General features: G+C 47.4%; 1 protein-coding gene across 2 annotated transcripts; it reads right to left on the reverse strand.

Annotated features, from left to right (window-relative positions):
- Window positions 1-3292: 3292 nt before the first annotated feature.
- LOC119164579 (uncharacterized) lies at window positions 3293-111887 on the reverse strand. 2 transcript variants are annotated; one of them, XM_075872513.1, is made up of 8 exons: window positions 111746-111887; window positions 53821-53993; window positions 49408-50619; window positions 46328-47701; window positions 44172-44306; window positions 8934-9068; window positions 7405-7587; window positions 3293-3904 (listed from the first exon to the last, which is right to left on the reverse strand). In XM_075872513.1, exons 2-8 carry the CDS (start codon window positions 53975-53977, stop codon window positions 3876-3878), a joined length of 3225 nt encoding a protein of 1074 aa, XP_075728628.1. In that variant the 5' UTR covers window positions 53978-53993; window positions 111746-111887; the 3' UTR covers window positions 3293-3875. The 2 variants fall into 2 exon arrangements, with proteins under 2 accessions (XP_075728628.1, XP_037272696.2); XM_037416799.2 differs by lacking the exon at window positions 49408-50619.
- Between the last annotated feature and the right edge of the window lie 32292 nt (window positions 111888-144179).

Raw genomic sequence — 144179 nt, forward strand, 5'->3', positions numbered from 1 at the left:
TTTCCCTGGAACTTGATCCCATGAACCAGGAAGATAGGTAAAGTTTATGGTTTTTGTACGAACTAGACTTAAAGAAGCGCACACGTGCAGCGCTGCTTATTCCCCTTTCTTTCTCGGCAAGTGTGAACTAATTGTATTAATACAGAGTGTTGTGAGGTGATGCAGAAAAAATCGCCGCCATATCCACCTAGTGATGTGATGTAAGGGGCGCTTGCTCGGAGATAATAGCGCAACCCACGAATACTTGGTGTACATCTCCCACCATTATATATAGACGTGACAACGTTAGTATATATCTTAGCACTGTCCGTTTGCGTGTTTCTGCGCATACCCCATACTTTGTAGTAGAAAAGTGTGTCTTGTTTGCAATTTTTTCATACATTCATAACCATGTTGCACAAGTGCCTATGTTTACTGATAGTGACACGATATATGCCATATCTATGACGATAATAGTTAAGCATGTGTTGGGGGCTCCCACCGTACTCTATTAAAAATAATGCATTTTTGCGTGTACACTCTATTCCCTGACGAAGGCAGACTTTCCTGCGGATACTTTGGAAGGAATAAACATTTTCACACGTTCGCCCATCGTTTCTTGTCGCAGATGTATATATATATATATATATATATATATATATATATATATATATATATATATATATATATATATATATATATATATATATATATATATATATATATATATATATATGAAAAAGGTGCCCTTGGTTCCAGTGGAGGACGGGCAAAACGAACACTTTTTATTGTTCCTACGTTTCAGCCGGTGACCGGCCTTCATTTTTTTTTCCCTGATGAAGGCCGGTCCCCGGCTGAAACGTAGGAAAAATGAAAAGTTTTCGTTTTGCCCGTCTTCCACTTCTTGGTGTATATATATATATATATATATATATATATATATATATATATATATATATATATATATATATATATATATATATATATATATATATATATATATATATATATATATTCCGGGAACAAATTAGTTAAGCTTGCCCCCCCCCCCCTTCCCACTCGTCAAGGAGTTGGTACGCCACTGATTGTGACCACAGAGACGTACATCCAACTATTTAGGCCAGACAAGAAAGACACGAGGGTTTTGAAGGCGTTTCTTTTATTCATACAGTATAAGTCACTGAGAATCAAATAAAAAATTGCGAAAAATAAGAACAAGAAAAAGAAAGAAACACCGTTTCGCGCACACATTCGTTGTCCAAAGAAGGGAACACTCGTCTTGAATTGGCGAGGGGGGAATCTACAGGAAATGGGGAAGACAAAGAGGAGATGTTTGCTACGGCTATACGGAAGCACGCTGGGAATGATAGCTACGTCGAACAACGGTACTTTTAGTTTGTTAAAACTCAACCACCCCTTCTTCCGCGCCACAACACCGTTAAGTATGAGAGTTGGAGTATGAAAAGGCTCGATTACGAACAGTACAATTTGGCTGGGCCAAGCTTATCCGCCGACCCCGTCGCTCCCATCTCTTCCGCCTGGAATGACACCGACATGCTCCATTGGCACAACGAGTAAATGCGATAAAATCGGAAAGACAACCGCGAATTTGTAAGTGTACGCTTGTGTGCGTTCTATGAAGCTAATGTAGATCAACGGCAATGATAAGAACAGTGAGGTGTCAGCTCGATAAAGACGATTGGTTGCACTCCACTAGTAGGTTGGAGCACTTCACTATCAAGATGGGTGAACTGCCCGCATTGGCCTAAAAGTGAATTACATCCTGAATGCTCGAAGTTCAGTTGCGTGCCGGAAGAGTTGCATGGTGGAAGCCTTGCATTGTATATGTGCAGCCTTGCACGGTTACACTGTGAAGCTCAGTATTCTCGTTACATTTTGCCTTAAGCAGCGAGCTTGTAGGGACTCGCCGTCGATGTATTAACAGCGTTACGTAACGTAAGACCATTATGATGTTTCCGTATCACCTGAGTAAGTACTGCCAATAAGTAGTATTTCCACTGGCAAGTTCGGACATTATACCATAATTACTGGACAGCGCAACTAAACACTGCGGAAAGCAGCAGTCCTTGAACAGCCTTCGAATTTGCGAACGCTCTTATGCTTTTTGAGCTGAGATACTAGGGTATGCGCTTGTTTTTAAAACTCACGAAGCTCGTTATAAAGGCCGGTGCATTGCTTCGTTTTTGTTTGATCAATTCTATTGAAAGCTTATTCACATAGCGCGACCGGTGGTGATAATGTTGACGCGTCGACGCCTTCATTGATGAAGAATTGTGATAAGAACAGAATTGAAATAGAATAGTTACAATATTCACAGCATAGAGTTTGTGTAAATGTGAGAAGCGATCGCTGATCAAATACTGGTGCGATCTCAAATAAATGCATCAGACTGTTAGGAAGTATCGCACGCTGGCTACAACAACTAAGTCGTCATTTTCAATCCTCATGGTGGCTCCACAATTCACTTGTGAACTATAATAGGTTCAGCACTTGTAGGTGTGCGCACATTGGATTTGGCTTTTATTGGGAGAACTTTGACTAGGTCCGAAATCGCAAGAAGGCTTCATATATTGTGGGAAGAATAGAACGGTGTAATTTTGTGAACCCGCCTATATAGTTACTAAGTTGGCTAATGACACCACCGAATGAACGGCGTACACTGCTTTGAAAGCTCTGTTAGTTAACTATAATAAGCAGCTTCACTACCTTTAGCCACTACACACTGTATGCCTAATGACACATTCACGGCAAAATGCAGCGAATGATTAGGACGTGTAAGTCGCCTCGTGTTTCGAGATACAATGAGAAGGCAGAGCGTGATGTATGAAAACAAAATTAGGCAACCCGATGCTATCCGAAGAGAGTAAAACGGGAGCGATTCTGTGTTTGGCTTTCAAATATTTTTCGAAATTGTCACCGACATTGTCGCTGTCTTACAGGATTGCTAATTGATATTTATATCCGGGGTCTAAGCGCCCAAAGCAGGATATCAATATGAGCCAAACCGCATTACAAAAGGTTCCGGAAATTCTGACCATCTGGCGTTCTTGAAAGTGCACTGATATCTCAAATACAGCATCTGGCCTATATGGAAGTGACTGCAAATTCCATCTCAAATCTGCTCCGCTTGGGTCAATCACTTACATGCCAGCGTACAGGTGATGTAAAAACAGGACCACTACAAGAACGACATGATAAGGGCCCGAAACGTGAGTATTTCTCTCTATGAAGTGTGAAAAAGTGTTGTCGCGTTTGCTGGAGTTTCTTCAAAATCGAGCAAAGTGATTACGGATTACGTGCGAGTGTTGTCGCGGGTTTATTCATGTTCGCACAGAAAGATACGAAAGGCCCATATTCGCAGTTCAATATATAGTTGATAATTTGGCAGAGTGAGCCACACTTCCTAACATCCTCAATTTAGGTCAGCGCCGCAAGAAGGGGGACAGAAGGGGATACAGACAGCGTACCTTCAGCACTTACTTCATCACGTCGTTCCAAACTTGAGATGCACGAACCGTGCAGACAGCCGAACCTAAATTTGACTCAATAATGAACACTTTGGCCGCTTGCTCGCACTTGTAACGACGCTACGAATTAGGCTGCGCGTGTTTGCTTTTCTTTTTTTTGGAACCCGCCGAACGCGGGTACCCCTGGATGCCCCTTTAGATAGCCTACACGTGACGTCACGAACGTAGCTGATGACGTCAGAGCAGGCAGTTTTTACATCCGGTGGCGCGGCTCGTCTTGCGTTGGAAGGTCACCGCGTCGACTTCGAGATGACTGCGTTGTTTGGAGTAAACAGCCCCCTTGTGCCCACGTATTTTTCGAAAGATACTTCCCGGCTGCCTTCTCTCCACGGAGCCAGGTCAGCTCGTTCACTCTTCATCCTCCTCGTCTTCTTCATCTGAAAGCAATGGTGGCATTATGTAGTTTATAAGCTACAATACACTATATTGTAGAATGAAGTACACGTTACACTGGTATAATGTATGTACTAATACTATACTGCAAGTATACCCGGTTTTTCAAGAAACGCGTCCAAATTTCTAAAAAAGTTAGCGAAATGCGCTATTTGTTCCACACCTTCACAATTACTTGTTAAGTGGATCCAGGCATCTTAAGATGGCTGGAGATATCATTTGGTTGCTTGAAATACGAGCGCATAAGGTCGACAAGCACCGCTTGTTCGTGTCTCAGCTGTCTTCGCCTACCTTACACGCTCACATTTCAAGCAATTGTGTATCATAAACTTGGCAAACCAGCCATTTTGACATCGTTTTGTGCGGTAATTAGGAAAAGTACATTAATTAACATTTTAATTAGTGCAGTTGTATGGCCACGTTTGATAGGCGGATTGAAGTTCTGCATACGAAGCACGCGTACCGGCTTTCAGATATAGAAAAAAGTGGCCTCTAGTAATTATTGTGTCGTAAGCGAATTCAACCCAATTATAAGGTGAAACCGAAACACGTCCCATACACGCAACAAGCAGATGACCAGAATGACGTCGCTTTTCAAGGCGACAATTACAGAGGTGTAATTCTTCTTCGTTCGTTAACGTATGCGCGACACACGTGCAATAATCGCAAGCGCAGACCACACATAAACACAACGAAATCGGTTGATGGTTGACAAAGCGACTCTCAGTCCTTCTGAACGTCTCAGAAGGATATGGAAGTTGTGCTCTTCTACGTTTTGTTTTCGCCACCGAATTTCACTTAATTTCACGAATTCACAATTATTACCAGATACAATTTTTTTTGTAAACATGAAAGCTGCAGGGAATTCTCGGCACGAAGGACTTCATAATTATCCTATTTGACATTTAAGCAGAATCTACTATTGATAAAGTTGATCAAATTATTTCTTACTGTTTCAAGTGATGTCTCTCTAGCAATATCAAGATTCCTTAATCTACAAAAGAAGTAACCGTGAGTGTATCAAACAAATAACCCATTTTACTGATTTCTGAGAATTTCGGACGCACTTCTTCGAGCCCCCGATTTGGCGATTCGCAGAGGAAAATATATCAATAGAATCGAACGGAATATTTGGCAGAGTACTCCAACGGAACTTGCAATACGTACAATCTTCTCCACGGTACGTGATAAAAAAAAAAGGCTAACTCAAGAGTTTGATTATGACCTTGTGCTCTTTAAACGTCTGTCAAGGCAGCTTCCCTCAATTCGCAGAAATACAAAAGTCTTCCAATAGAGAGAATAAAAAAAAAAGGCGTTTTACTTTTTTCTTCCGACAGAGCACTAGAGCGACACTCGATCACTCAGGACAGCGTATGCTACCTTTCGCGAGCCGAAGGATTCCCAATCGGTATCTTCTTTTATTTTCCTGGATTAAGTTCTATCCAAATAGATCTGTTCTCTTGCTTTTTAGAATAATGAATTAGGTTAATGAATCACTAACGTGAACCTCTTCAGTAAGCACTGCGATTCAGTCGTAATTAGGAACAGCCTCAATTCGCAATTAGAACTAGATTAGGCAACGTCTTTCGCGGCTGAGGCTCGGGAAATCTGCACTCATCGCAAGAGTTCTACAAAGTTGAGATCGGGACAACTCGGGTAGTTCCACGTACTTCTGTGTCTCTCTTTCGTTTAATGTAATGGCTCGTTGATACCACGACGCCAACACCTTCAACATAGGTTAGTACAGACTGAGAACTGTCTCAAGGTCTCTCCACACCAGAAAGAACAGTAGACACAAGCTATATGCGTTTTAGTATAAGGGAAGGAAGTGTACACTTAAGGGCTCGTTTTTTTTTTCTTAGACACAATATTAATTAGATCTAACAGACAATCATGCCAAGAAGTGTATTGGGGATGTTGTATGATGTAATCGTAATCGAAATGTGAAGAAAGATAAGTGGAAGAAAAGATAACTTGCCGTGAACAGAGACCGAAACTGCGACCTTCAAATAACGCGTCCGATACTCTACCCACTGAGCTACCACGGAGGCCGTTCACCCATCCACTGCATCAGGTATATATGTGAAAAAATATGTGATTTCTCATTTACATTACAATTACCTCATACAAAACCACCAAACTTTCCTTGGACAGAGTGCCTCTTGGATCTCATTAATAGTGTTCTAGTATAGTGTGACACACTGTTTGTAAGTAGGTTGGCCGGTCTGTCACGCTTAAAGAGACACTGAAGAAGACTTTTCGCGTTTTAGTAAATTACAATTTCACTATAATTACAATTTCACTATTCCGAAACGTCACTCTTACTACGACACGATGCTTGATAAACGAGAAAACGTACCCGTACAAAATGCGGCTGGACACGCCCCGTTCACATTCATGTACCAAACACCTTGGCGTCATAAACATTGAAGGCGTCTACTGGGTCCTACGTAGCTTTAACCGATAAAAAAAAAAATAAAATGAAGCGCGCTCTCATCTGTGAGCGCCAGAGACCTAGCATACGAAGTTTTAGAAAATGTTGTGGAGCCAACGTCGCGAAACGATGGCAAATACATTTTGAAAAGTTTGACGCTACGCGCGGAGATTTTGGCGCGAAATTCCAAAATGAAACTTCACACTTAAATTTGCTCCGCTAATAATGAACCTATGATGGCGAAAAATGTGACATTACGGTTCTCAGAGCGCAGTTTGTCCATCTAAACCAATGTAATTGTTTCTCTTTAGTGTCACTTTAAAGTACCAAGGTGACTCAGGACATGAGCGATCCGATTAGAGAGGAGAGAGGGCTTCGAATAGTTTCGCTAGAATGGTGTTCTTTACCGTGAGCTGATATTTTTTTTTATTTAGCAATACTGCAGACCACCACGTGGTCAATGCAGGAGGCGTTGTGCATTGATCGCAGAATAAAGAAAAAAAAACATCGAAATCACAGCAAAAAATAAAAAAAAGGCAATGAGAAAAATGAGAATACAGGAAAATTGTCAAGTACCAGTCACGAAAGATAGCACAGATTTTCCAGTTCGCATACAAAATCATTACATTCTCAAAAGTGGAGAGCAGAGCATTCCATTCAGACACATTTCTAGGAAAAAATCTGTACTTATGCGATAGTGTTTTAGCAAAAATTGGGGCAAGTGCCATACTGTGGGTGTGTCTAGTATTCCTATAATAGCTGTGTGGGGACGTACGCAATCAGGCATGGTTAATTTCGCATTCCCGGTAAGGCAATTTTAAAGAAAAAGCAACCTGTTGACCTGTCTGCGCGATTAGAACGATGGGACGTTGTTGCCTCACTAATGAGCAAGGCGAGTCGGTCATTCTATACATATTGAATATCAAGCACACCGCTTTTCTTTCACCTCGTACGCGGGTCTCCAGCGCTTTGCGTCACAGGAGTGAGTATTGCTGCTGATACTAATAACATTTCGGCAACATGCAACTAAAGAGAGATCACAGTAGGCACCCTGCTTTGGCTTCCGCTTCGCCTGGCGCTGGTCCCCGTTGGTGCGGCAAGGCTTGGTGACCACCTTGTGGCTCTCGCACGACGCCGTGTTGCCGCTCACGAGCGGCATGGTCTTGGTCCGGGTCTGCGTCGCGGGGTCGCACTCGCTCCACTTGACGCTACGGTTGTAGCGGCAGCCGAGACCTGCGACGAGCCACGGTTTGAAGCCGCAGTGTTGCAAGGAACTGCAACGCTATTGCGTATTGTGCCAGGCATAGTATACCTTGGATAATCCCGTGATGATGAATATATGTTACCCATAGCCGTATGCGTCGAACAAATGCTAGTCTTGCGAGGCCTGGGCAACTTTGGAGTACATGCATGCTGCAGGAGTGTGAACGGGAGGGCAGGGGGTTGGAGTGGGGGTTTCGGACTGAACGTTGCGTCGAACTGAGTTTGACCAAATGCGCTGGGAGGCTAAGCCAAAATCTTTGAGCTGTCCAGTGGGTCGATAATCTCATTGCAGCTCAGGGGCTGGTGACCGACGCCTAGGCGGGAATATCCCCCAAAATGTACGAACTTGTCAGGCTTTTCAATTCAGTATATTTTTTTTCGTGATTCTAACATTTACTCAGACTTAACACAACAACAACAAAAAAGTAAGTTGACCTGAACGCTTGCCTGTATTAAAACGTTTTTAATGCATAGATACCCTGTGAGAGTGACGCTTCTCACTTCGATCATTACCCACGCTTTGACTAGGGAGTGAGTCAGCTTTTATTGCCACCGCCATCATGTTCCGCAAAAACACCTTATCGGTAACATTGCCCCGCTCTTGTTTGTGGTATGTTCTTTGTGCTCGTTATTGGCTGTAAAGGTTATAGTTGGGGTCGTTCGAACAAGTAAAGAAAAACTGGGGATCGAGGGCGAAGAATGTATAAGGAAGGGTGTCCCAGCTCCAATGACGTAGAACCTGGGGAAGCGCGAAGTGTGTTACGAGAGATTTCTTTGATAAGGCACTATAGTGGTGAAAGCCTGAAACTGGACATGTAGGCAAGGGTGTTTTCATTCCATTAACGTCGTCGGAAAACTGCGTCCACGAAATGCCGCTTTACCCTTCAGTTCTTATTCTTCTCCCCGACAGGCCTGGTTTCAGTTTCACACAGCATGTAAGGAAGAATGTATCGGCTCCATCAACGTCACCGGCAATTTGCACGACTAACAGCCGCCTTCTTCATTTTGAGTGATGGGATTTACCAATTCTGGCACACCCCTTTTCTTTATGACTGCATATCGCACCGTAACGACAGGAAACGCTGACAAGCCTGTAGCACCCGAGGTGCTTTGCACTTAAACTTGGAGAGTGAGCTAAGCTCGACTTCCTGATACGACACCAACAGGGGGGGGGGGGGGAGGGAGGGGCAAGATCGTTGCAGCAAGAGTGTCTTCGATCGCGTGACTGATCTTTCGCCGACAAACACCGGCCAAGTGGTCATGCCTCCATGTTTCTAAAAAAAACATCATCGTAACGGCCGCGAGCCACGACTCACCGGACTTGCACTTCTTGGTGACTGTGCGGTTAGGCTCGCACGTGGGGTCACTTCTGGGCTTGAGCTTGTCCACCCGGGTGCGCGTGTTGGCTGTCACGTTGCAGGCATTCCAGGCGCCCTTCTCGTAACGGCACGCTGCGGATGAAGAAGCAAACAACATACGACACATTAAAGGGCTGGAAAGCAGTGAAGCCAACTGTATAACAGACAGCTCGGGTTTACTCATTTTTCTGGGTTAGGTTTCACCACCGAATATCATGCCCTCGTCTCGCATATAGTATCGCAGAAGACATCGGCAATGATTTCCACGCCAACGTACACAAAAATCGCCCTGAAAGTTGTTGTTGTTCATCCTACGTGCAAAGGGATACAATCGCCTTTCTTGTACCCTTTTGCAATCATTGACACGATAATCGTCACCGTCACCACCGTCATCATTATCAGCTCGTTCTATGTCCATGACGGGAAGAACGCTCCTCCCAACAGTCGCAAATTCAGCCTATCTCGCGCAATCCGGACACCCATGCCAACACTAGGCTGTCTTTCCCATCCCTTAGTGTCCATTTCGCCCGCTCTCACTGATCAACATTTATATGTTCTTTGCAATGCGTGACCTGCCGATACGTGACATTCGCATTAGGTCACATGACTTATCCTTTGTGTTCCGTTCGAGTTCAGTTGTCCATGGATTTGCTTCCCCCCCCCCCCCGATAATTGCAACAACGAAAAAATCAATAAAAATAGCGCTAGCTGACCGTAGAGATTTCACGGCTTGCACTTTCGCGATTAGATTTCATGTGCAACACTTTTGCAGCTCTTAGCCTGCAAGCAGCCTCACACCGATCGCATACGTATTGCGACAATTAGGAGAAAGTGGCCCTGTTTCTTATTGTGCTGGTTAGTTTCATTCCCGGTGTACGTACGTTGCAAAATCAATAGGCATGTTCATAACCAGCCTAATGGCAGTAAGGTTTTCCGGACCTCTGAGGACCACACATACACAACATTTTTTTTCTAGAATCATTATTGCATTGCGTCGTTTTCTGACAAGCAATAAAAAAAAAACGAATGCCATTTCGTGCAGTGCTCTTATGCTTCCAGAACTAAATAATACAGAAACTACATGCGACATGCTCTTACGCTTCCAGAACTAAAGAGTACCGGAACTACAGACGATATCGACAGGGCAATTGATGGAGTATTTGCAATAAGTGCAGCGATCTAACAAAGAGTAGCGGCAAGAGATGCGGGGTAGAAAGATGACGTGTTCGATGGTAGTTTTAACGTCAGAACAGATCACAGACGTAATCCACTCCCCCATAATTTGTAAATCGATATTTTATGTTCACGGTGGCACCATAAGATGCTCTAAATCAGAGTGCAGTAATGTCCCCGTGTAGTGATGAAGCAGAAACACTGTTAAAAACGGCAATCGGGCTGGGTCCGATACATTTGACCATCAGCACTGGGTACATAAGTCGACACTCGGGCACATTTCATAAGGAGCTCGAGAGCCGCCAGCTCTGCGATACATTTATAGACGGTGCGTTTCGAAACCTTGGCCGACTCTGATCGACCGAGTGTCACGCGACGGCGAAGCATCGAGCACAAATCGAATTTCGCTCTCTGGGAAGAGCACCGGCACATCGGCAACGAAAACGGAGAACAGTATGGATTCTTCGGAAATTCGCTGTGGTACGTGTTTTGAAAGTGCAAGTCATGCAGTTAACAAAAAAAAAAAAGAGAGAACGAACTCTCAGATTTGGAAGCTTCGTCTTGCGAAAGACGTCAGTGTTGAAAGCAGGCTTGGGATTTGTGTCATGTGACGTTTCACCAACGGATGATCTTCTGGGCTATTACACTATACCCAACCTATCCGAATGCCAACGTAATAGAAGAATGGCTGCAGCGGTGCAAGAACGTTCATTTCGTTCACCCGAATGCATGATTGAATCAAACTGAACAGATCAAAACGACAGATACATCACTGACTAATTGCCTTGTTGAGCATAAGAGGGACTGGAAATTTTGGAAAAACTAGTAAGCGAAAAATATTGCGTCTTAAAACACAAGGCGACAGCTGTGAAAGGTAAGTTTTTTACTTATTGAAATTCGGTGGAGACGTGCTTACACGAGGAAAAAAAAATACTTACTTGACGTTGGCACTGTCAGAAGCGTTGGCAAGAAAGAATAGAACATAATAATTTTAATTAGGGTATCAATAACTTCTTGAAGCGTAGATAAAGGTGTTCACGGCACTTCATCATTGCATGCGAGTGACCTGCACTTTTGCTTTAATCGTTTAAAGATTGATGCACACGTGTTTGAAAAGTTTTAAGTGCTTGAAAGAAATGACAACGCCAATTTGATGCCTGTATAAATAGTTATTTTTTCCTGCACACTTGCCTATTTTTCCTCCGACCCTTTGCATGCGTTGTTTATCGCCATGTTCCTCAATGATTCGGTTATTTACCTAAGGTTTTTTTTTTTGCATCTCGTGTCATGAAATTCAGTTTAATGCCAAGTGTAGATATGCTGCAGGATTTCCACACACATCCCGAGTACATTTCTAGGACGTTTTATTTGCGTGAGATGCAAAGCTATCCAGCACGCACTATCAAGGTTCGACTGTACATAAGTACATATGCATATACATATATGAGTAACAATGTTACCCGAGTTACAAGACCTGCGTAGATGAAAGCATAAGCTTTGACTCGGCTTCATTGCTTGCCTGCTACTGAAGTTGTCCAATCGGCTGGTACATACGCACCAAAGCGAACAGGGAACATGTGAATCTACGTATTCAAACGTTGTTCGTTCATGCCCTGTAAGGAAGATGTTTTTTTTTGTCGTTCACTTTATTTCATTTAAATTCATGCCATATTCACTACACAATAATAAAAAACAAAACATTATGCACCCTTTGCATTCCTCAGCTTAACTGTGTATCAATTTTATTTGGTTATTTTTAGCAAAGAAACGATCCCTCGGAACAAATTCCTCATTCTGACGTTATTTTATTGCGAAGGCCTCGTACCCGGTGCCTCAGGTAGCAGACGAAGGTTCGCGCTCAACTGCTGCCTCGCACAAAAATCACGTGACGCGTGACGCCCTCTGGTAAGAAGTGTGTTCGACGCTGGCTTCGTCCGGCGCGCTGACAATGCTAGAGATTGGGCCCACATAAATACCCGACAAAGTGAACGAGGGAGTGCACTCCGTCGCAGGTATATTGGTATTCGAAGTCCAAGAGTGACCGTCTTTTGTGATAGTTGGTTAGGTACATTCAACAAAGCCGTAGTGCTCTGTTGTGGGAATGTGAAGCCATCGGCCCCGCCTTCAGCGAAGACAGGTCGGCAGATATGTTATCCCGGACTCAACTATCAAACCCTGGCCGTTCAGAGTGCCAGCGAACGGGCCGCCAACTTAGCGGTCCCTACGTGAGACTAGCGGGTATGGCGCGGGGCTCCCCTGCGTTGATCTTCTCTGGACCCCATTAAAGTTTTCATGACCATCATCATGAAGCCATAAGTATAATAGCACTGAAAACACGGGCACCAAGGAAAAGAACAGGATGTCTTGCGCGTCCCGTCATCTTCCTTAGAGCTGTGTGTGTGTTGTGTTTCGTGTGCTATGTCCCGTCGTGGATGCGCTGTACATCGGATGCTCGGGTGTTGTGCAATTGGACGCTCAGAGCGACTCAGCTGAGAATAAGTAATGTTCAATAGATGAGCTTGACATTCGGGATATCAATGAATCCCCTTTTTTTTTAAACTCTGAGCATATGTTTGAGTTTGTTGGCCAGCACACCAAAAAAAGCAATGAAAGCCTTGAAAAAGGAATGAAAGGACCTTTATTATACACAGCCATACAACCAAGCAATGACTTGCATGCACAATTGCATTGAAGAATTTGGAGTTGTCAAACTTCCGAACGCTGTAAAATTTGAAATAGCTTCTTATTTTTCATTTCTCGTCGACTTTCATTACTTGAAAGGGATCAGTATTCCTACGGAATAATGGTGTGTGTAATAAATCCTGTCTTGCACCAATTTTTTTAATCATTTCTACTTAGCTGGGTTAGACAGGGACCTCGATGAAGCATTACGAGGGTCGCAAACTGTCGAAGTTTTCCGTGTTCTCAATAATTTCCTAATATTTATTCCTAAGTGCAGTAGCACGCGCATTAGTAAACCCTCTGTATACTTATTAGATGTAGAAATGGAATATTTGTGTGTAAGATGATGATATAAATTCTATGTACGATTGTTCGTTTAAGCACGTGGCTTAAAGACGCACCGCGTTAAGGCTTGTGTACTGTTGATTCTCGGAATAAACTGCAGTGTAGTAAGTTAACAGTGCGGGTGAGTTGTCGTTTATCTTGAACACTACTAGCGCGACAAAAACGAGAAGAAAGACATACTACAGCGCTGTTGCATTGATCGCTTGATTGACTGATATGTGGGGTTTAACGTCCCAAAAGCACCACATGATTATGAGAGACGCCGCAGTGGAGGGCTCTGGAAATTTTGACCACCTGGGGTTCTTTAACATGAACCGAAATCTTAGCTCAAGAGCCTACAGCATTCTCGCCTCCATTGATAAAACAGCCGCCGCAGCCGGGATTCGATCCCGCTACCTGCGGGTCAGCAGGCATACCTTAGCCACTAGACCACCACGGCGGGGTAGCGCTGCTGCTCTGTCCCGTCTTAGAGGCGTTATACGTCGGATGCTCATACTTGGCTGTACAAAAAGGAAAAAAAAGAAGAAGAAAAATGAGGATCTTTAAGCTTTGCCTTTAGGAGTTGAACGAGACAGCGATATCCAAATAGGCTTAGGGCTTAGTGTTGACATTCTTGGCGTGTTTTATGAAGAGAAAATTGGTTATAGGAGGAAATAGCGCTTGCGGGTAGGTAGGAGAAGGGGGGAACGAAACCACTGTCTTGTATTTTTGAACACGGAGTGCTTTACGGGCACTTTAACTGAGTTTATCATTGAGGGTGCCTTTGATCTTATCTTCCCCACGAATGTGGATCTCCTCTGGAAACCCTTGCGGGTGACAGCCACGCCTGCAGGATTACCGAGCACGCAGGGACAATTCGCGAACCGTACGCGTGATATTGGGCAGGGAACAGCAGCTTTATCGCGCAGAACGGGTGGCGTCCGCAAGCCCGCGCGGTGCCCGAATTTACAGCTTTCACAATTTTGCCCCGCCGCGCGGTCTCTGCATTCTGTCGACGGTCATCCTCGCTGACCACGGTTGTGCAGAACGTGCGCGTCATGGTCGTACAATTCCCACTCGCGCTCCCCATAGCAGTCGCCCGTCCGCGCCGAAATGAGGCGCATCGTGATTGGGATGTAATTGGAAAAATCGATCCCTTTGGTGCCCACGGGCAAAGCCCACCCAGTCATGGAGCGTTCTCTGCACGGCCCCACCGCCATGCTTTCCTTCCTTTTCCTCTCGGCTTGCCGATGTCTCGCCATCGTGATTTAGAGCGATGGCCCGACAGAACTTTCACGAAAATGAGAGTGGGGAAAACTGTTCGTGAGTACTTTATTAATGTGCGGGTAAATGATGTACAAGGGTGCATTCGCCCTGGCGACCATCGCGCGACCAAGTTGGTTGAATTCTAACCGGGTGCATGTTTGGGCACTAGCCTACATGAAGGCTCGGGCTTGGGTGCGGGGGAAGGGGCAAAATGGACGGTGAACACTTTCGGAATAGAAAAAAAATAGGTCGGAACAGCCTCGCTTTTAAAGAGGGAGAAAGAGAGACAAGGACGGATGATGTCCTTTTCAAATATAAAAGTAACTCGTTCAACAACCTCATACTGTGTGTTGAATTTGCGTAACGAAGTTTTGACGGTGTGTGTATTTTTTAAAGTGTTCCGGTAACCACTCCTGCATGGGCCAAGAAGGGCAAGCGGTGTATTAGACAAACAAAAACGAAAACAAAAAAAAAAGACAGTTGGAACACGAAAATAGAATTGCGAATATTCGGGCTACCTGGTGGATGTTCATCAGGGAATAACTAAGATTTCAACAATGTCACAAAACAGACAGCGCTCGCGTCTGGTCCGTTTTCAAAGTGCGACTTGCTATGTAGCTATTTCACGATGGCACGAAAGCGAGAAGTGTCTTCGGGGATGTACTTACGGAGTAGATGGGCGTTGAGAAATTCATGACTATACATTTGCAACGTGTGTAGTGTACTTAGCTGTCTATTAATTTTAATCGACGAGTTTTAGCGCACCGCCGAATCGATGTATGGACCAAACGGTCCGAATTTCCTTGCGATAAACAGGTATCCGAAGAAGCATAGCTCAGTGTGCTCGTCGCAAAGCTTGGCAACGTTTATGAGCCAATTACAGGTTTATTTCATTTACTCCTCTCTTACTAAAAAAATGGCAGCATATCCACGGGGCGAATGATGGAGAGTGGGGCGAAGCATCCGTTCCGTCCATGCGTACGTCTGTGTGACCGTCCGTGCGTCCATCCGCCCGTCCGTGCGTGCGTCTGTTCGTGCGTTCGCACGTGCATCCGCCCCTGCATTCATCCATGCGTCCATCCGTCCGTGTAGCCATTCATGCGTCCGTCCATGCATTTGTCTGTGTGTCCGTTAATCCATCTAGTCAACGCTCCATCTACCACCATCTCGCATCTTTTCATCATATATTCCGCATATAGAAGCGCCGCCAGCCAGCGGAAATCCCAGGGACTAAACGAGAGGTGGCACACGCACACTTTCTTACGACTTGCACTTCGTGTTTACTTCCCACCTTTAAGCACCTCGAGTTCATGGTATATATTAGTTCACTCTATTCATGGCACTGTGGCCCAACGCTCGCTAAACGTTTCTAAAACCAAAGAGGTTACACCCAGCGAGTATAACGTAGCAACCCTTTCTTGTTAGATAGTGCTCAATGTACATGCCAATGGCTGCTAATGGGAAATGAGAGACGCGAGAATTTGGCTTTTGCTTCGTGTCTAATTGCCCCCTCTAACTACCTTGAGTTCATGGTATATACTAGTTCACTCTATTCATGGCACTGTGGCCTAACGCTCGCTAAACCTTTCTAAAACCAAAGAGGTTACGCCCAGCGAGTATAACGTAGCAACCCTTTCTTGTCAGATAGTGCTCAATGTACATGCCAATGGCTGCAATTGGGGAATGAGAGACAGGAGAATTCGGCTATGGTGGCTAGAATTCTAGCCACCATAATTCGGCTTTTGGTTACGCGCACGCTGCGAAGTTTTTAGAGGCGAAGCTTCTTATAGCGGCACCCGTTCGTCCCGCGTCCCGTCGTAGTATGTAACCAGTCTTACGCTTTGACCTGCAAACATTTTGACCTCCAAGGTTGGGCCGGTGAGAGATTCCTTCTGTGCGTTGTTGAACAACAAAAAATAGTGCTCAATGTACATGCCAATAGCTGATAATGGGGTATAAGAGACAGGGGCATTCGGCTTTTAGTTAACGTGCACGCTGCGATTCCCATTAGCAGCCATTGGCATGTACATTGAGCACTATCTGACAAGAAAGGGTTGCTACGTTATACTACTCGCTGGGTGTAACCTCCATAGTTTTAGAAAGGTTTAGCGAGCGTTGAGCCGCAGTGCCATGAATACAATGAACTAGTATATACCATGAATGAACTCGAGGTAGTTAAAGGTGGGAAGTAGGTACGAAGTGCAAGCCGTAAGAAAGTAAAAGCCGAATTCTCCTGTCTCTCATTTCCCATGCAGCCATTGGCATGTACATTGAGCACGATCTGACAAGAAAGGGTTGCTACGCTATACTCGCTGGGCGTAACCTCCTTGGTTTTAGAAAGGTTTAGCGAGCATTGGGCCGCAGTGCCATGAATACAGTCAACTAGTATATACCATGAACTCAAGGGGATTAATGGTGGGAAGTAGACCCGAAGCGCAAGCCGTAAGAAAGTGTGCGTGTGCCACCTCTCGTTTAGTCCTTGGAATGTCCGCTGGATGGCGGTGTTTCTATATGGGGAATATATGATGAAAAGATGCGAGATGGTGGTACTTGGAGTGTTGAATAGATGGACGAACGGACACACAGACAGATGCATGAATGGACGCATGGACGAACGCAGGAACGGACGCACGCACGGACGGGTGGATGGACGCATGGACGGTCGCACAGACGGAAGGAAGCAAGAACGAATGGACGGACGAACGCTTCGCCCCACTCTCCATCATTCACTCCGTGGATATGCTGCCAATTTTTTTTTATTGTTCAACAACGCACAGGAGAAATCTCCCACCGGCACCACCTTGCAGGTCAAAACGTAAGGCTGGTTACGCACTACGGCTACGACGAGGGACGAACGGGTGCCGCTTTAAGGAGCCTCACCCCTAAAAATAAATCTGAGATAGAAGGCATACGCAGCAGTCGAAGCGCTTCCAAATGCGAATGAATTCGAATAGAAGCAGCAGTTATCCGCGCATGCTATAAAGAAATGAGCGTATTCAAATATCAAAGCTTTGAATGGTGCGTAGAGTTGCATCTAGAAAATGGCGTACATTACAGTTTGTCTCTAGCAAAATCGGCGGTCTTCGGAAGTTCCTGAATCTCTGGAAAATTTGCATGTGAGACCCACGGGACGGGTTTTATTTCTCCCATAGTAGAGTACCAAGTACTTTAAATCATTGAAAACTTTTTTTTAAACACACAAAAATTTGTAAAGGACTTAGTCTGTCAGATGTTCCGGCATGTACAAAGGCACTTGCAGCTAAATGTTTACGAACTGTTTCAGGACAATGACTATCCTCGTCATAGCTTATCGTTATACTGGACTGGAACTTTTGGAGCCTCAGTCACGTCAGAAAGGCACCGGCGAGCAGAACACCCACATACCTTTTGTAAAGCAGCAGCGAGTTCGAAGCGTTCGGTTGATGGCGACACCGCCGACGAATGCTTTGCAAAGTTTGCACCCGCGCGCATTAGCGAAATGCTGATAAGTCGCTCCATTACCACCGTGGAGGAACAGAGATGGATGCTCAGCAAGTAGAACATTTCGTGAAATGGCTGACTTAGCCATGCAACGAAAAGCAGTTTGAGCAAAGTAAGCACGACAACGTGCACGCTATAATAATGAATCAGGCTTCGTTCGACTACGCTGTGCGAACGGAAGATGGTTGAGTATGCTTGTTTATCCTTGTAGTCGAAGCGCAGTTCCTCAATCGAATGATATGACTAGTCGAATGTGTGGTCCTGCATGCATTCACTATCTGCACTTTGTCGGTTTCCGAAGCCGTCGCTGCATTCGTCGCGGAAAACGCCCGGCCCGTAAACCACCTACAGACACTCCCGTTCGCGTCTTCCTTTGCTGGCAGATGTTCGCATTCCTGCAATTTTACCTCGGTTACTGAGGAAGGGCATTTGGGGAGGTAGACAGACGAGCCGATGAACGCATTCCCTGTAGGTGCTTGTCTTGCACAGTTGCAACGCAACTAACTTTTTGTGTGGCTTGCCATGGGGTATTTGTTCTTCGCTTCAATGACACGCGCAACCACACCGAAACTCGCTCAATGATTGCAAACAGGACTTCACTTTAATAACATATAATGCGACAGATTTATTGTTCGTGTCCGTCCATCCTTCTGTCTATCTTTCGGTCCTGAACGGAGGAGTATATGTGCACTAAGCAAGTAGGTTGTCAGCCCATAACTCAAATATGCCCTATGTGGTGCATCGTTATTTGGGTCGTCCTTTTGTTTCATAACCAGACACACACATGATTTGATATCGTAAACTCCACTTTTATTTAGTGCTTGTAGAGAAAATGCGTATGGTCTCCGTATATGTGGTCGGAGCCGTGTATGATTTTTCGTCTTATTGCTTTACTCTAGGCCCACTACGAGGACACAAGCTTCCAGCAAAGGAGGCAGGATGGTTTGAAGACACAAGGCCCCTTTGCTTTTCTTCTAGCCTAATATACATACAGGCTTCTGGGCATAGGGGAGGACGGTGTAATGTGATTGAATGCCCTACTTTTTCGGGCAATGCTTACAGCTTATAAGGTTTTTAAGCAGTCATTGTACAGATTCGTTCACAGGAACCAAACTTGCTGTAGGATATTATATTACGGAGAAACGCAATGCTTAGGGTATGAGAAACAGGCTAGCTGAGCTATTCGGTTCACAGAGAACATCGCGAGCTACCCGGTTGTTTGTTCTGCCTTCCCTGTCGTTACGAGTTCCATCATATAAACAGCACGGTTTCGAGCCTAGCACTATGAGGCCTTTGAGGTATTGGCAGTGCTAAGGTAAATATGCTTCATGAATGGCGCGCAGACATTGAAGTCCATTCATTGTGACATCGAGGTTCTCCCCCTCGCAAATATAGGCTCCCTAAATAACCTCACTCCGCCAATGCGGTGGGTCTACCAAGTGGGAGAAACGAACTGTTTTTACAGTATTTTATATAAACCCGAGTCACGAGCATGTCTTTCCTGTTCTACTAAACCACGGCTAACTTCAGAAAACAACCCTTCAGCCTTCAGCACTTCCTATACAAAAAAAAAAAACCGTCTTTTCGTTGAAACCCACGCTGCCGTCAATGTAAATGAGCGACCACTGAGAACCAACATGGCGGCCCGTCAAGTATGGGGGCCGTTCTAGCCAGTTGTAAGAAACCATGATCGGAGTTGTCATCACCCTAAAACACGGAGACGCGCGCACATGAAAACTCCCTAAGTATATGGCAGGACCAGCGCCTTGCGTGGCAACGCCGGCGTGACGCTACGAAATGAACGCCGGCGAGCACGCGCACTGCGTCACGTCGAAATGTGTTGGCGCCTTGACTGTAGCATGCAGTCGTGTTCTCACATGAGACGCATCTCATGATTATCATGTTTGCGCCTGTGCCGTACCTTCGTCATCCATTGGCGTCACATAATACCGAATTCGCCACATGTGAAGCTAGCGAAGTGGCCGCGAGCGCATCATCAGTGTGGCATGTAGTCATGTTGTTACATGACACGCATGTCATGATAATCGTGTTTGGACGTGTCATTTGCCTATGTTGTCCGTTCGCATCGCAAAATACCAAGTTTGGTACACGTGAAGCTAGCGAGACAGCCGCGAGCGCATCATGGGCGTAGCATGTAGTCATGTTGTTACATGACACACATCTCATGTTTATCATGTTTGCACCAGTATCATACCTTCGCCATCAATTGACGTCTCAAAATAGCAAATTCGGTATAAGTCAAGCTTGCGAAACGGCCGCCAGCGCATCACGAGCGTGGCATGTAGTCATGTTGTGACATGACACGCATCTAATGATTATCATGTTTGCACCACTCACATACCTTTGTAGTCTATTCCCTTACCGTAATACCGAATTTGGTATATGTGACGCTAGCGAAACGGCCGCGAGCGCATAATGATCGTGGCATGTAGTCATGATGTTACATGACATGCATGGCATAATTTTCATGTTAGGGTCGGTCGCTTGTGTCCGGCATGCAATCATGCCATACCATACCAGTTTTGCAACATGCCAAGTGAACGAAACCACCGAAAGAGCTACGGGACCATGAAATGTAGATCATGACATGCATGACATACATGTAATATGATTTTCATGTTATGACTAGTCAAATATGTTCTTCATACAGTCATGTTCTGTCGTACCAAGTTTGCTATTGATACCATTATCGAAACGGCCAGGAGAGTTTAATGTCGTAGATAGATAGATAGATAGATAGTAGATAGATAGATAGATAGATAGATAGATAGATAGATAGATAGATAGATAGATAGATAAATAGATAGATAGATAGATAGATAGATAGATACACTCTAAGTCACCGAAGTTCGCTAAGAAATGCTTCGCATATAAAAGGAAGGCAGTATATCTCGAACAGTATAATAGATGGCGCTGTCTTATAGGAGTACATACGCAGTGCATCGAAATAGCAGAAAAAGAACACAGGCCCCTGTGGCTAGCATTTTTGGATATCAAGGGAGCGTACGATAGCGTGGTTCAAGAGGAATTGTGGGGAATACTGGACACACTAAGCGTGGAACATGTAGTCACTAATCTTTTAAAGGGTGTCTATAAAGGTAACAAGGTAGTTATAAAGTGGGAAAAACAGGTATCCAAGCCTGCAGAGGTAAAACGGGGGCTTAGGCAGGGGTGCCCCCTGTCACCTTTATTATTCATGATGTACCTACAAGGATTAGAGGCAAAATTAGAGGGAAGTGGACTGGGCTTCAACCTCTCTTTAGTCAAACAAGGAAAACTTATTGATCAGGCACTACCAGCATTAATGTACGCAGATGATATAGTGCTAATGGCCAACAACAAGGAAGATTTCCAGAGATTGATGGACATCTGCGGTAATGAGGGAGATAGGTTAGATTTTAGATTCAGTAGGGAAAAATCAGCAGTCATGATTTTCAATGACAACGAAGGTAGTGAGCTTAGAATACAGGAGGTCACGCTAGAGATAACAGATAAATACAAATATTTGGGCGTATGGATAAGCAATGGAACCGAGTATCTGAGGGAACACGAAATATATGTGACGACTAACGGTAACAGGAATGCAGCAGTCATGAAAATTAGGGCACTGTGGAATTACAATAGGTATGATGTTGTGAGAGGAATATGGAAAGGGGTCATGGTTCCTGGGCTGACGTTCAGCAATGCGGTCTTGTGCATGAGATCAGAAGTTCAAGCAAGATTAGAATTTAAGCAACGTGGAATAGGTAGGCTTGCTTTAGGAGCTCACGGGAATACACCAAATCAGGGAGTACAAGGTGATATGGGATGGACATCATTTGAGGGCAGGGAAGCTAGCAGCAAGATAAAATTTGAGAAGCGATTGAGAGAAATGGGGGAAGAGCGTTGGGCTAGGAAGGTTTTCAGCTACTTGTACATGAAGAATGTCGATACAAAATGGAGGAAGCGAACCAGGAAGTTGACTGGTAAATACTTAGAAAACAGCAGGTGGCCAAACCAAAAGGAACTATCGGTTAAGAAAAAAGTGAAGGAAACGGAGACTGACATGTGGAGAATGGGCATGATTAAGAAGTCCGCACTAGAGATCTATCGAACTTTTAAGCAGGAAATTGCCAAGGAAAGGATCTATGATAATACTCGGGGTAGTTCTCAACTATTTGAGGCCAGGACGGGAGTATTGCGAACCAAGACATATCGGGCCAAATACGAAGGGGTCGACACAGTATGCAGTGCGTGTGCAGAGGAAGAAGAAACTGCCGAACACTTGATAATGTTCTGTAAAGGGCTTCACCCTATAGTTCAGGATGATGGCGCAGAGTTTTTCAAAGCACTGGGATTTAGGGACAGCGAGGGCAAAATAGACTTTAAGCGGGTAGACTTAACTAGAAGGAGGTTATCTGATTGGTGGCTAAAGTCAAGGCACGAGTGAAAATTAAACCCTTCACTGCGAAGTACGAATCCTCAACTTCATTATTTAAAGGAAAAAAAAAAGATAAATGTAATGGTTAGTTCACTAAGTATCACGGCTAGGTGGCGTTAGCCGCCGCCCGATCTAAAGGGTACGGCCACATCCATCCATCCATCCATACATACAAACTGCCGTTGAGCGGAGATATTCCAAGTGGCGCTGTACCACTGCTCTACGATTGGCTGCTGCGCGGCCTGTGCCTAGATGCCCGAGGAAGGAGTGCCTCTCTCAGCCTCCTGGATAGTCTCCGTACGTGGCGCATCGTTGGTGTGGCATGGACGAAGCAGAGCTGCGAGCGAAACAGAGCAGCGAGACGCTTGCGCTCGGCTTCCTTGGCTCACGTCTTGTCGGTGTAACCCGCTCGCTGTCTGCATTCTCAAAAACGATCGGACGCATGGACGCACGGATGGACGGACGGACAACTGGACTGACAGACACACAGACAGACGAATGGACAGATGCATGAACGGACTCATGGATGGACGCACGGAAGGACCGATAGACGCATGAACAGGCGCGTGGGTGGACGGGCGCACGGACTAACACACGGACGGAGGGACAGACAGAAGCACGGATGGACGTACGGACGCTTCGCCCCACTCATCATCATTCACTTCGTGGATATGCTGTGATTTTGTTTTGTATTACGGAATGGGAATATTTAATTTCCATCACTACCGTTTTACAAGTCACTGGCAAGAAAAACAAATTGAATTTCTTCGCAAATACCAGGTGTTTCTGTTCAAATTTAGCGCTTTTTTCTGTTTACTTTTCTCCTTAATAATTACTATCTGGGGTTTAACATCCAAATAATTTTCTCCTTGTTTCTTTCAGTGATGCGTGACCTCTAATGGTATTGCGGTGCTGTAAGTTACATTGTGCCTATGTTCTCTAGTTTGTACGTCCCACTGAAGTAATTAATTTACACTGGACACTTGTACTCACCTGAAGTGCTGTTACTAGTGTGCAATACAATTCCCCATTTGAATATTGTTTTCATCGTTAAGTTTTTAGGGGCGAAGCTCCTTATAGCGGCACCCGTTCGTCCCTTTGAGTCGTAGTCGTAGTGTGTAAGCAGTTTTACGTTTAGACCTCCAAGGTGGTGCCGGTGGGAGATTTCTCCTGTGCGTTGTTGAGCGATAAAAAATTCGTAGCGTGCGCGTTAACTAAAAGACGAATTCTCCTGTCTCTCATTCCCCCTTAACAGTCATTGGCATGTACATTGAGCACTATCTGACAAGAAAGTGTTGCGACGTTGTACTCGCTGGGCGTAACCACCTTGGTTTTAGAAAGGTTTAGTGAGCGTTGAGCCGTAGTGCTATGAATACAGTGAACTAGTATATACCATGAACTCGACGTGGTTAAAGGTGGGAAGTAGACCCGAAGCGCAAGCCGTAAGAAAGTTTGCGTGTGCCACCTCTCGTTTAGTCCTAGGAATGTCCGCTGGATGGCGGTGCTTGATTGATTGATTTGTGGGGTTTAACGTCCCAAAACCACCATATGATTATGAGAGACGCCGTAGTGTAAGGCTCCGGAAATTTCGACCACCTGGGGTTCTTTAACGTGCACCCAAATCTGAGTACACGGGCCTACAACATTTCCGCCTCCATCGGAAATGCAGCCGCCACAGCCGGGATTTGATCCCGGGACCTGCGGGTCAGCAGCCGAGTACCTTAGCCACTAGACCACCGGATGGTGGTGCTTCTATATTGGGAATATATGATGAAAAGATGCGAGATGGTGGTACTTGGAGTGTTGTATAGATGGACGAACGGACACACAGACAGATGCATGGACGGTCTCACGGAATGCTGCGGTTGCTGCACCGACGGATGGACGCATGAACGGACGCAGGGGCGGATGCATGGACGAACGCAGGGACGGACGCACAGATGGACGTGTGGACGCACGAAAAGACGAACGCACGGACGGGCGAATGGACGCACAGATGGTCGCACAGAGGGATGCATGGACGGACGGAAGCAAGAACGAATGGACGGACGGATGCTTCGCCCCACTCTCCGTCATTCACTCCGTGGATATGCTGCCGTTTTAGATGCGGAGCATCTTATACTCGCGCCTTGTAGTGCGCCGTCCGCGCCGTCCGCGCCGTCCGCACCGCTTCTCGAACATTCGACAGCTGACGCGCGCGCCTGCGCCGTCGCGCCGTCGCCCACTCTTCCACCATCTGTGCATCCCTTCCTCCTCTACACACCGCGTTCGACATCTACAATTCTCCTGATTCTCCAGTGGACGCGCATGTGGCGTCGCGCTTCGAGAACATTCAACAGCTGACAGTGCATGCGCCGTCGTGCTGTATATATACTCAAGGTCGGCGCTCGCTCACTCAGTTGCCGCTCGTCGGTTGGTTTGTACGGCGCGTCGACGTCCAAGGTCGCGGTGAAATGAATTCCAACGAATCCACAAACACAATGCTCGACGTCCCTTCGACCAGCGCCGCCCTTTCGCATACGTGTGTACGTGTTCACTCATATAACACCCCCTCCTACAACCACGTTAACCAATTTAGCCATCGACCCAAGTAAGTCGCAATTTAACACCCCATTTCACAACCACGTTCACCAATTTAGCCATCGACCCAAGTAAGTCGCACTTTAACACCCCGTTAACCAATTATATGGTCCGCATCCTCCTCAGTGTTCCCCCGAGGGAAGCTGCGGGCCATTTTTTTAACGCACTACCCAATCGCTAAAGCACATGGCCGAAACCTCCTTGCGATAAAAACGCATCTGCTCAGCGCAGAGCTCGGCAAACTTTATAAACCATTGACAAATTAATTTCATTTGAGCCGGTTTTAGTAAGAAGAGTATGAGATAAAAGTCATGTGCCGTGGTTGAAGTGCTCCCGAACTAATGTGAAGAAAATCAAATTCAAGCAATAATTATTTATACCAACTAAAAACGTCGGCGTACTTCACTATCATAGGTTTAAAGGGCGCGTAGAATTGCAGCTGGAATGCGGCACACGCAACAGCATGACTGATGCTATATGCCCTTTGTGGAACAGTTTCCCTTGAGGCCCACGGGACGGTTTTAAGCTCTCCCATACTAGAGTACCATGTACTCTGAATGGTAACCTACTTTTTATACCCCCCCCCCCCCCCCACACGACATTAAAACCACAGGACATTTCTATGCTCTCCCAAAGTAGAATGCAAAGTACTCGAAATTGTTAATTATTTTTTCTAAAAAGGGCTATTAGGCGCTTTCAAGTCACTGCCTTACGCTGTCTAGCCCACGTATAGGGACCGCCTAATGCTCTCCCGTAAGTACGTCGTATGCTAAATCAATAAACATCTTTTTTTGTAGACACATGGTCCTCCCGTCTAGCGCTCACAATTTTTCCTAAACACCCACTGAAGTCGTTTTGTCACTTGGTGCGGTTGTGCTGACCTGAACTGCGCTCACTAGTATACAATAAAGCTCGCTGCTCTAATTGTTAAACACTTTCTTTGGCTCTTCGACAGTATAGTGCACTAAAGCGTTCACAATATATTCTCAACACAACTTCATTGAAAAAATAAAATAAAACACCCTCTTACGTCATGGTACTCGCACAGCTCATTGCTCTCCCATAGTGTAGTTCTGCGAACCTCGAATCGTCGACCTACGCTAGTTTGCTAAACTTTCCAGTTTCGCCCACGTGCTGGAAGTGCTTCGCGAATATTGCCAGCAGCCCGCCACGGTCCTCAGTCCGGCGAGCCATCTACCGGCATGCCGCAAACGAGGACACAATCGGTCCCTTCCCGCCAAGCGCTCGCTTCGCACCGTTCGCTCACCTAAAGTATTCTCGCACCGTGCTTTCGACTCAGTCAAACTGCGACGTGTTTTGGCTGTCGCTAGGCAAGCCCGTGCTTTAAGCCGGCGTCACCGCAGCACCGTATAATCCTGCTCTGGCTTTCATTTTCGCACCACGAGTGTAATCGGAGTGCCAGACATGAGTGGCGAATGATGAGCACATGCGGTGCATGATCACCAGCAAAACGAGGATTTTAGTGCCACGGGGACGCCGGCCTAAAGCACAAGTTTTTCCTCGCGATAGTCAAGGCAGGCTACAGTTCGACGGAGTCGATAACCGTGCCCGCTTTCCGCTGTTCGTGTTTCTATCCTGACAGTACGTACGCGACGAAGTTCCTTCCGCAGTATGCAATAAACGTGCTGTAGACATTCTAGAATGTCGAGGAATGTCTTCTGAGCGCTAAACAAGAAAACAGCACCAATATACACGAGAAAAAAAAAACGCGCAACTTGTTCACCATCGGACTATGGTTGGGAAGTATCGTGTTTTATTTGCGGAGCGCCTGCTTGCATGGCAGTTCAAGGTGTTGCTTCACCGCGCTTGCAACAGATGGCATGACGCTCATTTAAAATATGATGGACGCACTGAACTATACAGCTGTGTTTTAGTGTATATACTTATGAGCCATCCACTGAAGATGGTTTACGTAGCACTAGCCAGGGGAGCTATTCTCACCGTGTCCAATTCGTGGACATGTCAAATTCACCAGAGCGCGTTTAGTTACGCAAAGAAATGGCGACTCGTGACGCAATGGCACGTTTGGCCACGTCGGCGAACTGAAACCACCGGAACGTTTTCAGCGTCAAAAGAAACTAAGTGGACGAGATGTAGAGTAACAGGACTCTTAAACAAAGTTGACAAGTCTGAACATGCCTATGAACGTGGTGAGATGTTGGAAGAGCAATGAAGGTAATGCGTGCAGACCTTTCAGAGGCGTCAGGTGGGCGGTCGTGTTAAATCTAATTCAAGGGTTAACGTGATTATAGTTTATGCACGGCCTCGGAGATGGGCGTCTAAAAGAGGATCTCTGGGGGCCGCATTCGTGGTGACGAAACGCATTCCGTCTTTCTCATTTGTGTCGAGTGCTGTGAAAGCTCCGTGGCCTCAAAATGACGTTGCGGAAGACCGGAAACAGGTGGTGCGCTGCTCACTAGCTCCAGCCAATCAGTGGAGGCTGAATTGGACGTGTGCACGAGCTGGACACAGCGAGAATAGCTCCCCGGGTTTACCGTACTTACAAGCGCTACATAAGCTTACCGCTTCTGGTGGCGGCAATACCGATGTTGTTATCAGTCATAATTACGTAACTTTAAAGAACTGTTTATTATGCGACTGTCCAACACACACGCACACACACACACACGTACGCACACACGTACAAACAGACAGACAGACAGACGTACAAACAGACAGACAGACGTAAAGACAAACAGACGTACAAACAGACAGGCAGACGTACAAACAGACACAGACGTATAAACAGACAGACAGACGTACAAACAGACAGACAGACAGATATACGAACAACACTTGTACCTATCTTCAGCGTTATCTTGTAACGTTTCGCTCAATGAAAAAAAAAAAAAGAAGAGGCCTCACCACACGTATCCGCTATAGCGTTTCGGCGCCCGGGTTTTCCCCACGGCGCCGCGACCTCTCCCACATGGAGAGAGAGAGGGCAACAAGCTTCGCGCAACTATTCACTCTCTCTCATCATAGGGAGAGGGCGCGGCCAGAAAGCCAAGCGCTGACGCGCGGCCAAGAGCACGTGTGGTCAGCCCTTTACGCCACAATCACCTTCCCTCCGCGTGCTTCAACACGACGTCAATTCCCATGGTACGAGGGACGTGCCAAATGTTTCATTAAAGCAAAAACCTTGGATGCCTCATCGAACACAAAAATTTACCTCGAGTGCACACGGAGTCGGCGTCAGCACAAGTGATGCTAAGAATAATTATCACGCGATGGCGCCACCACGTGACGTCACATATTGCCAACATCTGTGACGTCATTTCGACGCCGTATAACGTAAGGCCAAATGTCGTAGATGGAGGTAATGACGTTGATAACATGTAGATCGAATACAAGGAGATGAATACAGGATGGCTCTTTGCGCATTGCGGCTTTTTGCGCAGCAACGAAGCGATCACTGGTCATACACGCCGTAAAACTAGGAGTCATTTTAATCATGGGGATTTATTTCTCTTCATTAATACTCAAGTATATGAGCTTCTATTTCGCGATTCTTGTGTTTTTTCAATATGTCCTTCCTAAGAGGGCTGCTTTCTTTTCTATCTCACACACCAGTGGTGAAGGGAGGAGGTTGTGATTCACACAACAACCCCCTTCCCCTCGTGATTGTTTTTATATTTTGCTTATGCACACGCACATATACAAACGCGTGCACCAAAATAAAAAGCATGGTTTATACCCCGCCCCCCCCCCCCCAACCAACCTCTAAAAAACAATAGGACTACGTTATACTGTCCCGCACTTTATTATAACTACTGGCATATCGTACATTTTTTATGCTTAATTGTTTTTATAGTTGTGTATTCTTTTGTGGCACTTTAAGCGGCCAGAACTATACGCATTAGTTTGCTTTCCTGCTGTCTCGGGCAAAGTAATCAGTGCGGTGCCTGTAGAGCAGAAGCCTAATCACGAGCTCCTCGTTTCCGTAATGAAGCAAAGTTTTAAGACTCAACTTTATCTTGCGTGGATTAAAGAGTAAGACAGAGAAGGAGCAGTCTAGGAAAACTCCACTACTGTAGTCTCGCTTAATCCCTTTGAAGATATTTTCTGAGAAACGTTTGCTTCCCTCCCCCCATTCTTCGTCCCATCTACTCTTGCGGATACGTTCCAGGTTCTAATAGATCACCATAATCTCCCAACAAAAGTGCCCAAGCTATATTCAGCGATGTTTCACACACCATAATTATTCATGCAACAGCATTACTTGGCTCACTGCGTTGCACCATCGCACTCAAAAAGTGGTGGTATAAAGAAAAGTAGCCCGTCGATCGCAAGGGCGAGGCAATGAATGCCACAACAGCGAATTAGAAGGCTGTGAGAATTAAGCATCGCTCAGCATGCGACCTGGTGCAACTCATTGAAACGCCTGCGCAAGCAAAACGCGGCCGCTATTGTGAGCCAAACGACCTCTGACCAGCCTATCACGTCAACACAAACTGTGCGGTGAAAACAGAGCGAGTGCAAAGGTATGAACTGTCTTCTCCTCGATGTAAAGCTAGGGCACGTACGACCACGCCTGGCAGTGAAAATGCAAGCACGATTAATGCACTTGCATTGGCCTACGACTGGTTAAGTATCCCCCTCGCAGCATTCATGATGTTTCTGAGAGCAGAGAAAACATAACAGCAACGACGCAGCCCTTTCTTGCAGCTAAAATTTACTACAAAGACGGACATCAGCACCCGGGCCTGAAGGGATGTCATACAGAGCACTGTGTCACCTTGGTAAGTGTGCAAGGAGTGTCCTCCTCGAGATATACAATGATTCGTGGCGAGAGGGCACCCTCCCAAATAACTGGAAGACCAGCCATTTGGTTCCATTCCTGAAGCCTGGCAAGTCACTATTGGTGCTCACATCGTACCGCCCGATCGCACTGGCTAGTTGCCTGGGCAAAGTGATGGAGAGGATGGTACTAGGACGGCTAGAATGGTTCCTGGTGCATCACAACATCTACCCGGACGCTATGACGGGTTTTCGCCGTGGCCGGTCACCAACTGGTAGCGTCATAGACCTGGTCAGCTACGTGCAACACGAAAAACGCCATAAGCGTTTCTGCGCTCTTTTTATTTTTTGATGTTAAAGGGGCGTACGATAACGTCACACATGAAGCTGTCCTCACCGCTCTCAAGGAGGTAGGACTGGGCAGTCGGATGTTTCAGTGGCTACGCAGCTATCTCTCTGAGCGATTCTTTTTCGTGAGAACCGAGGATGGTGACACTTCACTACATTACAGCCACCGTGGTGTTCCCCAGGGTGGCATACTTAGCCCAGTACTATTCAACCTGACGCTAATAGCTCTCAATGAGCATCTGCCAAGTACTGTCAGATTGTCAATGTACGCGGACGACATCTGCGTTTGGACGTCTGCAGTAACACGTCTACAGCTGCGAGCGCGAATTCAGAGAGCTGCCACTCAAGTTGCTATTTACCACCGTCAACGATGTCTGGAAATTTCCTCTGAGAAATGTGCACTTGTGGCATTCACGCGCAAACCAATGCAGAACTACAGCGTTCTGATAAACAGGGAAAGGATACGTCAACTCCGGTCATACAAGTTCCTAAGTGTTATAATTGACAGAGACCTCTCATGGAGCCCACATGTATCATACATGAAAAGGCGAATAACAGGCATCTGTCATTTGTTTGAGTTCTTCGCTGGAAAGAACCGGGGAATGTCCACAGCTGCTATTGCGACTATACAGGATTCTTTTCCTTGGATTCCTTCGGTTAGCCTACCTGCGTTAACCAACGCAAGTAAAACAAGCATAAGAATGCTTCAAAGAGTGCAGGCTCAAGCGCTCCGGATATGTTTAGGCTTGCCCCAAAGTGCATCAACAGCGGCAACTATCGCCATCACAAGGGACCACCTCATTAAGACCCACATTAATGTGGAAGTGCTGAGGACGCATATACGACACCTTGCTCGAACTCCTCGACATCACCTAGCCTCTCTACCAGTGCATTGACCATGCACATCTTACTGCAAAACAGTGACCGCACATGGCGAGTCGATCTCAACTTCGTTCTCTCCTGCCGCTAGACCTGTGACTCCGCCATGGTGCCTCGCCCAACCAATGATTAATATTAACATACCTGGCGTCCAGAAAAAGACCAATTTGTCGTCACCGGCTCTTAAACAGCTCACACTACTTCTCTTGTATGAGAAATACCAAGAATCCACACATATATACACTGACGGATCGGTTAAGCCGGACAGCTCTACAGGAGCAGTAGTGATACCAAGGTTGGCCACGACAATTAAATTCAAGATATCTCACGCAACAACATCAACGGCAGCAGAATTGGCAGCACTTCGTGCCGCGTTGCAGTTTGTCGTTGATCAACCTACACGCAAGTGGACTATTTTCTGCGACTCGAAGGCAGCTCTGCAGTCTCTACTATCAGCCTTACGCCGTGGACCACACGAGCAGCTGGTACTAGAGATAGCAGAGGTTATACACCACCTGACTGAGAAAGGTCACCAAATTACATTTCAGTGGTTACCCAGTCACTGTGGAATCATCGGCAATGAACGGGTTGATCAAGCTGCCCGTTCAGCCCACACAGAAGATTATAAACTACGACTACAACTTTCTAGGACAGATGCTGCACGAAAGCTCCGCAGGCTTGCTCGCCAGCAAAACACATCACAATGAAATCAGCCACACTTCAAGCATGCCCGACTGTACTCGCTTGACCCTACGCTAAGTCTTCAAGTCCCGTCGAGGCTTTGCCAAGCAGACGAGACCCTGTCATGTAGGCTGTGGTTGGGCGTTGCGTTTACCAACGCCTACGCTTTCCGCATTGGGATGACCGACACCGCAGCCTGTGGCCACTGTGGCAAAGAAGAAACGATCCAACATATTCTTTGTGACGCGCCTAGAGTATAGTAAACAACGACTATGCCTTCGCAAGGAACTCAGCAAATTAGATAATCAACCTCTGTCGGAGCAAGGAATTCTACAATATCGACAAGATGCAACTTCACAGAAGAAGGCCCTGAAAGCGCTACTATACTTTTTGTGATCGACCGTCCTTACTGAATGGTTGTAGCTAGAACGCCCTTCCTGTGTGTGTTTTTCGTTTTCACATGAGTGCGCGCGCGCGCGCGTGTGTGTTTTTTTTATCTACCCCCTCTTTCTTGCCCCTGTTTCCCCGCCCCCAGCGCTGGGTAGCAAACCAGATGCCAATATCTGGTTAACCTCGCGGCCTTTCCTTTCTCTCTCTCTCTCTACTACAAAGACGCGCGCGTCTGCGCGCACACACACACACACACACACACACACACACACACACACACACACACACACACACACACACACACACACACACACACACACACACACTATTGTCACGGGGTCGTGACGTGAACGAAAAAATTGATTAATTGATTGATTGATATGCGGAGTTTAGCGTCCCAAAACCACCGTATGATTATGATAGACGCCGTAGTGGAGGGCTCCGGAAATTTCGACCACCTGGGGTTCTTGACCGTGCACCCAAATCTGAGCACACGGGCCTACAATATTTCCGCCTCCATCGGAAATGTAGCCACCGCAGCCGGGATTTGATCCCGCGGTCTGCGGGTCAGCAGTCGAGTACCTTAGCCACAAGACCACCGTGACGGGGCATGTGGACGAAGGAAGCAGACTCGGTGCTTGGATGAAACTGTTTTTTCGGCAGAGCTTGTGGCCAGAAAACTGAAGGTCATATTGCAGCAATACACGGGCACTGATAGCGGCGGACAGAGCGTCGGCAGTCGATCAACTGACAAGCGGCAAAGCGCGGCGCCATTTATGCATCTGTCGTTGAATGTTCCAGCCTTATCACTGGTCTTCGCGTGAGACCGGGAATAATCTCTAGGGTTCGCGTCTTGCAAGCGATCTTAACTGAACGATCTACAATGATCGCCACCTTTCTGGAACAATGAGTCACAGTGTGCACTGCGAATTCCTGACCCAGGCTTTGTAGTCGCCAACCGAATGAAGTAAGAATGAAAATAAAAATAAAAACGAGCGTGGCAGTGTTCACATGCATACTCGCACAGAAAATAGACGCTGTAAGTGCCTGCAGGACGCAAAGAAATGTTTCGCATTAATAAAAAGTGGAAAACCACAATTTAGTGCAGGCAACGTGCAATTCAAATTGGCATCACCCCTGTATATCACGCCAGAAACGCAATGACTTCTTATGAGAAAAATTCGTCGGTAGCAAGCTCAACGCTTCGCAAAAAAAAGAGCGATAGAGAGAGAGAGAGAGAGAGACAGAGAGAGAGAGAGAAGGAGCAAAGCAAACAACAACAAAAACAAACCGGCATATACCAGTGACAGCTATAGTTGTACCGTTATTTCTAATATTTTAGCTACTCGACGACACTGTGAGTCCGCGAGCGTTGCGAAAAATGCTCCGATCATCTCAACCTCAACGACGAAGTATCTTTCACGAAGAATATACTAGAGTAGATGTGCGAGTGTTTGTGAGAGTGAAGGTTGCGCTGAATATCTTATAATATGACGAATAACCAACTAGCCTCACAACAAATTTTATTGAGCTATATTTCTTGACCAATGTTAGCGCTACTTTCTCATGCGCTGCGCTGGCGTAACTGGCGTTTAGATGACGTCTCTAGCGCACACGCGTTTGCGTGCCTGTGTTTGTGACGTCACAACAGAAGCTGGTTTGTCTATCCACGTGGTAGCCACCGTCTCGTACTAGCAGCTGAATTTCGCATGTAGAATCACTGCGGCATGGACTATCGCAGTATCCTAAACAGCGCCCAAGTGGCAAAACTTCCGGTAACTTTCTTATGCGGGAAATTCACGCGACCTGAACAGAAAGGTTACGGCTGACGTCAATGGCAGAGCGGCCCGTCACCATTGACTAAGGTAACAGTGATGCCGGCAAATTCGCGAGAACCGCGAAGCAGCACGATGCAAAATCCCGCTGTAGAACTTTCAGCGTCGATATTGCCGCCAGCACGTAGTGGGTTGACAGCAAGAGCGGCTCTAAATCTGGAGGAAAAAAGAAGATCGCGTTCTTCTTTGCTCGAGAGCCAGCCACGACTGACGCATCGTTCTAGTGCTAGCTACCTGGTGGTTTAATAAATCCCCCAATACTTGTGACTCATCGTGACAAACTGGTGGAAGTGCTGGGTAGTCTCACGGATGCTGCAGACCCCCCCAGAAAGCCGCGATACGAGTCCAGTGCCAGTCAATACTCCCGTGCATCGGACCAGCCGCCGAATCAAGGAATTGCCTCCGGAAGCCGACGATACTGCTCCCACCACATCGACAAATATGACCAGCGCTTCGGTGCAAACCTCGGCAACCGGCACGGGAAGCGCGACGTCGAACCGCTACACGTTGGAAAGCCCACGCGCACCGGCGACGTTCCATGGCTCGGAGCACGAGGACGTTGAGGACTGGTTGGCGGATTTCGAGCGCGTAGCCACCTTGAATCAATGGGACGACGCGGCGAAACTGGGTCGTGTCTACTTCTACCTCGAAGACGGGGCACGTACGTGGTATCAAAACCGAGAGGAACAGCTGACGACGTGGCCCGAATTCTCTCGTAGACTTCTGCAGACGTATGCCAGTGCTGATCGCCAAGAACGAGCTGAACGAGCTATTCTGGCCCGCGTCCAGCTGCCAAACGAAACTGTGACCACGTTCGTCGAAGACATGACGCGCCTCTTTCGACGGGCCGATTCAAGAATGACGGAGGACAGGAAGTTGCGTCACTTGATGCGCGGTGTCAAGGACCAGCTTTTTGCCGGCCTCGTGCGAAGTCCTCCGAAGACGGTCGCGGAGTTCTTGTCCGAGGCCGTGACAATCGAAAAAATGCTGCAGCAGCGATCCAACCAGTACGACAGGCAAGTCAGTGGCATGTCTACTGCCGACATTTTCACCGCCACTTGAACCAACAACGACTGTCTACGTGAACTCATCCGTGATATAGTACGTGAAGAGTTACAAAAGGCTGGTGTAACACCTCATCCTACAGTCAACTCTATTGCAACTGTGATTAAGGATGAGCTGCACCAGGCCCTCCGGGACACCTTGCCTCATGATACAGCTGTGCCAGCTCCTGCTGAATACCGCCGTGAGACAACCTACGCGGAAGCCTTGAAACGCCCTGCTGCAACGCCGCCATTATTCGTCCATCCTGTTCCTGCTGTTTCACTGCAGTCATCGCAGCACATACCGTACTACGAAGGCACGTACACGCCACCACCGTTGGCCTTTGTCCCTAGTGCTTCTGTCGCCCATTGTTCAGTGCAACCAGTTCAGTACATCGACGATCGGCGCACGTCTCCTCGAAAGTCTGATGTTTGGCGCACACCTGATCGCCGGCCTCTGTGCTTTCACTGCGGAGAAGCTGATCACTTGTACCGCCAGTGCCCATATCGCCGTCTTGGGCTTCGCGGCTTCTCTGCGTACTCACCGCCACCCCGTTACGGCCAGAGACCGCGCGACATTGAAAACTACCTCTCCCAGCAGCATGCACCACCATCTGCCGGGCGCCAGTCGCGCTCGCCATCACCGAGGCGATTTTCATCAACGCCCCAGCGGTATTCTACCACACGGTCTCCCAGCCCCCGCCGGGAAAACTAGCCAAAGCTACCTCTGGGGGCGGGGTCGCTGAACGTCGAAGCGCTGAAGACCTCCTATTGACGCAGACCCAGCGGTATTCTACCACACGGTCTCCCAGCCCCCGCCGGGAAAACTAGCCAAAGCGACCTCTGGGGGCGGGGTCGCTGAACGTCGAAGCGCTGAAGACCTCCTATTGACGCAGAACTGTACAGAAACCGGTCCGACATCACATACTGCTGCAAAGGATGGCCGACTTTCACTCGACATAGCAGTGACAATTGATGGTTGTGCAGTTAATGCGTTAGTGGACACCGGCGCAGACTATTCCATACTGAGCGGGAAACTGACAACACAGCTGAAGAAAGTCATCACGCCGTGACATAACTCGCAGATTCGGACAGCTGGTGGCCACGTCGTTACTCCGCTGGGTGCATGCACAACTAGAGTACAGATTCAAGGGTACACATTCGTAGCAAGCTGCCTTGCTCTACGCGAATGTTCCCGTGACGTCATTCTGGGAGTTGACTTTCTACAAGAAAATGGAGCTATCATTGATCTGCAAGAGCGCCGCGTCACGTTCTCAGCCCAGCGAGCAATCAACGTGCAGGATGGTGGAAGGCGTGTCGACGTACTCCGTATTTCTGAACAGAGTGTGACGCTTTCTCCACGAACAAGTGTTCTAGTCGACGTAACATGCTGTGGTTTGGGCGATGGCGATGTGGTGGCTGAGACAAATTTAGAACACCTCTTGCAGCAAGGCATTTGTGTAGCTAGAAGTGTAATACACCTTCGTGATGGTCGATTTGAATTGCTCGTAACCAACTTTAGCAATGAGCATCGACATCTTTTCCGTGGCACTTCGATAGCGTTTGCCCACGAAGTAGCAAACGTCACCAACTGTTTCACGTCGGAAATAGTGGATACCGCCGACGCGTCAATGAGTAATATTGACATCAATCCTGATATGTCCACCGTTAACCAGACTGCACTACGAGCGCTCTTGTTCGAGTTCAGGTCTTGCTTCGCAACTTGCTCAAAGATCCGCCAGACGTCCATCACTCAACACAGGATCATCACGTACGAGGACGCACGTCCGATACACCAGAACCCCTACCACGTGTCGGCCAAAGAACGTGAAGCAATACGTACGCAAGTCACCGAGATGCTTGACGATGGCGTTATTGAACCATCTAACAGCCCGTGGTCATCTCCAGTCGTACTTGTCAAAAAGAAGGACGGGTCGCTACGCTTCTGCGTCGACTACCGAAAGCTTAACAACGTGACGAAAAAAGGATGTGTATCCGCTGCCACGTATCGACGATTCGCTGGATAGACTTCGTCGTGCCCATTATTTCACTTCTCTCGATCTCAAAAGCGGGTATTGGCAAATCGAAGTAGATCAGCGAGACCGTGAGAAAACAGCCTTTGTGACTCCAGACGGCCTATACCAATTTCGAGTGCTCCCTTTTGGCTTGTGTTCAGCACCGGCAACTTTCCAGCGAATGATGGACACTGTCCTCACAGGGCTCAAGTGGCAGACTTGTCTTGTCTACCTTGATGATGTGGTGGTTTTCTCTACCACGTTTGAGCAGCAACTTCACCGCCTGCGCAGCGTGCTGGAGGCTATCCGATCGGCGGACCTCACACTAAAGCCACAGAAGTGCCACTTCGGCTATAAAGAACTAAAATTTGTTGGACATGTAGTTAGCGCCGAAGGAATCCGTCCCGATCCGGACAAGCTTGCCGCTGTTGCCGAATTACCAGCTCCTGTCGATAAGAAAGCCGTCCGGCACTTCCTTGGTTTGTGCGCCTACTATCGCCGATTCATTCATGGCTTTTCACAGATAGCAGAACCTCTGACTCGTCTCACAAGGGACGACACGCCGTTTGTCTGGGAAAACGAGCAACAAGCAGCTTTTGATGAGCTGCGACAGCGCATGCAATCAGCGCCCGTTCTCGCTCATTTCGACGATGATGCTGACACGGAGGTCCATACCGACGCTAGTAACATTGGGCTCGGTGCTGTGCTCGTTCAGCGTCAAGAGGACGTCGAAAGAGTGATAGCCTACGCCAGCCGCTCTCTATCCCGTGCCGAGGCGAATTATTCCACTACGGAGAAAGAGTGCCTCGCAGTCGTGTGGGCAATCACCAAGTTCCGCCCGTACCTTTATGGTCGTCCCTTCAAGATAGTGACGGACCATCACGCGCTCTGTTGGTTGGCAAGCCTGCGTGACCCTTCAGGTCGGCTAGCACGGTGGAGTTTGCGGCTGCAGGAATTTGATGTCACCATCGTCCATAAGTCCGGCCGTAAGCATGAAGACGCTGACACACTGTCACGCGCACCCCTTCATGTCGTCAGTCAGGAAGCAGAGGAAGACGAAGGCTTTCTGGGCGCCATTAGTGCATCAGACTTGAGCAAACGACAGCGAGATGATGCAGAGATTCGTCCAATCATTGATCATTTAGAGGGCCAGGGCGCAATCATACCACGTCATTTATCCCGCTAGTTGACGTCGTTCTGCCTACGAGACGGTGTGCTGTACAAGAAGAACGCTCGTTCGAACAATCGTGCTTACCTCCTGGTGGTTCCTCGAGACATGCGAGACGACGTCCTCTTCGCTTGCCATGACGAACCCACATCCGGTCATCTGGGCTACTCACGGACACTTGCCAGAGTGAGTAAGAGGTACTATTGGCCAGGACTTTCGGCAAGCGTCAAGAAGTACGTAAAGAGCTGTCGGGAATGTCAGCGCCGAAAGCAACCATCTGTTAAGCCAGCTGGTTTGCTTCAGCCCATTGAAGCACCCTGCACGCCGTTCGACCAAGTCGGCATGGACATTCTCGGGCCATTTCCTATGTCTGCGGACAGCAACAAATGGGTGATCGTCGCGACCGACTATTTGACACGCTACGCTGAAACCCAGGCGATCCCACGAGCCACGGCTTCTGAGGTAGCACAATTTTTCATGCGCCACATCGTGTTACGACACGGTGCTCCTTCCAGTGTAATAACGGACAGAGGGACGGCATTCACGGCGCAGCTTACGGACGAAGTTTTCAAACTGAGCAACACCAGACACCGAAGCACAACTGCGTACCACCCGCAAACCAACGGACTTACTGAACGACTGAATAAGACCCTCGCAGACATGATCTCAATGTACATCGACGTACAGCACAAAACATGGGACCGGATCTTGCCTTACGTGACCTTCGCGTATAATACCGCCGTGCAAGAGACCACGCGATTCACGCCATTTCGGCTTCTCTACGGCCGCGAAGTGCAGACCATGCTAGACTCAATGCTACCGTGTCAGGACGAAGACGAGTTGGCAACAGACGCCGAAGAATTCGCAGAGCGTGCCGAGGAAGCCCGGCAGCTCGCGCGACTGCACATCGGCCAGCAACAGCAGGCAGACGCACGACGCTATAATACCCGCCACAGAGAAGTGTTTTACAGCCCCGGAGATCAAGTTTGGGTGTGGACGCCCGTCCGCCGCCGTGGCCTTAGTGAAAAGTTGCTGAGCCGGTACTTTGGCCCATATAAAGTGTTACGCCGCGTCAGTGACGTGAACTACGAAGTGGTTCCGGACTCAAAACCTCATGCACGGAGCAGGACACGGCTGAGGCCGGACGTCGTTCATGTGTTGCGCATGAAGCCATTTATTGCGCGTTATTCGTAACTTTTACTTTACCGTACAGCGTTCTTTGTGTTTTTTGTTTATTTTTGTGAACTTACTTTCTCGTTCATTGACGTTTCCTATGTTGGCACGCTCTTCAATTTTTACTTTCACTTCATCCGAATTTCCATTTTTTTTTTCACGTGCCTATGTAGTAGCATCGCGGTGCTGCTACGTACTTTCCTTTCCTCTTTTTGGTACTTGTTTGTTTTTCTTTTCGGAAGGGGGGATAATGCCGCCAGCACGTAGTGGGTTGACAGCAAGAGCGGCTCTAAATCTGGAGGAAAAAAGAAGATCGCGTTCTTCTTTGCTCGAGAGCCAGCCACGACTGACGCATCATCCTAGTGCTAGCTACCTGGTGGTTTAATAAATCCCCCAGTACTTGTGACTCATCGTGACAATATTATTACTTGAGGCTTCGTCATATAAACAGCGCGCAAGCAGTTCGGATCAGCCAGCGGCAGCAACTTCCCGTCGCAGTGCATCCCGGCTTCGCCAAAGGAACCGAAGAGTACGTAAGTTTCCGAGCCCACACTTTCGACGCGATCGCGTGGGCAGAGCACGCCAAAGTTTTCTTTCTGGTATTCTAAAGCACCTGCTGCAACAACCGCGGCGAAAATTGGGACATCGTCGACAATAGTGTCAGTTCTTGCTAACAACGAAGCTTTATGAATTTCTAAAATCTTCGGAGCTTTTAAGGCCGTGCTAAGACGCCTTAGGTCACGTTTCTACTTAGCTCACCTGACAATTCCGCATGTGGCGTTGACCAGAAGCTATGCTGCTACGCCCTTTCATGTCGGAAACACGTTACCGCGTCTCGTGCGCAGCCTTTCACTGACCGAATGAGTCGCTGACCTTTGCAGAGCGCGCCACCCGGAAACGTGACACGGCTGTGCGACGTACTATGTTTTCCCGACGCAGACGACCGTATCTGGAGCCGTGCGATATACTTGCGTCGCTGACCGCTTCAATCCGGGTGGTGATGGTCTCTGCACCCCACATGCGACCGCCACATGTGATCAGCTGACTGACTTGCCAGATTCCCCTACGCCACCAATGGTCACTAGTGCTGTCACCATAATGAGCGCACAGTACGTAGCTTACTGCGTAAGTTTCACAGATAAAGTCTGGGAGGTTAAACCAGGTTTTGCACGGTTTGCTACATTGTTTGAGAAAAAGGGGCGTAGCAATCGATAGGTGCGCACGCACACACAGCAATGGCCACCACGCGAACCCAGATGGTCAGACAAGAACCATTTGAGAGTTTAGTTTTACTGCGATTATCATATATAAAGTAGATCGGAATCCGTGGTGTTCATGAAGGCCTACATTTCACTGCGATGGATGTGCTTCGGGCTTGGAAACACATGACTGTTTTCCAGTCTCTGTGTGACGGGGCAAACCCCTCATTTACTGGCAGTCGCAGCTAACACCCTGGAAGCCCCATGTACTCGGATTTGGGTGCACGTTAAAGAACCCTCGGTGGTCAAAATTTTCGGAGCCCCTCCACTACGGCGTCTTCATAATCATATGGTGGTTTTGGGACGTTAAACCCCACATATCAATCAATCAATCAACACGCAGGAAGCAATAAAAAAAAGAAAGCACGAGAAACAAGGAAAATTTGATGTAGGAATCCTAAATGTGAAAACAGCACTTTCTCCTCGTATCAGCTGTGTGTGATGGTATCATGTTAAAAAAACGTCGAGTATTAGAGGGGAATACACGAGTGTTAAAAAAAAGAAAGCTATGCTTGAGTAGTACAAGGAGTACTTAAATTTGAAGTTTGATCATACTGCTCTACGAAGGTAATTAGCAGCGCTAAACAGACAAGGTATACTCAAAGGACTAAACGCGAAGAGTGCTTGACCTATAGTATCTCATAATTATCCTGTATCTTGTCTGTTTCACACTCCAGAGCACTTTTATCGATCAGTATACAAACTCGCCCAAATATCTGTGCTTCTAAAGCGATCATACTGCGTCCCGCAAACAAGTTCACCCATCGGTAGCTCTAACGAAAGGGGAACCTTTTTCGAGGGGCTTGTTCCTTCGTTAGACACAACCCAGTACACAACAGACACCAGACAGTTATAGTTTGCCGTTAGCGTGATAGTGGAGGTTAAGAGAATGGCGTTACCATGCAGCAAACGTTCGTTGCGGAAAGCGTCTGATAGTTTAGCGGAATAGCGTTTATGTGGTTTACGTGCCCCAGCTGTAATGGAGGCGCCACATATCGGAGGGTTGATAAGTAAAAGAACAGTGAAAAGGAAAAGAGAACGGGAATGTTTGCCTATATCGCCACGTCAAGCATTGGTACAAGTTTATATTAGTTAATAATAAAAGTAAATAAATATGAACCATGCAGGAAACATGAAAAGCAATAATGTTGCCGATTCGTTTACATCGATTTTCTAGTTAGGCCTAGAGACGTTCGAAACGGGAAGGTTTCTCAAGAATTACGCCAACTTATCCGTAATACTAGGTCATCGAAGATAACTGAAGGCGAGCGAAGCCATTTTAAACTGTCGTTTGCTGCGAACGAAGTGAATGTTTCGACAACTACGCCAAAATCATTTCGAAGCGGGCGTCCGAAACCACCGCCATGTTTACGTACACTACGCTAACACGGTAACGTTAATCTGAAACATAGCGCATACAGTATGCGGTACGAGTAACGTACGTATCTGCACATGCGCACTTCGATCCTGCTATCACGGTAAGCCCACTATCCCGCCATGCCCGGTATACTATAACTGTCTATTTAGGCCACGGAAAGCATAGCAGACATTGACTGTATCCTTTAGCAGTGGTAATTGCGATGTAATTTAAAAATGAACTGAAGTTGACGACATGCACCCTTTCTGTTGGTGAAACCAGAACTCGCATCCTCCGAGCATTGGAAGTACGCTTAAATTGCAGCATTGTGTGTGCGCTAAATATGCGGTCCACGTTTGGGATGATATCACGTTTATATGGTACCACTATATCATCTTTGAAAGCGGAATCAGGTTTGCAAAAGCCTTCCGTTGACAGGCTGCCACCCTCCATCTTTTTTGTATGTTTTATTTAGGTACATTCAATCCTCTCCCGTAGATTACACATATCCTATCGCACTGGTCGTCCGCTTCAAGTCGCACTATCACGTACGCGGACCAGTACATTTCAAGCCTCATTTTTCGTACGAGTCGCAAAAGACTGGAACGTTCTTCCTCACGCCATTTCTTCCATTTTTAACATATATGTGTTTTAGAAGCTATTAGTAATATCCACGTGTATTTTATTAAGCATCAGCCCTTACGTAATACCCCTAAACGGGGCCATGCAATATACCCTTGGTCCTGTCAGGGCCTTCCGAAGGCAGAAGAATGCACAGTCCTCCGCCTTCAAGTTAAAACCAAGCAAAACAATGACTGGAAGTGTTAACATACTGTTATCTTGCCTGTACAGGACACGGCTCGCAATCTGAACACACGTCTTCGGACACTTTCCATTCAACGGACACTTGCTAATTAACGCCGAACCTCGCCTCAAAACTAAACACCGACCGAGAAGACTGGGAGGCAGCCCTGCTCGGCTGTTGTGGCCTGGCAAACCAGATAGCCCTGGTCGACCGAGCACGAGCTGCAGCGGTCGCCAATGGGCTCCTGTATTTAGAAGCCCACCTGGTGGTTGTGAGGAGTGACCTGCTCCGGGCCAGTCGCTTAAATGATGTGGGATCCGGGAGGGGAGGGGGGGGGGTCAGGACTTTTTTTGTGTTCAGGCTGGGGCGGACACTCCATGTGAGTGTCCCCCTTCGAGATTTCTTTTCCCAATGTCCCATTTGAATTTGTTGACAGTCGAGGACTACAAATTTCCGTAAAACCAACACTGAAAGCTGAAGCCCTGTCGTTGAACGAAAACGAAGTATACTTTTAGCCTGTATACACGATGGCCAATACCTTTATGCGTTAGCACAAGGGGCGCTACTATATTTATTGCATGCTTTAACCTGAATGATGCAGCTGAAAAGTGCTAGCGCCTGCCTTCTTGTTGCTATTAGAAACTAACTTCTCCATGCGATGTCGCTTACATATTGTTGAATACAAAGTGATTTTTCCTCTTACCAGGAGCCGTTGCCCATGCTTGTTTTGTGGTATTATTTTTATGTTAATATTCGTGAATGCGTAACATTAATTTTATATGACTAAAGCAATTTAAAAGCCAATGAAAAATCATGGACCATCTCCCCGAAGAGAACCATGAATGGATGCGAAGGAGCAACGCTGCGCACGCCGTTGACCCGGCTGAAACGGCCATCGACGCCGGTGCTGGGAGAGCGGTTTGAAGCGGAACTCGGTGTAGGCTTTAGTTGAGTGAACGTTCCTTGGGAGCGCAAATACACGGTAGGCGGGTTGTGTTTCGTGTTTCATTGCAGATAAACGAGCCGAAAGCGTTTCCACTCGACGTGCGATCGAGCGTTATGGGCCGCGGACAGGGTGAAGCGAGAGCGAAATGTGTTGCAAGAGGGCGGAGGAGCAACAAAACCTAGGCGTGTTGCGAGGAGCCGGGAGCTGTTGTGGGTGAGAGAGAGAGTGACGTCTAGGCGCTGTTGCGACTTGACCTACTTGTCATCGTTCCAACAACTGCGGCGCGTAGGCACGGAGACACAGACGGACAGCGTTACAAAGTCTGGTCAAAGAGCTGTTTCGCATCTAATAAAGCATATGTATTAAAACAATGTGGCCGCCATTGCAAGGTGTGTGCTTTCCCTTATGGTCTTTCTTTAAATTTACGCCACTGCTCCGCGCCACCTCGAACTTTCTGGTATTGCACTAGACATTAAATTTTTTTCAAGCAAAGGGCCCTTTAGAGGAATCGAGTGAAGTGAATAATGAAGGCGACGGGCAGATCCGCGCATGCGCACACTGCATAGCCGCATCGCCATGACCACTCTCACCTTTTTTGCAGTTCCTGGTGAGCTCCTTCGTGGGCTCGCACTTGCCGCTGCCGCGCTTGAGGATCAGCTTGCGCTTCTGGGTGTTGGTGGCACGGTCGCACTCCTCCCACGGCTCCTTCTTGTAGCGACACTCCTCTGCACACCGGCGCGTAACAGGAAACAGGGCGTCAGTTATTGTGTTACGCCTAAAGGTACCCGTAAACTGAGGTTGAGTCAAGCCGACGTTTCGAGAAGCGGACTTGTCTTGCTCAATTCTCGACACAACGTCGGCTTGACGCGACGCCTGTTTAAAAAGCCTCGAGGAAGACCAGTCCACTAGTGTAAACGTCGGCTCGACGCAACCCCTTCACTGTACACCAGTTTGCACCCTTAAAAGTGGTTTGCCATGTCTTTAACAGCCTTTAAGGGCGTTTTCACGAACCAAAACACCTATGTCATGGGTGTTTTGGTGTTTCAAAACACTCATGCGTGGGTGTTTTGATTTTTGGTATTTCAAAACACTCGTATCGTACGATTTTTTTTCGTCAAAACACCTTTATCGTAAGGTGTTAATTATAGACCCAAAAAGCACCTTTAAGGATGCAGACTGGTTTACAGACCACTTACGGATTTCTTCCTCGCAAGTTTCCATCTTCCCTTGCTGTCGTTTGTTGTGTTACGCATAATTATATGCACGCGCACGAAAACTAAACAAACAAATCGAGCAGGGAAAAATAAACGGTATGAAACCTCACTCTATGAAGCGTCGTCGTGTTTTAATGGGGCAGCTGTGAAAAATATCAGGTTTACATTACCACGGCTACTTCATTTTCGTAAATTCGGCACCGAAATAATAAAGAAACCCTTAAATATTTAGCGAGAACGAGGATTTTCTCCACTATGCACGGATGTCTTGAGAGCGTCTTGCATATTATATTATGTTATTACATAATGAAGTGTATTGTAGCGTGTAAAACAAAGTGTGTTTTTCGTATGATGTACATCATTACGACTGTGGTATGCGTGACGTGCCTTTCCTGCTTGGACCACTTAGTGTCCGCAGTATGTATTAAATAAAAAAATAAATATTGTACGTCATGAGTCTCAAACATGACTTCTAGCACGCACACGACTGCCTTCATCGCGTGTTCTTTAAAATTTGCCTCATAGGTGAGCTACACAGATGTGACTAGTCCCAAGCATATCTTTTTTTTTGGGGTGGGGGGATGCGTTCACTATCTGTTAAAACATAACCGTAGAATAAAAAAAAAAACTATATTCCGAAATCAGCGTCCAGATTCTATCCCCCCCCCCCCCCCCGCGAGAAGACACATTTGACATATGAGAAACGCCTTGTATCACTTGTCACCATCGGCTGGCACTTTATAGTTCATAGTCAGATTCAGATTCGCTTAGTCTATAGACCACTTTCTTTAAGACAAATGGGCGCTGCCATCATGGCCTGTTAAGACGATGTTTTTGTTTATCTATAGTGCGACGTGTATTAATAAGGCCATGAAACATCGTATGCACCAACCAAACCGTTTTTATGCGTACGCGTCTACTGTAACAAGTTGTTAAATATGCTAAACATAAAACAAGCTCAATATGACGGCACTCAAACCCATCCTTAAAGTAATCTATAAAACTAAAGGGGTGGCGCCAATCGAACTAGTACTGAACCGGTTCAGCGCGTGGGCCATCTGCGTGTTCATATCGTGCATATAGTTCTGTTTCTCTCGCTCTCTTTATTCGTTACTTATTTTTGTTTTTTCCACTACCACCTTTTGTCATGGTCGAACGAATTACAGCAGTGCAGGTATCTGTGTACTTGTTACGCAAACCTGCACTTAAACTCGGTGCAAGTGTACAAACATTGTGTGATAAACACAGACCGGTCATTGACGGATAAATGAGAATAAGTCACATTTTTTTTTACTAAGACTTCGTCTTCATTTCCTCCTTCACTGAATAGCCGGGGATCCTCTCTTGATAATCTGCATATGAAGCTTCCTTTACCATTTTTTACTTATTATTCTGCTTTACGTCGCATTGTTGTTTCTTTACATTTTGGGTATTTTTACGCTTTTTATCTCATTTAGGATAAAAAAAGCAAGGTTCCCTTTTCTTAAATAACAGCTAAAAACGAGCATGTTGCACAAGTTAAGCCATATTACCTATGTAGGTGGCATTGTCGATGATCTCATAACCAGTCATGTTGCCGAATGGAACAGCGCTAGTGTTGTCGAACGAAGTCTGGTTGTGATAGCGGTCGTATGAAGAGCCGTAATAGCGTCGTCTTCCGTAGTAACCACCATAGTAACCGGAACCGTAGTAACCGCCGTAGAACTTGGGCTTCCATCTCTTCCTGCGGTGACTCAGCGTCTTGTACAGCAGTGCAGCGCCGATCGCCGTGGCGATATGCTTCTGCTTGATGCCTTTTCTCTTGAGGGTCCTTTCGACACCGTACGCAGTTGCTACAGGCATGCCACGATACAAAGGATTCGCAGGCGCGAACACGTGACCACGATGTTTCTTACCACCGCCTAACAAGCTACTCCCGCCCAAGAGCGTTCCTAGAAGGCCTCCTGGCTTTTTAGGTACGTAGGGGTTGTACACGGCTGATGGGTAACCACCCGGGTATGCACCCGGATAACTACCACCAGGGTAGCCTCCTCCACTAGGGTAACTACCTCCGGGGTAGCGACCACCTGGGTATTGACCTCCAGGGTAACTCTGACCTGCACCTGGATATTGACCGGAAGGATAGCCCGGCCTTCCCTGACCAGGATACTGGCCCCCCGATGGATAAGGGTAACTCGGCTGCCCTGGTGCGGGATATCGACCACCGGGATAGCCGGGCTGAGGTTGTCCTTGTCCTGGATACTGACCACCAGGGTAGCCAGGTTGACCAGCGCTAGGATATTGGCCTGATGGGTAACCGGGCTGGCTCTGTCCTGGATACTGGCTCGGAGGACGGCCTGGTTGACTCTGGCCAGGATATTGCCCGCTAGGATAACCGGGGTAGCTTCCACCTGGATACCCAGGTGCTGAAGCCCTCCCGCCTGGGTTCCCGGGCTCCGCAGGAGGAGCGCTAGGGGGCATCGGCTTGAAACCCGGAGGGTGTTGACCACCACCGGGCTGCTGTACTGGGTTGACTTGACCAGGAACTATTTTTCCTGGCTCCATAGGTGGCGCGCTGGGAGTCTGTGGTCGGTGACCTGGTACATTGGGATAGGAACCTCCTTGGCCCGGGTAAGACGGTGCACTTGGAGGCACCGGCCTAGGTTGCGTCGGGTAAGGTGCGGGTCTCTGAGTGGGATACGGGGCGGGCCTGGGGGTAGGTCTTGGGGTAGGCCTCTGTGTAGCGGGCCTTCTGGTGACGTATATCGGTCCGGATGGCTTCGGTTTCGATGGCCTGCCGCCTCCCGGTCTCTTGAACAGTGATGAAAACAAACTGGAAGAGGAAGAAGAACCCGAAGAACCTCTGGAGGAACTTCCAGAAGATCCGGACGATCTAGATGAGCTTCCTGATGACCTAGACGAGGAACCTTCAGACAAAAAAAAGTGAGAAAACAAGACTTGAATCTTGACAAGAGTTACATTGTACGTTGCAAGAAGCGTCGCAGAAAGGAAGCCGAGAAAGGTTGTGGTATATCCGGAAGCGAGCGATGTCGAAGGAGGCGAAGCAAAGAAGGCATTGCAGTCCTAGGGGAAGATGGTGCTTGGCACGTTGAAAACGTTGTCGAGCTACGCAAGATTCCTGCTAGGCAAAGCCGAATGGTTTCTTTCGAGAGTAGAAGTAAAAAAAAGCAACATTGGCTGAGGCTTTGCAAACTTGAAAGATAGGAGCGTAGAAAATGACGTCGAGGCAGGCACGCTGAGAAAAGTCTCGAAATAGTGATGAAGTCAATTGCTTTGTCACAGGTGATTTCAAATAACGTGGACACTGCAAGCGTCTCCCCAAGATGACAAAAGTAAAAAAAAAACAGCTCTCGCACTACGAAGTGTCATGGAGGCAATCGCTGGATGATGGTAAAAGCAAGAGCGCCAGAAATTCGTGAAACTTGAGGACATGGTGCTGTTCGTCAACAAATGCGAAGTCCATAAAGGAAGTGAGGTTTTGTTCTCATCACGATCAGTGCCAAAAAAAAAACACAAGTCCACGACAGAAGCGTTTGTGTCGTGCACTTTCTTGTGTTTTTTGTGCGCTGATCGTGATGAGTATGTTCCAACTAGCCCAATTTGATACTTTACTTCAGGTTCCGTTTCACAAACTCAGGAAAAGTCGCTTGCTGGTCACTTTTCTATGCTCCCAAAGCTGTGTAATCGCTCCTTGCGCACAAAATAGCAAGCAACGAAGCGATGGAAATGTTGCGAGCGGAAACCAGTTTGTGATGCTTGTCTTTCAAAGCTTTTATTCGGAAGCATTCAAGCAAATCAGCAGGTAGCAGGGTGATTCACAGGAGGTGAATTCACGCGTTGTAAGGTCAAAAAGTGGCAACTTCATAGTCTTGCTTTTGAAGAAGAAATTACGATACTTTTATTTTCATTTTGCTTTAGGTGCTACTTCTCGTAATTGGATGAAACTCTACAACGGTCACACCAGCATACCGCCAAGTTCAAGCGAAAATAAGCGGGAACAAAACACACAATTTTTCTCTGTGCACTACAATTTAAGTCTACGTTTTTATTTAACTCTGGAGTGTTGCCCCACTATAATTGACCAGGATATGCGATTCAAATAGTTCCATAAAGAGTAACCTAACTGCACATCGATGTTGACGAGTGTAACGTTAATAAATAAAATGCACAAAATGTTATATTTCGACCTTGTTACGATACAACTCCCTTATGGGTTTATGCAATGACCTTACTGAAGCTGGCTGGCACAAAAAATAGCGAAATTTCCAAAAGATTTCAAAGGGTTTGATGTGTTATTCCACAAAAAGTCACAAGCCACAGCTGTGCACTCTTAAACTTAAAAGAACTTGCTAAATCACAAAACTTGCCGATTTACTCCTGTAAAACTGTAGTCACTGTCGTAACGTGTGGAATTCTGCTTTGTGTATAAAAAATCCTTCAAGGTGTGACACCACTGCTTGTGGTACGCATATAAATAATACGAGTAATTTGGAACCCCAACTAAAGAGAATCCTAGCAAGTTCGCGTTCAAATATTTCGAGTCATTTATTCGTGGTTTGTATTATCTTTATATAGTGGTCACTCGGAATGGTCAGGCTGTCATGATACTGACCCATGGTGCCTGTGTGACCGTAACTCCCACCAGGATGCTGGCTTGAAGAATAGGCGTTTTGCCTATGTCCAGGATACTGACCCATGGAGCGGCCCGGCTGGCTACTTCTCTGATAATGAGCGCCAACGTAACTCGTATGTCTAGCTTGAGGAGGAGCTGGATCTGTAGGGGGAGCACTAGGGATCATCGGTTTAAACTGGGGCAGGCGCTGCACAGCACTCGGACTCCCTCCCGGGGGTATATTTTTCGCAGGTACCCTTCCCGGTTGCATTGGCGGTGCACTTGGTACCTGCGGTTGGCGGTTATGTGCTTGAGGGTAAGGGACTCCGTGCTTCGGATAAGATGGTAGACCCGGATAAAAAGAACCCACAGAAGCTGGTTTGTTAGCATCTCCTGGATAAGGGACTCCTGGGGGCACGTATCTCACAGGTGGCATTGTGGGATATGGGGCTGGCCTCGGAGTGGAGACTGGAACCGGCCGTATTGTGGAGGAGCGTCCAGAGGCTGCGGGATTAGTCGCTGGTCTACTTGCTCCTCGGAAGCTTCCTGGTTGCCCCGGGGCTGGTGTCGGATAATGTCCACCAGAATACCCTAGCTGACCATGCCCTGCACCGGGATACTGGACCGGTGGGTATCCGCGTTGGCCTTGTCCAGAATGTTGGTTCGAAGGGTTACCAGATTGTGCGGGTCCTGGGTACTGACTACCAAGGTAACCTGGAAGGCTCGGATATATACGGCCTGGCACAGAAGGCCTTCCAACTGGATTGCTAGACGCAGCGGGAGGGGCACTTGGAAGCACCAGTCTGAAGCCAGGGGCAGGCGGGGCACCCCCAGACAACTGCGATGAACTGTATCGTCCGGGAACTACCATTCCAGGTGCCATTGGTGGTGCACTAGGCGTCTGTGGACGGTATCCGGGTGTTTGAGGATGCGCAACACCGCGTCCCGGGTAACTGGGAGCACTGGGGGCCACGGGTCTGCTTCCATGTCCGGTGTAAGGGGCACTCGGCGGTACTATTCTCGCCGGTGGCATTGTGGGATATGGAGCAGGTCTTCTAGTGTTGTACACAGATACAGAGGGCTTGCTGCCGCCTGGTTTATTGAGGAGTGATGAAAACCAGCCTGATGCCGACCTAGATGAACTTTTGGAGGCACTTGACAAGCTCCTAGAAGGTCTGGAAGAGCTTCTCGAAGACGGTGAGTAACTGGAACCTTGAGGTGAGGTTGGAAAGAAAGAAACGGTCGAATCTTGACCTCTGTTGTGTCTTTACTACGCCCGAAGCATTGTGGAAGCACATCAGCGGTGAAAGCGCTAACAGGAATGGTTTCTTGCTAGAGCAGGCCACGTCGGGAAGGAGACGACCCCGTCGGGTTCAAGTCTCCTGCGCTAGGCGTAAGCATTTTGAGATGTGCATTAGGAAGGTAGCTGTGTAGCTTTCCGTAAAGAACGCTGGAATATACTTTTGTGTGGTTCACACTATCTCTCGAGGAAACTATCGGTGGGGGCCATTAGCCTTGAGTTTGAAACAAGAGTATAAAATCGTTGAAGCATACTTTGAGTTTTATCCAATGACACAAGCCTGCACCGATGCCAGATGTCATTTTACTGTATTCGTTTCCAGGGAACTTCCGTGAAGGAAAAAAAAAAAGCCGGAGAGGCTTACGACGTTGAGTGTAGCGTCGAATTGCATGTTCTCTGAACTCATATGGCAGCTTTTACAGGAGTATGCTTCACTGAGGGCTTGAAGGAATTTTCCAGAACTGCACCACTAACATGTATATTTAACCTTGACAGGGATGGCTGGGTGATGGACGGATGCAGCTTATTTGAAGTAGGAGGCAGACTTATGCAAGCCGATATCGGCGACAAATGGTGTTAAGTAGGGAAACAAAAATTATCGAAGTTCTGAACGCTACGAAGTTCTTATCCATTTGTTCTCAATCATTAGAAGGTTTACATTTTCGAATTTCATGCGGTGATTTCATTCCACGAGCACATTTAACTCAATCTTTGCGCCGAGAACGTGCCGATAGTTGTAACGGGAACGAACACATTGGCCTGCACTGTTGCACTGTTGGCTCGCTTGGACCATGCTCAGATTTTGTATTGACTCTTTGCTTATAGAGAGGACAGCTGTGTTCCACACATTGAATAAAAAAAAACAGCTTTTGCGGTGGAAAAAAATTGGCACACATTGAGCTTAATAAGGTAAAAGAAAACTGCCTAATAACAATGAGCGTTCGTATACATATAAATCGCAGTTGTTCAGGCAACAAGAAGCTTTCTGCATAGCAGCTCCGCACAGGAACAGAAAGAAGCAGGCTGCAGAATTTGCAGTTGCCACTGAAGCCGTGATGCGCACGCACCAGAGTAAACATCGCAGCGCGTAAACGAGAGAAAATTGCATGGACATCAGGTAGAGCACACAGGTATATGAACACGAATTGATTGTTTGGCCTACGAAACGTGTTTCACCACTCTAGGCGTTCATCATATTTGAAAAAGTAAAAAAAAAACTTGTCGATCGTCAGGATGCAACGCCGGAAAGAAAAACCTTGCAAGGGCTGCTGCGTTTTTAGAGATCAAGCAATCTTTCTGAACGATTGTAAGCAAAACGCCCTTTCTGTGTGTGTTTTTAAAATCCTGCATGTACGTGCTTTCCTTTCTTCTCTTCGTTTGTTAGAGAGTTTTAGTACTGCGGAATGGTGCAACGTACGCATCACGCAAGCGCCTTGCGTTACGTGGCGTCGTTTGCCACTAATCGACTTTTAGTACGCCGTAGTACCCGCGTACGTAACGAGCGAGAAGCGTGTTGCGCCATATGGTAGATCAAAATAGAAGCAGGTGTTGTTGACAGCCAATGTGAGCCAATCCAAGCGTTATAGCCAGATTATGGCCATATTTTAAGCCACAGAGCCGGTCGGTGCTTGCCTTTGATGCCGCTATTTTGCAAAACGAAGTCTCGTGCTGTCGTGAACTTGTTCGAGAGCGGCGCGATCACCTCATACGTACGCACGCACGCATCTCATGCGTGCGTACGTAGCGGCTGCGTACGTAATGCGATACGTGCTTGTTGCGGTCTGCGCATGCGCACTACTCAGAACGTGGCATCCTTACGTACGCAACGCCGCCACGTATACTAAAACTCTCTATTATCTCTCTCCACATTCATTTACTTTCTTGCTCCTAATTACCGACCCCGATAAGCTGGTTGGCAACGCCTTTGCTGGTCTCACGTATAGCCTCTTCTAACACAGATTAGAGGCCATTGTGCACTTACGTAGTACCTGCTCGCCGAATCATCTTTAGACTGAAATACAGTCGCAACAAAAACATATGAGAACGATTGACCAGTGGCCAATGCGACGAAATTGCGCCACGAGGCGCTATTGTTCGCGGTCACGCCAACAGCGAGTGGCTGATCTTGAGGCGTGAAGGTATGTCATCGCCGCACTACCACAATGCTCCGAACTTAACAACGCCCACCAGGCTAGGTTTCGTGTCAAGGAAACATCGAGTTTTGCTTCGGAGCACCTGAGGGAAGTTCCCCCGCCATCACGCATGTTCGCGCAAGCACGCTCGGCGTTCTTTCGGAGCGCCACTTCCATCATGCACAGAACTCGTTTTAACATCAGGGATGCTACTGCTACGCGGCAGTAGTGACGTACAAGCACGGTAGCTTAACGAGCTCATGTCGGTTGCATGTGTGCCCAGCAAATGAGATTTTCTGCTCTTTAAAGAGGTGGCGCATGTTTGATCTTACTAGAACCACCAGTCAGGGAACAACCAATTCGTCGAAATTCTGTATTTGGTTCTCTGATAGCGGCAACTCTGCCCTAGAGAATACCGGAAAACAGCAACAACTACGAACGTCGACGTTCTAATATACATAAGATATCCCACGAGCACGCGTAAACACTTGTCCTTGAATGAAGACTTCGCCAGGCATCTTTCAACGAACACGACAGTAATGCTAACAGTTAAATTTCACTGTTCGCCATGGTGGATCGGTGGTTACGATACTCAGCTGCTGTACCAAAGGTCACGGGTTCACTTGCGACCACTACAGTCCCATTTCAGAGGAGGCAAAATGGTACAAGCCCCTGCACTGTGCGATGTGATTGCACGTTAAGAAAAAAGCATGGTGGTCGAAATTTAGGCACCCTCCGCTCCACCGTCCCTCATAACCGTATCTCAACTTTGGGACTTCCAACCACACATATTAATTAATCAGTTTCTTGATTCACTCAGTTCTCACACGTCGGCTTGCATTATCAGGCGCTATCTGTATCATGTGTCCCTTAACGGAACAAGCACCCAGACCTGCCTTCAAAGTAGGCTCGTTGAAAAGCTTTATGCTGCCCTATAGGTTATGTACTTGAGAAGTGACGCTGCTGTGGCTTGTCACTCACCTCCTCTGCTCCTGGAGCCTCCGCTGCGGGCTCCCCGCGGGAAGCGGTACACGACCTCGTGGTCAGACTCGGCGAAGATGTCCGCGTCCCGGTTGGCGCTGACCACGGCGAGCACTGCAAGAGCGGCCAGTGCCGCCAGCAGCACGGCTCGGCACATCGCGTCGCCTCGGATTCTGCGAATAGGAGAGAGTAAGCAGGTGTTAAATCGCTGTGTCGAAAACACTTCTTCAATTCTGACACAACCCGGTACCTTAGAGTACACATATGTTAGACATTCGGCTCCTTCCTCAGGGGGTTGACTATGTTGGCTATGGAAGAAACACCGGGCGTAGCTTCACCAAGCCCCCGGGTTTTCCTTTTCGTGACCAAGACAGTCACCCCCCGAGAAAGGAACCCAATTGGTCCCGGAACGTCGGGCTCTCCATGAACTTGGCTGGAGCTGTTTCGACTTGCTAAATCTTCCACCCAGCCGGAGAGATTTCCGTGAGGATGTTTACATTTAATTACACTGCAGTAGCAGTTTCGAGCAGAGGTGACAATTTTGGTCAAGTCAGTTTTTTCTGCAGCTCATTCGAAGCTGTTTCCCTATGTTTGCGTGACGACTACATTGTATTACAGCGCTATGTAGTTGCAATACTGCACTGGAAAAAAAAAATACAGTGCAGTGTGATGCAACTACCACAGTGCAACTCCGTTGCGCCACTGTGCAATGTAGTGCTTGCACTGTGCGTATACAGTTCTGTTAACGTTCACTTTCATTTTATTTCATCAAATATTTTCTTATTTTTTTATTTTGGCAGTGCTGTCTTTGTAACTGTCACTCCTGTTTTTAAGTTCAATCGGTTGACGAATAGCCTCGCAAAATAAACAAGTCGAAACATCATTTAGAAAGTGCGCTCTTCAGTTCTATGTTTCAATGTCCCCTCGCATCAACCACGGACAAGAATTATTGACCAATCTGTGGAATTTTTAACGTCCCAAAACCACCTTATGATTATGATAGACGCCGTAGTAGAGGGTTTTGGAAATTTAGACTACCTGGGGTTCATTACCGTGCGCCCAAACCTGAGCACAGGGGCCTACAGCATTTTCGCCTTCATCGAAAATGCAGCCGCCGCAGCCGGAATTCGATCCCGCAACCTACGGGTCAGCAGCCGAGTACCTTAGCTAATAGACCACCGCGGCGGGGCGAACGATGGACGATCAAGAAACCAAAGCACTTTATTAAATGGTATTGTGAGAATTTTGGACAATGTGACGCCTTTACTGATTGCAGCCGTCACGTTACTGACCTTTCAGCAGTTAAATCAGCGGTGCTTTGGCGTACTCTCTCTTGTGTCTAGCTTTAGCACTCATAACTGCTCCTCTCTATGAACACGAAAAATGTGCACGCAGTGCCTGCAGTGATAAATCGACTGCGGACTCCGGGAAGTTCTCTGCGCCAAAAATTTACCGGTTGTACCGCTGCATTTCGAGAAGTGTACTCTTAAACGAGTGCATTTCTCGAAGTGTGTCGACCTGAGTATCCATTCATAGCTTCCCGGCACGTTCTCCAGCATGTACGTACGCTACCCAGCCTGTTTTCATCCCAGCCTGTCCATGCCAGTGCTCGCAGTTCTTTCTACAAACGTTATGCAAGATTGCTGCGAACTGTCGGAGGTTTGACGATGCTGCCGATTCGGCGCCATGTTGGAGGTTAACGTCCGAATCGTATCAGTGTCACTAACTCTCACTGTTTAAACTTCTTGCTTCGCCCTGACTGTCGCCATTGCCCATTGTCGACTGGCGCTTTCAAATAAACCTCTTTACACAATTGTGGAGGTGCTACAGAATATGGCTGTTTATTTTTGCTTGATTAGAGTTCTTGAAGTATGTCTTTGGTACAAGTGCAAGATCTGCAGGGAGAAAAACGTAGTTCATCACCCTGGGCCACTAAATATTAAAACTATACGAGTGTCAATCCCGGCCGTACACTGTAATTGGCAGCCAGCGTCCCAGACGGAACGCTCGCGAGCCTTTCGATCCAGTCTGGCAGTGGGCGAATCTTGACAACTTGGGCGCGCGCAACGACTCGGCCTATTGGCGTTCGTACGCTCCTTCCGGACGCGTTCAGACAGTGCGATAACACGAAGACCACTTTGTTTCCCCTCCGCAGCCTTTTCTTGCCTCCGTGCGATAAAGGGGCCGTGGAAAACAAAACAACACTAACGAGGGTGTCGCCTTCAAGCGCGGGAAACGTTCAAGGTCCCGCCTGAGAAGTCTGTGAACTCTGCCACGCTTGTGAGGAAAGCGGGCGCTGGGAATCTCTGGGAATCACACAGCAGCGCACGCAATGCACCGCGAGTGGGGCAACACTGAGGATAAAAACTATGCAAAAGGTCAGTGACAAAAAATAAAAAAAAAAAAACGGAAAAAGAGGCCGCTGCCTGGGGAACTGACGTACGAAGGAGCGAACGCGCACATCAACACGCCATGGAGCACGATATAGCGCGGCAGCTTTAGCAACAGAAGCGACAACTTCAGAAGCAAGAAAAGGCGCCTTTCGAGATTAACAGCGCGCGGCTAATTGCTTCCTGTCGCAGCAAGAGAAACATATGCTGCGGATATTCAAGCGTACGTCTCTCAACGTGAGGGTATACGCGTTTCTTTAATAAACGGAACGAGAGTATCGCTATCTGCGGGAAAAAGAACACACGTGTAAGAAAGGGCGAGGAAGGAAACCAAGAAGTGGTTGAGAAAGAGAGAGAAGAGACCTCGGTTATCGCGGCGCCACTGCCTTCACGAACGCAACCCTCGTGCGCGTTAATAGTGCGACAGCCGCATCAGAGACCGCACATTCTACGCGACCCTAGCGGAGCTCTTTATATTCGAGCGGAAACGTCAAATTGGCTCCCATTACGCAAAGTGGTCTGTCTACACTCTTCTCTCTCTCTTTTTCTTTCATACTCACCCCCAACCGTTGTTAACGCTCCGGGCGTTCGCGAGACTGGACGAGAGAAACACGGCGGCATCCCGGTTTCTCCACAGCCCGCAAAATTTGGCCCACCGCAAATTGTACGAGGCTTATTTTGAAAGCCCTTGTGCTCGAGGTGGAGGGCAGACGGAGTAACGCGGGTATCGTTTTAATGAAAAGCTATGGCGCTCCGCCGGGTTTAAAGACGTTATGAAATACGACGAGCGGTTGACGAAGGCGTTCGCGTAGAAAGTAGTCGACGAAGAGACGTGACAAGAGCGCACGATGTCGCATCGTCACGATGAGGATATATTCAAGCGAATGGTAGTAGTCACAAGGACAGTGCCAGAGAGCGTGTGGTTACGTTGGGTTTCTAGGAAGTAATCGCTCTCTGTCGGGGCGTCTTGTTGCCTATAAGCTGTCTGCATATTTGTGTACAGACCAAAGACGACGAAGACAGAAGAGTACAGAAATGATTCTGTTGGTGATTGTTTTTGCCGATACAGAAATTCTCTAAAAGCATAGTTCCTAAATAACTAGAGAAGTTATGGAACCATTAAACATTACACGGATGGATGACAAATGTGTAAAAGAATAATGAATGTCTATTACGGATAAAAAGTTCGTTTATCTTCTCAGCACGTACGTGTGCCATTAGTAATGCACTAGGTAACATTTTCTATTCTATTGTAACATTTCTGCGCAATTTTCTTAGTCTTTTTGTTTTATTGCTTTTAAGTTCCTGTATTCTCCAAATGAAGCTTGAGTTGCAAGTCAGCACTTGCCTGTGTCTCTGACTTACTAACTAGTCCAACCTTCAATAAAATTGTCATATGCTGTCGCAAAACTGGACCCACGGTCAAGAGAAAGAAAATTCCTACGCTAGAAGTGTTCGGAAGAGAAAATTACAGTCAATCCTGATGCTCACAACGTACCATAGGCCAAATAATTATACAGATTGGGGGGGGGGGGGCTTTTCATGCTAAAACAATGACGTAATTACGAGACATGGCGTAGTCGAGGGTTTCCCAAATTGCGACCATCTGCCCTTGCTCAACGTGCATTTATATCGCAAAGTACGTCCATTTTAGAATCTCGTCGGCATCGATATGCGACCACCACGACCGGTTGGCGATCGACCGGTTGGGACCGGTTGGCGACTCAACACCGTAACCGCTGTCATGAACCGACCCATCTGGGAAATGACAAGGAATATTTAAGAACAAAACGCTCACTCTGCTTTCAGCTTCTGGAGTTTCTCTAGTTGTTAAAAAAAACAAACAAATGAAATCATTGCACCCACGTGTGCAGCGAGAATTCTTCAGCGCCACCTATAAGCGACACACATTTGCAACTTTCACTATATGCTAAACATTTGCAAACTTTCACTAAACATTTGCAACTTTCACTATATGGTTATGACAATACAGCCCAGCACTTGAACATGTATTGAAGATTGGCAACACTCGTGCACACTTTAGAAGCACTGTGCCTCAAGATTATTTTTAGCAGGTGGTACACTGCTATATGACTATTACCACGAAGTGAGCATAAGATGGGAGGACGCAAGCATCGCGTGACTCCATCCAAGCCCAGCCAGGCTCTATACAGCCCGCCATGAAAGTGAGCAGAGCCCAAAAGGAAAGCAAATTCCGTGAATTCTGCAAGAAACGTGCGTCCGTGTAAAATGAGCGACTGGCAATGCGCTGTCCACTTAGCTTCGGCGCATGCGTGTCCCCTGCGCTGGACAAGGGGGAGGGGGAGGTCATTTCCAGGGAAGGAGCAAATATTTGCCGAATGGACAATGATGTACAAACTCGGAATAAAGATTTTGCTTATTAAATGCGAAGCGTCTTGTGGTCGAGCTCAATTCGGCGTGCGCCGTGACCACCCTTACAGCGCATGCACTACCCTCCCCATCTCCTACGCTCCCACTGTCTCGCTTCGCAACACCGGCGCAGTCAGCGTAGCCTACGCTGACTGCATCGCTTCGCATCTACACATAGTTCCGCATCTATGCATCGAATCTGCACATGGTCGCCTTTAGCAAAAGATGGCGTAATTTATTTTCACGGTTGTCGCAATGTTACAAGTAGCCGAGTATAGTTTGCCAGGGAAAACACCATTTGAGGTCGAAACTGCCATGTATGCTTTCAGATAGGAAGTCAAAAGAGAGCGTTGGAGTAGGGGGTTTTCATATAGTGCTGAGGGCCGCATAAACTGTTTCGCGGGCCACATGTTGCCGACCCGTCACACATTGTGGGAAGACATGCGTGCGTGTGAATGTTTTATTGTAGTGTTAACTTGAGAAAAGAAACTGCACTTTACTATGTGCACCTATTAGTGCACCTTTCAGTGCATAATAGAACACTGGCCCTTTCAGTGTGCTATTATGTCTTTTTTTCTGCTCATTGTTAAGGTTATGGATAACATTTGTTATTTTGTCAATTTTTTCGCTGCAGAACTTGATGATATGGAGTATCCGAGGTAATATGAACCTCAACCTCTCCACAGAAAGACAGTTACTTAAAAAAAAGAACGTACGGTGATAGGGAACCATGTCCGAGCCTGTGAAGTTGTCCCAGGAAGAATTAGTAATTCACTAAACTCCGTTTCAGAACTCCCTCGGTCTCAGGAAGATGATCATGACGTCAACGAGAATGACAAGACTTCCACCATGTTACTAAGACATATATAAAATGCTTTGTGAGTGCCATATAACTATGCTGTGTTTTGCTGTGAGGTTTATCTTTAAATCAACACGCGTTATCGTTAGGTCTTGCTAACCATTCCGTAACACACACACACACACACACACACACACGCACACACACACACACACGCACAAACACACACACACACACACACACACACACACACACACACACACACACACACACACACACACACACACACACACACACACACAAACGCGCGCGCCCGCCAAACCCAACAAGCAGTCCATGGTTCCCTTGCTCTTGCGAAACAACATAGGCAGCGGACGTGCGTTGCATAGCGGAATATCCTGTTTCAGCTGCTGTCCTATCGATTCGCTAGAAGTGTAATCCTTCATTTTAGGCTAAGAGGCTTTGTGGTTGGCTTTACACAGGATATACACAGAGTCGAACGAATTTGCCTCGTTGATGCCATAGCATTAAGTATCTTATTTCGCTAACATTACGGCGTCGTAATCGGTTGCCCTTGGTTGCGAGTTTTTTTACGCTGTGGATATGAGCGAAAAAATAAATGTCGCCACCTCCCCGAAGAGAATCTTAAGGAAATGGGAATGCATTTGTTGCGCCGAGAGTACACGGAGCAGTAAGTTTATTGGTTTAGACGAAGGAAGTGCTTAACAGCGCAAACGACAGGAGGGGATAGAAGAGACGAGAACAGAGCGCTGAATACCCTCTATTCCTTCGTGTCACTTGCGCTGTTAAGCACCTTCTTCGTCTCCCATGCAGCAGCAACCAGCCGAATCAAGCACCTTGTTATTCGTTTAAATTGTTGTCGAAGCGGAGATTTGTACCATAATAATTTATTTATACATTCACCCGCCAGCGAACTATCGAGAGAGAGGCGCGCGCTTTACTACATTTATATATACGTACGAGCGAGTGCACGAGAGAGTGGGGTGCAGGGAGGAGAGAGAGCGAACGGCGAGAGAAAAAGCGGTGAAGCACTGCACCTGGTTTTGTATCCGACAGTCATACTGTCGGCGTTTTATCACCACAAACGCTACAAACGCGTTTCAAACACACTGCATTGAGGCGATCGCAAGTATCGCTCAGTCAAGGAGGTGCGGGCTCCGGTTGCTAGGGGCGAGGATAAGCGCGCGGCCCGCAGCTGTTGCTGGCAGCTGCCGACGCCGAAGCGCGAAATGGTGGGGGCTCCGGTTGCTAGGGGCGCGTGCGTCCACAGTTGTTGCTATGGGAGAGGGCGGTGGATGGATCCCGACGGATGCCTGACATAGCTCGACTAAGAAATGCATTCTGACTGCGCCGTGCTCCCTACCGGGCTGCAGAAATGAGGGCCCTTTTTCCTCTTCTAACCACTACCACCATTTAAAAGTGTGCATGTGCGCGTATCGCCTCACGGGCGCCTACATGGCTGCTTCGCTGATTACTAGGACGAATTATGGCGTAGAGGGCACTTAGTAGCTGCCCTGACACACACAGGCGTTACCACACAGGCGTTTCACCTGCGTTACGCACGCAGACTTTACCTACCTAGCAGCAAAGACGAGGTGTCCGCTAAAGAAACAAAGAATAGCACGCGAAAGAAATGGCCATGCGTACTGGACCCGGTCAGGCTATCGGGTCATGCACTTAAGGAGAAGTCATCAAGTTTTTTTTGTTTTTGCTGTGATCAGCAGCGTTAAAGGAGGAGAGAGAAGGGAGATGTAATTAGTGACTGCCACTCTATAAGCCGGATTTGCAGGCTTGGCATCTTTACAACCTTGGAGCACCCGCTGATGTCACGATCACTGCAAAGCACCCTTTAAGTGGGCTTTCGTATAGGCCTGGACAAGTACTGACAACCCGCTCGCTCGTGAGTCATTAAAACTTGGCGCGGGTGAAAGGGGGCAAGCAGGAGAGGAGATATGGAGAGCCAGGGCTAAAAAAGAAAAAAAGAAAACATGGAAGCGGGAGAGTACGCTAACGTCAGCGAGATACAGGTCACTACATTAAAGTAGAGATGACTAGTATGACGTCACCAACCGGAGACCTTCGTTCAGGGGAAACACCGCCGCCATAGGCACTGGGAACACGGTCGCTGCCTACAAGGACGGACTGCGAACGAAAATAGGATCCACGTAATCTCATTTATAGCAGGTACGAATGTTGAGGCGCCCTTTCTTGGAAGCAGGAGAAGGTCAAGCATGTGTTTTCACGGCAAAGCGTTATAGTGCAGATGCGGACGTAGATGTAGATCCCAAGCTTGTCTCACACCCATTTGGCCTCGTTTTGTGCAAAAAGGAAATGGTTGATTCCTGCGTCTCAAAAATCGATATAACACGAAAGTGAAGCGTTTTCTTGCAGAAGTGATTTAGTGCTTACTGTATATTGATATAGGAGATCTTATACAATGTCTGAAGTTTGACAGCGAAATTTAAGCACAGTTTTTCGTAAATGCATGCACGTTGACGCTTAATGATACATCTCAATCCCGCCGACTATCGTTCATGATTAATGGGTGATTAATGATTAAACATGCCCTTCACGTCCCGGATGCCTGTGGTAGCTCCAGTCAGTAACGCTGAAAGCGGAACTAAAGAAAGCAGTGTGACTGCCAGAAGATCGCGACTGATTGTACGCCACACTTTTGGCTAATGTCACCTACTCGTGGTATGTAGGAGGAGTTGAACGCCACTTCCCGATTTTAGGGAAACTGAACGCGCACTGTGTCTTCGCTCCTGGCCGGCCACGATTTTAAAGACTAGAGTCTTTCTTGGGATACTTCGACGCAAAAGTTTTAGTCAGTCGACTTGTATGTTTGTCACCCGAAACGGCTAAAATCCAACCACATCCACACTGCCCACCAATATTGGTCTGGTGTCGGTGTTCATACTTGTGCGTATTTTCGATTAGAAAGAAAATGTTGCGCCTATCTGGTGCACAACCTCAACACGTCAGTCGATGAAAGTGTATCGCCGATCACCACTCGACGTGTCTGGCACGTCAACAACCAGCGAATAAAAAGGAAACACCTGATTTTGGAACTGCGCCAAGGGAGTTCAAAAGCATTTTTTTAGCTTTTAGGTTACGGAAAGCGCAAAGACGTAGCGGAGATGCTGAACAACATGCACCGCCACTGTCGCAAGGTCGAGTAGCGCCATCTATGGATGATAATCCACAACCCACAAACACAAAATATATGCCCTCTCAGATTTAAGGAGCGGCCAGTAAGCCTACGCCATTGATTATTTTATTATGTTTTTCAGTATGCTTTTCAGAAATGGTGTCAAGTCCACGCCAATACTTTGCTGTCGAAGCTTAAGGACATGAATCTGAAGCTAATAAAAGCACCAGTTCGTAACTAACGAGCCACAGAGCACACGACGGTCACTTGATGGATTCCAGGTCGATGGCAGCCGCTTTCGGCAGTGCGGCCTGTGCACCAACGTCTCCGCAGTGCGTGACTGCTAGCGGCGTTGCAAAACAAATGCGCGACTCTGCGACACAAATAATGGCATATACAGTGACTCTAGCTAAGACGATGCGGTGGTGGCACCTACCCGTCACCTTGCATACCACAAAATACGACCTCCGAAATTGCGCGCACACGCCGCGCACCATGCACCGCACTCTAAATATCAGGGGCCATCCTTTCAATTTCCAAAGGATCGAAACCCGACTGTAGTGGCTTCATTTTCGACGGAGGTGAAACTGCTGTAGGCCTGTGTGCTCAGATTTGGGTGCGCGTTAAAGAACCCCAAGTGGTCGAAATTTTCGGAGCACTCTACTACGGCGTCTCGATTATATTGTGGTTTTGGGACGTTACCAATTTCAATTTATTGTCCAACATTAATGCCAGATGGCGCTCGTGGCTCACGCTTTAGCACAGCGCCCACAGAATCTCATTCACCAATTTTATCGCACAGCAAATGAAATAAACGTTTTATTCACCCTTTCCAGACGCAAGAATATTGTCTTTCGACGACATTTGCAGTGAATTATGAAGATACGGGGCCAATTTTTGCCTGGCAATCATAAACGGGGAGGCGAAGTTACATCCAGGCGGCAAAGCAAGCGCGTTGCCCTACGCGTTGCAGAACTATTGTTGGTATGGATGGATGCTACGACACACGCCTATGCTTCGGGTGAGGTCGCCTCCTGGAAATGTGTTTAGGCATCGACACAAGTGCACTTCTATTGCATCGAATAGGACGGACGCGTAGAAATGATGCGTCGAAGGAACTAATCGTGGATTCCACAGGCATGATGCATTGTTACACTTTACCAAGAGAACTGTGAAAGGGCAGTGGTAGAGATAAAAGACACATTTTAAAAGCCTGCCGAGGATGTGCCCGTGGCGTAATGAATAGTGCACGCGGCAGCTGTTGCTGTCGGCCGAAAAGTCCTGGGTGCAACTCCCAATAAAAAAACTTCTTTTGTTTGCCTTTTGAAAGTTGCATTTTAGACGCCATCACTGTGGCGGAAGTACGTCACTGAGGTTTTGGTGGACCCTGGCCACACCATGATCCTGGCATGAAACACTTTTGCCTGTTGTTCTTGTGTTCTAATTATCCCTGTTATTATTTTGTTTTTAAAATACTTCTTGAGAGAAAGAAAAAGGTAGATGAAATAATTCATACTGAAATAAAAATAAATTATTGATATCGAACAAAATTTCGTGTAGCCTACATTGGTTTGCTAAAAAACCTTTGCAATTGAGGTTATTTGTAAATACCATGCGCCACCACTGCCGGCGTTTTCATCCTCTTTATATTATTAGTTAATAGTATATAGCTCTTGGTAGTAGTAGTACACCACTGCACACATACCTCTGCTCGTAATGGTTCCTTCACCACTCTCAAAATGGAGAATGAAGCTGGAAGTTATCGCTGCATCCGTGTAGTACTGTATATTACGATGGCCCATGAGATGGAATTTCCAGGAAACTATTACAGACATTAGGCACACAATACAGTTGGCCGTAGTAAATTTTCACAGCATTAACTGAATTGATTACTAAATAAAAGTCTGCGTAACGTATACAAGAACATTGAACACCTTATGTATTATACCGATGTAAACAATATGTACTTCACGTAGTGAAATGATATGGTGTCTTTCGTGTAGCACAGTTTCGAAATCCGCAAGGCACCGAAACAGACACGCCTTGGTGAGAACATCGAACAACGCCTTTAAATCAGGCCTGCTGCGCGAAGGGTGCACGCACACATTATTACTCACGCCTATATATAGGCCGAAAAGCCAACAGCTACGAAACGAGGACTGTTAACGCTAATTAATCTAACTGCTGAGCAACTAGTGCTAATGATGCGATACTAATGGCACAAGACGGAGGCGCATTTCTCTACCGGTTTCACTAACTATGACACCAGTGCAAAATCGAGCGTTGTGCCTTTGTGCTTTCTTAGCGCCACCATGTCATTTCGCTACTGCAGCGCGTATGTCGTCGACGGGATAATTAAACACCCCGCAAAAAAATTCGAACCCGGTGGTGCGGCCACAACGCGCTTAGAGCCCGTCTCTTGCTTCCCGCCCTTCTACTTGTAAGGGCATTCTTCGATGGTGGTGTTCCTTCAAGTGTACATCCTACGCGGTTATATTTAGTTTCGTTTTCCATGTTTGTCCCGGTCCTCGTTTATACCCTTTACTGTCCACCGCACAGCCGCGGGCGTTGCAAAAGTTAAAACTGCGGCAGGCCATACTCCGGTCCCTCAGTATTGGCCCTGGGCTGTTAGAGGGCCTTGTTTCACTGGCAACACGCCGATAGCTTCCAGAAAAGTGAACCGCCCGAGCTAACCCTCTCACCGCTTCGCTTGGAACATTTCAATTAGGTTAAAGTAAACACGATCAAGCTCGAACGACGTGCTCAGCTTCCAGTGTTGTTTTCAATGAAAGAAGAAGAGAAAACAAAATAACAGAGGCTCGTAGAGTGTTCCGTGGTTCGGGTCTTAATGAATCAAAACAGTCAAGAAGTAACAGATTCGCTGGTGTCATTACAGATCGAAGTGGAAGTGAACTAAGTGGGATAGCGGGCACAGTAAAAAGTACAGAACAAAGAAAAAAAGAACAAACAAGCAAACAGCGTCTCTAATGCAGCGTCACCGCACGAAGCCAGGATCAATATTTGTTGTCCTTGGATTTTGTCTTCATGACTTAACAGAAGGAGAGTGGATGGTAACATGTTTCGTCTTGACTTTTTGTTTATTGTTGAATGTATATCTGCACACACATTTTGCGCAATCTCTGAAAAAAAGGTCAAGCACGCAGTACGTAACGCTGTACCGCAACGCACTGCACTGTTGAATGAGTGTTTTTACGGCTGCGCTAATTTCCGGTTCTTTTCGATGTCCACTCCCGCCTGTGGAGGGCTCAATTACTCCTTACGTGTCGGCTAAGTGCAGTTCTGGCATCGCTACAAACCTATAAATGCCGACTCCTAAGCTGAACCCATGATATTAACCTTTCGTGTCAAGCTTGTTAATTAAACTTTGCTCATATGTAATGCGTACCATCGCAGAGATAAAAAGGAGTAGCTGCGTGAGTAAGCAGTAGCAAGGCTTCCCGCAATGTGAGATCAATGCTGTGTTACGTACTAATTAAATTAAAAGAACGCTAAACAAAAAAAAAACATTTTTGTATTCGTAAAGTGTAATTTCGAAGTCCATCGAACACCGCTCTTTCCATGAGGCGACGCTTGGTAAACAAGAAAACGCGCAAAACAACAAAAAGAACGAGTGGAGAAGCCACTTTGAGATTTCCTCATTATACGTCATGACGTCACAGATTTTGACGCGTGTACTGGATCCTATGCAGTTTATAATCAGCAAAAGTCATCCGTGGGTGCAGTGGACCTAACATTCGAAGCTTCAGATAATTTAATCGAGCCCATGTCACGAAAATACAAAAACTACATTTTGAAGAACGTGAGGTCACACGCAGTGATTTTGGCACGAAATTTAAGATTGAAAAATTATTCCACTAATAATAAGCCTATGATTGTAAAACATATTACAGTAAAGTTCTGAGAATATATGTATACAGTTCAACAATCTAAATCAAGTCATTGTTTCACTTCAGTGGTTCTTTAAGGCATTCGACTCTTTTTCCAAACGGGAAAACTGACGAGCAGCGTAGGCGTAAACACAAGTTATTGACAAAAGAAAAAAGATAGAGAGAAAGAAAAAAAAAGACCTGCGCGGAACGCGCAGCACTGTCACAGCGGAAGCTTTCAGAGCCCTTTTTTAACTTTTTATGTAGCTGTTGCTAGACATTTGCAGGGTGACCACAGAGCCACAAATAATTATATATAGTAGGCAGGCATTCACTGCACTATTCATCGTCGTTCTTCGTAGAATCATGGTACACGCTGCCCACTTGCAAGGACTATTGTGCATTTTTTTGATGCTGTGACTGACAACGACGAATAATTGTGCCAGAAGTAGTAGTAGTAGTAGAAAACTTTATTATGTAGATGATCCAGACAGGCTATAGAACTCCAGTGCCCCGAGGAATGTACAGGGTGAAGAGCGCAGTCTGTCCGGCAGGGTGGTGCCCCTATTCCAGGGCCCCACTGGCACGAGCCATCCGTTCAGCTCTGTGGATCAGTCGCAGCTGATCCACCAGAAGTGTTTTTTTTTTTAATTTCCGGCAGTGGGTATGCACCACAGTTTATAGGTGAACACGATCTAGCTTTTGCAATGGATTGGGTGGGGGGGGGGGGCATTCGACTACCCACTCGTCATCAATTTCGAATCGTGTGGCCCCTGGTTATTTCTTTACTGTCCTAAAACGCTTCGTTACTCACTTTAACGCGGTTCCCTTCCAGAGATCAAACCCGCCCAAGGCCAGTTTGCAATGGAGCTACACGCACCGGCGTGGCCCAGTGTTAGACTACTGGGCTGGCATGTAGGTGACCCGGGTTCGAAACCCATTGCGTTACTGGTGTTTGTTTTTATTTACTGTGTTTTTTATTATTTTGTGCGACAGTGGATACAGACACCGGCAGCGACTGCGCGCGACCCGTGTTGGGATCTCATGACAGCTTTCGCTGTAAAAATCATAACGCGATGACATCACCTTATGACGTAACACGAAGACGTCATCACTAGACATCTTGGCTTGACCAGAAGTGGGTCGATCCTCGAGGCACTGCAGAACCACGAAAGGTGCAAAGAACAAAGTTTCCCAAAAGTGACTGTAGGGGAAACCCTGGCGCTGTGACCGTTCAGCCACCATGGCAATGATGACTAGTACACAGAGATATGCCTATAGTATTCGTGCTTGCTGGCATGGAACGCACTTGTACCTTCGTTTATTCTTGTGTTTTGGAGCTTGTTTCGAAGATAAGAATGAATCGTTGTGAACTTCCCAATTCGATTTGAATTGGTGAGCCTAACAGGTGGTGAAGCGAAACTGCCGAACATAGGCTGAGTTTCATCTCGGAACAAAGTGACTCTTGCGCTAGCCAGGGACAAACTGGGCCCAAAGAACGAAGATAAGACAAATTCGTGTGCTACCCACCATTCTCATGCGGGTTGAAGCGTCATGCGTTGCAGCTCCTATATAGGCACTAGTGCCATAGCTCCCTTTAGCATATTTTGTTTTGTGCAAAGAACTTCCAATGCTTCCGAAAGCAGAGGTGGTCAAAACCCTGTTGGCTGCAGAAAGCTTCCTGGTAGGACGCAGAAAGGGGGTGGCGTCAACACAAGCGACTGACGTGAAAAAAATTACAGCATTTCCGCGGAGTGAATGATGATGAGTGGAGCGAAGCTTCGGAGGTTTCTATCGGTAAACCGTGGATCCTCTGTCGGTGCCTGCCTGCCTGCCTGCCTGTCCGTCCGTCCGTCCGTCCGTCCGTCCGTCCGTCCGTCCGTCCGTCCGTCTGTCTGTCTGTCTGTCTGTCTGTCTGTCTGTCTGTCTGTCTGTCTGTCTGTCTGTCTGTCTGTCTGTCTGTCCATGCGTCCGTCTAGTGAACACTCCAAGTACCGTCATATCGCCTCTTTTCAGCATATATTCATCATATAAAAGTACCACCATCCAGCCGACATTCCGATGGCTAAAACGAGAAGTGGCTACTACATACAGGAGACGGACGACGCGCGCCTTAAGGAGCTTCGCCCCTAAAAGTTCAAAAGAGACAAAAAGAGGCATAATGAGACATAGGGCGCTCATAACTTCAAATCAAGAAACAGGTATGATCAGGACATGCAGACAGAAGCGAGGGTAATAAATGTTCATTAAGGACATCACAAAATGCTTTCTTAGAGACAACAAATGCAGCAACGGGCAGCAGAAAGTAAGGCTGGTCGATAGAACTATATATATGTTTCAGAGAAGAACATTGGCACGGCTTACGCATGTAAAGAATAGAGAAACGTCAGACATAATTTTGCCTCCCATAGTTGTAATTAAAGTGCTGCGTGGTCAGAATTTCGACTATTGGCTCTTTTTCACCCAATAGGCGAATTTTAGAGGCGCTTGGCGACCTGAAATTATGAAAGGCGACGTCGCAACTTTTCGGTGGTTTTCGCCACAGGTCTCCACAGAGCGATGCATTATATACGGAGTGTCTTCGAAACGAATGGGCAACAACATATTTTCGATATTTTTTGTAGTTTTGGACCCTACACTAGGAGACGCAATTTACGCGCAATTCAGTACGTCTGTTCTGTTTCTCAATCCACCTATATCCTTGAGGCACTGTCGTACGGTGCATCCACCAGCAACATTTCAGTAAAATTTACACAAACTGAGTGCTTCACGAAGTGGTGGTATAAGTATTCTAGGTGCTCTAGGAGTTCTAAGCTTCTTCAAAGTTTCGATTCTTAAGTAGCTGGCTGAGGGTTAGGCCGCGTGTTTCGACCACAGCTCTAACCGTCCTCAATAGCTTGTCGATTTCTTCAATGCGGCGATACTCCCTGATTTGATGTATAGAGCTTGAATTTCTCCTTAAATTTCTCAACATACTTTTTACGGCCGGTCAAGGAGTCGGCTTCTTTTGTCAGCCTTCAGGAACTACATTAAGGTGAATGTGTAGCGTAAGCATGACTGCATGCAAAGAAAGCGGCGTGCGGCCATCACAACGGTTACGCAGTCTTTTCTAACTTATCTGTGTTGATTTGTAATTATGCTTTTTTCGATTATCGAACACGTTTTTCCACTGCAACGAGACTCCAAATCTGCAGGAAGGATACGCATGTCGTCCCTGTCTTGTCTTAGCGGCTGCTTCGCCCTGTATTCGATACAACTGAAACCATCCCAAACTTTCGTTATGAGGCGCTAGTCTTCAGGGACGCTGATGGTGCTAGCATCATGCCCTTTCTCAGTGGTGAAGCGGGTGATATGACTCCAAGCCCAGTGAGCCTTCCCGTGGTGAGGTGGACGATGAGACAGACATTGAAAAACGTCATTTAGGGTTTATGGATGGTACTGTACTCCAGGGGGCTGTGCATAATTAGCAATTTTTATTACTAGATCTACCTCTCCATGTTGATTGGCGGCTTTTATTTGGCGAATTTTGAAGAAAAACGGCAACTTTTGGCGACTTTTTGCTCGTCGTTTGGCGAATTCCACTGAAAACTAAGTGGCAACCCTGGAAGTAGTAGTCGAGCATGACGACGCTGAGCAAAGTGAATTGCGAATGTGTGCACGGTTTGATATCAACAGAACATGGGCCGAATTCGCGAAAAGTGTATTTCGAAAGTTCGGCTTACCATTGGCAAACCGCCTTCACTAATGGTATACGTGTAAAATTTAGAGAGAAGTTCACCATACACGACATGCCCCGTAACGACACACCGTGGATTTAACGCGTTAAACTGCAAATTCATATCGAGCGCTGGGATGACGACATGTCCTTCCATCCACACTGACGTCGTATTTCACTCTGGCTATGTACTCACTGCAGAGTGGGCTAACTTGAGTAAAACATTTTCGTTTCCTTGGGCCATCCCACTTTGCTGGCTCTGCCCCAAATCTAGCGGCTTAATGATATGACCCGGGCTGGCAACACTGATTTGGTTCCTCTGAAGCGTTTGCAGCGCTCACTCAGCTTTCACCCACCGTGGTCTTGCGGGGCTCAGATGTCAATTACGGCAGCGCGGGCGTTTGATATCGGAGAGGGCAGCTGGAGCACGCGTTACGGCCGACCACTATGCTAATGAGCAGCCCGATGCAATTTGAGGGGCCCAGTTTGCCCGAACCTCGGCCGGCCACCGTGTAACGGCAGCCCCCAATAGCTCCGCGGCTATGTGCATGGAAGTGCGCTGGGAACAAGGTTGCTGGCTTAATGATCGTCCGACTCGAAACGCCGCGAGAAAGTTATAATCAACCAAACTCGCGCCAGAATTCTGACCCCTGCAGCTCTCTTCACCGTTGCACGGTACGAGAACGCCTTCACAGCAGCATTCGTTCGCGTCGGCGAGTTGGCGAGTTGAGGACTGCATTTGCCTAATAAACTTCAAAAAATAAAATAAAAAATAAAAACCAAATTACGTGGCAGAAGATATTTCATGCAAGATCAGTTTGCTATAGGCACAATACAGCACATACCGTGAAACAAAGGTGAAAAAAAAAAAAGGTCGTGAAAAACTAAATGTAGTCTTTGTTACCCCGTTCCCCCTGCCTTGTTTTTCCCCCTTTTTTGTTCATAAGCTTGTTGCGCGCTATGCGTCGTACAGTGCACAGTGCTATTTAGCCCGGTCTTACACCTTGGGCCTCGTGAACAGAAGTCCATATTGTACTGAGATGGAAAATTAATAAGAACTTACAGACACAGCGTTGATATACTTAACTAGGCTTTTCTGAAGAAAGTTTGAACAAGATAAAGAGAGGACATTTAATATTAGAAGAGGGAGGGTAACTTGGCAGTTACAATTAGTTTCCGCGCAGCACAGAAGAGACGACACACGGTTAGGAAAGAGCACAGAGAGAGAAATACATAAAATAAAAGAATGAAAACAAAACAAAACAACAACTACAAGAACAACAAACAAACAACAGCAGCAGCAGCAACAACAACAACAACAAGCCCACACGTGCACAAAGAAAGGGCGTTCCAGTCGGAAGTCCTTCACGTAAGCCGTTACGGAGAAAACGCTGCAGTAATTGCGCTAGCTTTCTACTTGGACGGTAAATCCTCTCCGCGGCATAATATTCTTCCCACCGACGGCATTGAATGTGTCGTACGAATTCTTGGGTGCCAGGCAAGAGCAGTTGGCTTTTTGCACTTTGCGTTGAGTAGTGGCTGCAGAATGTTTCGAATGGGGTCTTCACCACCACTGCGCTCTCAAGCTGCGGTGTGAGCCATGCTTAGGCGAAACACATACGCATTGACATAGCCATATATGTTCAGAGGCACGCTCCCCCGCAGTCATCCAAGAAGGGGAATACCCTATGTTTAAGGTGGCGCGAGGTGGAAATAATCGAAAAAAAATGACATAGAGAAATAAGAAGAGTGAGAGAGAGATCGATGAAAGAGATGGATGAAAAACAACTAGCGAAGCGCTGTGACGAATCTTCAACCCTGCGTACGCCTACGCGCAATCGTGAATGTGACGCCCAGCCATAACGTACTTAACGGGGTTCCAAAGATAGATGGGAGCCGACAGATAAAAACAAAGTAGTGGGATAATCAGGGTGATCAGTGGAAGTGCCTCAGACTGGCTGGCCGACGTTTCGATAGGATGACTTATCTTTTTCAAAGGCAAAAATATAGGTCCTCCTATTGAAACATCGGCCAGCCAGTGTGAGACACTTCCACTGTTCACCGTGATTATCCCAATACCTGTAGAAGGCTGTAGCATCTTCTCGGTGAGGCATCAGGTATACATAAAAGTCATGAAAAAGATTTCGCTGTGAGCGGTTCTTTAATGAGCGGTGGCGTGTGGAGTGATACCTTTCGCTGCGCGGTAGTCCGTGACTGCGAGGTGATCCGTTCCAACGCAAGTATACGACCGGATGATATTGCCGGCGACACAGCGAGCTTCTATAGGCTTATACGTAAAGCTGAGGGGAATAGTGAATTTCAGAGCCGACTGGAGTGCGAGTCCAATGCTGCTACAATTGCTTACAAATAGTTTTCTCACTGTTCTTCAAAACCTGCCGCGGTTGTCTGGTGGTTACGTGTGGTCAAGTGCTGACCCGTATAGGTCGTGGGATGGAATCTCAGCCGCGGCGGCCGCATTTTCAGCGGGGGCGAAAATGCTTGCGGCCAGTGTACTCAGATTAGTTCGCGTTAAATAACGCCTGGTGGTCAAAATTTCTGGAGTTCTCCATTACGGCGCCTCTCATAATCATGTCGTGGTTTTGAGACGTTGAACACGATTAATTATTCCTATTCCTCGAAACTTTATCACTTACGCTGTATATGACGCGGACTTGCGACGTATTCTTTTGTTGAAGCAGTGCACACGAGATGAAAACGAAGAAAGAGGAGCACCTGTTTCTTCGTCCTCGTTGTAATTTTTGGCACCAAAGTACCAAATGTTATGAGTGCCGAACTAAGATCTTGTTTAGAGTGTGGCTCACCATCGCCAGCCACAGCTGTTAGTGCATTTTAGCTATAGTTGTCTTTCTCGGTGCGCAAAGTTACACACACACACACACACACACGCACACACGCACACACACACACACGCACACGCACACGCACACACACACACACACACACACGCACACACACTCACACACACACACACACACACACACACACACACACACACACACACACACACACGCACACACACACACACACACACACACACACACACACAGAGGAAGAGAGAGAGAGTGAAATGTGATTCTACAATAAAAACTGAAATCAAATGCAACCATTATCTAATTCTTGCTTTTGAATGTTGGCAGGCCCTTTGAACTGGCTAAAAAAGCGACATACCATTCAGTCTCTTAACATCAGAACGATGGCTTGACGAGCTGTTCCTGTCAGTTTCACGACTGTCAAAAATAAACATAAATAACGTCGCTTAACACGTTGCATTCTAAAGATAAGAGTGCAGGAGCCCCATGCTACCATCGATTGGATGAATCTCAAGGACGCCGCAGGTGATTGGAAGACGGAACGCATTCGGCACTTCTCTTGGAAACGAAAAGAAGGAACTGTTGAAAAGCTTTCCCATCCTGACAGATCCAGCATCGCACCACTCGTTGTTTAGGGAAAGCACCGCCGTGGAATCGCGTCTCGCACGGTGTCATTCGCCGTGCATGCGCCATTAGCACGCCCCGGCCATCTGCCGAGAGCGACATTTCATCAGGAGAAATGTACGGGAACGCTGGGAATAAGCTGGGCACGCAAAGAGCGCGAGTGAGATGAAGAGACAAAGAGAGTAAACATTTGCATTCTCGTTCAGTCTCAGAAGCGCCAAGTTCTTGACATTGCGCGTACAAAATAAAAAGGACGGCGGGGGGGGGGGGGGGGCGACACAACTTGCTCATTAGGGGCCCGCCAGCCCCATCATACGTCGCTCCCTGTAAAAAAAAATACTTTCTTTTTGAAGCGAATGAGCGTTCAAAGAGAAACGTCAAGCGGCGGCACGCTGGGAGGAACCAAAATGGCCGCCTCGCAACGCCACCTCCCCTCTCCCGTTTATCCCAGGAGGCCTCTCTGGTTACGCGGTAAGGCGCAGCCGTAATTAGACGACCAGCCGTGGACGCTTATTAAGACAACGATGTGGGGGGAAACGGGGCTGGGTAATAAAGAAGGATGAGAAGATTGCGCAAGGAACTATTCGTGCAGTGCGCGTGGCATCGCTGTCGGCGGACGGCGCATGTGCGTCGTGGGAAAGTCTGCGCGGCAACCTCCCCCCCCCCCCCCCTTCCACGCACTGCCTGCACACGTACCTCCTTCTTCGCCCCCACCCTTCCCTCTTCCCCTCCTCTCTCTCATAATTATTTCTTCACGTTGAATGGCACGATGAAGGGTGGGACGAGAGACAAATGAATGAGAGGAGAGGGACCAAGTTCAAGGGGCAACGACAGCGGGCTCTGCAGACGGCACGTGGCTGCAGCGCTCTCTCAGCTGGCGATTGCGTGTGCACAGCTTGGCTCCTCGGGGGTCGTTCATTAAGTGGAAATTACTACTATTGCTTTTGCTTGAGTCAACAAAATGCCTAAGACAAGCGAATTATGTATGGTATATACATATATATTGCTTATAATATCGGACGGTGTCGGCGGACATGAGGCAGTGCAATGAACATTTGAGTATGGGTGATTCGATAATGTGTGGTACAGGCACTGTGAAAAAAAGAAGCTATCAAATATGAAAAGAACATCGCCGCCAAGCACTCCGTATACAAATTGTTAACCGGCGAAAGCTGAAACGTGCGGTCCCATTGTTTAGCAGTGGGTTCAAGCCGACGTGGCATGGAAGCCTTTCACAATCATTGGTTACATATTCCTGCGTCTTAATGAGGTTAGACACACGTTTGGCTTGGGTTTGTCACACTGTTTATTTCACACGCCGCACATTGTGCCTCGCAGGATCACGGTCTGGAAGAGTTATAGAGCAGTTCAATGCATTTCGTAAAGCGTTAATCACAATGGTTATTCTCGGATCACAGGCGGCGACAGACGACGCAGTCGAAGTCAATGTGCCGCTGGAGAAACTTCCGCCGAAAGCGGGCGTTCGTCCCGGCAAACGCGCTCCCGCAATCGCCATTGGCGCCACAACGCCGCGTTGTGGCAGGCGTTTGACAACGCTAACTAACTTGTAGGAACCGCCCGCCACCGGCGCTTGCATTCCCGTTCGCAATTTCGAGCGGCTTGGAAGGCTGCCGCATCATCGGTACGCAGTTGCTGCCGGCACTCCGCCTCCGGGCCTCCTTTTGTGCCCAGACTGCATCATCGGCATGGCGAATGCGAGCTCTCTCACGTTTCTACACAGTCGGCACACTTCTAGAGTTGTCCGTGACATACTCATGTGAAAGGTTTCGGGAGAAACTGGTGCGCGCGCTCTTTGCGCCGCGGCTGCGACGGGCTGAACGACGTCACTTCCAACGCAGCCAATAGCGCGCGAGCTTGGGTGGGACGCTGCGAAAAAGCAACTGATAACACAGCCGATGGAGACCACTCGTGACGGCACTGCCGGACGGTTTTCCTTTTCTCCTTGCCGTGTAAATCTTTCGCTGCAAAGTAGGGGGGGGGGGGGGAGGTAGCGGGTGTTGTTACGAGTGCCTTTGAAAGACGATAGTCTTTCTTGGGGACCTTCGACGCAAAAACTTTGGTCTGTCTGTCTGTCTGTCTGTCTGTCTGTCTGTCTGTCTGTCTGTTTGTCTGTCTATACATTTGTCTGTTTGACCACTCTTACCGGCATCGGGTACTTGAAACGGCCGACCCCATCTGCATCGACCCCCAATGTTGCTCAAGGTTGAGCGTTCATGCTTGTGCAATTGTCCATTAAAAGCAATTATTGCGCATGTCTGGGGCACCATAACAACACACATATATTCTGCATGTGCATTTATTACTAGAAAACGCATACATAGGTAAATTTAAAGACCGCAGCGCTTATCACGCTGCGCTTACCATGCAACGCTTGCACGGAACTGGGAGTGTTGCCAACGCTTTGCTAAGACGAGATGGTCGTGGCACCTACCCGTCGCCTCGCGTTCTGCACCTTATCACCTCTGAGACGGGCGCGCACGGACACGCGCTTTGTTTTCCGAAAGAAACTGCCAGATGGCGCTCATGTGACGTGGCTTGATGCGTTCATTCGTCTCCGCTGCATGCTCGAGGCACTCTAACGCAGCGTTTCCGATTCACCGATTTTCTTGCACAGAACATCAAAACATCAAATAACTGTCTTGTTCACTCTCTCCGCACGCAAGACTATCGTCTTTCGACGACATTTGCAGATTACGATACGGGGCCATTTTTGTACTTGTTGAAATGAAAGAGTGAAGGATATGACGCACCAGAAAGCATCCGGAGCGATAGCTGGGAAACTTGGGGTATTGCATATAGATCATGACCTGTAGCGCATTGCTTTTTTGTTTACTTCCGGCAAAACGAGCCCCGCGTATTCTCTGCTTTTTCGGCATGAACGTTTTTCTAACTGTTGTGTGTCCGGTCATATATATATATAGGTGCTGGTTTATATCACGACACCACACTTACTGAAACAGTGGTGCAGACACTTGTGGTCGCAGATAGAGACATGCAGAAGAATGCCACTTTGATCAATCTTTCTATAGTACATAAATTAACTGCACAGATAACCTCGTAGACGTGTCGCCACACGGAACGCAAGTTCATGACTACACCATTTTGGGTCTTGTCTTGACATCCACAGTGAGTCCCAAGGAGTTTCTGCTGAAGTTTTGCTATTCCAATACGATGACCGTAATCAGGGCCTTCAAGAACACAGAACCTGGCAAGGAGGGAAGGAAGGAAAATAACTTTATTTTGGTCATGCGGAACGCGACTGAGTCACGAACCCGGCTCAGTCCCACGTAGGGACCGGCACACCGAGCCTGGCGGCCACCTCGCGGGCCCGCTGGACAGCCGTGAGGTGATCAGTGAGAGCGGGGCTCGACATGTGGTGAGAGAGCTACATAAGAGCATATACTCAGCACATGTCAAGACATGGACTCGTGTTTCACCCCGAAGGAGTGGGAGATGCTTCTACGCAGAACCCATGGTGACTGCATGCGGGATGCGGCGGGAACTTTACTGCCGCCGTCAAAAGAAAAATGGACTGGAGCTATGATGGCGTATAGAGGGTACGTTTGAATACGATGGTCTGGTAGATTTTAAGGGATGCGATGGAACGAGATTGCAGAAGACGCAATGTTCTGGATGTCAATAATCAACATCTGGAGGGGCCTCTGCAGCTATTGCTTCCAATCACTTTGTCTGGGGGGAGGGGGGCAAGTTGTGTCGCAGCGGAGAGAGCAAGTGGGCCTTCAGGTGCACACACTCGTGTTCCACGATTCCTGGCTCTCCCCTTCGCATTAGCCCCTGCCGACGACCATTGGGTGGAAATCAACTACTCGATATTGTGAGCACCGCGAGTCACTGACTCTTCTTTATCAAATCGACGTGTCAACATGATTTGCATAACTTCCTCATCTGTGGATACCATCACCAGGGTGTGCCAGGTCAAGCTCGTCTCGAATACAGCGCTTCCTCAGTGATTGGTGTTTATAGGTGGCGAACATTTTTTCAACTCACTCAGACTCACCCAAGAAATACATTTTGCTCTGACAGCTTACTTGGACTCGCCGAAATTTTCCGCTAGAGAATTGATTGATTTGTGGCATTTAATTTCCCAAAACCACCATATGATTATGAGAGACGCCGTAGTGGAGGGCTCCGGAAATTTAGACCACCTGGGGTTCTTTAACGTGCGCCCAAATCTGAGCACACGGGCCTACAATATTTCCGCCTCCATCGGAAATGCAGCCGCCGCAGCCGGGAATCGAACCCGCGACCTGCGGGTCAGCAGCCGAGTACCTTAGCCACTAGACCACCGCGGCGGGGCTCCGCTAGAGAATTAAATGCGACTCGGAATAACTAAACTTTTTTATCCTCTGGACTCACTCGAACTCAAGCTCACTAACGCATTGCTCAGCTGGACTCGCTCTGACTCGCAGCCCTTTGAGAGTCTGAGTGAGACGACTTATGAGTGAGTTCGCCGACCTATGCTGGTGATCAATAACATTAATATTGAAAAAAAACCTTCTTGCTGCAGTCGACATAGTTGCTTTACTGTCCTTGCAAGAATGACATTGTTTTATTTCAAATTACCTTAATTTACTCTACACCTTATTCTATTGTTATTATATTCTGAATTTAAGCAAACCCATGGAGAGAACACGGAGTTCGTTCGAGTTGATACCTTCTGTTTACATTAGTTTCGTAGGTAGTCTTTCCACTGTTTACATAAATGTAGCCGTTCATTCCGTGAAGAAGAAGAGACCGATAGGTGTACGTTCGGGGAGTTTGGTAATACATTAACGCTTCTTCAGTGCGAACTTTAAAGATGAAGGACGTATTTGCGTACCTTTCATTGCCCTATCAAAGAAATAATTGCGCTTTCTAGGGGTAGCAGTTGACAGTGCCTTGTGAATAATGTATATCTTGTCAGTTTGATGTCATTTATCGTCATTTGTAGCCCTGTCATCACATCGCAATTTGTGGTGGTGAAGTAGCGCAGGAGCGTGGTTATCACCATATATGAAGTTGAAGTTGGCATTTTTTTTTGCAGATTAAGAGCAGAAAAAAAAAAGCAGTATTTGCCTTGGTGGACAGGTGAAAAGGCATTAAAGCCTGACAAGACGCTATAACCCCCCCCCCCCCCCCCCCAAACCCTCAATCTCACCAAAATGACGCCATGATTAGCGTAACTATAACAGTTAAAAAAGAAATAAGCGTACATTAGTGGTTAAGTGGAAACCACATGTGTATAAAAGCAATAAATGAATAAGCGAATTGGCCCAGGCGATGACATCAGTAAGGCATGTGCGTCTCCACAATTAAAAAAAAAAAGATTAGTTGGAAGTTAGTGCTTGTGTGTGCCACGTTCTTTCGTCGTTCGTCTCTAAAGTTTGCGCTAAAGAAGCACCAAAAGGTACAGCAAGCATGCATACATTGCACGCACTGGAGATACGGGAGGCACCCTGTCATTTTCCGGTGTTTCTCATGTCACAATTACGCATGCGTTAAGAAAACATCTGTATCAAATTTTAATGAAATTCAGTTTTTTTCTTTTGATGACCCGACAATGGACTTCGAGGCACACTGTGTTGGGTGGTTTCGGAATAATTTTTACTCGAACAAACAACTGTGACTAATTACGCGGGGCTACATTTGTATACTGCACTCATATTTAAATGCGGCTGCCGATGCCAGGAATTCGACCCACGTTCTCATGCTTAGCTTTACAACGCCATAACCAACGAGTAATAGAGACGGCTAGGAAAACAAAAAAACATAAAAAACAACTGATCATCAACGAAAACGTCATGCATTTGCTGCAAACACTGCCGAATCTGTATTCCAAACCTACGTAACCATGTAGCCCTAGCGCATACGCACGCCGTTCTGGCGAATTACAATACACCTAATTTGCGTAATCCCGCAGCGCGAGGGTATGCGGATCGATAGACTTAAAACGGACTCTGCAATCCGACTGTAGTACACTCTCGAGTGGCATGGCACGAGGATGATTTCGAAGTTGTTTCGAAAATCCCAGATAATCCAGGAGAGCTCTTTCCAGTTTTTTTTTTTCGTCGCAAAACAAGCGCTGACGTTTTTCTCGTTCCTCTCAGCTTACTTTGCTTTTCTCCGAAGAGGTAGGCCTTAGTACGTTGCGAATAAAGCGTATGCATACCGAAAAGCCAGCGCGTGCCTAAGCGTATGCAAATGCCTGAAAGAGCATGGGCGCGGCGGTGATTGCCGAAACAAGCCTCGGTAGCCACTTGCACCACCGACAGCGAAGAGCTGCTCTCCGTTCATTGCAGCAGGCAACCTGCACTCGGGAACTATACTGAGAACGTTCTCCAGAAGTGGAGCGTCTCAATCAGAACTGCCGGTGAGCTTCCACAAAGGAACGGCGAATGACTGGAGCTCCACGAACTCGAGTGGCCGTTGGTTGTACGTGCGTGCGTGTTAACCATGTGTTTCGAATGTCCGTATGTGTACGAACGAAATGTGCCGAGAGTAATTGATGGAAGCGAAGGAGGAAGTTCTTCAGAGAGGACGCTCTGTTTCTCCCGTAATTGCCGACAGTATATACATATGCACCGTTTTCTGTCGGCGCTATATAGTAACGGTGCAAACGGAAGCTTCGGCGCGAAATAGGGAGCGATATGGGCCTCTGATTGAACGACGCTGTACGCCCGGCGTGCGAGTATAACGCACTGGGCGGCCGCGCTTAATCCGTTCAAAGGAGCGTGGTGATTTTTATGCACGTATCCCCGCGGAAAATGGCAATTGCTCGCAGCGGCGATTGCCTCCGGACCATTACACGAAGTGCCGTCCGCTGTTGGTGTGTGGAGTGCATTCAGAAAAGACGGCCATCGATATTTAAGAACGAAAGGAAAACAGTGCGGAGGCTCATTCCGAAGCAGTTCGGTGCGGAAGGGCGCGTTTCCGATGGGACCGGTAATGGGGAGAGCCTGATGCATATGGTTACGCCCGAGTTCATGTGAGCTTCGTGGGAAGTTGTGTGCAGCGTTGAAGAAGCTACAACATTTTTTTTCTCCCGCCTTATGATTGTGCGCGCCTTTCATTGCACAGAATCGCCTGTCAGGAGCGTTTTCTTCATTGGCTCAGACCCAGTACATGAATTTTGTACTGGGTCTTCTTCAGTTTTCATTTCATAACATTTCATTACACTGTTGTATGCATTTTTTTATTACACCTAATCGATAGCGGTCACTCAAGAAGGTGAAAAAAAAGGAGAAAACATAAAATACGACCACTGGCTGTATTTGTGAATAATCTGTCACATATTATCCCCGGCTTTGTTAATTGGTCTACTAGTCTTGAAATCGTTACTTCAAGATTTAGCACAGGAAATGATGTATAAAATTACGAGATGCAGGTTATGAATGCACGACCGCATGACGAAGCATTGCGACTGCTGAAACTGTCACAAAAAGAAGAGTCGCATAACGCTTAAACAACGCCTATGCAATGCTACCACGGTCACTAAAAGAAATAAAATAGTTTGACAGTCAATTCCATGCTTAAAACTATGAAAAAAAAATTGTCACACACTGTCATAGTAACACAGCCCCCCCCCTCCCCCTTATTATGTGCATCACGACATTGGTGTTACGTTTTCCCGTTATTGAGGGCATGGTTTGCATCGGTAATGTATCGTGCGGGTCTGGAACGTCACGATCGTGCATCACACCAATATATGTAAAAATTATCTTCTTCTTGCTTATGCGCCAGGTGCTTCGAATTCTTGTGACATCGCGCATTTCCATGGCTTGATGAACTTATAAACATTAAAAATCACAGAATCTGAGGAGGAAACGTTGAATATATTCCACGGCCTTTTCTGGTTGCGTAATACGTTACTGTGACATGTTAGCGTCGAAGAGAATATAAAATGACTTGGAAGTTCCATGACATATGCAACATAAGCATTCGCTATTCTTCAATCTTGTTCTTAACAGCGAGAAGCAAGACGAAGGTCTGCGAAGCATATCGCTTGCTTGCGTGCGTTCGTACTTTACGGCATAGTGGTACACGACATAGATCCAGGGATTTCTCCATCTCCATAGACAGTATAACAGGCGGCACGAGACCTACCCTGTTTACTCGAACGTAGCCCGAGTGTTTTGTTTCCAGATTCTTTTTTGCTTCCTGAAGTCAACCCTTGCGTTACAAACAAATGCCGAAATGAAGCATTTTTTTTCTCTTTCTCTACGCAATGCCAAGTCGCTCCTCTCGTTACAGTCGTAGTCGTCTTACAACTTAGTAAATACGGTATTCCTCCCCCTCTCGAATTGAAAAAAAAACGATGTTCGCCGCACGGGATGCACATGCGACAAACGCTGTAAGCGTGTCCCTTTGGAATTTTGCATTTAAGAGAGAGCCAAGTATTAGCTAATTTCAACGATTCCTTATGAACGAATGCGAGAACCATACGATAGCTTGCACGTTCGAACAATACTATAAGCAAGTAGCACTCGGCGCATACGTTGTGCAGTATAAAGATGAAGATTACATAAGACTGAAGTAGCCATGAAACAGCAACTGCACATGTATAAACGAATCAGAAAGCGATGCCACGAAAATGTTGTATGTATGAAAAAAAGAAGAAAAAAAAGGACCCTCTGACAACTGATTTAATTTGAGTTATGAAAGCATTATGGCAAGCACACACAAACTCAGTGATTCCCGATGAGCTGCGCAATTTTGTTTGTGGGCATAGGTGTGCGCCGGTTTCCCCTTCAGGGGGCAAACCAGCATCAGAGCTTTCTTTGAAGCCCAGTTTATTTCTACGTAATTTTTTGTTATATTGTCACCCTTCCTTAAAGGGACACTAATTTTTTTTTTACGTCAGAGTGAAAGCTCAATGTATGACAACCTCTCAACAGCAGTGCCCTACTTATCGAAAAATTCAGGTAAATGCACAAGAATACATGCGCCGCAGTAGGCCATTCTCAAAATTATATAATGACGTCAGATGAACCACCTACATTTGTTCACTAGTAATGAAATCGGCTGCACTAAATTAAGAACCTTGCATGCACCAAAAGGCGCAATAAAATGCTGCTTGTTCGTTACTGTTTCATTAATCGAAAAACAAAAACAAAACTGCCGTACGTTACTGTGGGGAATGGCGCGAGTGGTTCGGAAATTGTTTTTGCGTGGTTAAGCTAGACCAGCCGTGCCATCTAGCAGGGTACAGCTGAACCAAAACACGTCTGCCATCTCGGAGGCAATGCAGGTGATCAATGGCGTTTGTTGCTGCTGTGGCTCTCGCTGATTTCGTTCTGTCTACCAGTGTCGGCGACCGCGAAGTAAAGCCGGGCAACGTTGTGCACGTCAACAGTGACGTGAGTCGCTCCGCTTCTTGAGGCGGGTAATTTGAAGTGCGCTAACCCAATGTGGACCTCTAAAACGTGATCTTATTTGAAAATAAGCACTTCCTTGGTACAAAAGTAACACTACAAAGTTTCTGAACCGCTATTTCAACAATCAGCGCCGACTTAACAGTTGCCTTTAGTGTCCCTTCAACAAGATGTAACTCCCACCTTTACTATTTCAACAATCAGCGCCGACTTAACAGTTGCCTTTAGTGTCCCTTCAACAAGATATAACTCCCACCTTCACTCGGACATCATTAGACGTATAGTTGTTTTTGGACCAAAAGCATATCTTTGTACAAATCAAATTAGCACACACACACGGTGATGCGTATAAGCAACTAATGGTCCATGTGGCTTCGCGTTATAGGACTGGTTCGGTTGGTTCTTATAGCGCGGCACGCTCCGGCTTAGAGCGCCCTCAACTTCGACCTTGGAACATAATTGCAGATGCTAGAAGGCAGAGCGTGACCCAGATCTTGCGCACTTTTGGTCACGTGACTTGAGCCGCTTCCGGTGTTCGCGCGGAGAAAGCCGCGATAGCGCGCGCTTTTGCTTGTTCACAGCAGAAGACGCGCGGAAGTGTTTTCCTGTTCCGGCCTCCGATTGCTCGAGCGAGCGGCTCAATGTTCGGCTATAGGGCGCGCTTTCGCTGGATGTGTTCCAGAGCGGGTTTGAATTGTTGCACTCCGAGTTGGAGACTGCCCCTTGTTTAATCGTCGCCCCACTCATCTTTTCCACAGCCCTTACAAGACGACAATTGCGAGTAATATCGAAACAGTTGTTGATTATTTACGTCTAATAATATCTGGAGTTTTACGTGTCATAATCATGGTATTGTCATGAGAAACGCCGTAGTACAAATTTTTACTGTCTGGTACCGTTTAACGTGCAGCGACATCGCGCAGCGCATGGGCATCTACAATTTCGCCTCCATCGGAATTCGAGCGCAACGACCGGGATCGAGATCGCGGCCTTCTGGTCAGCAGCTGAGCATACTAGCCACTTAGGCGGACGTGTTTTTTTTTTTTTTTGCGTCGGAACGCCAAGACATGATTATAAGGCACTCCGCAAGGGAGGGCTCCAAAGATTTCAACCGTGCCTGTAGGGTGCCCCTAACATGTTCCTAAATCTAGTGGAACATTCGACTGGTCTCCCTCGGGCGCTCCAGAGGCTCTGAAGGATGTACGTAAATTAGCAACTAAGCACTGCCGCTGAAATAATCAGGCAAATACATAGTCGGGAGTGAAGGACGTGACTTGCACACCTCTTTATTCTCTTTGCAGAACATTTAAGCTGCCGAATTCACCGTTTTAAACACGGTCAGAGAGCTCGCAAACGACCACCAGAATGTGCCGCAAGTATACACCGGTTTATCGCAATCGTCCCTTCCGTCGAAAATGCGAGCGCCGTGGCCGGTATCCACCAACATGGTCTAGCGCCACCGTTGTCTAGCGGGTCAGGTGCTAAACTCCTGACCTGAGTGTCACGGGATCGAAGCCTGGCCGCGGTAGCCGCATTTTCTATGAAGGCGAACATGCTTGAGGGCCGTGCATACTTACGTTTCGGAGCATGATACGATATGCGGGGTTTAACATCCCAAAATCACCATATGATTATGAGAGAAGCCATAATGGTGGGCTCCAGAAATTTCGACCACTTAGGGTTCCTTAACGTGCACCCAAATCTGAGCACACGGGCCTACAGCATTTTGGCCTCCATCGAAAATGCAGCCGCCGCATCCGGGATTTGATCCCGCGACCTTGCAGGTCAGCAACCTTAGCCACTAGACCACCGCGGTGGGGCTACGTCTAGGAGCACATTAATGAACATCAGATGGTAAAAATTTTCCGACCCCTCAGCTGTGGCGCCCCTCAGATCATAAGTTTGGAACGTTACAAACCGCAACAAATAAAATTAAATTACCCGCGGCCGGGATCTGACCTGCAACATTCCTGTTGGTATCCGGATACTATAACTTCTGCACCACTGCACTGCGGCTCTCTCTGATGGTTATATACATAGGACTAGCACGTGAAGACAAACGACGAACATACTTTGAGGTCGTCGTAATATTATTTCACCCTAAAATTCAGTAAGCTTCAAAATCTCAAAGACGAGACGGTAAAATTCCCGCTGGTACTGCAGTCAGCATTGAATATAGATTTTCGGGGTGTTATAAAACGCGCTGACATCACGTGCTGCGTAGTTATACCAAATTCAGTCATTAATAGCCGGTATATTCAAAGTTTTTCAGAAGCTAGCAGTGCCTAAACGTTTGACGCCGACTTTACCGTGCGCTGTGCAGCTTAATATTATGCGCTGCAAGGATTAGTAATCGGCTGTGCCAAAGGCTCCAAGTTTTTAAACAAACGTGCGTATAAAATATGTGCGTAGTGCAGTAATTAGGCCAAACAAGGAATAAGTAAAGCGCAAGGAAGAAGGCAACAAAGTATACGTGGCCACACGTTGATGCCGCGAGTGCTGCAATGGCCCGATGTGAACGTTTGCGCTCTATTTTTTTAGCGCTATTTCCGTGGGACAATAATAAATTATTCGGCGGATAGCTCCGACCACAAACGACTCATGATGTATGCGAGAAAGTTTAGGAGTCAGTGGTTTCAATGTTGCCCCTAATTTAAGAAGGCGTTACGTATCCCCAAAACACGGGATTCATTAAAGCTTCCGATCCATTGCATCAATTCTAAAACCTTGGCACACATTGTGCAACTAAACGAAGGAAGCGTTGAAGGAGGATGTGGAATGGCGTCTGTTGCGCTTTTCAGCGGTATCACGATAGAAGCAAGGAGCGGCCAAAAAGAAAAGAAAAAAGGAGTTGATGGAACGAGCTTCCGGTAGGGGACACAATAATTGATTGCCCACTTCCTGGCTTGCAGTGATAAGAAAGTGCACTCGAAAGGCGGTGCGGTAAGGCCGTTCATTTTCGTATCCCGGCAGCGTTATAGATACTCCTTTCGTTCGCCTTGTACGCATGAAGAAAAAAAGAAGTCAATAGTAAATGAGCAGCAGCTGATAGTTGTAAAACTACAGCGCATAAGGTTCAAACAGGTGAGAAGTTTCAATTGCCTTTTTTTACTGCACATTTCAGTTTATCATGCACAGTATTTTCCGAGATGTAGCTTCAATATGCAAGAACAGTTACTTGTGGGCCGACAAAAGAAAATTAAAATGGTGTGGGCCTTTTGTCATCGGTAAAATGTGGTGCAAGCAGACCTCGACGTGCATGTGCGTGTCTGATCTTTCTTTTCTTCTTCCTTTCATCGTTTCTTTCTTTTTTCCTTTCTTTCTTTCTTTCTTTCTTTCTTTCTTTCTTTCTTTCTTTCTTTCTTTCTTTCTTTCTTTCTTTCTTTCTTTTTTTCTTTCTTTTTTTCTTTCTTTTTTTCTTTCTTTTTTTCTTTCTTTCTTTCTTTCTTTGTGTACAATTCTCATCACTATCTTTTTACTTCTATCACGCGGTGAATCGGCCTTCACCCACGTGCTAGCGGCGCACGACACTTCTATTTCTACGGGGAACAACGCATTCGAGACGTCCTGTATAACACTTCCTTGTCTATACTCCCATTTTCAAAGTAGTATGCCACCAATGAATGTAAAGATAATTAGATAATCGTGCGTACAAAGACAGGACCTCTTTTTTTTTTAACACGGAAGTGTTTTATGCCGGGGTCCACCACGGCTACGCTGACGTATTTCCTTCACGAATATAACATTGCAGTATATATGCGAACAGATTGCAGAGAAAAAAATTGGCCACGGATCTGCGTGCTAATCTGCAAATGTCGTCTAAAGACGATAGTCTTGCGTCTGGGGAGAACGAACAAAACATTTATTTGTTGTTCTGGGCAATAAAATTGTTGTGTGGTATTCTGGAGACGCTGCGTTAGAGGGCCTCGAGTTTGCAGCGGAGGCGAACGAGCGCACCAAGTCACGTCACACACGAGACATGAGTGCTATCTGGCAGTTAACTTAAAAAACGAAACGCGAGGCTCTGAGACGGGCGCGCACGCCCGTCTCAGAGGTGATAAGATGTACAACGCAAGGCATGGGTAGGTGCCACCACCGTCTCGTTTTAGCAAAGCGTCGGAAACGCTTCCCTTTTCGTGCAGGCGTTGTGTGGTCAGCGCAGCGTGATAAACGCTACGGTCCTTAGGATCGCTTATGTATGCCTTTTATAGTAAAAGACGCACATGCAGAATATATACGTGTTGTTATGGTGCCTCAGATATGAGCAGTAATTGCTTTTTAATTGACAATCGCACAAGTATGAACGCTGACTCTTGATCAACATTGGTGGGTGCTGCGGATAGAGCCGGCCGTTCGGGGTGCCGTCTGGTGCCGTATAAAGTACCCGGTTCGCGATAAGGGTGGACAAACAGACAAATGTACAGATAGACCAACATTTTTGCGTTGAAGATAGAGAGAGAGATAAAGATACAAGGAAAGGCAGGGAGGTTAACCAGACGCACATCCGGTTTGCTACCCTGCACTGGGGAAGGGATAAAAGGGAGAAAAGAGGTTGCACAAAGATGAGAAGGTACACACAATCATGAGCACACTCGGTGAGCACACACAGTTCACAGGCGGTCGCTCAGGTTTGTTGACTTAAGGTAAAGAAGCAGTGCTTTAGTTGCTTTCTGCGCAACTGAGGCAGATGCCCAAGGTCCTAGTATCTTCCGCACACAAAATGGTCCGGGGTCAAGTCGATTCAAAACCATCCGTAGCTGGCATCGCTGTGTGTCGTAGCAAGCGCAGCTGCAGAGGACGTGTTCGATGGTTTCTTCATCTCCGCAGTAGTCGCATGTAGGAGTGTCTGCCATACCAATGCGAAAGGAGTACACCTTTGTGAATGCAACACCCAACCAAAGGCGGCATAACAGTGTCGCATCGGAGCGGGAAAGTTGTGATGGTAGCTTTAGCTTTAGCGAAGGATCCAGTTCATAAAATTGACACCTTTGGAAGCTGGTAGACGACCAGAACGTGCGTGTGAGATCTCGAGCCAGCAGGTAAAGTTGTCTTGCTGCATCATTCCTTGATAGAGGAATCGGGACTACACGGGTTTCTTCATGGGCTGAGCGGGCTGCATCATCGGCTAATTGATTTCCGGTAATGCCGATATGTCCAGGCAGCCATTGATATATAATATCATGCCCTCGTGCTAGAGCTTCATGATGGCAATGTCTTATTTCTTGTACCAGTTGGTCATGGCTCCTCCTACGCATGGCAGACTGCAAACTCTGAAGCGCTGCCTTCGAATCACAGAATATGACCCATTTTCCTGGACGTTCTTGAACGAGATATTGTAAAGCAGCCCTTATAGCAGCAAGCTCTGATGCCGTAGATGTAGTCATATGTGACAACTTAAATTTGATTGTCATTTCTACAGCCGGAATTACAGCGGCACTTGATGAGCTGCTGGATGAGACGGACCCATCAGTGTATATCTGCGTTCGATCTAAGTACAACTCATGTAATAATAGCAGTGTTGCTTGCTTCAATGCTACTCTGGAGTGACTGCTTTTCTTTTTGATTCCCGGAATTTCTAGACGTACTTGCGGCTGGTCGAGGCACCACAAAGGGCATGCCGTTCTCGCAGCTGGCGTATATCCTGATGGAATGCTGTTTAGGTGCTTGGCTATGACGTCTGAAAACGTAGCCCGTGGTCTTCCGGAAGGTAGAAGGGCCAAGTGGTGGTCGGGGACACGGCTAGCATGTCGAATGTGCGCTCTGAGGCAATCCACAGCTATATATGTCCTGACCGGATGGTCTTTGGCAAGCATGATTGTGGCATAAGTAGAAGCGCATCGGGGCAGTCCTAGGCAGATACGCAGTGCCTGACCCTGCAAACTCTCCAATGAATGAGTATTCGATTTGCAAGTGTTAGTCAGTACCGGCAAGCTGTAGTGCAATAGACCTAGAAATAGGGCCCTGTACAGCTGTAGCATGGAGGCCACAGAAGTTCCCCATGCTTTACCGCACAAGAATTTCATGATATGCACAATAGATAGCAGTCTCTTCTTCAAGTACGCACAATGTGGGCTCCACGAAAGACTTCTGTCGATTATTATGCCCAGGAAACGATGCGTCCGTGCATATTTGACACTCTGCCCATTGATGTAAACAGGGTATGGCGTCAATGGTTTGCGTGTAAACGCCATCAACGCTCACTTCACAGTTGATATATTTAGGCCTTGTTTCTGAAGGTAGGCTGTTGTGAGTGTTGCTGCCCGCTGTATTCGTGCACGCACCTGAGGGCGAGTAACTGCAGCACTCCAGAGGCAAATATCATCGGCGTATATGGATAGGCACACCGACTTTGGCAGAACCTTCACCAGACCAATGAGGGCCACATTGAACAATGTGGGGCTTAAAACACCTCCCTGAGGTACTCCGCAGTAGGTGTAATGTTGGGCAGTTGTACCCTCATATGTTTGTACAAAGAAACCTCTGCCAGTTATATAATCTTTTATCCATTGAAACATTCGTCCACCAACGCCCATCGCTGCGAGAGAAGTGAGGATGGCATCGTGAGCTACATTATCATATGCACCCTTCACGTCAAGAAAGAGTGCCACTGATATGCGCTTGCGACTTTTTTCTTGTTGAACAAATGTCGACAAATCAAGGACACAGTCAATGGAGGAGCGGCCCCGACGAAAGCCTGCCATGCAAGAAGGGTATTTGGTGTATCGTTCCAAGTACCACTCGAGACGAAATAGAACCATCCTTTCCATCACTTTTCCGAGGCAGCTTGCGAGGGCAATAGGGCGATACGCTGTCAAGTCCAATGGTGATTTTCCCGATTTCAAAAGTGGTATTAATCGACTAATTTTCCATTCTCGGGGAACACTGCCGCTGAGCCAGGAGTTGTTGAAACATGTTAAAAGTTCTTTTCTAGCTTTTTGTCCAAGGTGTCCCAACGCACTATAAGTAATACCATCAGGACCTGGCGATGACATGCGCTTAGAAGCGACTAACGCACCTTCCAGTTCTTCCATGGTGAACGGAATGTTCATTTCTGGTAATCGCGTCTCAGGAACGATCACGGCGTCGATGCTCTCGTTCACAATATTCCCGGCAACTCTCGTGCAAAATTCTTCAGCCACCTCGAGTTCTGTTTTTCCCTGATGGAGTGCCAAAGCTTTAAAAGGGTGCCGTTGTTGTGGAGAGGAGCGAAGACCACGAACTGTTCTCCAGATATATGACAGCGGTTTATGAGGGTCTAGAGATTCGCAGAATGCTTTCCAGCGTTCGCTCTCCAGTTTGTAAATGCGTCGTTGAATCTTTTTCTGGAGCCGCCTTGCTTCCCTCAGATCGTAAATTGATCTTGTGCGTCTGTATCGTCGTTCTGCACGCCTTCGTATAGCTCGTAATTTTTCCAGTTCGATGTCAAACTGTGTAACTTTAGACGAAAATGGTAATTTACATTTGGACGCTTGCATAGCTTCCACTATGGTATTTTCCAGGCTGCAGGCGAGGCCGTCTTGGCAAGCGTTCTCAACACGCGATGCAAACATCGACCAGTCAGTGCCAATTGCAACACCGGAAGAGAAATGTTTTACGATACCATCGATCGTCACGTAGGTGGGTATGTGATAACTCCCATGAGTCTCAATATCGCAAAACCACTTAACTTTGTGAGAGAAGCACCGTGACACCAATGTCAGGTCAAGGCAACTGCCATACGTGAGACCCCGCAGATATGTGGGGGTACCATCGTTCATGAAAGAAAGGTCGTAATCGGAAGCGAATGTAACAATGTTCCGGCCCCTGGCATTCATCCTAGTGCTCCCCCAAAGCATGTGATGGGCGTTGAAGTCACCGGTTATGATCCAAGGCCCATCGGTTCTCATTAGGATGTCTTTTAATCTGTCGCAGTCAAATCGCGATGACGGAGATATATATCCACCAATAAGCGTGAACGAAACTGCATTCTTCTTCACACGAAGACACACGTACTGATTGTCGTCATTTGAACTTATTGGGTGCGAAAGATAAGTCAAGTCTGTGCGAATGTAAACAATTACTTTGCTACGTTCTTCGCAAGCGGCTGAACAAAAAGCTTCATAACCGGACAATCTATAAGGCGTTGACACGTTTGGTTCACATATGACAAGTATAGGGAATTGATTGGCCCGAACAAATTGGCGCAAGTCCGAGATACGGGACTTCATGCCTCTGGCATTCCACTGAAAAATCGACGCACTTTTAACTTCAGTGCGGAAGTGGAGATTTTGTTGAGCCATTGTGCTTATACGAAGTTAGCAAGAACTGGATTCAGTGCATCCAGTATTTGCAGTGCACTCTTAGCAGACGGAGATTGTATGCTGCTCAGTAGCGTGCGAATCGTGGCAATTAATGATTGCACGATTGCACCCACTTGCCTGTCTTGGTTGGAAAGATCTCGAACCGGGACGATTGCAGTCACTTGCCTGTCTTGGTTGGAAAGATCTCGAACCGGGAGCGTGGACTGGCCGTCATGAAGCTCCTTCGGTTCGCTTGATGCTGCTTCCCTTGGAAGTGCAGGCCACTCTGTCGCAGTCAGGGTATGCTCACTGGCTTTGTCCTTTACAGCCTTTCCCGCGGCATGTGGTCTGGGAGGCAAAGGAGGTGGTACTGATGAGGGATCACGCAATCGTGTCGAGGAGGTAGCGGGCGTCCTCGAAGACCGACGTCGACGTGAACGACGCCTTCTGACTTTAGCTGCGGCTTCTCGGTGAGATGAGTGATCGCGCACCATCTCCTTCAAGATGGCAATTTCCTTCTGAATCCGCGGGCCGTCCTTCGATGTGGCTTCATGGGATCCATTGCAATTAGAGCATTTCTTGACAGTTGCGACGCACTTATCCGCTTCATGGTGCTCGGCGCAGCGGTGGCATACCACCGAATTCTCGCAGACGCTGCTCACATGTCCAAGTTTCATGCATTTACGGCACTGGAGAGGCTTTGGAATGAAAGGCCGCACAGCATGTCTGAAGTACCCCACCTTCACATGAGACGGGAGTGATGTGCTCTTAAACGCAATCTTCACACAGCGAGACTTGCCTAGCCGGGTGACATCAACAATTGGAGTATCAGTTGTTGACTTGACAAGAAGCTGTAAGTCCTTATTGGAAATAGCGACATCAATGTCGTAGATCACGCCGGTTACTACATCACATCCCAAGGGAACATGAGAGCGCACCTGGTTGCCGTCCAAGTCAGTTACACTGCGCAGAACGCCCAACGCACTTGCGTGCAAAACGTCCACAGCCAGTATATTCTTTCTGGCGTTCACTCTTATGTCCGTGATCTCATTTGGCACGAGCGTTTCCAGAGACCTCGACACAGACTGTCTGTTAAGGCGTTTCATGCTGACGGTAGGAAGTGCAGGCAGAAACAGGATGGTAAAAGCGTTCGATTTTGGCGCTTCACTTACAGTTTGAATAGTTGAGGATGAGGATGTCCTCATGTTCCTTCTCTTCGCCTTGCGGCTCAGCACAGGTTGGAAACCGTCATCTGAGAAGTCCTCACTGCTGAGATAGTAAGCATGAGTATCTTCACTGTCGCTGTCGCTGGCTTGTCCCATCCGCTTCCTGGAGGCGGTCGCCGCTGACGCCGCTGGTGCCGGCAGGCGCCCGGGGTGGTCTACTTCCATCCCCTCCAAGGGAGCAGCGGAAACTGATCAACAGACTTAAATTACAACTGAAATACGCCGGAGTTAGCAGAAGCAGCTCCTATTCAAAACACACTTCTTCGTCTTCCTTTGCGTTGAAGGTCCCCAAGAAAGACAGCATATAATGGGGTGCATATAATGAAAGCATATAATGGGGTGCCGCCTCAACGGAGCCCGGTCTCTCCAGCACGCGCGCTTATCAGACTCGTAATTTGGGAGAGCACAAAGATCACTCCGCTTGCTGCCGCGGCCGCGTTTACAAAAGAAGCACGCTGCTCCTACAGAGAAGTAAAAATTGTGGCAGTTGTTCACGCTTGCACTATGTATGTTTGTGCGTTTGTTACGCGCGTCTTTATTTCTGTTTGAACAGCACACTTTAAGCGTCGATGTGTGACAATTGGTTAGACCGCGCTCGTTCTGTGTATGCCCATTTCGGGCGTGCTTTCCATTTGAGGTGCCCGCTGCAAGTTTCGAGCTGCTCGCCCTTCTTCACGTGACTTCGCAAGTTGTTGCTGGAGCAGCGATTCCTTCGCCTTTGGGGCGAAACGAGACACAATAGACGCTCAACTACCTCTGCGAAGGCAAGTTTCACTTTTGTGCTTACCGATTTTTAGATGGAGGGATCAGCCACGTTTCTTTTTTTGTGCTTGCTGTACATACAAACTCTCTAACAATACGGTAACTATTGCATCTTTTAGCGTGTACTCTGATGTGCTCAGCAGCGTTCATTCGTTACTTTTTCCCAACGAAAAGACCGTTGAGTAGTCAACTGAGTGAGTGAGTGAGTAAATAACATTCCGATCAGACTCGTCTGCTGTAGCTAGTAAGCACACCAACAACCTTGAGCAAGTATAAACCATACAGCCCAGCTATGCCTTCTATAAAGAAGAAGAAGAAGAAGAAGAAGAAGAAGAAGAAGAAGAAGAAGAAGAAGAAGAAGAAGAAGAAGAAGAAGAAGAAGAAGAAGAAGAAGAAGAAGGAGAAGAAGACGGCTAGTGCAGTAGCATATCTCAGGGCTGACCCGGAACGGAAGCCCCCACGCGGCAGAAGCCGCAAGTGTCTGGTCACACGAAGAAGCCCAAAGACTGATCGCCGTCTCTCCCTGGAGGACGCCATCCTTCTAGCGAAATGTCCAGGGCCGTGCATAAATTAGCGCAGGAAGCAAACATATATAAACAGCAGGGAAAAGTAACGAAAATAAAAAGGAAGCACGAGAGAAACCACCGTCTTCTCGTCCAGCGTCGTGAGAACACCGAAGCCAACGCCGAAAACAAAGCAAAACGGACGGCATCTACTTCTAAAACCATTCTGCTTTATTTATTTTGTTTGTTTTTCGCCCACTCCTGCTTCGCCGAGCTCACGACGATTACCTTTTATCTGTCGTGCGCGGTACGCCGAGTTGACGGCCGTGCTCGACGAAAAGACGGCTGAGAAAATGAGAAAGAAACCACACAAGACAGATGAAAGTATAGAAAGAGTGCTGGCACTGGCCCGTAAAGTAAAGCGTTGGCAAGGGTAGTGGAGTGGGTGAGAGCGAACAGTGAAGTACAAAGAGAGAAACAGAGGATAAAGAAATCCAGAAAACGCTGTGAGTTTGAGAAAACGCAGAACATCCTTTCTTTGTTCTCTGTTAATTTTTTTTCTTTGAATGACAAAATAAAGAAGAAACATAGTCCCGTCTCCGTCGCGAAAATTTACGGGCGGTCGCGTTTTACGGCGATGACAAGCCATCAATTATGGCTGCCAACGCTCGGGACGCCATTAAACAAGCTGGCCCGGTCTGCGTTTATACGAACGTTTAGTTTTATTTTGCTAGAAGTTTAACCTTTCTCTGCAGCGTTCAACGTGGAAGTACGGTGCAGTTGGGGCATATATAGCACCTACCGAAACAGGCTCTGCGGAGTATTTGAAATTTATGTGCGTAGTCGCTGCACATTTTCAGACGGTGATAACATCCACACCTAAATTTGCGCTTTCTTTCTTTTACATTGTTTCATTCTTCAGTGTTACTCGTGGGAACGAATTGGCCAAATTCAAATTTAGGCTATAGTGAGTAGTACTGACTAGTATTGCATTGACGTCACGGATCGCAACGTTTTGACAAGCACAGCAACGCTTTGGTACTGATACTTCGTTTGAGTAGTACAAGCTTTCTAATCTACATACAGGACAGCCACAAAAAAGCCTAATAAAGTGGTTCTTTCCTTGCAGTTACTAGGACCAGCTGTCCACTCTCAATTGATCCCGCAGAGTTCACTCACTTAAGTCGCCGTTAACATTGCATCCCTATAACCTGGTAACACCTTGTGAGTATGAATAAATCTTGAAATTTTGTGGGTATTACAATTTCTTAGGCACAAATGTGCAGGATAGCACGTTAACTTGAGCGCAAGTTAATTCACACGCAGCGTGCAATGGAACGGAAAGTGACGTTCGAAAGAAGGACGACAGAAAGCAGAGCCCCACAACCACCGATGGACAACTGCATGCAAAGGCGCACAATGGCGGAACAGGCACGGAAGCTTACCCGCGAATGCTCGTGCAAGAGGCAAACCTCTAAGTTCGGCACGCATGCATGCCAACATGAGAACTAGTGGTTGAGGCACTTGACTACCTTTTTTATGCAAGTGCATTGACGCTTGGTTGACGCGTGCGCCGCCATAATTATCGGTACGGCATGCCTCAGTCATTAGGCACGTTTCTTCGTCACTGCGTCTGTACAAAACTATGCATTGGTGGAACTTCGGCTCGCCCTTGTATACATACTGTCGACAATGTTGAGACAGATTAGAACGTGTACCTCCGGTTAGCCATTTGGTATGTTCCAATAATCCCTGGCTAACACAGTTGAATGATGTCAGCGTAAAATCAGGAAACAGGGAGAGAGCGGCGTAGATTAAAAAACGAACGGGATGGGCATGTTAGCAATATGAGAACATGGAAATGGTGAAAGAAACGGCGGGTAGTTGGGAGAAATGAATTGCGAATTTTACGGGTGCCAGATGAAATGAAGTCCACCGCAGTGGCGTAGGGGTTACTTTGCTCGGCTGCTGAGCCGAAGGTTGTGGGTTCGATGCCTGCCGCGATGGTCACGTTTCCATGAAGGAGAAGTAGTAGAGACCCGTGCGTTGTATGTGTTAGTCAAGACCAGAAGATCAATATTTCCGGAGCCATCCACTACGGTGTCTCTAATAATGATATCGTGGTTTTGGGGTGTAATGCGCCAGATATTATTATTATTATTATTATTATTATTATTATTATTATTATTATTATTATTATTATTTATTAGGTGAAGTATCGCAAAGTCGCACCCATCGAAGGTCTTTGGGAGAGGCCGGTGTTCGCCCTGCAGGAGACTTACAGAGGCTGAGCATGCTGACAGAGAAAAAACGTCACTGAAAGTGACAGCTAAGGCTAAAATATATTTTTCTTCTCACCTATATAGACGTTATAAATGAACAACATGGAAACGGCCGCTTCAATTTGTTGAAACCACTGCGAGCACTCGTGTGGCCAAATGTATAGTCAGAATGCATAACGTTAACCTTCGATTTAGTCGCACATCACGACGAACATAACATGTAACTAACTACACGAGTTCCCGTCGCTCACCGGTTGTTCGAAAAATCACCGGCTGTGTCGGTGGCCTGCACTCCTAGATAGGGCGGGCTAAATAAATTTGGAATAGCAAGTACAGCGCGCACATCCATGGAAGAACTGACAACTGGGATATAGTTGGTAGCAGGAGGATTGGAGGAGCAAGGACAGGGATGCGTAGTTGCTAAACGGCACCGCTAAGGCAGGTCATAACTCGAGGGATCACGCGAAACACAGGCGCCGAAGCACAATCACGTTTGTCGCGTGATCTCTCGTGATGTCGTGTTGCTTCGTGGCATCGTTTCAGTAATTATGGACACTGCACACAACCATGTTATTGTACCTTACTGCCTGCTAAATCTGTAAGAACTCACAGTTGCGACAATACAGGTGTATACGCTACGCGAATCATCGTGACGTACTCAAGTGAACGGACCGTCGCACTGGTTCATCTGTGAACGTCGCGTGAATCACTCCTGACGTCACTGTCCTTTGAAAGAGCACGTTTGTGTAAGGGTAGAGGAACGGCTTTGTATTTCCACCACGCTCTCCCCGAAAGTGGGGATTGGATGCGTACTCGCAATCGTGCACCGGGTGCGAAACTTCCGTGCACCGAAAACTCCAGAGCCCCAACCAGCGGCGTGGGAACGTCGCAATCCGCGAGCCACGCCACCGCGGTTACTTCGTCAGTGCACGCAACTAAGCCCTCTTTGAGAGGGGGCGCTTTCACCCTCCCCCCTGCTTCCAGTTCATCCTGTTTCACGTCACGTGCACGCCAAGGTGAACGACACGTTGCCTTTGTTAATATTTTTTTGTATTATTTCGTGTGACGGGCGGAGCTGGCTTGTCGAGATAGAATTAAGGGGGGAATGTTCGTACCGACTTGCGGGAGCTCATTAAAAATTCAGATTCATCTCCAATCAACGCCCGTGGTAACTTTGGTACTTTTTCGTTTTTATCTTATCGCTGACGTTGACGTTAAAAGGCATGGTAAAAGCTAGCCCGAGCCAAGTATGTTCTGGCGGCCCGGGACGGCAGCGTACGCTGAATACCGAACGCGCCCAACGCAATTAGCGCACCTTCGTGAATAATTTGTTAGGGATTAACCGAAAGAAGGGGTAGAAAAAAGAAAGAATGTTGGAAAGATGCATGCCACTCCACGAGAGGCGTTTTTATTTTTAGTTTTCTTTTTTTTTCATAGTTGTGTCGCCGCCGTCTGCAGTTCACGGTCTTTGCTTGTCAACAGAAGATGGGCCATCTGTGCTTGCTCTTGCGGCTAACGATACGATGGCACTTGCCCTGCGGTGGGGCAGCAACCCTGCAATTGAGTCGCGTTCTCGTGTGACTGGAAAGATGGCAAAACAAGAAAATAACAAAACGGTATGTGGGGTTTAACGTGAAAAAAAGAAGAAGAAGAAGAGGTCCTACGTTGCCTTTCATTCAGCTGAAATAAGGATGTCGCCAGGGAGTCTTCTCGCATTATCAAAGAAAAAGAAAAAAAATCACCCGCTGAAAACTTAGGACCCTACTGTACAATTGAACGCAGTATTTTCAGTTATGACTTGCAAAACAATGATTAACTATTTAGTTATTTATTTATTTATTCATTTATTAATAAATATACATTCGATCAACTTTCCTTTATTATTGCAAATAAACGATGCCTTGTAATACTGCTGTTGACGTTGCTGAATAATTTCTTATTAATTGATTATGCAGCCATTCATTGCTGAGAGTCCTTGTAAAGAGCTGGAAACCTTAATGTGCGTGCTATTCGATAAATGATAACTTGATGGTGCACTTAGTGTCACGCAGGATGTGTTTGACCAATTTTATACGATTTATTTCATCGATGCGCCCCACTGTGGTGGTCTAGTGGCTAAGATACTCGGATGCTGACCGTAGGTCGCAGGATCATATCCGTGCTGCGGCGGCTGCATTTTCGATATAGTCGAAAATGCTGCAGCTCCATGTGCTGAGATTTGGGTGCAGGTTAAAGTACTCTAGGTGAGCACAATTTTAGGAACTCTTCACTACGGCGTTTCTCATAATCATATGGTGGTTTTGGGACGTTTAACCTCGCATGTTTATCAATCAATTTTACACAATGCTTTTATTTTTGTTTTTACGTGTCAGCTACCTGTTTTTTTTTATTTTCCTACCATCTTTGCTCAGCATCGCTCAGATGAATCGACTGGCAATCATAGACTGAAAAAAAAAAACGGCGAAAATGATCAATTTCACGTTCGAGTCTTTTTATCATCTTTAAATAGACGACATTTATTATAATAAGTAATGATTCTTTTTAAATCTGCCTGGTTCTCGGCCAATCCCCGAGCGTGGGGTGTGTGCCACTGTTCAAGGTACTACTATACTTTAGTCTTAGGGTATTGTATAAAATACTTAGTGACTTTTATCATTTTATTTCTCTGTTGTGCAACTAACAAAAAGCTCAACTTTCCATATATAAGTGATGATCGCCTTCAGTAGTTTCTCCTGAAATTCTACTCGGGTCACAGCGTTTTTACAGCTTCCCAAAACGGGTTGAAGCCCGAACGCACAAAGCCGGTGCGGTGTTTCCCAATCGTAAATCGAGGGAAAAGCCCATTGACACGTCACCTCCCAACGATTCAATGCGGACTCAAACTTTGACTAACGAAATGCTAAACACGCTGTGGCTGTTTCTTAAGAAACGCGTTTGTCATTCCCGCATTGGCAAATCACTCGGGAGGGGCAGGGAACCAAAGACATGCACTTCATTTTTTACAATTTTTTCCCTCGGGCATAATTCATATTTAGGCACTGCAAATGAGAAGCGTATGCGGTACAAAAGAACAAGAAATCCATCACCCAAGACACTCTCGTTATTATGTAACCTTTATTATATAACTCGCACGGAGGGCCGGAGGAAAGCGATTTTTCAGAAGATTGCGTCACGTGAAAGGAAAAACGGAGGAGTAAGGAATTAGTTTTCCTCGGGGAACGCTTACGAAACAGCCGCCCGTCTAGACAAGGAGATGTGTTGGTTATTTAGTTTCTGCGAGAACAGCTGCGACGGACACGTCCGGAAATTGGAGACAACGTGACAGTTTTTCATACGTTCAGAAGCAGCGCGACATGAGCATTGCGGGACGGGGTTTTGTATCGAGGACAATGGGAATGGTTCGGCGTTAACTCGAAGCTATATCGCGAGATATAGATGTATGCCGAAATGACGTATAGAGAAGTTAGGATTATAAAAGCGGTCTTTAAAACCTTACGTATGCGGGACATCACGCATTTACTCATTGAAAGCGCCGTCATTACGCACTTTTGGAACAGTATTACCAGTACCAAGTATGATCCTGCACGTTGCTCTCCTGCCAAGTATCCATTTATAATTCCCAGGCGTCACAAAAAGTATAAAAAAAGTATTATGAGACTGCGGCGTTCCTCTGCATTTAAGCAAGCTGCCTCCTAGAGTTCTACGAAACCGGACTAAACAGAAGTAAAAAAAAAACTTTCAGGCACATGATTCATTTATCGTTTTAAACAAATTGGTCCTTCCCTTTCCTGCGCCGTTTTTTTTTTCATTTTGTTATATGTGAAAATGTATCACTTCAAAGATTGCTGTTTCCGCTGCTGCATAGCACTACCACTCAATCCCTATGTGTGACTTTTGGCAGGCCTGATATTTGTACTACTGTCTTATGCAATGAGCAATAAATATTAAAAAAAAGATTATCTTATATTATCACCAGAAAATGGATCGGTGAGCAGCTGTCGACGTACCAAAATAGGCGCGGCATATTGCGCGTGCAAGAGAATGGTTAGGGGGGATCGGTACCCGCAGGCTCGCAGATTCGTTTTCTTCGGCCCGCTTTCAATTCTCTTTGCCTATAAGTTGCAGGTGAACACTACTATAACGAAATTCAATATAACAAAATACTTACTTTGACGACTTATTTTTCTTTTCGCAACTTTCTTTCTTTTCTGTCCGTAAAACACCACGTATTTGGAACTTCAATATAACGAATCGTGTTCATCCGCGATTCCGACGCAACCAAGTTTCAATGCTGCGAGTCCCAAGGCGAGAAATCGAAACTTTGGCTAAAGCCAGTGATTGATTGGCAAGAGGATTATTCGAACGCTTGCCCTATATTACCGCAGCACGTTAGGCATACATTTTTTTTTTCGGTTTCACGCAGAACGACTTCTTCAGCCGGAACAGCATCAAGGCGCAATAGCGTAATCTGTGGTTCAAAAATTTTTTTTTCCGTGCTATTGAATTTTTAAAAAAACTGTGACGTTATTAAAGCGAAAGCCAGGTGCCTCGTCAAATGCGAAGCTTGACCATTTATAGCGACCATTGCGCGGCGTTGGGAACGGGCGATGCAAAAAGAAAAAAAAATGAATCATCACGTGATGGCACCACCATGTAACGTCATCACGAAGTCTCATATCGCAAAAAGCTTGTGACGTCACCATGACGCCACATGTTTTGACGCAGCGTCATGTTACGTAACTCCACACGATGCCGTTGCAGCGCCCTCTCCATCTGACGGCGGACAACACCAGCGAGCGTGCGACCGCGAGAGAAAAAAATGAAGTTGGTGCTTGGCATAGAGTTTCCTAAAATTAACTAGAGGGGACTCTGGCGCTGCGATCGTTCAGTGAGCATGGGAATGATGGGTAGTGCGCACATTTGCCTAGTCTTCGTACTTGCGGGCGGCGAATCGTACTTGCGGCGTCGTTTACTGCTTTGTTTCGGTTTTGTTTGAAAGAAAAGAGCGAACCCCTTTGAAATTCGTGACCCAATTTGGAAAGGTAAGTCGAAAAAAAAAAAGTAGGGTGGTGAAGCGCGATCGCTGACCATTTGCTGATTTTTGTTCCGTGAGAAAACAGCTTCAAGCCACACGAACACACACGGAGCCAAAAGCAGGCCAGAAGTACGAAGTTTAGACAAATGTGTGTACTACCCATCATTCCCATGTTCACTGAAGCGCCGTGCGTTACAGCTCCCATAGACACTAGCGCCAGGGTTCCCTATAGTGTATATTAGGAAACTTTATGGTGCTTCTGGCTAACCTCCTTGTCCCTCCTCTTTCAATCCTCCTCCTCCTTCACTATGGTGCTTGGCAGTTGGGCGTGAAGCCACGGCTCATGTTCCGTGCCCCCCTTGTATACATCAATTGAGCAGAAGAAAAATATGGTTTTCACCTATCAGTCGTCTTAGGCTAGTGTAGACGAGAACCTGTCAAATTTGAAACACTCTGCGGGCACTTCCCGTGCATTTATAAAAAAGCATTTTGAGATTGTATAATTCGTTGTAATGTTGAATTTCAATTTAACGATGCTTCGATATATGGAAGCGCATAACCCATTTTGGCGGCTATGTTTTGTAGAAGCTTGATTTTGCTGGAGCTTAGTGATGATTAAGTGATAGTGCAAATCAAGCGTAATATGTATCTTTTTGTTTCCTGTTTTATACTGCTGTTTCTTACATAAAGCTGCCCTCTATATCGGTTACCTTACTTATAGTCAGAGTTTGCAGCGCGTCGTAAACACGCTGGCGTAGAGATACGTGAATGCAGCATGATGCTCTCTTAAAAGGCTTCTGTCATGAAGTCGTGACGCCATGCCAAGACATATAATGCACTAGATATATGTCCGCGAAATTAACACAAGACCCAGGGCATCAAATATAATTAAAGTGAATTAACTTAGTAATAGTTTACAAATAGACCAAATGTGACACGCGAGTGGCTCAATTGTTACAAAGAATTATTGTTCACTAAATGTGAATTAAATGGGAACAGAGTGAGGGGTTCCAACAAACTACTTGGACGAAGACAGAAGGGTAGACGACAAACCACTGGACTAGCAACTGAACCGAACTAGTCATGCCCGTAATCACATGTCTAGTAATTATATGACATGATGTTATATTGAGTTGTCATTACCGTGAGCTGTCTATATGGTATAATATTCTTTGCTAAATACTGACTAGCGCTGCACCAGTGGTATGTACAACCAATGAGCTCGGGCAAGCACAATTCCAATGTGAACTAACACCTTGTCAACCAAACCTTAGCACACATGACCATAGTTCAGCGTGCTTAAGTTTGGCTGCCACTAGCACTATTGTATTTCTATTTTGTTCTTCGGTCGTTCACACGCACTCTCTCGACAGGGCGCTAGTAGTGACTGATGAATGATTGACAACAAGTAATTGAGATACATCTCGTATATACTATTCCCCTGTGCTATTCCACTTGCGTTACTTAACATAAGGCCCAAGCTGCTCATGAGCAGCTTGGGCCTTATGTTAAGTAACGCAAGTGGAATAACGCACACCTGGACAGCGACAATGTCAAGACGTGCATCGCATGCACTTCCTCTTCTTCACGATGAGCTCGTGAACTGTTAGTCGCTATGCTATGGTGCCACGTGTTTTCTTGTTTTTGTTTATGAAGACGAGGGCTCTACGTTCTGTCCATTATTGTGATGCGATGTCGACAGCGAACGCCCCACGGAGAGGACGAGTAAAAAAAAAAAAAAGCTGGCTTCTCTCACATGTTTGACAACGGCGATTCTAAGAAGGGGTGTCGTCTCTCGTGCCAGTGTTGTGTACTTGCACGCCCTGAAGGCGTTAGACCGAGGAAGACGTCGGACGGAGGCATCTTCCTCGTCCGCGCATGTCACCCCACTGACCTGACCCGCCCTCTGGACAGGTGTATAAACATGCCCCGAGATACCATGGAGTTCGGCCTGGATCCCGACTCACAGTTGTACGCTGAGAAGTCTCAGCGAAAGAACCAGCAGCTCAGCGAAGACGCTCTCTTTTATTTCACTCTCTCGCGTCCACTTTCTCTTTCCTAAGTACAGGGTAACCAACCGGAGATTTCCTCCGGTTAACCTCCCTCGCATCTAAAGCAACACCACTGTCGATTGCCTGACTGTCCGCATTTCAATTTTTAGCCGAATCATTGCTCGCGCAATAACTAGCGATTCAGCGATTTTTCCGCTACTCTACTCGATTTATTACTACATTACTGACTCGGTCTGTGTTCACTAATACACGTTCTCCATATTCCGCGTAACAGTACACAACACATCCTCCACCTTAAAGGGGCCCTCTAAAGCTTTTCACGACTTCACAGTTTTACATGTGTTTCTAGCTGGTTGCGTACACTGACGGCTTAAGAGATAAGTGCCACAAGAACGGCAGTGATAGGGTCACGCAGTGAAGGTTATTCACCGTAGAGATGTCAAAATACAATGAAACGAATGCTTACCCTCAACTCAATTTTTGCGGGCTCGCCTTACCGTGTTTCCCTCGCCCTCTGACGTCGAAAGGCTGTCCAATGAAATGAACTGAAAGCCCTTCCGTACAGGATGGTCTCATGACATACTACCTGTTACGTCCAGCATATTAAGGACGCCGTTGCGATGTGGTACTTGAAGAGGGAACGACACGTGCGAAAAGAGCGAGCTCGGGAACGCTTCTATAATGTTTTGTAGCTTTACTGATCTTTCTTTTTGCAATGACGTAGATATATCTACGTTCTTACATTTTTTTTTAGTTTCTTCGAATAATGGCACCCGGAGCTTTGCAGTTTTCACCAGCTTTGCAGTTTTCAAGCTGGAAAAGTCTGATAGCTTTATTCCCTTCAGCCTTCAGGAAAAAACATATAATGAAAAAATAAATCCAATAATAATCCCTGTTTTGATGCAATGTCACGATCACATTTAACGTTAGATTTATCCAATCCTATCGCGGCAACCTTCCGGCGTCATTTGCGCTCACAGTAGGTCTGGCGAGTGCAACTACGAGTTATGCAGCCGGAAGCGATGTTTTCAAGCATTAGAAGGCCCCTTTAATGTAAACAAATGAATCGTGTAGAACAAGGTTTCTGTAGTCTATTCAAAGATAACATAGCATAATATAGTACAACAGAGGCTTTCCCCTTTCCTTATAGTGGGGTAGGAAGCCGAATGCAACAGTCCCGGTTGGCCTCTTCCCCCTTTCTCTAATTTTATTATCTGTATCTTCACAACTTTATTAATAAATAACTACTTACTACTCTTCAACCAATACTCACTCTCCTTGCTTCAATATTGCTGATTTGTCCACTAATGACATCTCGAATTTTTAAACGCCATTGTGAGACACGTCGTATTGGACGGCTCTGGGTATTGGGACCATTTGGGGTTCTTCAACGTGCACAGACATCGCACTGTACAGGGGCCTTTCGCCCTCATTGAAACAGGACCACCACAGTACCGTTCGAAACTGCGACCTTCGGGTGAGCAACCGGGCGTCAGAACCACTATGCCACAGTTGCGAACATACCTCTTTACCGATCTTCTCAACAAAGTGGTTGCTTAGGCGCAAATCGATAGCTGTCAACTCACTCACTCACTCACTCACTCACTCACTCACTCACTCACTCACTCACTCACTCACTCACTCACTCATCCTCCGCGCCAGACCAACCATAATTCTTGCTTTTCCTCGGAATCCCTCGATTGCTGTTCAGTGCCTTCCTCTCTGTTCAAAATGCTTCAGGACTCCCCATCAAACTTTCAGTGCCGAGGCTGCGCTTGTGTCGCGTGTGCTTCTTTCTACAGTTCTGCTCCTTGTCGTCGCCGGCCATGTTCCGTGCTCGCTCCCGGAGCATTCACACGGTTACTCGTTCATTTTCTCCCAAACGTGCCCGCCCAATCGCACGAGGACCAGTCGCCATTCGCTCAAACACTCGCAGAAGCACTTCCACAGGTGGCAACGATGAGCAATGGACGCGTCGCGGGTTCCGCACGGCGCGTCGTTTTGGAGCGATGAATCACCAATCTGGATCCCGCTGCGTCCCCTTCGTGTCCCATTCCCCCCTCATATCCCCGCAGCGTGGGAAAACGAACGGCTGCTCCAAAAGCGTGGGTGCGCAATATCGCGTGCAGCCTGCGGGGCATCTTCCCTGGTTATCGTCAGAGCACAGGCAGCGCGCTCGTGCCCAAAAGACGTACATTCACTAAAATAAGAGAAAAAGTACTCGAGGCGCATGGCAGGAGCCTCGTGCTGACGTTATCGGAGTGAACTTCATTTTCGGCGGTGGGCGGTGCGGCACGCTAGCCAGACTGGGTGGATTGAGGAAAAGCACACCCACAGACAAGAACTGACGAACACTGCGAAGAGCGTCTCTCAACTTCCGGCTTGAAGCGATGAAGTGGGGCGATCAGCTGCTTCCCATCTGCATACGTGTTCTCTCCCTTTTCAAGGATCGAAATGAACAAGTATTTGGGTATTACGCGAAGGACCTAAGAAAAATGGTTGCGACACTAGCCGTGTGGAGGAGGATTTCAAATCGGTTTCGATCACCTCGGCGTTTTGCTTACGCTGTTGAAGGGCGGCAAAGGAATGGCTTTCACGAAAGCTTAGTCTTTTCTCGCAAGCACTGGAGACACCTCCAGCTGTAGATTGTGCAACAGTGACAAAACAATAGAACATCGAATTGGTTTTGAGGAACGAACGTGACGTTTCATGCAAACGCGCTGACGAGACCAGACGACAGACCATTCTCGAAAGAGAAAACGTTTATCGGATCGTTGCCCTATGGTAAGCCAGGAAAGCGACGCGGCCAGTCATACTGCTTTTAAGATCGACCCGGTTGAGCGATCGCTTGTAAACGGGCAATGGACAGGCGCCCACGTATACTCCGACATTTCATCATTTGCTGTTTTTTAATTTTTTATTTCCTTCAATCAATTCTCTCCCTGCCGGTTATGGTAGCAAACCGTGAGCGTGTCTGGTTAATCTCTCTATCCTTCCTTTGCCCCGCTTTTACTCCTATAGTAAAGGGCCCCTAAACGAATTCTGCAAATAGAAAGAGCGCAACATTCCCTTCTGGCGCATTCCGTCTTTCCGACGCTATTCGTGACGCCAGCTGTCTGTTCGCCTGACATCGTGTGCAATCAGAAGCTTTCAATCGTTCTATATACGGGGGACAGGATATCAGTAGTGGATTGTGTTCGACCCTCATTTGCAGTGGCGTGAACTTCTGTCACCCCCACACCCCTAAAAAACAACAACAAAGGGGAGGAGGACCCCAATCAGAATACAAAGGCCATTTATTTTTTTTAAACATAGGTTTTAGTTTTATGTACTCGAGAATCAAATGACGCATCGAAATTAAATTTAGAAAACGAGCATGAGGTTCGAGCTTCAGTTATCGCATTGTTCAATATTTGGTCTTCCTTGAACCTTTTGAGCGGCTTTAGCCATTTCTATAGTCTCACACAGCTGAGCAGTACTAAACACAGGTGTACGAAGAAAAAAAAGTCACACTTAAAAAAAAATGTTGAATGTGCTACGCTTAACGGTCAAGTAATCCAAATATATATGACGTCTTAAAGCTAAATTTTATAGGAGAACGCTCGCGAGGGTGTGCCCCCCCCCCCCCCCCACCCCGAGCTTGAACACAAGAAGGGCCCGGACCCTCCTGATTTACGCCGATGCTTACCTGTCAAGTTGTCGCACGCACGTTCTGCCTTGTCTCGCGCGTCTATCGTGCGCGATGGACTGATTTCACTTAATTTTGTGCGTTTTAGACAGCGCGAGCAGAAACGACAGCGTGTAGTCGAAAAATGCGAAATGGTGGTGGGCAAAACGCTTTGTGCTAACAATGTCCCCTTGTTTTATGGCGCAATAAGCGGTGAGGGCGACGTGTACCACCTGTGCGGAAGGGTAGTGGTGGCGGGACAGAAATTACATTCTCGTCTTTTATCTCGGAGTAATCTACATGCTCTTTAACCCTTTCAGGTTGAAATTAGTTATTGTGAACATAGACGATTAGTCTTTACGTATTGAGATGCGCATGATCATGGTAGAAAAACAAACAAAAAAAGATCACTCACTTTTAAAAAGTGCAATAATAAAAAAATAATGGCACAGTTATTTATTAAATATTGGCTTTTAATTCCACTTTACTATTTTGGGCTAATTACTTATTTAAAAACTTATTCAAATAGAAATACATAGTACGCATTAACCACACTCGAAAGTTTTGACACGTAAGTGAAATAGTTGCTTCACTTCTGCACGGGGAAAGAAGAAGCTGCCTCGGCGAAAGGCACGAACAGCTCGACCGCGTCACGTGACCTCGCTTTATTGTGTGTTTTAGGTGTCAAGCCACGCGTAGAGAAGATGCTAAAATGAGCTCTTGAGGAAGAACCACGCCAGATGCTAGCTGTCTGACCCACAGAGTTCATGATTTCAACTGCATTGACTGGGCTTCAAAGGGTTCAATCTAAAAAAAAAAAAAAACATTATCGCGGCTCGCACCAAGTCGCGGAACCCTTGCAACAGCGAAACTGGACGATTTTGTAGATGGCTGCTTCTAGGTCGTTGCTATTATGCAGCTAAAATAATGATAGCTTGTTTCTACGTTGATTTTCAGCGCACAGATGTTCGAGTTAAAAGGCACTCCATTCGCGGATTTCTGAACTCCAGCGACAGAAACTCGCGCTGAAACCGAGCATTCGCACCCATCATGGACCTGCAGGCGCGCCGTCGCTGGCAAAGACCTTCCATCGCTTCAGTACACTGTAGCTTCAGCGTCTTTTAGCAGCCGCCATTGCCGTTACCACTTTTCAGTACTTTATTGTTGCACGTACTCGGGGTCTTGGTATCACCGGCGTCGCTACTCGTCAGTTTGTTGGGCAAACTGTTGCCCATCTTCACTCTTAGTGAACCAGGGGCGAGTATTGGGACTAACCCAGTTTTTGTGGTTAGATAACCGCTTACGATGTTAGTTTCTTGATGGGCCGTATGCGCAAATTACGGCTGGCTCACAGAGTACGGGCCGACTTGAATTGTTCAAGCTGAGGTATACGCTGCAATACACGATGTTAAAGAAGGCTTATCAGGGCTGGCTCGAGGGTATCCGGAACTCGCAGTGCGCTTCGAGCCGATGGTGCTGTCGATTCGGTGAGGAGTGTGTGCATTGTGCTTATCAGTGACCTTCTGGACATACGCGGGACAGGCTGTTATGGGTGCAAACGTATTACTTTTACTAATTTTACTCTTTTTTTATCCCCTTGTCTATTCCTTTCCTCCCCTTCAACCGCACATGGTAGCAGACCGGGTGCTACCAGGCTAAGCTCGCTGCCTTTCCTTTGCTTTTAGCCGCGCCGCCGTGGTCTCGTGGCTAAGGTACTCGGCTGCTGACCCGCAGGTCGCGGGTTCGAATCCCGGCTGTGGCGACTGCATTTCCGATGGACGCGGAAATGTTGTAGTGCCGTGTGCTCAGATTTGGGGGCACGTTAAAGGACCCCAGGTGGTCTAAATTTCCCGAGCCCTCCACTACGGCTTCTCTCATAATCAGGTGGTGGTTTTGGGACGCTAAACCCCACATATCAATAAATCAATAATTTCCTTTGCTTTCTCTCTCCCCCTCTCTCTACATTTTTGATTCCTGCCTATTTCTCTCTTCTCTTTCTCGTTATACCATTCTTTTCTCTCTGCTCGCCCTATTTCTCTCAAGTCGATGAAGAGAGCGCCTACCAACCAAGGACTAATGACGATGATAGAGTTTCGCTGTCCACCACGCATAGGTGCAGCAATTACGGTGCCCAACTGCTGACCCAAAGATCACGGGTTCGATTCCGCACATGGCGGTCGCATTTTTTATGGAGGCTAAGTGGTAGAGGTTCGTGTACTGTGCGTTGTCTGTGCACGTTAAAGAACACCGGAAGGTCGAAATTAGCGGAGCCCTTTACTACGGCGTCCCTCACCATCACGTCTTGCTCTTGGGACGTTGAACCGTAGACATTATTATCATTGTTAGCTCCATTCCGAGCGTACCATGTTACAGCTTAAGTAGCTCGCCCGTTAAATGCCTTAGAGCCGCCACGTATCTTTGTGGTGGAGCATTATCAAAGAGCGGACAAAATCTCTAGTGATGAGCTATGAAGAATTCATGTCACACATTTCCGTGCTTCGAGTTCATTGTGGTGCTCAAAAGCGGCATTGAAACGAGCCAACACTTAGATATCTGTGCGACGCTGTTGATACCAGTGATTGTTTATGTAGAACGTGCCTTATATTTGAATGAATTTACTGAAAAGTCAAGTGGTGTCCTCTACGTAAAAAAAGTGCATTGTGCGGGACATGCGTCGATGTGAATCTACCCTCCTGTCGCTCGTCTTGTAACGCATGATTTAAACAAAAATTCGACTTCAGCCAACTCATCATACCATCGTGACTCAGGCATAGTCGTCCATTAAACGGAGTAGCGGGTCAAGATGAATTACCATATACCTTTTAGGTGGAAGAATCTACGCAGTGCATTTGGGAACACATTGTTTTAAAGCAACGTATATTTCATAGTTTTCTTTTCATGTCTTTTTTTTCTTATTTTCGTCCAGATATTGCTGCTTCAAGCGCATGTATCATGCATAGCTCACAAGACCGCTTGCAATCGCGATATCTAATCAAGAAATGCGCAACTTAGTTCGTTTTGCCCACGGAACTTCTTTCAAAGCTTCCGCATGGATGTACGCTGTCAGCGGAATTTGGCACAGACTACTGTTAGCCGGACACAAGTTATAAACCAGACCATGCAGTCAGAATCCCACTTGGCACCCGCAGCAGCCCACTCCGCCTCCTCAGCTGCCGTTTTTTTTTTTTTCTTGCAGAATTATGCGTACACCGGCGCCTTGATGAAACCAAGCATAGCCATACCGCATGCTGGGTCCTTGTGCATTATTTAAATACGAAGATAACCACACACTACTTGTAGAAAACGCGAGGAAGCAACTGCGGGTGACACCAGCGTACACAGCCACGCACTCGACTACTCCTGTGTGATTCCTATAGAGCCATGCAGTGACACGCGGGACAAACGTCTTAAATTTTTTCGTACGATAATCTTAATGTCTCAGCAGGGAGCTGTTTCAAGATACGCCTCCTGCTCCCCGGAACGATATCTGCGAGCGACAGCGTTATTTTGTGAAAAATTTATCTTCTTCCTTCTCAGATGTCGCTGTCAGCTGAAAGAGACGTTGCCTTGCCAACACAGCATCAGCTTAGCTTTGCTAAGGATAGCTCCAACGTTTGTCGCAGATGGCCCCATAGTTAGAAGAATAAGGCGTGCATGAGAATACCGGCGTCATTCCACTATGTCAATGTTTGTCGCCACTGTCGTGGATGCCGACAACTGTCCTTTGTGTGTGGTACCAAATTACTTGAGTTTTCATGATTCTACAAGTTTGGGATAGTTATGTACATGAAACGCGTTCTTAAAAGCGTCCTCACTGTAAGTTAATTGCTATAATATTTGTCACGATGTTCGGGAATGGCGAAGGGACATCGCGTTTTGTAGTTATGAGTTTTAGAACCCAAATAACGTCATCGCATGCAAAAAAATGAAAATAAAAACGCTAGCTCATACTTTTAACTTAATCTCGTCCAATAAGTACGGTGAGACGCCAACATGTTGAAAGAGCTTTGCGGATACTTTAAGATAATAGTGTGACAGGAAAGCATCTGGGGTTTTACGGCTCACGACAGATTTATGAGAGACGCTTTGGTTGAAGGCTTCGGAAATTTCGATTATATGTATTCCTTAACGTGCGCTGGCACCACACTGCACACGGGCTTCTCGAAATGCGACCGCCATGGCCGGGGTCGTACCCACGACCTTCAAGTTAAGCGGCCGAGCATCGTAACACGTGATCTACAGAGGCGGACGTAACCAATAATGTTGGTTAACAGCACATTGCATAAATTGATACGACATTAGACTAATCGTACACGTGGCGTATCTGTTATGTATTTGAGAAATAGTTTGGAGGTGTCATGTTAAAAAAAGGGGGAGGAAAACGAAAAATAATACCGTGTTAAGCGAGCGCGATTCGTTGTATACATTACGAAAATAAGGATTAAAAAAAAAGGCAATTGTGTGCATGTTTTCGCAAGTGACTGACATATCGCAATAGAATTGGAGTTATTTAATGGGGGTAACATTTGCAGCTCTCCATTTCTTTCTAGAGAACAACTTGAAGGTTCTAGTGGCAAATGCGACAGTAAAGAAAGATATTCAAGGAAAAAAGTTGGTGGTGAAGACAAGTCGTGCGTTCGAAGAAGCATTAGTGGTGACTTTGCGTCGTTAACAAAATGATTGACTGAGCGAGTGGAAGTTCCAGTTTCATCCATGGTGAGTGTAGCGCGACTGATCCGTAATACGTCTCACGGCGTCGTGCAGCGGAGACACCGGCACGAGACAGGTGGTGATCGCGGTGCGGGAGACGGCCGAACCCCGCTGTGCTCCGCATCTTCGGTCCCAACTCTCGGGGACCGGAAAATAAACTCCTGCGCGGAGTGTAAACGCCGTCGTGCTTTTGTGGCCCCCGTTTCTCGCGTTATTTAAACGGAAAGAGGAGAAGACAGTCCACTCACCACTGGCCCGGGCACGGCGTACACGAATCCCAAGAGTTTTTGCTTCCTCGCGTCGGCAGCGTCGTTCTGTGCTGGTCGGGAAGTGCTGAAGGGAACACCCGGCCTGCCGCCAGCGATCCGGGGGCGTGAATCGGATGGAGCGAGAAGACGCAGTTGCAGGAAGCAGAGGAGAGAAGAAAAGATGAGTGGAAAGCGGGAGCAAGATGCCAAGAGGAGAGGAACACAACCTCTGGTGCCGCCTAGCGGCGGAGCCCCTGTCCGCCGCGCGTCGTCGCAACCATGGCGTAGTGTACTGCCACTACCACTCGTGTCGCACTTTTGTTTTTGTTTGCAATTACGCCTTTTTCTTGTTGTTTTTTTGTCTCCCCTTCCTCCTCCTTTTTCGGTCGAAGCGCCGTCGCTGCCGTGAGAGTCCGCGCGTCGTGCCAACCGGTCCAATCTGGTTGGACGCCCCCATGGGCCGCGTTATGTACTCTCGACGCCGGGAAAGCGCTCTTTCTTTTATCTTTCCTGGTCGCTCTCCCTTCCTTCGGTTCCCACCCTTTCCCATAATCTCGCCCCCAGGGGATGAACCCGGAGTCGAGAACGCGTAGTGAGAACTCCGGAGTAGTTGAGGCTCTCCGTGCTCGGTTTCGCGTCCTACGAGGGTTTGAATCCCGAGCGGCGTCGGCGTCGTTCCCGTCTCACCGTCCGTTCCTGCACCGATGGAAAGGCTTGATAGAAGGGAATAGGGTTTGGGTGTTTGGATCTCGGATGCAAGGGACGTGTTTCTCTCTTTTGTGTCTCCGCCGTCGCCGGCAGCTGCTGAGCGCTCAACTCCACTTTCGCTCTCTCTCTCTGTCCTTCCCCGGTGTTGTGCGTGCACGATGAGTGGTTTGTAGTAAGTGCAGTAGCGAAACGCGGCGGATTTGTAGAGTAGGTGGAACGTAGGTTCGTGAGATCTTACCATGGGAATGTCGAGTAAGGTGTAAGCAGTGGAAACAATAATTCCAGTTACGAACCGTAGGAGGAGGAGGAGGAGAAGTAGACGGAAAGACCTAGAAGCCAGAATTAGAAAGAATTTTCGTTTTTAACATGGAACAGGAAGAACGAGCATATAAAAATGGCATATAAAAATGGATAATGGGGCGGTTTGGGAAGGCACATAGTACGCATGAATGGAGAAGTTGAAATGCCATGATGAAAGGGAAAGATTCGTGACAAAAAGAAAAAAAAAGATAAATGAAAGGGACTGTATTCCGTAGGATAGACCCGTAGCGGGTCTAATACAAGTAATAGTAATGGTTGGATAAATAATAAAGTGCGAAAGAGAAATTGAAAACATCATGGCGATAGCGCGTGGGTGCGATAGGTGGAGCGATGGATTGAAAACGCAGGAACGGAAGGAGGAACGCCGCTCCGCGGCGTGCCGTGCACTTTCCACCGCGAGAGGGCTTCTCGCGCTGTATACATATCGCGGAGGGGGGTAACAACCGTCGGCGGCTTACCCCCGCGTACTCCCCTTCCCCCACTCCGCCGTCCACAATTTGTCGTCGTTTGTCAGAGGGCGGGTTCTGCCTACGAGTGGAGCACTCGCCAGCTGAATCGGAGGGGCGGCTTTTGTGGTGTGTCTCCCCTACTCTTTCGATGATTTTACCCCCCTCGTTCTATCCGTGGTCTCCGCAATCGCTTTGTCGCCCGCTGTGTGTGCTTAGGTGGCTGTGGCCTTTCTTCCCTTTCTGCTGTGTGCGCGGATCTCACCTTCCTACTTCGATTCATCCTTCGCGTTTCAGCGGCGTGCTTCAAGCGTAGATTGCCTTCTTTTTCGCGTTCCTGGCTGGGACAACTGGAGTCGCGATCTGTACGTGGGCACTTCTTTCCCACGTGGGTGGGGTGAAATGTTTGTGTATTATGTACAATAACACACACACACACACACACACACACACACACACACACACACACACACACACACACACACACACACACACACACACACACACACACACACACACACACACACACACACACACACACACACACACACACACACACACACACACACAACATGAATTAGTCCGATGTGTGTATAATTCAATGTGAAGCTTTTAAAGCATTAAAGTCATTTTCTAGATGCATTTCGGTGCGCAAGTTGGCTTCGCCGCAGTGCTTTACGATAGTGCGCAAAGCCGGCTTCACAACACCACGTGGAGATTTTTTTTGTCTTTATGTATTCTTGTTTGTAGTTAGGGGCTGGCCCTGGTTAAATGAATAGAACCGTAGTAGGCGAGAAAATGTGACATTGATGTAAACAGCGCCTGAATATCTAATTCGCAGCTAGCGGTCCGGCTTCCGCGCATAAAGTTCCTAGCCCGCGTTAGTCGTAAAGTCGGCCGTGTTGCTGAATACAATACTGTTTCATTGCTCAATAGCGTACATCCCATGCGCTCCTTAATTGAGATGTTTTAGCTGTGGTGACGCCAGAGGTCGGCTCTAGGCGTTCGACTGTGTTCCTTATTGGCGGTTTCTCGCAGAACCGCAGGTTATTTCGTGCCAGGACAACAGTCGTCTTGACAAACGTAGCGAAGATTCGCCGAGAGGCAATCACTCGCAACAGACCAGCGGACGGGATGTCGAGGATTCACATCGCGGAAAAAAAGCACGTGATGACGAGCGGTAGTTTGTACTAGTCGCTCCGCGCGTCGCCCTCCTGATATGCGCGCGGGAAACGTCCGTTCCACGATGGGTCTTTTGTGTCCTTCTTGTCTCTGTGTCGTCGTTTTGTTCTCGTGCTATAACTATCGTGAAGGCCAGCCAACGTCGTCTGAGGCAAAGTCAACTTTCTGGGAAGCGGCCCGGCGTTCGGTGTAAGAAGTGTACCACCAATTTATTTGCGTTTGACGTGGCCGTAAATATTCATGTGCATTGCACATTAAAGCACCGCAGTGCTCGAAAATATTTCTCATGCAGTGGATAATCTAATTCACGTTCGCTGTAGTGTAGTTTGGGCGTATTCCTTATGTCGAACCATTTATTAATGTGACTATGCTTTAATGTGAATGCACAAGAAAGTCTGTGGCTGTAGAGAACAAGAATAACCGCATCACTTCACACATAGAGAAGCGAGAAACCAAGGGCTAGAGCGAATCATCCGAAAGGTTTTCTTTGCCTAACAAGAAATTGGATTTTGCTCATGGCTTTCCCGAACGTATTTCGGTAAGCGAGTGGTGTTATTAAGAGAGTGCCACATAGAGCAAAGAAAAAAATAGTGTTTATCACGTCTTTTTTTATCACATGATCGCACGTCGTCACGCCCATCAGTCTTCGTTCATGGCCACCGTTGGCCTCCCCGCGATTCTCAGCGACCTTTCTTAACGTGGAGGCGGCCGTAAGCTGGCGACGTTCCGCACCACGGGTCTGAAACACAAGGCCGGTGGACCTTTGCTTGTCGGCCAGCCTCGCACACTACTGTCTTCGTACTATCTATGTATGTTCATTTAATAGATGTGTGAGATATGCACAGACGTGACTGGTTTCAAGCATTTTTTTTTCTTGAATCACGCCATGCATGCGGTTTTTCCGCGTTAACATATAGCCGTTGAACAAACATATTATCGCTGTGGAAAAGCATACTATATTGACTCCTAGCTCAGCATAGCTGGGCTTGATTATACCATCCCATTGAAACGATTACGAGAGCTCCAGGCTTTTGCATTGTATATTGTAACGGATTCGAAGAGACGAAACGCACAAACACAATTTCATTACGGGCGAACTTGTGCCCAATGAAGTAGAAATCAAAAGAATGAGAGCCCACAAAGGCGTCCCACGCAAAAGCGCGTCTTTTTCGAACAGCTGGCACGACAGCCCGATGGCTCGCGCCCGTGCACGAGAGGCATGTCTCACGCTGACAGAACAAGCGCGAGCTGGCGCAAGGCAATGTAGTCGTCCACACAGCAGCTCACTGGCTCTCTTGGTAAGATGTTATTTGCAGCAGTCTCTGTGGGAATATCACGACGCACACGTATGGCACGCACGACGAAACAATAATGTCACGATCTGTTCTTTCTGTTTATGGCACACTTGTGCCGTACCAGAACAGCAAGACCGTGTCCGTGCATGTCACAGTGCACGAGGATTGATTTATGCAGGCCATCGCCTGTTATTCAAGTCAACCACACAGCCATGTCATTTTCCACGCCAATATAGTTTATATACCGCTAATGAAAGGACCCACGACAGTAGCAAGACTGTGTTCTGTAAATCATGCCAGCCCCGCCGCGGTGGTCTAGTGGCTAAGGTACTCGGCTGCTGACCCGCAGGTCGCGGGTTCGATTCCCGGCTGCGGCGGCTGCATTTCCGATGGAGGCGAAAATGCTGTAGGCCCGTGTACTCAGATTTGGGTGCACGTTAAAGGACCCCAGGTGGTCGAAATTTCCGGAGCCCTCCACTATGGCGTCTATCATAATCATAGGGTGGTTTTGGGACGTTAAACTCTACATATCAATCAATCAAATCATGCCGTACACGACACCCGTGAAATGATTTCAGTTTTGTGCAACTTCTCATTTATGTTTCGCCACACACTGACATCATGGCACCTCTGTTTTTTTATATATGTAGAATCCGCCACGGTGAACTAGTGGGTACGGTGCTCGGCCGCAGACCCGAAGGTCGCGGGTTCGATTCCAGTCTCAGTGGTCGCATTTCGGTGGATGCGAAACGTTGCACGCTCGTGGGCAGACAGTGCACGTTAAGGGTGTATTCAGACGATGGGCTGGATCCGGATTTAGACGGGGTGGCTGGTTTGTCGCAATCACTCACCCACTCACTCACTCACTCACTCACTCACTCACTCACGCACACACATAAGAATAATCTTGGAAGCCTAGCCACACAACTCATCAGCTCATTCATCCGAGCAACACTTGAAAGCGTCCGAAGTGACCCTATACACTAATCCGTTCTCAGTCTTTTTAACCTCCACCGTTTCCCTTTTTAGGTGTGGGGTAGCTCATCAGGTAAAGTAAACAATGAAGCCATAAAGCCGAAGACAATGAAGAGCGGGACAAGCGCTTGTTTTGTGTGGTTGTTGTTCGTTGTGTCCATATTTTTGTTCTCTTCCTTCGGTTGTAATGAACCAACTCGCATATAGCAAGCAACGTTACTTAAACAGGACGAAGTTTAAATGAAGTGCCTATCGTCCTTTCATATTCTCTCTATCTGTATTTACACTGAACTGTATATTTACTATCCTTAGACAGGCCAACTCTCGTCGGTATGGTGGCACACACGGTTGGGGTGTTACTCGCCGAGACCTATGAAGTGGAGAAGCTGCTGTATAGAGAGAGGCTGCCAGCAGTTCATTGAGGATGAGGTACGGCTGGCGCGAGGTTTCTGATAGAGCGCGTGCTATTCCTGGATGTTTTGACGGGGTCGTCGAGTTGGGGGCTCTACACACGCGGGCCGTGTCACGTGTTCTTGCTGTCATGACGGTGCGGTCTCTCGGCATTCGGAAGCGCATCGCCCCCCGAACCCAAACACGGCACCTCCTCTATTTACGCCCCTCTCGAAGCGTTCGCCAAACACAACATAGAGCGCTAAATGGGCACCGAGAAGCAGCAGCGCCGACTGCTGGTCGGCGAAGACATCTATGCACTTCCGTTTCTGTACGCGTTTGAAAACGACCGCCGGTCAGTGTTATCCCGGAGTATCCCGATAAAGTGCGCGTCATAACTAAATGGTGCTTTTGGCACGCAAAACTCTGAACTTTAATTCGAAGGCTACCATCCTTCATTCATTCATCTTATGACCTTATGCGAAATCGCTCGTACGTCTGGCAGCAGTGAACCGGTTGTCTTGACTCTCCATAATCCTCGATATTTTGGCGTTGTCATGACATCACACGTGTTCTCGCAGTGTCTTCACGTTTAACTTCGTATTTGGTGCTGTAGTTTAGTGATCGTTGTGCATAGAAAAGCGGCACCACGGAAAAGCCTTCAAACTACCCGGTCACGTAACACTTCCCGTCATTGTGATGAAAGATGATAGCCTTAAACATCAAATTCAGTTCTAAAACCACCATTTGGTTATGACGCACACTTTAGTGGAAGACTCCGGGATAGCATTGACCGGCTGGGGTTCTCAGGCACGTACATAAAACGAAGTACATTGACGTGACGTCTTCTGTCCGTCACTACCACAGAAAGGCGGCCATCATAGCAGGGAATCGCGCCCACATCCTTCATCTTAGCAGCAAAACACCTCACTTGCTAAGCCACCTCGTCAGGCCAAATGCACACAGCATTGTACTCGTTGCTGTTGAACAGCTCGTTCCTCGTTCCTTCCAAGTTTTAGAACGAGTTCCCACCATTACAAGTTCTTCTAATGCAGAAGAAACTCGTTACAGTTACATTTCAAAAACTGGAACGTGTCGTTATTAACGTTAAGTTTGAATGTTCAATCGAAATTTAGTGTTGAATAATCCTGAAGTGAGGTAAAGTCGGCAACTGAAAGCTTACATGCAGCTACATGTATTACACGAATTCAAAATTGCTGACCGAAGGTTATACACAGTTAAAAGCAATATAAATGAAGGCTTCTCGGTGAATTTTTCAGAGACCACCGGTTCATATATATAGTGTTTCTTAAATATACACTGCCATGGAGGGAACTCTGGCGCTAGTGTCAATGATAGATGAAACGCACGGTGCTTCAACGAGCATTGGAATGATGGGTAGTATACAGATTTGTCTGATCTTTTCACTTCTGGCTTTGTGTGTGTTCGTGTGGCCTGGAGCTGTTTTCTCACGAAACGAAAATCAGCAAATGTTTACCGATGGCACTTCTCCACCTTATTATTTTAGGCTTACCATTTCAAATCATGTAACGAAGTTCAAAATGGTTCGTTTTATTTTTCGAAACAAAACAGAAAGCAGCAATAAATGAAGCCGCAAGTGCGATTCACCGCCTGCAAGTACAAAGACTACACTATGCTGGTGGACAAAACCGGAAGCCGTCCAGGAACTCTATTAGTACACAGCAAAAGGGTCTCTATATAGTATGTAGGGGCCACAAATTGTCTGCATTTGCTAGCCTTTCCGTTTCGCTGTTTTACTTTCCCGAACTGACCAGACCTATACGCCTTGAGGACATTTTAAGCGTGTATATCTAAATCTCGCATGAATGAATACTACTACGTTTCATTTAGTTTGCTGCGCTTTTGTTTTATTACGGCTTAAATTACTCGGAAACGTCGGGTACATTTTACCTTGGTGCCGTCCCTGTCACCGCCGTCGTGATGTTCCGTATAAAGCAGAAATCTATATCCCCACCCCTTGCGTCGTATTCTAGATGTGCGAGTGAAAGCAGGCGAAGGCTTTCGACGAGTGCGGCTCAAGATGAGCTTGAACGCGTTCGCTGTCTTCATCGCGCAATAGGTGCATGGAGGTGTACCAGAGAGGTGTACGGCGTAGCTCTGCCGGAAATTGCGTACAGTGCCCTGGATGTTGAAATAGCCTGCAGTCACGCGCGTTGCATCTTTGCATGTAAATCTATAGATGACCTTTGCACTTCGATTCTTGGCACAAACCTCGCGTTGAAGCCATAGTCAGCACAATGGTCGCTTCGCCTAGCCGGAGTGGGCGTGCTTCTTTGAGCCAGTGTTTAGTTCAAGTCATGACAGACATCATGCTAAGGCGTGAGCCGCTAAGGTCCCTAGATAACGAAAATTCAGGGTAGTGACACTCATTGTTCTCTGCGCCGACCTCTTTACCTTCCTTCTTACTCCTCCCTTTCTCCGTCATCCGCCTTTGTAATTGGTGCACGTGACGTTGTAAGAGGCTGGTAGTGATATTTATTATCATGCAAAGTGTCCAAAAACGAGTATTCATGCGCACGTTGTTCCGGTAAGATTCTTGACGTGACCGAAAACGAAATCGTAGTCAAGACATAAGCTGTATAGGAGGAGTGTTCAATGCAACATAGGAGGAGTGTTCAAAATTATGGGTTGTAGTTAAACAACAGAAGACTGTTTCACTCTCTTAAACGTACTTCGCGGCATCCGAAACGGTACACACTATGAGCTACCAAATATTTCACGCGAAGGCTTTCGTGCAACGCCACCGACGTACATCAACGTGGCTCTGCGAGGCGAGTTGATTTGTCAGTTCTTTTTGAAGCGCCAGGAGCGTTTCTAACACGCATCAAATAGTTGTGGGGGTCTCAGAGCTGTAGCTGTCCCGAGAAAACTTTTCAGGAAAGAAGTGGATACCAACGTAAACCATGTTTACTGATCAGAACCAGGGCCACAACTGCCCGCTGCCAGCGGCTGCCGCGTGCCATGAGCGCACCCGCGATCGTCATTATTCTCCTCTTCCACCTATTATTGGCGCGTTCGCAGCCGTCGCTCCCATATAGTGTATGCCCGTTTGTCGCGCATCTCAGGGATGAGTGCTATTGGCAATGAATCGAGAGGGCACCGGGTGGTGCAGCAAACGCGCTTTAATAACAATCGAGGGGAAAAAAACTGAACACTTGATAAACAAACACCACAAATCTTAGATGCATCATCATCATCGCCATAATCAGCCAGACTATGCCCAATGAAGGACACGGGCCTCTCTCATGTTCTCATAATCTTAACGTAGCTTATGGTGCTCTCGTGTTTTTTTTTTTGCGTGCCATAAGCTGCGTTAAGAAAGAACCAACTCACCCAACAAGGGACTCTGCTTATGATAATCAGCTTGGTCCTGCATGCTAGCTGCTACCAAGTTATGCCCGCAAACTTCCCAATCTCACCCGCTTACCTAACTTTCTGTCTCCACTTCGCCCGCTCGCCTTCTCTGGGAATCCAGCCAGTTACCCTTAATGACCAGTGGTTATCCTTCATGACCTACGCACCCGGCCCATGTTATTTCCCTCTTCTTGATTTCAACTATCATATCATTAACCCGGCTTTGTTCCCTGACCTACTCTGCTCTCTTCTCGTCTCTTAAGGTTGCACCTATCATTTTACTTTTCATCACTCGCTGTATCGTCTTCAACTTAAGCTGAACCTTCTTTTTAAGCCTCCAGCTTTCTGTTCTGTAGCTAAGTACCGGCAAGATGTAGCTGTAACGCACCTTCCTCTTGAAATATAGCGGTGATCTACCAGTCATGATTTCAGATTGCTTGCTGAATGTAATACACCTCATTCTTATTCTTCTAGTTACTTCAATTTCGTGGTTAGGCCCCGCGGTTATCACGGCAGTGGTCAGATCTGCGACGCAGCAGAGGGTGCTAAGAAGCTCATGGTCTGGACACGCCACCTTTGAAACCTGAACTTAGTAACGTTTAACGCTAGAACCCTATCTAGTAGTGCAAGTCTAGCTGTGCTATTCGAGGAACTAGATGGTGTTAAATGAGGTTAGGAAGACATATGACGCCTATACAGGGCTACAAAATGAGCAGGTCCTTTGTTATCGTGGCTTGTTGACAGAACTAAGGGTGGGTCTCTTTACATAGATATAACCCCTCAAATAATAAAAAATAAACTAACATGATGACTTCCTATCTTCTCTGAATCCCACTCAAATCCTCAGCTCATGTATAGCCACTTAGGCCTTGCCTTCTTGTCGTAGCCTGAATCGAACACTCGTACTTGGTTACGTTCGGGGACGCGTCTTCATCCCGATCAAGCGCTGGCGTGTGTTCCTTTTGCTCCGCGTACTTTCAATGTTACGACCACATCTTCAGATCCTTGAACACTGGATCGCACATAACACGAACTGTGAGTGAACCTGGCAGCTATGCGACACCTTGTTGGGATGCGATAATCCTCCTTGAGAACAGTGCTGACTGTTTATTGTTCAGCTTGACTGCTTCTTTATTGGCGCCAGTATGCGCTACGGCATCAGTTAAATAAAAAGAAAAAAGTTCTGTGTCCTGTGAGAAGGGCATGAGTGGTCGATGAAGTGGAGCATGCGTCTAGCGCGTCAAGTCAGGTGGTTGGCTGGTGTGGTGGTGAAGGCCGCGTTGGTGGTGAGTGTGAACCTGGTGATGGCCCGCACAGGCTCCCAATAGGTGATCGAGCGTTGCCTCTGTGGCTGCGGCAACGCAGAATGGGCATGCCGTTGGGGAAGGCTGTGAACCGGGTGTCCATGTATCCTGGATTACATGAGTCAAGGAGGCGCCCACACGAAGGCTCCTGAGCGCAACCTCCTCTCGGCGAGTTAAGCCACCGGGAAGGTCTGATCCACGCGGAGGAATGAGTGCACGCGTGGAGCGCTGGAGGGTTTGTTTGTGCACAAGCAAGCTGTCTTTCGGGGACAAACCAAGTAGAGACAGCGGGTGTTGAACAGCCGCTAGATGGCAAGCGGCCTCTGCTTCCAATCCAGCCGGTGCAGACCGGCTGGTCCACAATACGCGGACAGGACAGGCGCATGAGTGAATCAGTCGGTGTATATCAGAGGCTATATCGAGGGAGCTGGTCACTTTTCGCAACTCTCAAACTGCTTGCGTGGAGTCCGTATTCTCAAGCAATTTATCGTGTGACAAAGAATCTATTTTGAATATCATTGCTGTTAATCTGTCCCGTATTGCAGTGAGCTCCGCTAATACTGATGGGAATGGTGCCTGTGTTACGCAAGAACATGTATGTTGAGTTTCAGGTAACGTGGGGCATACGAGGCTGGTGTGCAGAACGCCGTTATCGATAGCTGCTTCTATGTATACCGCTAGTGAGTTGTCGATGGTGGTGACGACGCCCTCCTGCGCCCCTTGTCGGGTGGATTGTCGCAGACGGGTCAGTGGTCGGTTATCGCTGGCCTGTGCTTTGAGCCATGGTGGAACTTCTGCCAAGGGTGCGTCAGGCTGTGGCAGCGATGAATTATAGTAGTGAGCAAGAGCTGCCGCCGCAGGAACAGCTTGGCTCTTTAGGTAGCGAACGACTCGACACTGGTGTATGATTTCGTCGATGGAGCTGCGCTTCCACCTGGAGGGTCGCGATAGGTGTTATAAGAGGAAGGCATACAATCGCCCTCATTGAATCTTGGTTGGCGGTTTCGAGCAAGTCCGAATCTCTCAATATCCATTGCTGAAACTGAGCTTGATAAACAAGCCGAGGTTGCAAGATTGATCGCACCAACCCATGGGCCATTCGAGAACAGGCACGTCCGGTCTTTTGAGAGATCCGACGAATGAGATGGAAGGATATTAGCACTCTTCCGATGAGCAGAGCGAACCCACCCATTCACAGAGCCAGATGCGTCCAGTTAGACTCCGAGCACACGGACTGTGGATACAGGAGTGAGGGTTTGGCCATTTAGGCTAAAAAAAAATCGGCGTCTGCAGAAGACGACGATGACCTTGTCTGTTGATGATAGACCTGACTGCAGTCTTCATGGCAGATAGTGTCAGTCCTATGCACCCACAATAGTCCGACGCCTTGTACAGAACACTCTGGAGGGCCTCCTGCTGGCGTTGCAGGCCGTGGTGTAGTGTCCTCACAGTCAAATCATCCGCATACAGGAGGCAGAAGGCATCTGGAATGCGTGCTAGTTTTCACACGAGCGGTAATAGGGCAATATTGAAGAGTATCGGGACCAGCACCGAGCCCTGCAGTATACCCCGCTTCATTACGAAGTGTCCGGTTCGTTCCTTGTCTACTAGGATGCAGAAGGTAATGTGCACCAGAAAAGACACAACCAAGTCGCAGACGCGAGCAGGAAGTTGAAGCCATTGCATTAAGCGTATGATCACAGAGTGGCTGACGTTGTCGTAGGCCTTATGAACGTCCATGGCGAGAAGAGTTCAAGTGCCGCTTGATCTTCCACAAGCACCATGGATGTCAAACGATCTAGGCCATCTTCCATGTCCAGATGCGGTTGAAAATAAATCTGGGCTGGATGGTACCAGGTGCACTTTTCCAGCCACCAGGACATGCGCGACGTTAACATGCGTTCAAGAAGCTTGCACAACGTACACGTAAGAACCATCGGCCGAACATTAGAGAGGTTGCTCGGATGCTTTTCCGGCTTTGGTATCAGCACAACTACGGCACGCTTCGACGATTCAGGCAGCTCTCCGGTCGTCCAGACTGCGTTAAGCGTGTCCAGAAGCCACTGCAGTGCAGAGCCACTGCAGTGCAGTGCAGAACACTTCACAGGAGATCCTATCTGGTCCTGGTGCCTTGCGTACTTTTGCCTGGTCAATTGCTGCCTGGGGCTCCGCCATCGTGTACGACGCTTTCATGCCTTCAATGTCTGACGGACTGGGAGTTACGACAACCTCCGGAGGCAAGTTACATGTACTATCTAATTGTGGTGGGGCCAGGTTGTAGGCTAAGAAGAAATCCTTAACTTCTTCTGGAGCAGACTGGCTTGGCGTGCATCCAGAAGGGAGACACGTACTGGCCGCTGGATCCGGCGTACGAGTGCCCAACTCAATGTTCCGGAACATTAGCCATGTTGAGGCGGATAAAGACGATGGACCGAGTGACGCACACCAATCCATCCACCGTTCCCGGAAGAGACGCTTCTCGCAGCGACGCGCTGCAGCGGTGAGTCTGTTTAGGCTAACATGAAGCTTAGCGGCGGCAGGATCTCGGTTTAAGGCTAGCTCTGCACGATGGCGTGCTGCTCACAGACGCAGAAGAAGTAAATATGGAGGTGGTATGTTATACTCTACCCAGCTTGACTGCATGGTGGCTTGTGCAGCTGTGTCTGTGGTTAAGACCTTCAAAGGATCAGACGATGTATCAGCATTCGAGGCATTCAGTTGCTTGAGAATAAGTCCCAGTTGGTTGTGTAGCATCGAGGTCGGAGGCAGCGCTGATTACACGCGGCCAAACCAATTATCAACAGATGGTAATCACTCCTCCGACAGTCTGGTTCTAGGTCCCACGAAACGTCACGCATGCCCAACCACCACGAGAGATCGAGCGCATACGGTGGAGCACAGGGATGAACCCACTGATGTGTAGAAGTAGCCGGGACATTCAGAAAGACAAAGTGCGTGTCTGTAAATGTGTGTAGCACGAGGCTGCCTCTAGTCCTGGAAGAAGGGTAGCCTCACGACTGATGAGGTGAATTGAAGTCTCCCCCAACTAGCACTGGGCTCCCAGGGTAGGTTTGACGCAGGTCGGTCTGCCGCCCCAAAGGCAATCGAGGAGCGCTGCCACTCTACGGACGCACGTACACTGAAACCACAATCATGTCATTACGTGGTAGTCTAACGAGCACTGCCACCACTTCTTGCCACTGGTTACACTACGGCAGTAGGAGAACTTGCGTTTGAGGATATGCAGTCACAACGTACACTGCAGCCTTGCCTAGAAGTCACAACGCATCAGTGCAGCTGTCACTGGTCCCGTTAACTCGGGAGGCGATCACCGGGCTGATTCCAAGGGCCGAAGTATCGGCCCCCCGAACCGCACCATGAATGCGTGTACAATTTAGATGTGGTCCTATTTGGCGCGCCAGCGGACGCCGGCTGTGGCCAAAAGAACAAGTCAGAGCCGAGAGTTGATAAACAAAACAGAATTATATTCTCAATAATGGCAGATCAAAAACAATACACAAGTATGCACACTCCACAATAGTTGAATACAATATGTCACCCACCAAACAACGTACTACATAGTACAATCAACCACACTCGAAACAACGGACACAGACAACAATACGCACTACAATGCAGTCGCATGCATTGACCAACCAAGACACTTAAAGACTAAAGAGATAGAAAACCTATTCAGTCCAACGTTCTTGGAACAAAAGTCTGGATGATACTCTTCCGAGAATCACTCACTCAAAGTCCAGCACTGTTGTCGTTCCACTGCCCCCGAAGTTTCTCTTCCAGGAAACCTCGCCGAAGTTTCTCTTCCAGGGAACCTCGCGTCTTCACTTGGCCCCCGAAGTTTCTCTTTCAGGCAACCTCGCGTCTTCAATTGGCCACTCTCCAAGCTTCAAACTTCTTCGCCAGAAACATGTCGGCTTCACAGACGCAGCTGTTGCCACGCGTCTTCGCTCGATAGCGGTAAACACACACTCTTGCCTGTAGCTCGAGTCGTCACCCCTCAGGTGGAAATCATCTTCTTCTCCTGCTTTGTCTCTACGGACAAAACCTTCACCGACTACACGGCGGAATACCTACGCGCTCTTGCGCTAACTTACGTCTTCTTCTGATCTCTCGTCTCGGCTGCTCGATTAAATACCTTCCGCGCGAGATTCCAGAAAGTTCTCATCATTTCGTCGGCGCGATGCGCAGCGAAGGCTGGGGGAAAGGTCGAGACGATGCGAGGGCCGTCCGCGACGGATGACTCAACCCGGCGTCACCACGCCCTCTCCATCTAAAAATTTTGACTGCTTGCTCGGCCACCAATGTGGGGTGAGGAGGTTCGTCGGCAAACCTACGCTTCCGAGGGGACAGAGTCGCGCGCCCGGGGAGTCTGGATGTTTGTTTTCTTTTTTGTTATCGTTGGCATCGCGGCGTCTCTCCCGCGCGTTATCGCGAGAATTTGGCGGCACGCCCTTTTTGAGCGCTCGTTTTGTGACACTGCCCCCCCCCTTTAAGAATATTATCTCATAATATTCAAAACCACACAAACGAGCGTGAACAGTCCCCACACTCTCAAAGACTGCAACATAGTCCGTCGCTCATGACACGTCACATTCACAATAGATCACTCGATACAATTGTATATTGGAATTCAATCTCACAACACATGAAACATAACCACAGGTACATGACTACAACACTTCATCACACATTCCAAACAATACAACCGTACAAAGTTCTGTCTTTACAACAATTATACAACACTATACATCACATCATCGCACAGAACACTGACTCGCTCGACATACACTTGTGACACAGGATAACAAGAACATTTACACAACATATGTCACTCAGCCCTGCCAAACACATTCCGATTCCACCTCAGCACCTATCCTGTGTATTTCGAGCTGCGCTTGCGTCTTTTCTTGCGGTGCTTGCTCGATCTCTTCTTGTTTTTCCTCGTTCTTTTTCGGCGAGCTTTTTCCAACGATGGGGTCTGAGGCAGCGTCTCAGACATCGTTGTCACTTCTGACACTGTTAACGGGTGATAACGCTCAACCGATCCTGTCACCCGCTTGTTCATGTCACGACATTGGGCCTGGCTGATCGACTCCGTCACTTTTACACTGTCGGTCGGTTGAGGTCGAGCTGATGTACGTCCAGCTGCCCAGCACGTGAACTCATTAAACACGATCATCTTTTCATTCACTGTCTCTTGCACCCGGGCTTCACCTGGGGCTCGAGCGAAATCCTTCACGCGATCGTTCTCTGCTGTATCTCGCGGTCACTGTGTCGGCGGGGGCTCCATCTTCGGGTCTTCCCCCAAACGTTCTGGTTCGTTCGGCCCTCGTGCCCCGTCAATGTTTCCGATGACGAGGTCGTACAGAGGGGTCGTCATGCATAGAGCCGTAACCTTCCCGCTGAAGTACGGGGTTTCGACCTCAATCTCTGCTTCGGGAAGCATCCGAACCGTACGGTCAATTAGGCAAACCGGTTTCGTTTTGCCTGTTAACTCACTTTCTCGTACCAAATTTTTTTGCACGATAACAGTGGAGCTACCGGTACCTCTTAACACCGTAAGCTTTTTGCCCGCAACTTTTCCAGGCAGCGTTGGCATTCCCTTCGTAACACCGGTTGTCTGTTTTGTCATTACAGCACCCACAATAAGAATTTTCTCCCCATCTTTCAACTCTACGAATCCACCTGTGACGGCATTATTACCAGATTTTGGTGCCGCTTGCACACAGGATACCTGGTGAGTTTGACTCGCTCCGTTTCGACATGCGTCTGCTTTGTGCCCAGTCTGACCACACTTAAAACATTTTACTGCCGTAGGGCTCGTAAAGTTAGTACGACAGTTGTTCGCGCGATGACCCACTCGGTTACACAGGAAACATCGGGGAACACTCTCCGGTGCACGCTTCTTTTGTTCGGGTGCCAAATTTTTCGAATCTTCGGAACACTCCTTCTTGACTATGGCCAAGTTTGTTCCACCTTGCGCTTCCAAGAATTGATCAGCCAATTCGAGCATGCCTTCAAGTGACTCAGCCTTCCTCTTTTTCAAGTACAGCGACAGGCTTAGGTGGCAACTAGTAAGAAATTGTTCTCTAATTAGGAGCTCTCTAAGCTCATCGTACTCCTGCGCTGTCCCTGAAAGTTCAATCCATCTGTCGAAATAATGGCGAAGTCGGGCGGCATACTGCGTAGCCGTCTCACCATCAGCTGGCTTTCCTGTCTGAAATCTGTCCCGGAAACCTTCCACAGTGAATCTAAATCGCTTCAGCAAAGCACCTTTCACCTTTGCATAGTTGGCTGCATCGATCAGCATCAGCCTACCGTACACACTGAGCGCTTCACCATTCAAGCAAGTACTCAAAGTAGTTATCCATTGGTGTTCCGGCCAATTCTGGCTCCTCGCAATCGTCTCAAATCGGTGAAGGTACGCGTCAAGGTCGTCCTTCCTTTCATCAAACGCCACGAGCAGCTTGCTTGGGTTCAAGCGGAAGCCGTGGTCCTCCCGTTCGCTGCTTTCAACTCTAGCTTGGACCGGAGTTTCACTTCGCTGTTGCAAACGGAGCCGCTCGAGTTCTATCTCGTGCTGTCGCTGCCGTTCTTTTTCCTCTCTTTCTTCTTTCGCCCTCTCAGCTGCCAGTCTTTCTCTCTCCTGCTCCAACTTGAATTGCTGCTCTCTCTCTTCTCTCGCCCTTTCGGCTGCCAACTTTTCTTTCTCCAGCTCCAACTTCAATATTTGCTCTCTTTCTTCCTTCGCCCTTTCAGCGGCCAGCCTTTCTCTCGCCAACTCAGCTGCTTTTTCTTTCTTGGCTCTCTCAGCTGCCAACCTCTCTCTCTCCACCGCTTGTTTCTCCTTCTGGGATACCCATTTCCGTAGTTCGGCGCCAGAAAAACCCATCTTCTCACCAAGAGCAACTCACTTTTCGAAATCCATGGTGTCTCGCAAATAAAGTCTTGCCGCGTGTAAAAAGTATCTGCCTAAATCAGTCTATCGGAACACTCCCCTGCACTCGTTAACGAGAACACAGAGCAACACACAAAATTGTTCCGATGGCACTATGAACAACTCGAGGCTCTTTCTCACTACTTTGGACACACTGTGCACCAAAAGGTCCTGACGCGGACGCTGGATTAATTGTTACACAGTCCCGTTAATTCGGGAGGCGATTGCCGGGCTAATTCCAAGGGCCGAAGTATCGGCCCCCCGAACCGCACCACGAAAGCGTGGACAATTTAGAAGTGGTCCTATTTGGCGCACCAGCGGACGCCGGCTGTGGCCCAAAGAACAAGTCAGAGCCGAGAGTTGATAAACAAAACAGAATTATATTCTCAATAATGGCAGATCAAAACGATACACAAGTATGCACACTCCACAATAGTTGAATACAATATGTCACCCACCAAACAACGTACTACACAGTACAATCAACCACACTCGAAACAATGGACACAGACAACAATACGCACTACAATTCAGTCGCATGCATTGACCAACCAAGACACTTAAAGACTAAAGAGATAGAAAACCTATTCAGTCCAAAGTTCTTGGAACAAAAGTCTGGATGATACTCTTCCGAGAATCACTCACTCAAAGTCCAGCGTTGTTGTCGTTCCGCTGCCCCCGAAGTTTCTCTTCCAGGAAACCTCTGTCGTTCCGCTGTCTCGAAGTATCTCTTCCAGGAAACCTCGCCGAAGTTTCTCTTCCAGGAAACCTCGCATCTTCACTTGGCCCCCGAAGTTTCTCTTCCAGGAAACCTCGCGTCTTCAATTGGCCACTCTCCAAGCTTCAAACTTCTTTGCCGGAAACACGTCAGCTTTGCCGGAAACACCAAACGGGGAGCTTCCCCCACGTAAGGCGATAGCGAAGCTCGCTAACTTTATTTGCAAGTCCTCAGCAGTTCCACTGCTGGACACAGTGGTAACGCGTTGCTTTCGAAGGAGCGGTCATTGCGGTGGGAGGTTGGCGAGCAATACCCTTGACAGCACTTGCAGTTGCCTGGCAACAAAGTGGAGGAGCTCTTCCGGAGACACAGAAGCAGCGTACGGCACGTCTGTACCGCGCATCGCAGTTTGTCCATCTGGTCGAGCGAGATGGGTTCAGCATTGAGCGAGGCGCTTTACTTCCATTTGGAGGTGCGCTATCTCTTGGTAAAGCTTTGCCAGATCGTCTGTCGTCGTAACACTCAATTTAGGCGTGCTCACAGCCTGCCGAACACGTTTTTTTGCCCCGTTTGACGGCGTCGCTGTACGTGAGGCCTTCGTAGCAAGCATTGTCAGGTTCTACAAATGCTGGCGTGTCCTCCTTGGAGGAGGGCAACAGTTCAAACCAACTGGCAGTCAGAATGTCAGCATCCCTTCCTTTTTGTGTCACAGAATGCTGGGGTCGCTTGAGTTGGTGATGGGCTTTGAAAGCCTTCTGTTTAACTGGAGAATCTTTGGACGTGATATCATGATCGTCTGTTTGGCAGAGCCAGCATGTGTACGTGCCTGTCTCGGCGGACTCCATGGAAGTGTCTGCGGGTTGGGGACAAGAGTCTCGCTTGTGAGAAAGGGCTATGAGGGCAAAACAAGCACACGGTCATTCCGTATACTCATCGGGTGGCTCACGGTTTGCAAAACGTGGCCCTACGTTACGCCGTTAACGTAGTTTTTGCTCCCCACAAAAGCTGGGATCCACGCGCGCAAAAGTCGAGAAAAGCATTGACACACAAGTCAGAGAAAATGGGAGGGTTCACAGTGTTTGCGGCATCAAACACACTTTTCAGTATATTGAATGCATAACGGTCATCGTCTACCTGATCCCACTATCATGCGAAAAATCGTACATTAGACAGAGCGGGAGATGTATCAATATCCGTCTTAGGGAGCATGAACAATCACTATCAGACACCAAATTATTTTCACTCGCCGCCCATTGTAAACAGTGCGGTTGCATTTCGTTCTCCGCAGACACTAAAATACTTTTTTATTCATACTTCACTCTTAAAAAATGGAGTGACGTTCTCTCCATTTAGAGAGGAACGGCGACGTCCCTAATGTTCGTCTTTAAATAGAGAAACGTTGCTACCTTTGCCACGGCACAACATGTTCCTCCCTGTGAAAATCAACATGGCTGACCCCAGGTTAGCAAAGCGAGTACGCATAGCAAATGCATCGATTCTCGAATGATAAGGAGTACACGGCACTGCAAGTTACAAAAAACGGTCCCGCTGAGCTTGATATAAAAAAAAATGATTATAAAAACAAGCAGACGAACCTGTGGTGATGAAAACATCGCGAAAGAGAACGATGGAGCAAGCAGGTTTCGTTCGGCCAGTGAGGCGACGTTCACTCCGAAAGACACGAATCCTGCCGAGTCCTCACTGGAAGAGTGCGTGCTAGGCTTGCCGTATTTATTTCTCGCAGATTCATTCAGTGTAGCGACGTTATCTATGCGTTTACGGGGCCGCAGGTCAGGAGTTGTGCCTCCAAACCGTAGAATCAATCGCAGCAAAACCATTCCGACCCAGTAGTGCAACTTTGATAGATAGATGTTCAACGGTATATAAGTAGCTGGAGGTGTGAGAGCGTCATAGCCGTGAAAAAAAAAAGGTCGCCTGTGGCGACGTATGTTGTCATACCCACCATCACGGCTCCCTTGCGGATAGTTTACGCCTCAGCCCATTCAGGATTACTCACTGACACCAGACGCTAAATATGTAGCACATATTAGGCGTTATTAGATACACATGCACACAAGGACACATACTGCACATAGTACGCATGTAGGGTGACCTCAATGAACAAGAGCACAATCAACCATTCACAACAGCGGCACACACTTCGACGTGTTTTTTTCTTTCTTTATTGACTTTGACGTATTTACTCGCACCCTATTACGAAAACGTGCAAGCTTATATTGCGATGAATTTCGACTGACCATAGTGGCACAAGTTGCAAATAAGTTTTCTTACACTTTTTTCTACGTTTTGTGGCGATACCACAACATGCGCACACATAAATATGCTGTATCTGATGCTTAGAGAAACGGAAGTTTATCAACGGTTGCACAATAATGAACTGAATAGTTACTAGAGCTTATCTGGTTTTCACGAAAGCGATTACCCCCAAGCGATGCATAGAATGCCCACGGCATTCCTAACGCTGCGCTATCTCTCGATCACTGCCACAGTTATTTTTTTTCTTGAAGCCTCCGAGAATGCAACGCTTGCCGAGCGCTAGCCATTTTGGAGGTAACGTCTTTTTTATTCTTCTTGTTACTCGGACAGGGCGCAGCATGCAGACCAGACTTAGTCTCCGTCGTGGTAGGTGTTCTGTGGTCACGTCGACCTCGTTTAGTTGTTTCGTGTTAACGTTTGCTTATATTCTTTTTACGTGCTTACCACAAGTGTCGCCGTTAGCCATGGATACAGTACACCGCTAGCCCTTCAATACAATGTTTTAGATGTGGTAACGACCGTCCTAGCAGTGTATACGTACGGTACAGTGCGGGTCTTGTGGGAGAAATAAGCGATGACCTCGCATCTAACGGTATTTTTTCGTGAGCTATGGCAGTGGCTGTTGGCATCGCGGCCACTCTATTACTTACGTGGAGGAACTATCACTGCAGTGGGCAAATTTACTATAAAGTTGTAGCATGATATGCCTACATACTTTTCTGCTTCAAATGCCTCTCGCGATTCGCCTCGCGTGTCAACTAGCAGTCATAGTGCGTGCCACAATTTTGTTGTTAGCGCTGTGGCTGTGGTGGTTATTACTCTAGATTTGGAATACTTTTTTCACAAAGGTGAGTGAGTGTTAGTACTTACCTCCTGTGCACAGCTGTTACTAGAGGTGCATTTTGTGTTGAGTTTCTCACGACAAAGGAAAATCATGGACGAGAAAGGCATACTGCACGCGTTCATAATTCCGTCTTACCTCTCAGGGCTAGCATGGGCAACTCAAAACGCATGCGATTGAGAATTTGGTTTAACTGACAGAAGTCATTGGTTTACTTTTCACAAAAGGGCAGTTATGATGATGTTTAAAACGTTTCTGATGGTGTAACCTAGTCTGGCGAATAAACGCTCGTTGAAACTTCACAGCCTGTTTCCCATTGTGCTTTCACCTGCCGTGGTAGCATAGCCTTGTTAGGTGTCGTGCGACTATGCTGGAGGACGCATGTTCGACTTCCGGCCACGGTGGCCATATTCGAATGGGGGTAAACGTCAAAAAACATCCATATGGCGGTAGTGGCAGGTATAACTCTATCAATTTTATATGATCATGCTTTCACGCATGGACTGTAGAGTGGTGTCAGGTTTCCTAGAATGTTGAAAAAGATAAGTGTGATGCTTTCTTGTGCGCCTCGTTGAATTCCTGAGTGCTCTTGGGGCCATGCAAAACTAAAAATACGGTGGCTTATCAAGTATGTCGACACCAAAAAAATTCATCATTTCTGTGCACTATAAGGTAATCGATAAAGCAAGACTGCTTGGGAAGCAGAGCTCCTTGTATTCGTGACAAATTGGTAGTATGAAACAACACGAGGCATACATGGAAGTGTGCGGAGCATCGTGCGAGTGCCTGGCGATAAAAAAAGAGAGGCTTTTACTCTACACCAATAAAAAAACAAAACAAAAACGTCACTTCTGCATTGCTTACATCAATCTTAGGTGAAAGAAATCGCTCGGGACTGGCCGCGGCCGGCTAGGCTCGGCATGCGGATGCGTACGCGCTAGACCCCCGTGATTGAGGAGAAACTTGAACGCTGAAGGAGGAACGTTGCTCCTTTGGTCCTTGTCGCGAGAGGGTGCGACGGGTAAAGCGCCCGAAAGGAAGGAAGTCACTGCGCTGAACGAGGAACGGAGCCCGTTTCTCTATTCTCGCTCCCCCCTTTTTTAGAGTGTTGGTGGAACATGGGAAGGTAGGCTTCCTTGGAGCCGGCTATCCCAACATCACAACAGTAATGTACAATATAAACACACAAAACCAAAATTAGGAATGAAATAGGCAAAACTACTCAAAGGCAATATGTACAATACTATTTACATTTTAGGACATATAATGCATGAATAAGCACAGCATGTGTGATAATGGTCCAGTTAATATATCGGGATCACACTGTGGACAGAGTCCGTGCAGATAGCAGCAAGGTATGATATAAACTTAAGACAGTTGATTACATTTGTGTTCATTTGAAAATCGTGGAGGACACTCACTGCGCACCTTTGACTATCCGAATGCGGCAGCGGTCCAAGTATTTTTGTAATTGTGAATCGTCGACTGTCAAGTCGGTTCAAGCGATCCCTCAGTTCAGGGCGTTGTAGATCGTATTGCGGACATTCTAAAAGAGTATGCCCCTCTGACGCATCGACATGATCGCAGTGGTCAAAGTGCGGGGACGTTCTCCTTTTTATGCGGCATAGAAAGTGAGGTGTGTATGAAACACCTAATAGTAGACGGTGCAATAGCGCGTTGTATGATCTATCGATTTTTTGATTAGGTGAAAACTGGAGAGACGGATGTATTTGATGTAAGGGTGACGACTTTGTATTTTCGTCAAACCAAGCATCTTTGCATAATTTGTGGCACAGTTGAGAAAGAACCTTCTTGCTCTCTGAAAAATAAACGAGCGCTGGTGTCGAGTGAATTTTTTTGTGTGCTGCAGGGACTAATTTTTCCGCAATTTTGTTTCCTATCACTTCTACGTGACTTGAAATCCATTGAAAACATATATTGTGGCCGTCCAGATAACCGATGGTAATTGTTTTTGATATTTCATATATAATATTATCATCAATATGAAAATAAAAATCCTTAAGAACTTCAGCCCTCCTTTGAAGTCAGAATATATTATTACCCAGTATTGCCTTTGATGGCTTACTGTCATGTCATAAACAACAGTTAGCAAAAGAGATAACCAAAGAGTTCCACATTTAAAGGAAAGAAGATACTGGTATCAGCGTACCCTCTATCGTGCTAAGAGATGCGGAATTCCAGTGCCTAAGCGCCACCTGCCCTTGTTGATATGGAGAAGCGTTTGGACGCCGGAGCGAGCCGACGCGCGTCGCATGCGCTCCGCCGAACATGTGCTCTCGTTGACCGGATTATTCCGATATCGTCGCCGGCACTGTGTCGGATCATCAAGTTTTAACAGTCCGGGGAACTGTACACCCTTACCGAGGCTGTAGAGAATCTCCATTTTTAGGAGCGAAGCTCCTTAAGGCGTGGGCTGTGCGTCCCCTGTATGTAGCCACCTCTCGTTCAGTTCTAAGTATTACGCTAGCCACCGCCCGATCTAAAGGGTACAGCCATATCCATCCGTCCGTCCGTCCGTCCATCCATCCATCCATACGTCCATCCATCCATCCATCCATCCATCCATCCATCAGTCCGTCCGTCCGTCCATCCATCCATCCGTCCATCCATCCGTCCATCCGTCCGTCCGTCCGTCCGTCCGTCCGTCCATCCATCCATCCGTCCATCCATCCGTCCATCCATCCGTCCGTCCGTCCGTCCATCCATCCATCCGTCCATCCATCCGTCCATCCGTCCGTCCGTCCGTCCGTCCATCCATTCATCCGTCCATCCGTCCGTCCGTCCATCCGTCCGTCCGTCCGTCCGTCCGCCCGTCCAAAAGATGCAAGATGTTATAAACTAGACGGCGGTACGTGTAGTTGATTATGAAAGATGCGAGGTGTTATAGAATAGGAATGATGCCACATATGGCGCGTGTCATCGTTCGATATAGTGCGGCGACGTACGCTAGGGGGAGCGTTGCAATAAAATCGAGTGGGCAAAATGTACGGAGGATTCATGGTTTACCAGGTTTACCTCCGAGCTTCGCCCACTCATCATCATTCACTTCGTGGATATGGCGGCATTTTTTTCTCTATCGCCTTCAGAAGAACCCATGTGAGCGCTGGGCCGCTGGGCCTAAGCGTCGACCCAGCTCGCCTGTGCGAGCACGGGCGACTTGGCCTAAAGGCGGGACCCTTTTCGCAACAATATGGATGATAGCACTACGCCAACTGCTGACGTGACTACTACCGGATGCTTTCAACCTGCATTCAGCCCCAACGACACCCATGTTAACACGGAATCTCTCGACCTCGATGAGCTCACTTCGGCAAGCGAAGATGAAGTTGCGGTGCACCATCCCACATCGTCTGCATCGCTGGGACCGGCGAGCGACACCGACGCCAACTGGAAACTGGTGATTTCCCGTCGCCAGCGTCAACGCCAGCAAAAATTCGACAAAGCTCACGCGGAATCTATGCAGCCGGCCGGTCCTGCAAGCACTCCGTCCAGCCACGTCAACGCCGGGGCTGTTGCGGCTGTGAGCGCTCCTGCTGCGCAGGCAGACGCGGCCGGCGTCGCACCGGCACGAACACCTCCACCCGTAACGAAGCCGCGCCAGCTATGACGGAAGCCGCTGCCGCTTCCACGCACGGACATAAAGATCACCATGCGCCCGAAAAAGGGCCTGGCCGTTCGGAACTTCACTACGCATCAAATATCCCGAGCCATAGCAGCGGCGGGCAATTCTCGACAACATTGTACTGGTGAGCATTTCATTATACGTACTCGCCCCGCGCCGAACATCATTATTGCCAGCACGCCACATGTTGAGACGGCCGAAATTCTTCGTCAGATCACCACCCTCACGCTTGAGAGGAAGACCTACGAATTCAGTACCTATGTGGCGGCCCCCGAGGGCACCTTGCGGGGAGTTATACATGGGATAGACCCCGGCTTTTAGCCGTGCTGGTTTCCATGATACGTTGGGTTTGCGCGTAGCGGCATGGGTCTCTGCACCTAACAATAGTCCCGTAGTCCTCAAGGGACGGATTGCGTCTCACTGCGCCCTAGTAGTAAGGAGACGGGTCATGACCGAAAAGCGCCTTGCGCCGAGCAATCGCCCATCCGTCCGTAGGGGACGTCGCAGGCTTTCATCCATGCGATGGTGTGAGGGCCCGTGTACTTTGTGTGCGGTGACTGAAGTTACCGCGCCGAAGGGCAGTCCCGTTGTCACGCGTTCGTGTACGTGCGCTTCGCGTGTGGTGATGAAAGTCACCGTGCTGAAGGGCAGTCTCTCAGTCGAGGTTCCGGGTACGTCTGCTTTGCGCGCGGTGGCTGAAGCCACTGTGCCAAAGGGTAGCCCCTCCGTTGAGTCTCGCTGGTTCCTATAGCGGTCAGGAGACGGGCTATGACCGCACTGCGCCCCACGTGCTGCGATAGCCCACCTTACCAGGGTACGTTCGCTTTGTGTGTTGTGACCAAAGTTGCTGCGCCGAAGGGTAGACCCTTTGTTGAGTCTCCCTGGATTCTACGCCTGCAGGCAGGCCACGTCTGTTTTGTGCCCGGCACCGAGCAGTGGCCCCCTTGCCAGGGTGTGGCCGTCTGCCCAAAACAAAGCCTCCCTCTCACACGACTCTGGGGGGGGGGGAAGTGCCGGGACAGACGTACGGATGATGATCCATCATCCGTACGTCTAGGTTGAGGAAGGGATAGGTTGAGGAGTTACGTGAGACTCTGGGACAAAGCGTTCGGCACCACGTCACTTTCCTATCTGACAATGGCACCTAGTCCAGAGGAGTTATACAAGCTATACCAAAGCTTCTAGCATAGCGTGGCTTACGCCGTAATTTTTGTCAACAGGGCCTCATCAAGTGTGAGGCCCACGGGACGGTTTTATGCTCTCTCATAGTACAATCAAGTACTCAAAATCGTTGATGATTGATATCTGGGTTTTAACGTCCCAAAACCACAATATGATTATGAGAGACACCGTCGTGGAGGTTTCCGGGAATGGACCACCTAGGGTTGTTTAACCTGCACCTAAATCTGACCACACGAGCCTACAGCATCTTCGCCTCCATCGAAAATGCAGTCGCCGCAGCTGGGATTGGATCCCGTGACCTGTGGGACAGTAACCGAGTACCTTAGCCACTAGACCACCACGTGGGGGTAGTCAAAATTGTTAACCATGTTTTCGAAACACCTAGTACTCTATATCATTACCCGCTTTTTCTAAACGTAGTGTGATCTGGGACAGCATAATGCTCTCCCGTAGTAGTACATTCTGCTATAAGCCGTCGAACGGCTGTCCTATACACACATAGTACGCTTAATCAGTCTCCATCGGTTCTGAGCACTGTCTGTAAATGGGTGTGTTCAGCACGGCTTAACGGTCAGTTCTAACAGAGTACATCCTTCTTATTCTCCTCATTTCATGGCTAATACCTAAGGCATGGGATTGGCCCAGTCATAGGTGAATTTCTAGATGTGAAGCCACTAGTGATGGAGTTCAGTCTGGCGTGCGGGGCCACTCTACTGCGCATGTGCAACAGCTGGCTCAAGCACTGCCAGAACGCGCTGGCACGCGGCAGCGCGTTTCAGTACTTGTAAGGGGCTGGATAAGCGGATGTGGCCTCTCCCCCTTACACTTCTTTAGCAATCACGTGATGGCACCAGGGAACGAGATTCTGGAGACGCGCGATGAATGCACGTGCTCCCATGTGGCGTGGCGATGAATCCGAGTGGTGTTACGCAACAAGAGATTAGGACGAGTAGCAGCAACAGAAACTACACTGAATTCATGGTGTGCTCCACTTGCAATGACGCGTTAACATCAGGCAAGTTTCCCGTGAAGAACGGATTTTGAGATTAACCGATGCAGTGCATCGCATGCTACTCATGGTTGTTTTTCTTGGGAGATGGTGTGGTGCTTTCAGTATTTTTGCAGCGAAACCTGTTATGAGATCACAACGTCTCGTGCAGCACCGTAGTTGTTCGCCGCCGCCTCCACTGCAGTTGTCATACCACATCGCGTGAAATTAGCAAAAACACCTAGTACCAATGGCACAGTGGGGCTCGAACCCGGGTACACTGGGTGCTAGCCCAGTATTCTACCAGTGAGCCATGCCGGCGCTTGAGACTTGTTGGCAAACTTGCTTTACGCAGCCTTTATGTCGGGAAAGCAATCGCCTGAATACGACTTATAAAGACTTAAAACGAAAGAACAAGCAGTCGTCGCATAATGCGAATAGCGTAACGAGTGGGGCATCCAATGTTCTATTACAAAATCTTGTTTTTATTCAGCTTTTGACTGTTGCGCGTTCCCACTTCAGGCATAATTCTTCATTGTCGTCAGCCATTGCATGGACTATTGGCACAAAATTTCTCGCAATAGTTTAGCGGATCCCACGCTTCTCAGAAGAATGACGAAAAATAGCACAGCGAATGCCTGCCTACTACCCTAAATTTGTTGTTATTAATTTTGTAGGGGTCATTAAGCAAGTGTGTTTGCAGCAGTTACCCAATGAGAATTTAGAAAAGGCTCTGAACGACCGCTCTTCGAGCTTTCGCTGTGACTGTGCTGCTCCTCCTGCGCAGGCACAGTTTTTTTAGCTTATTACTCACCTAAGATAAAGTATTAAATAATATAACGAACTTAAGCTGCAGTTATCAGCTCTAGTCACAGAAAATGATGTAGCCATCCATAACTATATTGTAGCTGTTATGGGCCAAGTGGCCTCGATGATACCACATTCATTTGTTGTACTCGTGTTCCACTGCCCTTACGTCACGAAAGTGTGGTGGCGCTGTAGTCGAGCACATATTTCCGTGGTGTAGGCAACAATATTTGTGCCTTCCATAGTTGCTGCGGAAGTTTAAATTCACTAGTGCACCTGCTGTTTGTAGTCGTACAATGAAAACTAATGAAGTATTGACGAGCTTCATCGCGGTATACATACGCAGGAAGGCCTAAAAGAGGCCAAGTAATCTGTTACACAAACCTGTTTTATGGCGGGTCGCATTACGGTTACACTGACGTAGTTCCGTCACAGGTATAGCGTTTTACAATGTATACTAAGAAATATAAAATAAAAGCGTGGTTGATTCCTCCGTTTAGGAATCTGTATAACACAAAAGTGAGCCCTCGCAGAGGTAGATGAGGACTGATTGTGCACCGTTACGCCACAAAGTCGAAGGAATGAATGTTGCTATAACAAATTGCATGTCACGCGAAGAACGACAAGCAGCTGGAAACTTGCAGCGCACTCTACAAGCAGAAAGCACGCCCGAAATAAGCATACAGTGGACAAGTGTGGGCAAACAACTGTCACAACTTGACACTTAAAGCACGCTGCTTAAACGGAAAAAGAAAATCACAACATATCCACGGAATAAATGATGATGAGTGGGGCAAAGCGTCCATCAATCCGTCTGTGCTTCCGTCTGTGCGTCCATTCGTCCGTACGTGCGCCCGTTCATGCGACCATTCATGCGTCCATTCATCCGTGCGTCAGTCCATCCGTATCTGCGTCTGTTCGTGCGTACGTCCGTTCGTGCGTCCGTCTGTCCGTGTGTCTTTCTGTCCGTCCACTTGTCTGCCTGTCCATCCGTGTGTCCGTTCATTGATCTAGTGAACACTTTAGGTACCGCCATCTCCCTTTTTTATCATATATTCATCATATTGTAACGAACAAACCCAGCGCCGGAAGCTAAAACAGCTACTTAATAATGACGAACTTGTGCCCGTCAACTAGATACACAACGGTTGTAAGCTCGCTAGTGAAAATCTCGTCAACTTCTCTCGCGTCTCGCCTCGTGCTGCTCTTTCGAAAAACCACCAACCTTCTTTTTCCAGTGCGTGGTGTGGTGACATGTGCAGTCAGCGTTGCATGGCGCGTTTAGCTTGGCGCGTTTGGCTTGTCAGTTGGTGTGGCAGAATTCATAAGAGCAGGAAGTGGCGCAAGACTTCGGTAGGTGCCTAACAACATGCAGCAATATACAAGTACAACCCTCCACTGGACAATCCAAGGACTAAACGAGAGTACGTACCACATTTATGCTGTCAGCGCTTTGTTGACACTGAGAGTGTGATAACGACGCCATGCTAAGTTTTTCGTAACATCTGGGCATGCGGATATGTTCCCCAGGGGGGGGGGGGGGCATGTGCCACTGGATTGCGGGTATGTGCCAAAGGTTATGCACTACGACAACAAGGGACGCACAAGCCACGCCATAAGGGGCTTCGCCCCTGAAAAGGAGCATGAAATGAAAGCACTGGTACACAGCCGAGTGTGAATAATGTTCACATTTCTTACTTCTTCACGTGTGATCAGCGCGCCGCTTTCGTAAACGAGGCCGTGACAGCGAGGGAAGGGACGTTTGTGCACTATTTCACTACTGTAACTTCAAAACAAACGCGCAGTGGAAGAACTAGAGGTACAAAGTGCCTCAATCCCGAGGTAAGTGCACTTGCGAGTGAGCCAGCGTGATGTTACTAGTTCTACACCCCGCTGTGGCACTTTTTTCCCGTTCTTTTTCTTTGAAATATGTAAGTAGATGTTTTACAACGTCACATCGTGACAAAAATATGTCACGGAGCTGTAGTGGACACCAGCATAAAAACTTTCGTGTTAAAAATAGTTTGTCTGCGGGAGTCGAACCTACAGCCTCGTGCTCCACAGCGCATGACTCTAAAATACTCGGCCACAAAGAGTTCGCTCCTCAGCATGCCAATGGCGAGCTATTTATATACATCGTTCACCTCTTGCAGTACTCGTAGATCAGCGTGTTGTTGTCCTTACTGGCTAGATGGCGCATGAATACGGAGGGCACGCTTTGATCGTCGTCGCCCAGCGCGTTGCAATGCACGCACGCCTCAAGAGGGCGTGGTCGCTCGGGCGCTGTGCTTATCTCGCGTTCGGGGCGATTCCTACGTACTGGGCTTTCATCAGAAGTGTGCTTTGCAGATAGGAAGAGCACGATGGTCGTTTCACTCGCTGCAGCGACGCGCTTGTAGTTGGTGCGTGCTGCTCCCACACAAGTAACAAATTGCGACAGCTGTTAGTTCGCGCTATATGGTAGGGTATGGAGAACTTTACTGAAGTCCTGAAGATTTGTCCAGGACCGATGCTGGCTGCTCCCACGTCGGGACAGAGAAGCCAAGCCCCTCTGTCGCCACACAGGCCCTCTGGACTGCCCTGAGTTGGTGCGCCAGCGTGTCACTGTGCAGCATTCCTCGTCCATCTACAGTGCAACGTGATGTACCTGAGATCCTGCGTTCAGTACTACGAAAAGCAGCAGTGTGTTTGTACACTGTAAACAAAAATATACCGAGATGAGAGGAATCGGGGGATTTTTTTTATCGCGACATGGAATTAATTGCCTTTAAGGCATAATATTTTTGCGTGTATGTATTAAATGTGCACCGTTAGGCTGGTGTTGTGTATGAAGTGGTGTCTTGTGGAGTGTGTTGTCATGTATCCAGCGGTTGTATCTAGTTGCTCTCGCTTGGCTTTGGTGGCCTCACTCAAACCGGAATGTACCGAAGCAAATGCATTTGTTTTTCACCGTTTTGGTCCGGTGGGTGACGGACGAAGAAAAACGAAGGAAAACGGGACCAATTTTCTGGTCATGCCCTGGCGGTTGCTCCGCAAATGCTACGGTGCATCGATTTGGCTGCAGTGGATGCTCCGCAAATGCTCCAGCGCATCGCTCAGCGGCTTTCATTGGCTGTTGTAGGAGTGGCGTAGGCAGCCTCGCCGGCCAGCCGTTCCACACAAACCAACGTGTCACAGATTAAGTCGGTGCAGTGAGGATTGTGCGAACCGTTTGGCCGCGTTAGGGAAAGGAAAACGTTCTGTGCACGTTCTGGATATCACAAACGACTACAAGCAGAAACGAAGGTTGTCATTGATAGAAGAGAGTCGTGGGATCCTTAACCATGTGATGGTTCTGGGCAGCGAACAACACATTGTGATCTCAAGAGTGTTGACCCGGCAGCGCAAACTGGTGAGTGAGCTCTTCTTGATTTATCTGTGTTATTTTTTCAGGTATATAGAGTGCTGAGATTAAGTAGTGTTTGGCTGACGACCTAACAGGTTATCAATAATAGGCCAATTTTACAAAACATCAGTAAAAAGGTCAGTGGAAATTGTGATAACGTGTTGTTTGGACAATGTATTTTCTTTTTTAAGATAACTTCGGTAAATCGAATCGAGCCACTGTGATATTTCGAGTGCTAATTAGATATGAAATAACAGAAAATATTGTTGGTTGTGGTTGATTCTAGAAAAAGTTGTCTGTTAAGCCTTTAAAAAGCTAATCATTGTTACAAGTAAACTCAACTGGTTAAAAATGTTTTTGGAGTTGTCTGTATATATCCAGGGTAATATGTGTCCCCTTTCCACAATAACAAGAGCCATGTCGAGGGCTGCCACTGCGTATAAATGTTTTTGGTCTTTGACATAAGCTGAACGAATAAAACACGAATAACTGAAATCAGCGTTAATTCTTGAAAATGCAATGAATTGAGCTAGGACAATGGGCTTGGTACAGACTCCTAGAACGCATACAAGCACTCAATTTTGGAGAAAATAATTTTGATTTTACAAGTGGTATGTAGCTGAGACAACATTCTAGAAAAAAGTCACAGCTTTGCCGCAAAGGCGAAGCAATGAACGTGATAGCAACAAATTGGAAGGTCACGCGCAGAATGGCAAGCTGATCGAAACGTGACTAGCGTTTCTCACGCACAATTGACACATGAAACGTACTCACAGGTACAGAAGCACGCAAATAAGTGTCTCAGTTGTTACTTCTCTGTGTCTGAAAAGCGCGCCGTTTTCGCAAACGGATGCTGTGTAACGGTTGCAGTGACCTTTGTGCGCCCCGGCTTGCACTGGAAGAGAATCGTTCCAGTGCAAGCCGAACGCCAGCCAAGACGTAAAATCCTCCCCGCCGGGAAGTAAGGGTGCGTGAGAGATCATCCAATCACCTCCTCTCCGCGGGCCCAAGTACGCGTGAAAGATTGGAGCCGCTGAGCGCGCATTGCGCCATATTGCTGATAATGCTGAAAACACGATAGCTCCCATCCGAGATGCCCGCCTGCATGGTAAGTGGTAGATGTAGATTCGGTCATTCGAGCGACGCAGGCGACGCAATGTAGCCGTGCTCCGAAGCTGTCACACGGTGATAAACTGCGACGCAGTTCGGTCTCTCAGCAGTTATAAACCGATGAACGGGTCTTCACGTTCTGCGACGCTGACGTGCACGCTCGCGACATCACCGTCTCGTCAGCCCTTCGGACTTACCGCTGCGCCGCCTACAGTCACTAGAATGATCGAATGGCTTGCCGTTTAAAAGTTGAAGGAGGCACCCCTCGGTAGCTCAGTGGTTAACACCTCGCACTCACGGCGTGGATGTCTCACGTTTGATTCCGCGCGCTGGAGTCTTTTTTCTAGATTTTTTTCTTTCTTGCGTATATATATATATATATATATATATATATATATATATATATATATATATATATATATATACGGTGCATGACATCGACGCCGACGTCCTGTCGCCAAAGTTGTCCAAAGTTCGTTACGAAATGCGTTGTTTGGCAGAACGGGTT

The sequence above is a fragment of the Rhipicephalus microplus genome, chromosome 8 (assembly GCF_043290135.1).
Source record: "Rhipicephalus microplus isolate Deutch F79 chromosome 8, USDA_Rmic, whole genome shotgun sequence".
Taxonomy (NCBI): Eukaryota; Metazoa; Arthropoda; class Arachnida; order Ixodida; family Ixodidae; genus Rhipicephalus; species Rhipicephalus microplus.

Excerpts from the sequence above, each read along its gene's own strand:
- LOC119164579 (XM_075872513.1), bottom strand. The coding sequence starts at position 53,977 with ATGTGCCGAGCCGTGCTGCTGGCGGCACTGGCCGCTCTTGCAGTGCTC. Across the intron at positions 9,069-44,171 it reads CACCAGGAACTGCAAAAAAG|CGTGCCGTTACGAGAAGGGC; the intron begins GTGAGAGTGGTC and ends CTTCATCCGCAG. Across the intron at positions 3,905-7,404 it reads GAAGCGGAAGCCAAAGCAGG|ATGAAGAAGACGAGGAGGAT; the intron begins GTGCCTACTGTG and ends CATTGCTTTCAG.